The sequence below is a fragment of the Aethina tumida genome, chromosome 1 (assembly GCF_024364675.1).
Source record: "Aethina tumida isolate Nest 87 chromosome 1, icAetTumi1.1, whole genome shotgun sequence".
In the NCBI taxonomy this organism is placed as follows: domain Eukaryota; kingdom Metazoa; phylum Arthropoda; class Insecta; order Coleoptera; family Nitidulidae; genus Aethina; species Aethina tumida.
The window spans coordinates 53785298-53900450 of record NC_065435.1 but is presented as its reverse complement, the minus strand read 5'-3'; the positions used below and the strand labels follow the sequence as shown (position 1 = coordinate 53900450).

The 115153-nt window shown below is 30.7% G+C and overlaps 20 protein-coding genes and 5 long non-coding RNA genes across 31 annotated transcripts; 7 read left to right on the top strand and 18 right to left on the bottom strand.

The window, feature by feature from the left end:
- Positions 1 to 10130: 10130 nt before the first annotated feature.
- LOC126265470 (uncharacterized) lies at positions 10131 to 10527 on the bottom strand. The gene is made up of 2 exons (XR_007547957.1): positions 10299 to 10527; positions 10131 to 10223 (listed from the first exon to the last, which is right to left on the bottom strand). It is a non-coding gene; the product is annotated as an uncharacterized LOC126265470 (long non-coding RNA).
- Positions 10528 to 10838: 311 nt separating this feature from the next.
- LOC126265481 (uncharacterized) lies at positions 10839 to 11681 on the top strand. Its single transcript, XR_007547968.1, has 2 exons — positions 10839 to 11326; positions 11379 to 11681. It is a non-coding gene; the product is annotated as an uncharacterized LOC126265481 (long non-coding RNA).
- Positions 11682 to 13363: 1682 nt separating this feature from the next.
- On the bottom strand, positions 13364 to 26785 carry LOC109594823 (doublesex- and mab-3-related transcription factor A2-like). Its single transcript, XM_020010060.2, has 3 exons — positions 26299 to 26785; positions 16445 to 16838; positions 13364 to 14593 (listed from the first exon to the last, which is right to left on the bottom strand). The coding sequence occupies exons 1-3, from the start codon at positions 26762 to 26764 to the stop codon at positions 14290 to 14292; spliced, it is 1164 nt and encodes a 387-aa protein (XP_019865619.2). The 5' UTR covers positions 26765 to 26785; the 3' UTR covers positions 13364 to 14289.
- Positions 26786 to 42896: 16111 nt separating this feature from the next.
- On the top strand, positions 42897 to 44402 carry LOC109594793 (uncharacterized). The gene is made up of 3 exons (XM_049967036.1): positions 42897 to 42941; positions 43584 to 43905; positions 44024 to 44402. The coding sequence occupies exons 1-3, from the start codon at positions 42900 to 42902 to the stop codon at positions 44299 to 44301; spliced, it is 642 nt and encodes a 213-aa protein (XP_049822993.1). The 5' UTR covers positions 42897 to 42899; the 3' UTR covers positions 44302 to 44402.
- An 11-nt stretch (positions 44403 to 44413) lies between these two features.
- Positions 44414 to 44949, bottom strand: LOC109594800 (cuticle protein-like). The gene is made up of 2 exons (XM_020010042.1): positions 44925 to 44949; positions 44414 to 44860 (listed from the first exon to the last, which is right to left on the bottom strand). The coding sequence occupies exons 1-2, from the start codon at positions 44934 to 44936 to the stop codon at positions 44507 to 44509; spliced, it is 366 nt and encodes a 121-aa protein (XP_019865601.1). The 5' UTR covers positions 44937 to 44949; the 3' UTR covers positions 44414 to 44506.
- A 2925-nt stretch (positions 44950 to 47874) lies between these two features.
- LOC126265446 (serine/arginine-rich splicing factor 5-like) lies at positions 47875 to 51658 on the top strand. The gene is made up of 3 exons (XM_049967038.1): positions 47875 to 48508; positions 51238 to 51314; positions 51391 to 51658. The coding sequence occupies exons 1-2, from the start codon at positions 47955 to 47957 to the stop codon at positions 51305 to 51307; spliced, it is 624 nt and encodes a 207-aa protein (XP_049822995.1). The 5' UTR covers positions 47875 to 47954; the 3' UTR covers positions 51308 to 51314; positions 51391 to 51658.
- Positions 51659 to 52191: 533 nt separating this feature from the next.
- LOC126265432 (cuticle protein 21-like) lies at positions 52192 to 53217 on the top strand. The gene is made up of 2 exons (XM_049966980.1): positions 52192 to 52204; positions 52285 to 53217. Exons 1-2 carry the CDS (start codon positions 52193 to 52195, stop codon positions 53119 to 53121), a joined length of 849 nt encoding a protein of 282 aa, XP_049822937.1. The 5' UTR covers position 52192; the 3' UTR covers positions 53122 to 53217.
- Positions 53218 to 53940: 723 nt separating this feature from the next.
- LOC109594817 (cuticle protein 18.6-like) lies at positions 53941 to 54980 on the bottom strand. Its single transcript, XM_020010055.1, has 2 exons — positions 54946 to 54980; positions 53941 to 54705 (listed from the first exon to the last, which is right to left on the bottom strand). Exons 1-2 carry the CDS (start codon positions 54955 to 54957, stop codon positions 53992 to 53994), a joined length of 726 nt encoding a protein of 241 aa, XP_019865614.1. The 5' UTR covers positions 54958 to 54980; the 3' UTR covers positions 53941 to 53991.
- A 1595-nt stretch (positions 54981 to 56575) lies between these two features.
- Positions 56576 to 57514, bottom strand: LOC109594819 (larval cuticle protein A3A-like). The gene is made up of 2 exons (XM_020010057.2): positions 57480 to 57514; positions 56576 to 57268 (listed from the first exon to the last, which is right to left on the bottom strand). The coding sequence occupies exons 1-2, from the start codon at positions 57489 to 57491 to the stop codon at positions 56576 to 56578; spliced, it is 705 nt and encodes a 234-aa protein (XP_019865616.2). The 5' UTR covers positions 57492 to 57514.
- Positions 57515 to 61405: 3891 nt separating this feature from the next.
- LOC109594813 (cuticle protein-like) lies at positions 61406 to 72057 on the bottom strand. Of its 2 annotated transcripts, none has more exons than XM_049966973.1 (2): positions 72031 to 72057; positions 61406 to 62560 (listed from the first exon to the last, which is right to left on the bottom strand). In XM_049966973.1, exons 1-2 carry the CDS (start codon positions 72040 to 72042, stop codon positions 61484 to 61486), a joined length of 1089 nt encoding a protein of 362 aa, XP_049822930.1. In that variant the 5' UTR covers positions 72043 to 72057; the 3' UTR covers positions 61406 to 61483. The 2 variants fall into 2 exon arrangements, with proteins under 2 accessions (XP_049822930.1, XP_019865611.1); XM_020010052.2 differs by lacking the exon at positions 72031 to 72057 and adding an exon at positions 62642 to 62668.
- LOC109594792 (cuticle protein-like) lies at positions 65123 to 72059 on the bottom strand. Of its 2 annotated transcripts, none has more exons than XM_049966993.1 (2): positions 72031 to 72059; positions 65123 to 65956 (listed from the first exon to the last, which is right to left on the bottom strand). In XM_049966993.1, exons 1-2 carry the CDS (start codon positions 72040 to 72042, stop codon positions 65201 to 65203), a joined length of 768 nt encoding a protein of 255 aa, XP_049822950.1. In that variant the 5' UTR covers positions 72043 to 72059; the 3' UTR covers positions 65123 to 65200. The 2 variants fall into 2 exon arrangements, with proteins under 2 accessions (XP_049822950.1, XP_019865592.2); XM_020010033.2 differs by lacking the exon at positions 72031 to 72059 and adding an exon at positions 66450 to 66591.
- On the bottom strand, positions 68973 to 69831 carry LOC109594818 (larval cuticle protein A3A-like). The gene is made up of 2 exons (XM_020010056.2): positions 69805 to 69831; positions 68973 to 69746 (listed from the first exon to the last, which is right to left on the bottom strand). Exons 1-2 carry the CDS (start codon positions 69814 to 69816, stop codon positions 69054 to 69056), a joined length of 705 nt encoding a protein of 234 aa, XP_019865615.1. The 5' UTR covers positions 69817 to 69831; the 3' UTR covers positions 68973 to 69053.
- Positions 71134 to 84459, bottom strand: LOC109594815 (cuticle protein-like). Its single transcript, XM_049967054.1, has 3 exons — positions 84443 to 84459; positions 73831 to 74441; positions 71134 to 71830 (listed from the first exon to the last, which is right to left on the bottom strand). Exons 1-3 carry the CDS (start codon positions 84452 to 84454, stop codon positions 71203 to 71205), a joined length of 1251 nt encoding a protein of 416 aa, XP_049823011.1. The 5' UTR covers positions 84455 to 84459; the 3' UTR covers positions 71134 to 71202.
- On the top strand, positions 71209 to 76938 carry LOC126265459 (uncharacterized). Its single transcript, XR_007547946.1, has 3 exons — positions 71209 to 71323; positions 73795 to 73869; positions 76799 to 76938. It is a non-coding gene; the product is annotated as an uncharacterized LOC126265459 (long non-coding RNA).
- On the bottom strand, positions 76540 to 77614 carry LOC109594816 (larval cuticle protein A3A-like). The gene is made up of 2 exons (XM_020010054.1): positions 77580 to 77614; positions 76540 to 77319 (listed from the first exon to the last, which is right to left on the bottom strand). Exons 1-2 carry the CDS (start codon positions 77589 to 77591, stop codon positions 76603 to 76605), a joined length of 729 nt encoding a protein of 242 aa, XP_019865613.1. The 5' UTR covers positions 77592 to 77614; the 3' UTR covers positions 76540 to 76602.
- LOC109594025 (larval cuticle protein A3A-like) lies at positions 80021 to 88546 on the bottom strand. Of its 3 annotated transcripts, none has more exons than XM_049967022.1 (2): positions 88530 to 88546; positions 80021 to 80824 (listed from the first exon to the last, which is right to left on the bottom strand). In XM_049967022.1, the coding sequence occupies exons 1-2, from the start codon at positions 88539 to 88541 to the stop codon at positions 80117 to 80119; spliced, it is 720 nt and encodes a 239-aa protein (XP_049822979.1). In that variant the 5' UTR covers positions 88542 to 88546; the 3' UTR covers positions 80021 to 80116. The 3 variants fall into 3 exon arrangements, with proteins under 3 accessions (XP_049822979.1, XP_049822976.1, XP_049822973.1); XM_049967019.1 differs by lacking the exon at positions 88530 to 88546 and adding an exon at positions 84443 to 84459; XM_049967016.1 differs by lacking the exon at positions 88530 to 88546 and adding an exon at positions 81007 to 81023.
- LOC109594789 (larval cuticle protein A3A-like) lies at positions 83423 to 88547 on the bottom strand. 2 transcript variants are annotated; one of them, XM_049967001.1, is made up of 2 exons: positions 88530 to 88547; positions 83423 to 84190 (listed from the first exon to the last, which is right to left on the bottom strand). In XM_049967001.1, exons 1-2 carry the CDS (start codon positions 88539 to 88541, stop codon positions 83474 to 83476), a joined length of 729 nt encoding a protein of 242 aa, XP_049822958.1. In that variant the 5' UTR covers positions 88542 to 88547; the 3' UTR covers positions 83423 to 83473. The 2 variants fall into 2 exon arrangements, with proteins under 2 accessions (XP_049822958.1, XP_049822963.1); XM_049967006.1 differs by lacking the exon at positions 88530 to 88547 and adding an exon at positions 84443 to 84460.
- LOC109594045 (larval cuticle protein A3A-like) lies at positions 85431 to 86450 on the bottom strand. The gene is made up of 2 exons (XM_020009209.2): positions 86439 to 86450; positions 85431 to 86194 (listed from the first exon to the last, which is right to left on the bottom strand). Exons 1-2 carry the CDS (start codon positions 86448 to 86450, stop codon positions 85478 to 85480), a joined length of 729 nt encoding a protein of 242 aa, XP_019864768.2. The 3' UTR covers positions 85431 to 85477.
- Positions 87487 to 88398, bottom strand: LOC126265705 (larval cuticle protein A3A-like). Its single transcript, XM_049968003.1, has 2 exons — positions 88382 to 88398; positions 87487 to 88322 (listed from the first exon to the last, which is right to left on the bottom strand). Exons 1-2 carry the CDS (start codon positions 88396 to 88398, stop codon positions 87593 to 87595), a joined length of 747 nt encoding a protein of 248 aa, XP_049823960.1. The 3' UTR covers positions 87487 to 87592.
- A 1196-nt stretch (positions 88548 to 89743) lies between the features above and the next one.
- LOC109594791 (calphotin) lies at positions 89744 to 93826 on the bottom strand. Its single transcript, XM_049970088.1, has 4 exons — positions 93796 to 93826; positions 93409 to 93733; positions 92913 to 93355; positions 89744 to 90525 (listed from the first exon to the last, which is right to left on the bottom strand). Exons 1-4 carry the CDS (start codon positions 93805 to 93807, stop codon positions 89812 to 89814), a joined length of 1494 nt encoding a protein of 497 aa, XP_049826045.1. The 5' UTR covers positions 93808 to 93826; the 3' UTR covers positions 89744 to 89811.
- Positions 93827 to 96803: 2977 nt separating this feature from the next.
- On the top strand, positions 96804 to 97455 carry LOC109594056 (cuticle protein 7-like). The gene is made up of 2 exons (XM_020009220.1): positions 96804 to 96815; positions 96880 to 97455. The coding sequence occupies exons 1-2, from the start codon at positions 96804 to 96806 to the stop codon at positions 97453 to 97455; spliced, it is 588 nt and encodes a 195-aa protein (XP_019864779.1).
- A 2709-nt stretch (positions 97456 to 100164) lies between these two features.
- On the bottom strand, positions 100165 to 100928 carry LOC109594066 (cuticle protein-like). The gene is made up of 2 exons (XM_020009232.2): positions 100819 to 100928; positions 100165 to 100635 (listed from the first exon to the last, which is right to left on the bottom strand). Exons 1-2 carry the CDS (start codon positions 100849 to 100851, stop codon positions 100165 to 100167), a joined length of 504 nt encoding a protein of 167 aa, XP_019864791.2. The 5' UTR covers positions 100852 to 100928.
- Positions 100929 to 103433: 2505 nt separating this feature from the next.
- LOC109594802 (cuticle protein 21) lies at positions 103434 to 105283 on the bottom strand. Its single transcript, XM_020010044.2, has 2 exons — positions 105121 to 105283; positions 103434 to 104332 (listed from the first exon to the last, which is right to left on the bottom strand). Exons 1-2 carry the CDS (start codon positions 105130 to 105132, stop codon positions 103484 to 103486), a joined length of 861 nt encoding a protein of 286 aa, XP_019865603.2. The 5' UTR covers positions 105133 to 105283; the 3' UTR covers positions 103434 to 103483.
- A 2172-nt stretch (positions 105284 to 107455) lies between these two features.
- LOC109594524 (uncharacterized) lies at positions 107456 to 113082 on the bottom strand. 2 transcript variants are annotated; one of them, XR_007547911.1, is made up of 2 exons: positions 112711 to 113082; positions 107456 to 107547 (listed from the first exon to the last, which is right to left on the bottom strand). It is a non-coding gene; the product is annotated as an uncharacterized LOC109594524 (long non-coding RNA). The 2 variants fall into 2 exon arrangements; XR_002191232.2 differs by lacking the exon at positions 112711 to 113082 and adding an exon at positions 108262 to 108717.
- Positions 109690 to 110168, top strand: LOC109594518 (uncharacterized). Its single transcript, XR_002191230.2, has 2 exons — positions 109690 to 109784; positions 109842 to 110168. It is a non-coding gene; the product is annotated as an uncharacterized LOC109594518 (long non-coding RNA).
- Positions 113083 to 115153: the final 2071 nt, after the last annotated feature.

The following is a 115153-nucleotide window of genomic DNA, read 5'->3' as shown; positions in this document are numbered from 1 at the left end:
TTTGAAGTGTGCATGAACGGACTTGTAACGTATGTGCGACACAATGTTCGCAACAAGCCCCCGTGTGTTCCACCGACGATGAGTGCCCTCATGCCATAAATGTAATTCAGTTTAAAGTGTGGCCGCAGATAGAACGAACGTATCTGATGTGGGGTTGTCGCACAATGTCTGTCACCAACAGATCGAAGGGTATTTGGCTACTTGGGTTAATAAAATTAAAGGGGAGCTCCTTTCAATAAAGAGTGACACGCATTAAATTATATTTAAACTAAATTAATAATCAGTGTGCACCTTCAAACCATCAAATTTTTTTCCACTACCTTTTCCATTCGCATTTGGTGCTTTCATCACCGTTTATGTCCATTTATTTTATTTATTTTCCTTTTAAAGTGACCCAATGAATATTTACAGGTTTTCCATTTATCAAACATATGTCCTCCCCTAATTTTTTGTTCCAGATTAGAAAGCACAGATAAATTTTGCTATTAACAACATTTGTGTACTCTATTTTCTTTCATAATTTCTTATTTCATTTTTTCATGCACAGATAGACTTTGCTGTTATCAACATTTGTGTACTCAGTAACATAAACAAGACTTTTTTACAATGCTTGTTAATCCTCTGACTTTCAAAATCATCTCTAATCAGCACTTATATTAATTTGCTTCAATTATTTATTTGTCGAGTATTTTCAGTTCTAAAATTTCGACACAAATTCAAAATGTTGAATTATAAACATTGAGACTCTTTAGAATTTTTATTGGATGGTCTCTCTTACTACAAATATGGTTTTCTTTCATAATTTCTTATTCCAGATTAGCTTGGAAGGAAGCGTAAGTTCATTTTTACATGCGCAGATAGACTTTGATATTATCATCATTTTTGTACTCTGTAACATAAACAAGACTTTTTTACAATGTTTGTTAATCGTCTGACTTTCAAAATCATCTCTAATCAGCGCTTATATTAATTTGCTTCAATTATTTATTTGTCGAGTATTTTCAGTTCTAAAACTTCGACACAAATTCAAAATGTTCAATTATAAACATTGAGACTCTTTAGAATTTTTATTGGATGGTCTCTCTTACTATAAATATGGTTTTCTTTCGCAATTTCTTATTCCAGGTTAAGTTGGAAGGATGCGTAGGTTCATTTTTACATGCACAGACAGACCTTGCTGTTAAAAACATTTGTGTACTCTGTAACATAAACAAGGCCTTTTTTACAATGTCCGGAGCGGTCTTGTTCGTCCTCGTAGCCGCACACACTTGAGGAGGTCCACGCAAACAATCAACAGGTACGCAGTGAAAAGATGGGATCCGATGTTTTCTAAAATGATACGGAAAGTATGGGGAAGAAAAAAAAAACGTTCGCGATTGATGTGACATTGTGCGACACTGAATTGTAAAAGCGACGTGGAACGAGAAGCGGAAATCTGCACTTGTGGCTGGATGGTTGGTTTTTCGAGGGTGCAAGTGATGCGACCGTAAACGGATATGGAAATATCACGCAAAAATAATTGGTTTGTCGCATCTTTTCCTTTTCGGTTCGGTCCTAAGAATGAACATCAATTTGCTGTAAAGGTTTCAGTCGACAAAAAAAAAATAATAATAGTAATAAAAAAAAAAAACGAAAATAAATTCAGAAATTGTGGGATAATAAATTTTCTAAGAGCAAACAATAAAATTTTAAATAGACTACTAAATAAGAAAGTTATATTAAAACGGCACATTAAAAATAAGAAACCGCCCTCCATCGCAAAATGAACTAAACTGGGGGATGTAATATATTCCGGGGAGGCCGTCCAATTATAATGCAATTATGAAATTCCCAACGCCACATTTAAATACAAATTACATTTTTAAAGTGTGCGAAGCAATAAAAAAGTCGTGGCAATATGACAGACATAAAGAGGGCTACTGAGGAATATTTACATTTTTCTTGTTGCTGGTGTCACTCGAGAGTAGGACTTAAAACTGTTAGAAAACACGCCCTGCCTGCACGAACGGAAGGACCGGATTCGAAATATTTTTCTCTTTAATGTCTTCAGATCTTTTATTAAAAATTGTGAACAAAATAAGCTTTTGTACCCGCAAATATTTATTCTAATTTTTAATGACATGTTGATGGTATCCAATTTTTTGACAATGTTACATTTTATATATTAACCTATTTTTGGTTATACAAAATCGAAAAAAACAACATATTCTATGTTTTGAATTTGAATTTGTTTGAAATTCTAACGAAAATTTTTTTCAACAAGTTCAACAAAAATAGCACATTTTCAAAAATAAAAAATTGATGATAACGTGATTTTTCAATATTTTATGCATTTTTGAAAATTTGACAATTTTTATGTATATATTTTTTTTGATTTTAAGGCGTGATGGTCAATTGAACATAAATTTAAATTTCTTAGAAAAAAATTAAATTTAAACAATACTGATTTTTCAGGGTGTTCCTTGTTTATACTGTATGTCTATTTTTTTCATAAAGTTCATCAAAAATAGGATATATCCAAAAGAAAGAAATACACATAATCTCAAAAATTAGTATTGTTCAAATTTAAAATTAATTTCTCTAAGAAATTTTGATACTTTTTTTTCTGTTTACCAAGACCTGCTCTTCATTATGACTAAAATTATAATATTTTTTTAAAAAATATGAAAAATATTGTTTTTTTGATTTTTTATGATATATCTCAAAGAATAAATAAAAAAGAAATAAAAATTACCTAAGACATATATTTTTTTGAAAACATACTATAGTACTTTTTGATTAAAAAAGTAGGTAATTTTTTCATAAAAACTTCAAGCAAAAACCGTAAATATCTGCATTTTAAAATTAATTTTTGTCTTCTTTTTAATCGATCAAAATATATTCATTATATGTTAATATATACAATAAAATCTGTCGAAAGCTCAGCTTTACGATTTTTTATGACTGAAAATAGTCGTGATTCTAAATAATTACCAAAATATAATTTCTGATATCATAAAATAACTACTAATTCTATAATCCAATAAATATAATTTAGTATTAAATATAGGTTAGAAATGCTGTTTGAAATAAAAGGTGTAAATTTGGAATTTTAGAATTTTTTTGTTGTTAATAAAAATTGTTAATAAAAATTAAAAAAATATATTAGCATTTTAGTAATACCTAATTTAAGGTAGTGAAATTAGCCTGAAAATTAAATAGATTATTTAGTAGCTGATAAACTAGCTAATATATTGATTATTTGTTGGTACTAAAAATTGTTTTCCACATTAGCTAACTATCTTGGATAATTTATAAACTATGTAGTTATTTTGGCATACTAGTCGAAATACTTGGCTAAAATTACTAATTTATATGAAATTAAGTTTATTCAGCTATTTATTAACTAACCAAGTTTGCATATTAGCTGTAATATATATCCATGCAAATCATATTTTTCTCTCTATTATTTTTCTAATTTTATTAAATATTATTATAATATCAAAATGCTTAATTATAAAAAATAAGATATCATCAGAAATTTAATTATCTTTATTATTAATTTTTAATTCAATTGAATGACAAACCTAGAAATTAAAATACAAACATGTAACATGCAATGAGTAAGTAATACAATAAAAATGCAGAAATAATTAAAATGTTGGAATTGATCTTTTTTTAATTATTTATTAATAAATTTTAAAAATGAAGTGGGGTTAGTTCTTAGTAAAAATATGAAAGACAGTTAATTACATTAATATTTTATATAAAACATTTCATATTATAAAAATAATAAAAGAATTTAAAAATTAATTTAATTATAAAAATTCTACAATAAATTGATTAAAGTAAAAACCAGCATCATATATTTAATTAATTTGTTTGATTAAATATTCTTCGGTTTTATGGATGAATGATTTTAATTGCATCATAATATAGTGCGGTACGGATCTGCAGTTGCAGAAATGTATAGCTGCATAAAAAGATATTGAAAAGATATTTAAAAGAGCGTAAAAGCGGTCCCGGCCATAAAACGCAGTGAAACACAAGAATGTCGACAATTCGCAACACCCCACTCGATTGAACGGGGTTGAACTGCCAAAAAAGGGTAATAGGACAATAAAACTGTAATCCCTGTTTCCTTAAATACGTCGTCACCACGCTTTTTATGTTGATATATGGACTGTGCTTAATGCCAGCCATCAACATAAATTTTACAATTATATGGATAATCAGAGAGTCACACAGTAAACATGCGGTTTAGGTTTCGAAGGAGACGTGCCCGACTTGACGAGCTAAGTAATTTGTATTGATAATAAAATTGAATTTTCTTAATCGAAAATCAAATATCTAACAATGGCGTTGGATCGAGCGTAGGATTGGGATGTAGGAACCGCCACTGGGGAATGATTCAATTTTATTTGTAAATACAAGGGTTGCCGATGGTGTTGAGACTTTATTGAATCAGAGGTTGCGGGTATATAAAATTGGAAATGATATCTTGGCCACGGTTGTCATTTGCACGCAGCCACTCTTTCACCAACTTCTTCGTGCCGCCTCGCCTCCTACAAACTTAATTGAAATACTATTAGTATTCTCTTTCTTCTTTATTTCTTTCGTCTTGTTCCTTCTTTTGTACGATTGGGGCCCTACTTGACATCACACTGCCGACGCCACCACATTTTTTCATAATTAAATTCTTAAATTGAAAATTTTCGGCATTAACTCTAGATAATAACCTGATTTACATCACTCGCATTCATAAATTATACAGGCGACGCTTTTTTCAAAACCTCTAACGACTGATTGGTGATTAGTGATGTAATTAATGTGTTTTAAAACTCCCTTTTTCCATGCTGCCTTCGGCACCCCGAAAATTAATTAAAATTACAACGGATTGATCACTCTTTAATTATGATCGGAGTTAAGGAGTTATGGTTTTTTATTTGCCGTGTATAAAAAACACAATTATATTCTATTCGTCGTTATGGCATTTTATTTTAATATTAATAATGCACACTGTTTATGTAAAATAAATACTTTAATATGTTTTAAAAATTAATTTGATTGTTAAATATGTGGGTATACATATAAAATAATACGATGATCAAATATAATTTTTATAAACTTTTTTTAATGACATGTTCAAACATAAATTTTGTAAGAAAATTATTCAACAAAAACTTTTATTTTTGTCTTTTATAGAAAATTTAGAATTTTTTAAAACATAGTTTTTTTCGAGAATTAAGTTATGATTATACAGTATAGTCCACTTAAGATGGAAACATTCTTGTAACTTTTTTATTCATAATTTAACTAATTTTTTTAAGTCACGGGGTCGTTTCTAATTTAAAGTGTCCACACACTGTATATCACGATTACACTTGCAATTTGCATATTTCTGTGCTGAAACTTTATCTTAAAATGTGTTACGATTTTTTATATTATTAATACGATTCACGTTTATAAACGTGAAATTGTTTATAATTATAACTCTCACAATTCTTAGTCTTTAATTTATTAATTTCTAGGAAAGTAGACGTGCATATAACGTAAACGCGGCAACTCAGCATTGTCTACGTTTGGCTATGTTGGTGGCGTTACAATATAAACAATTTAATTTTTGGAATTGTTAAAACTATATTGTATATCAGAGGTTAATTTGTGATGTTATTAGCAATGTGTGATGTTATACATGTCATTTTTGTGAAAAAGGTTTGTTTAAATAAGTGAGTTTCGTGGTTACATAAAAAATTTTAAGGTAAAATATCACTAATTGTTTTTGAAATATTTAGAAAAACTCTACTCTACTATCTACTTTAAAATGTTTTATTTAATTTTTTTGACAAACGGAAGAAAAAAAATCCACATTTCTATGGACAAAATTATAGCTTTTTATTTTATGATTTTTCATTACTCTATGTAATTTTTAATCGATTATTTTACATATTATAATAATCATTGGATGAAGTGAAACTGTAGGAAAATTATAATTTTGTCTTACCAAGTTCAAGAGAAACAGGAAGAGATGGCTACATAAGTAAATCGTTTCCCGTATTATTAAAAAATTTAGAGAAAAAGTGATAGCTACGTAAAAAATTTGTCTGCATTCGAAAATCTTGAAAAAAAAATCGGTAATTGTATGATACGAATGTCAAAAAACAATCCAATGTGCTTGTTAACTGAAATTATAAACAACCTGGAAGAAATGGGACTTAACATACTAAAATTAAACTGTTAAAAGATGATTAGTGTATGGGGATTCGTTTGACCCCAAACGTACAAAAAAAACACTGGTTTCTACTAAACATCTGAAAGTCCAATTTTGACTTGCTTAGGGTTACATTCACTGGACCACATAACAGTGGTGACAAATAGTTTTTACTTACGAATCTAAATTTAATTTATAAAAAAAATGATGGTTCTGCTTATGTTAAAAATCCTACAAGGACAAAACTATATAAAAAGTGGCCAATTATGTTTTTGAGGATACTTCACTTCTTCTTGCATAGTCCCCCTTAGATTGATTTATGAACAAAGGTATATTAAACAACAAAATAGTCAAGCCTATGCCACGGAGATGGTTCAAAATTGTGAAATAAAAATGAGTATTGTATAATGTGTTAATGTTGAATTATAAAACATAGATTTAATCAATAAAAATCACTGTCAAAATTAAAGTTACCATATAGTAGTTTATAGTATAATACTGAATAAAAACAATAATAAATGAAAAGTATTTTAACAGGTCGCATTAATTAAAAGAGTTTGGCTAATATATTTATTAATTTGTTGTTATAATTATGACCACAGTATATACAGTAATATCTCCTTATAACATCTCCTTATAATAATTTTAAAACAATATAATGAGTAACTTCTTATTTCATATCAACATCATAATTAAAATGTGAAAAAAAACAAACTTTTCAAAAATATGTAATTTGTTTATCTTTTTGATAATAATCACGATAAGGTGGTCTATGTTTGTAACTACTGTTATTTTATTTTGAAAATTTTTTTTGTACTGTAAGTTTATCAAAAATAGAATATTTCCAAAAAAAAAAAAGAAAGAAATACACATAATCTCAAAAATTGGTATTAATCAAATTTAAAATTAATTTCTCTAAGAAATTTTAATACCATTTTTCTATTGACCAAGACATGCTCTTCATCATGACTAAAAATAGAACATTTAAAAAAAATATGAAAAATATTGATATTGCAAAACTCAAAGATAAAAATTACCTAAGACATAATTTTATTTTTTGAGAATATACTATTTTTTTTAAATAGGTAATTTTTTTCAAAAAAGACCGTAATTTTTTCAAATTTAAAATTAATTTTTGTCTTCTTTTTACTCAACAATAAAATCTTTTGAAAGCTCAATTTTTTCGTGATTCTAAATAATTACCAAAATATAATTTCTGGTATCATAACTAATTTTATAATCCAATCTATATAGTTTAGTAATAAAATTAAGTTAGCAATGCTGTTCGATAAAAAAGGTGTAAATTTGGAATTTTAGAATTTTTTTATGACCTGTAATTGTTAATAAAAATTAAAATATATTAGCATTTTAGTAATGTCTAATTTAAGGTAATGAAATTAGCCAGAAAATTAAATAGATTATACTGATTATTTTTTGGTACTAAAAATTGTTTTCCACATTAACTATAACTATCTTGGATAATTTATAAATTGTCTAGTTATTTTGGTATACTAGTCTAGGTTAAAAGTACTAATTTATATGAAATTAAGTTTATACAGCAATTTATTAACTAACCAAGTTTGCATATTATCTGTAATATATATTAAAATATGATTTTTCTAATTTCTTAATAAATATTAGTATAATAATATTATATAAGTAGTACAATAAAAATGCAGAAATATTTAAAATGTTGGGATTGACCTTTTTGTAATTATTTACTAATAAATTTTATATATTGCCATATTTATGTCCAGGTCAATTCAGAAAAATAGTTTTCTATAGAGTTTGGCTAATACATTTATTAATTTAAAAAGTTGTTATAATTATGACCACAGTATATACAGTAATATCTCCTTATAATTTTGAAACAATATAATGAGTAACTTCTTATTTCATATCAACACCATAATTAAAATGTGAAAAAAACAAACTTTTCAAAAATATGTAATTTGTTTATCTTTTTGATAATAATCACCATAAGATATTTGACATAATTCAAGATAATTAATATGTTTGTAACTACTGTTATTTTATTTTGAAAATGACATATTTAATAATATTTAATATATATGTTACATATTAGAAAATTTAAAATGTCATATGTATTAAACAATAATTATTTTTTCCCATGACTTAACATTTGTTGACTCGTAATGAACGAGCGGTTTATGAGACAAAACCCCCCAACAAAATTCCATCCGTTAGATTAAAAACGAAACGGACGCACATAGATATCACTAAATATTTATGCACGGAACACAAAGGGTCGTTCAGCTGGTCCTATTGCGGCGGTGAAAGGACTCGGGGGTTGGTTATAAGGTAAGATGTTAAGTAACTCGCGGCGTCGTTGTAATTCTTGAGATTCCCCGGTTGAGACCTTTCATATTGCAATATTGAAGACGTTCGACGTAGACTTTGAATTGAAAATTGTAAACCGCCCCATTTGCCGCCCGACCGCCCGGCCGCCACATTCCTCGCGCCGAACATTCACACCAATATTCTCTCTCATCTCATCGTGGGTCCCACCTCGTCCCTCTGTTCATCGCTTCTCTTATTCATCCGACTGATACGTGTACGTGCGTAACCGATACTCATCCCCCAGGATTACGCCCGGCCGCCGCCCCCACCGAGCCGCGAAATTTACTAAAATTTTCCAGTCGGTGTCAAACCAATAATGCCGCCGTTCCAGGGGCACAGCAAACATGTTTTACAAGGGATGCTAATGAGAGATATTTTATTTAAATTAACCACTAATCAGATAATGATAAAACATTAATAATTACCCTTTTTGATTCAATTAAAATCTGTTATTTTGTGATTTAGAAGAACATATAGAATGAAAAATAATTTAAGTAATCCTTAAAATTTCTTTATTAGTTATTGTAATCAGGATAAACTGTCATAGCAATAAGATCTTTATCAAGATTTTGGTGGTATGGAATTTTACATATTGACTCGAAAATTGCTTAGGTGCATGGAAAACTTACTTTAGCTAATAAGAAAAGCCTTCTTCTTCCTCATGACAATGAAAGACAACACGTTCCATTAGAGACTCAAAGGAAGCTTCAAAAATGTTAAATGGGAAGTCCTACTTCATCCACCATATAGTCCAGATGTTTTTCTATGTATCTATTATTTATTTTGGTCATTGTCCAATGCAATAAGGGGTTTAATACCGAAGAGGAGGTTAAAACTGAAGTTGATTTTGTACGTTGAACGTTATCAAAAAATTATTTATTAAAAGGGAGACTAGTATGAAGAACAATAAAAGTTATACAATTTTAAAATTAAACTCTACATAAAAACATAGATTACTTTTTCCAGCAACTTTTTCAAAGAGAAGAAATTAATTCAGTCGATTAACTAACCTTTCCTACATCTACCTATCTATGATTAATGTTAGAGAAAAAACAGATTATCTGAATTAGAAAAGAAGACACAATTTACCAGCAGAACCAACAAACGGATGAACCCATCAACGATCTGAATATTCATAATATCATTTGCCGACTGTAAAAAAACAAACGTACAAGCCTCAAACAAGTATATCTACAAATCAAACACAAACCCCGATTGCGTTTCCTCCAACAAAGCCCATAAAGGAGTATAGTCGTGCATCCATGCGAATACTGCGAAGGGCACAGTCCAAATAATAATAAAAAAATTAATTCATAGAAATTACAGATGATATTTGTGATGATATCGAATAGAATAAATGTTGGGTCAGTTTAATAAAGCGTCGTTCATAGTTATTGAATATGAATATGATCGCTGAAACGTGCTTAAATTGAATCGTATCTGATCGCACACAAGTAGGATATGTGTGTGTGGTTTTGTCCACCGACAACAATCTCGTATCTTGCCAATAAGACCGTGTGAAACGTGGTTTATATAAACAGTACCATTATTTAAATTTATGACAATAAAACTAAAGCAATTAATAAAATAAGCTTTTATTCGCTCTTTGGTACACGAAATTAATTTTAGTTGTAGCTGTCGTAAACGTCCTTGCTTGTGAAAATGCCCAGTGCTGAAACAAAAACATAACGTGTGTTTTCATATTGGCATTTAAGAACGATAACTTTAAAACTGTTTAAACTCTTACCACGTCTAATTCTTGTATGGACGATTATTAACACGATCAATATAATTACATGAAAAATTATATTCACTATTATTATAAATATTTTCCAATCGTCTGAACTGATTTCAATTCTTTTTCGTTGGGAGCAGGGTACTATGACGCCCAATACTTGCACAGACTCATCAGCGCTGTCACTACTCGAAGATTTGTTCATTTTGCCCGACAAGTACAATTTTAGTTGACAAGACTGTCTGTCAATATTCAAAGTTTGATATTTTTAAATAATATATATATAGTGATGTCATAAAAAGTCCCCTTCTGATAACCATTGTAAGTAGAACCAACAATTCATAAGTAACATAATTGAGACAATAAACTTCTATTGTGTGAATGAACTTGTAATAAATATTTTTTGTAGTTATAACACATTTTTTAGTAAAGAATTTTTTTATATAACTTCTTTAATGCAGCTGCTTAACCACAACATAATATTGAATGGAGAAGAATTAAAATATTTTTGAAATTAAGTATCACAAAAGAACAACAGAAGCGGCATATCACATTCGCAAGGCGTTTGGAAAAGATGCTGTAAGTAATGGAAGCACCACACTTGTTTTATCGGTTTAAAACTGACCATATATTGAAGCTGAACAATATCAATATTTTCCTGAAACCTGTACCTACAAGCAATATCGTGTGCAAAATTCTCTTGTAAAATATTTGAAAATGGGTCATTAAATTGTGATGAATTAACCATTAAAAAGAGGCTTTATGCAATGAAAAATTGGATAAGCGTATTTTAAATAAATTAAACTAGGATAAAATTAGATGTTTAACAATTGCCGGTTAATTCCTTGCACAAAATTCAAACGAACGTTTTATTGTGTTGAAAAATTGATTGACTACAATTCTCCTTGCTCTGGACAATGGGTTGACAATGGGTTGAAGTTGGTGAACATAGTGGAACAGTACCTAAAAAGAGGTCAAGAAAAATTTTGTTGACTGTACAGCCCATCATGTGTTGAATCTTTACAAAAAATAGTTGACGGGTTCGATCCACCACATTAATTTTATTCGTGGTCGTAATCTTATGCCTTTCAGGGGAAGAGCAACTCTTTCATCATGTAGTTTACGGCTACATAAGTCTATCGTTTCCCATATTATTAAAAATTTTAGAAAAAATGGCTGTGGTAGTAAGAAAAAATATTGAAAGAAAATTGGTATTTGAATAATTCCAGTGTCAAAAAACAATTCAATCTTCTCGTCAACTGAAACCAACGTGGAGGAAATGAGATTTGAGACTGAAATTAGTTCAAGAAACTGTTAGAAAATGGTTAGTGTATGGGGGTTTGTTTGACCCCAGACTTACAAGAAACACTGGTATCTAATAAAAAGTAGTACAATTTTGACTTACATTCACTGGTCTACATAACATAACATAACACAACAATTTGGTATTGTCAACGTTATGACAAAATTTTGTTAAATTCACCATTTAAAAGATATCAGGGGGAAGAAGACTTTTTACAACCTCACTGTATATATAATATTTTTCCCGCTGTATGTATTAAAATTATGTCACTAAAAAAATCAATATTCATAACTTTTTTATTTTGGTTTTTATAATTTTAAGTTTCATTGCTTAATTCGTGATATGTGGAGTGCGTAGAATTCAAGTTTACAGTCAAAATTGTGCTATCAAGTCTTGTTCTTTTTATACCACATACAAAGAACTAAGTATTCATTCTTCTGGCAAACAAAAAATTTCAAATAAAACATTAGTTGATCCAAATGACGTTCTACTTCCACCACTGCGTATATGTTAAAACAAGTTTTTTGTTTTAAAACTTTGTTAAGATTCTGAATAAAAATTTTATTAGCTGTTTTTCCTAAAATTTCGTATGGTATAATTAAAAGAAGGCATATTTGTTGGTTTTGAGATCAGGAAGTTATTGAATGATGATTATTTTTCACAATGTTTATTGAAGAAAGAATCTACAACCTGACAATCTTTGAAAAGCATCGTAGAAGGTTTTCTTGGAAACAAGATAAGTGATAACTACAGACAAATTGTTACTGAATTATTGAAAAATTATTGTGAATTAGGTACACATTTGGACTTTTTTCCATAAAACCTGGGTGGGATGAACGATGGAAGAAGGAGAACGTATTCATCAAGATTTAATGAAAGTTGAAAGAAATTATCAAGGATTTTGGGATAAAAGTATGTTTGGAGATTATTGCTGGACTCTAATTTCCTGAAACTGACCCAGAGAAATACAAATGATATTCAAACATTGCCATTCACTTTTGAAATTTCCTTTATTTATTAAAACAAACGAAAACAAGAGATTCGAATTCAGCACACTAAATTACCTTACAAACACTATTCGGTTACTCTACCGTGTAATTTAAAAATTATACCAGTGTAATTTAAAAATTGTATTTTTTATTTGATTTGATCTTTATTATATTTATTTTTCAAATAAATTAAAATATTTTTTTAACAATTAGCCACAAACTAAAATTTGATTACAAACGGTGGATCTAATTATTTAAGAATTAATAATCATAGTTGAAATGAGTATTAAGATGATGGTTTTTTAATGAAATTTTAAAAATAATCCAATTAATTTTATTGTTACTAGTGATTAGTTGTAATAAAATAAATCTAGTAATTTCATCTCATAAGCTTTCATAAATAATTTCATATTTACTAGCTTTTAATAAATTGTGGTTTAGCAAAAATATGTACAATACAATTCAATTTAAATAAATTTTTAAACTCTACATTCTGTACAGTAATTTACGAACTCCACAGCACTATTAAAAATATTTTTACGTTCGGTTTCATGCAAAATAAAATGTTTGTACTTACCTTCAGTTTTTAGTTTTTTCATTAAAAAAATATGAATAAAATTTCAGGTTTAGGTTGAAATTAGACTCGTATGTTTATAGATAACACATATTTATTTATGATTCGTATACAATACAATTTTACTAATTTAAATCAAACTAGATGTGCTACTAATATAGTACATTTATTTGTTCATACCTATACTCGAATACATTTGTTATTCTACAATTATTATACACAATTTATATACAGTTTAACCGATTAAGAAAATGAATTACCAACTACCTACTAAAAGACATTAAAGCATTTTGTTGTTTTTTGTTTATTTACATTTTTATTTACAAAAATTCGGTGTGTGATCAATCGAAGACAGCTATGATGTTATTATATGTTAGAATCTCTAAATTAGAAGACAGAAAATCGGATTGGTCTTAGTCAGAGTTTATATGAAAGTAGTGTGAATTTACTGATTTTTTCCAAATCAATATTGGCCCAATTTTACTTACGTACATCAACTTTTGGCACATTATCCAAAGATATCCCGCGCAATATTTAATAAACCTCCTTTTACAAATTTAATATCAGCTGAATTTAATTTTGTTCACCTTTTGAATACCTCGCCCCGACAAAGGCTCATCATTGACACAATATTAAAAACACTTCAAGTACGAGAAACCAGCCAATAGACGGGGCCCAGTACTCCGAGAGAGGCAGACGGCAAAAGAGTCCCCGGCGTTTACGGGCGAACAATCACATCAGAATTTAATTATGAAACACATATGAATCAAATTTCCATCCCCCGCGTGCCCCGGAGGGGTCGGTCCACCCCTAGTCCTATTGAAAACATTTGAAGCCAGTTATTAGCTAGTCCATTGTTGGGCTGTAGCTACCAGATCATATAAATTATTTTGTAAACAGTGGCGTGTGCAGCCCCGATTTATTGTCTAAATTAAATTGTGGTTACGCACCCCAGCCAGTCCGTATCGTTGCTCTTGAGATGGCTTGTTCGACGAGAGATGGATGGCAACGCATTAGTGATTCATTAGTGTCGGGGCAATAGCAATGGGGTGTATTTTAATCGCCGACTGTTTTAAAATCATAGCTATTGATTACACCGGATCATTGATAATAAACGTCGTTACCGTAGCACAGTCGCTATTCCGAGTAGGACGTTTTGTCCGATCCGGTATTGGAACCCGGCGACGATGCGGTTGCCTTCTCGCTGTTGTACATGTCGTGAACGGGCGCCACCATGGTGGTGAGGTAATCCTGCGGCGGGCGGATTACCGTCGGAAGGTAACCCGTGCCGGCGTACGGGGCCGACAGGAAACGTCTGGAGGGGCTGTATCGGTGGAAGTTTGGCGGCGGGCCCAGCGGGGAGAAGGCGGACGGCGCCTGCACTTCCTCGTGGCTGCCGCTCACCATCATCTCCATCGCTTGGAGCACGTCTCCTTTGCATCTGTAACAATGATACCTTTCTTCTAATACCGCAAAAAATTTTTGATTTTCTTCACGATTTTGTGTTAAAATTGTGAAAAAACACGTTTAATATAGACTAAAATTTATTTATCATTTATAAATGAACCACCTTATTTATTTTGACAGAATAAAATTTATTTCAATTTAAATGAAACCAAATTAAATTAAATTTTATAATTTATTTTAATTATATGCACAATAGTAAAATCTAAAATCGAAAATGTTTTTGAAAATGTAAGATAAGATTCATTGGAACATTTTGAATAATAATAAAATATTTCAATAATGTATTTAATTTGAACAAAGTAAAAAAATTATATAATATAAATATTAAATATTTAATGAAAAAGTAAGTGTGAATTATGAAATTTGTTTAATTTAGATTAGACAGAATAAAAATATTTATCAAAAAAATTAGTATAAATAAAGAAAAAAATAAAAATAACTGAGATAATAATTTATTTTAAATTAAATAATTTATGTTAATATATTTAATTAAAAAATACAAAAGAGTTCAGTAAAAATTTAAATGTTTTAATCAAATGTTTGATGATATTTATTAGTGATTTATAAAATTTATTATGTATCTAAAATTTAATTTATAAAAACATTTATTTTATTTTAACAATTTAACCCTCATCTGAGATAAAATAGTAATTTCAAAAATTTCATTTTTTATAATAAAATTAATTTAATTAGTTTTAATATTACAGATAAGTTATTTTTATAATAATATGTTTGCAAACTTAAAGTTAGAGGGTATTCAGTTAAAAAATACAAAAGAATTCAGTAAAAATTTCAATGTTTTAATTAAACAAGATTTTTTATATTTATAATAGTGTGATATATTTATTAAAAAATTAAGGATTGTATTTATTAATTATATATTATTATAATTATATTATGAATAATATAATAATAATAATGAAATATTTGCAAACAAAAGTTAAAGGTATTAAATTTAAAACTAGAAAAGAGATCCGTAAATATTTAAATGTATATATAAAATTTTTTATATGTATAAATATTCTTATATTATTATTAATAAATATGTGATTATTTTTATTAGTGATTTATAAAAATTCGCAAAATTCAATTTCAAAATTGTTAAAATAAAAATAAATGTATATATATGTAAATAAGATTTAATTTTTAATATCATACTATAAATGAAGTAAAAATGGAAATTTAATTAAATATTTATTAAATATTTATTTATAAAATGGAAGTACTATTTTATGTTGAAATATTATTAATAAATTATTTACAAGTAAAATTGTCAGTGATTATATTAAACAATGGATAATTGAAAGGTATACATACCCATTTATTATTATAAATTAAAAGGAAGGAAAAAGAATAGAAAATTAAAAGAGTAAAAGAATGCATTTTATGTTAATAACATTTATCTTATTACTTAACCTCCGTCTAAAAACCAAGGCTATTTTTTGGGATGTTTAAACAGTTAATAATAATCAATTAGTGGCAATGTTATATAATTTTTTTATAATTACTTTTGTCCAGAGTGTTTGCACAGAATAACCCGTTTCTATATTTCTTGTATTTACAGTTCCATTTGTGCTTTGTATTATTAAAGAGGTCAAAAAACAAATATTACTGAACAAGTCGGTGTATGTAAAATTTACATTGTTGTTATTTTTACCAGCATTGTTCCATGAAATCGAATATAGACTCCAGATTACTCTTTATTGATTAAATATTACTGTGTGTGTTTGACTTACAATTGTGTACATACATTTTTAATTACAGCAAACAACCATTTACGTATTGTTTTGCGTCTAACAATACAAATTATTAATTGATCACTCACCTCTGCAAGATACTTTCTATGTCTGATCTTCTTCTGCCGGGAAATACTCTCAGGAGAACGTCAATCGGGGACCTCTGCATCGGATAATGAGGCTGGAACTGCGGAAACTGGGCGAACTGTTGGTAGGGAATGAAGTTGGCGTTATGCTGAGGCGTAGTTTCTGGACTGGACGATTTTTTAATGGACAAATTCTCCGGCACTTCGCTTTCCGTGTCATCTTCGACGTCCAAATCCGGATCGGGACTGGTCACCGGCTCTGGGGATGGTGTCGGTTGTGTGGGCGCCGGTGGCTGAGACATCGGCGGAGATTCGCGGCTTCTCTTGATTTCTTCTGGGTCCGAATCGGATTCCTCCAGGGAGCAGCTCTCCACTTTCAGACGGGGACGTTTCAATGCTGCAATAAACAAATTATGTACATGTTAATGTCGTTCAACGTAATCGAATCAGTTTATTAGAACGTTTAGGTGAAAGCTGTTTTGATAGATTTGGATTAAATCTTCTTTATTTCATATCAGTTTTCAGCACTTTGGGAGTGCAAACATATCTGATTTAAAACACAATGCTTGTATACCTGTGCACAATCTGATTTGAGATTAAATTTTTGCACGGCCTGTTTACAGTATCCGTTAAAAAATGTAATGTAATCTGCGATAGGTGTAGTGTTGCCCCGTTTTGTTAATAAAAGTGAGCCGCCTCGCCTGTTCCTATTGAAAATTCTTTTCTATCAAGTTGTTTGTACTTAGCACTGCAACTGTAGGAACTTCTTAAATCAAACGTAAATCTCCAGTTACAAAAGAAGTTTCCTATGACAAAAGTACGTTTACACATTTAATCATGTTTTCGAAAGCAATTATGTTGTTGTTTATCCAAATGTCGCACGTATTTCCACCCATATTGGATTACTAAAAGATAAAGACTTGAATAAAATTGTGAAAAGTTTGAATGGTACATGAAAACAGAGTCCATTTGTTGTTTGAAAATCTCTAAATTGCATTCGGTCATTCGGAAATTGTGGAATAAACAATTGGCAGTATTTTAGGCTCCACTTATTGATACCATTTTCATTTATAATGAAAGGCTAAATGGATTATATATAGCTGGAACGTTTCGATGAAAGTAACTGAATAAAACTGAAATCAGTGCGTTTTAATCCCTGAACTGCATTATGGTCAGTTCGAGTGACCACTTGTAAATTGAAAACAAAATGTTAAGTACCTAAATCTATATATATATATATTACTTGGGTGTAGTGGTTTGCATTCAGGGCCGCTACTAAGTTCGTTGATAGGGAGTCCTTGTTAGGAAAAATGCCAGTCCATTTGGGAAAACAAACCGTTTTCGAGTGGACGGTGGTCGACTACATTCAAATGGTAATTAATGAACAGTTTTGCCCTGACACAAAATTCAATCCGGAGTTTTCCTTTATATTTGAAATGCTCGCACAAAAAACGGGGAGAAAATGTTAAAATTTATAGCAGTTCATTTGTTCAGCCCAACAGTTTGTGAACAATAATAATTGAGCATTACGTAAATCGATCGATCGCCTATGAACTGAGTGCAGAGTCTAGTAAATTTACTTGTTACTAATCGGATTAATTTGGCACGCATGAAACACAGGTAATAATAATATCGTGGCACTTCAACCACCGATCCGGACTCCGGGCTGGAAATAACATTAATCGGGCATTATTAATTACGCGAACGCGATCCGAACTGAAACAGAATTCAAACTGAATCAATAAAACAGAACACGGCGCGCTGTAAATTTTAAGACGTCAGTAACAATACCGGGGAATCGTGGAAATAGAAGGCAGCGTCTGAAACTTTTTAATGAGGGATAATAACGCGGCAGATACGTCGTTAATCCGAACAATAGCCGACTACATTTAACTTCCAACTTTACGATTCGATATTGAATTCTATTCGTTTTATGGCCTTTTAATTACTTCTTCCTCTTGGCCGGGATCGACCAAACTACGGCGAAATGCAAAATGTCTCTTCTCTTATTAAGTTTGCGTCTGGAAATGAGGTTGGGCACTTTCAAAGCGATATCCATTGACGTGTTCTTTTTTTTCTCGAACGCATAAAACCGTGAATGGCCGGATGGCGCGATTGGGTTTAAAGCTAAATATTTTAATTAAACAATAATGTTTCTTAATTGCTTAAATAATCAAGCATACCCTTAATAAATTTACACTTGATATTATTCGACATTTTAGTTTTAAGATTATTATGTGCTGTTTTTTAATAAAATTGACATCAGTTACTAAATTTTGGTAAAGTAAATGCACAAAAAATTATATAACAATAATAATGGAAACAAATAAAAATTTTCAAACTATGGATTAAAAAAAAATCTTACATATTTTACTTTTAAAATTTAAAGTTGAACATTTTTTCAAATTATATATATTAATTATACCTATTTTATGGATATTTTACTTAAGTATTTAAATTGAATTATTAATATTTTAATACAATTAGTTAGAAAATATTTAATTTTATTAAAATTCACCAAAAACCTATCTGAATGTTAAGATTGGGATAAGATGGTTAAAGTTTTTTTATACAAATTATTGACAATGTACCACATTTAGAAATTAAAATAAAATAAAATATTAATAAATAAATGTTAGTATAGAATTTTATTAATCTCTTGATATTAAAAATAAAATATATAAATATGTAATAAGAAAGTACAAAAAACGTAAATAAATATTAGAAGTACTTAAATTATCAATAAAATATTTAATCTGTATATAAATTTATAGGATACATTAGTTTTATAAAATTCAATTTTCTTTTGTAGAACATAATACAGTATAAAATTATAAATTATATAATTATTATATTTGTTAATTTTAAAATAAAATATATAATTATGATAAAAGATTTACAAGCTTAATTTATATTTAAATTTAGAGAATATTTTATTTTCAAAATTCGCAAAAAATTGTGAATAGGAAGATTACATTGTGGAGATTTGTTTAGTAAATTTCTTTGAATGCAGATTATATTTTACAATAAATAATATTAATAAAATTAATTAAAATTTTGAAAGTATGAAAAAATTACTTATATAATTTTTGAATTTTGTAATTTTACATAAAATATATAAATATTAAGATATTATTAGAATGTATAAATTACCTTAATTTAAAGTTAACATATTTTTTAAACCAATATTCTAAAGTACTAGATACTAAATATTTAATCTAATTTGTGCTTAAATTTAGAGAATTTTCAATTTCAAAATTTTCAGAAAATTATATTTAAATGGGAATGTTGTATTGTAGAATTTTATTTCGTAAATTTTCTTAAAAATAAAAATTATATTTTGAGGTAAAAAATAATATTATAACACAATTATTAAAATAGTGGTAATAAGAAAGTATATATTTTTGAAATATTAAGTAGTATAAAGAATTTTTATATTATATCATTTCTGAGATATACAATATTAGAATAAAATATCAGGAAATAATTCACACTTAAACACTACTTAAAATTTAATCATCAATATTTTAATTTAATTTTAAATTTTGAGAATATTTAATGTAATTTAATTTTAAATTTAATTATTCAATTTAAAAAATTTGGTTAAATTAGAAAGTTTTATTCGTAAATTTTCTTGAAAATTGATCACATTTTAATATGTTAAAAAATTGTATCTATGATTAAATAATAAAATTTTATTTCGTAACTTTTTTAAATTGATCATATTTTAAGATAAAAAATAATAAAATTAATTAATATATTTATAATTAGAACGTCGATTTATATGAAATATTGAATAGCATCAAAAAGTTACTTATACAGTTTTCGAGTTTTATAATTTTAAAATAAAATATACAAATATCAATAAATAATTAAGTCAAAAAATTTTAAATTTAGAGAATGTTCAATTTTCAAAACTCACAAGAAATTGTATCTACGGTTAAATTATAAAGTTTTAATTCGTAATTATTTTGAAAATTGATCAAATTTTAAGATGGTAAAAAATTGTGTCTATGAATAAATGATAATGTTTTATTTTGTGTTTTTTTTTTGAAAATAAAATAAAACATTAAATATTCTGTGATTCTTTTTGTTAAAATAAATTCTATCTTTAAAAAGAGTAAAATTTAATTACATAGTTTCAGAATCTTAATTTTAAATCAGATGAAATAGAAAAAATGTGTAACACATTATTAAGTCTTTCTTTGAAATAAGTTAGAATTTACAATGTTTTATTTTTCACTTTTATTAAAAATATATATTTACTTATTTCTTTTATGTTAAAAGAATTGTCTAACCTAACAAAATGTATTCCGAGAAAGAATCGAAAGTTAAATTAAATTTATAGTTTAATAAATTTTTGCAGTGAAAATGTAATAAAAGCATCCGTTGTCATCATTAGCATAATATAAATTAATATTTTATAGATCTTGTAACAATGAAGTTTAAAATAGACCAACATACAAAGAATATGAGCACATTAAGTGCCGAGATATGCAAATCGTCCTTGGACGTGACGATAATATCAACTTCATTTCCCTCATTTCCCCGTCGTTGCTCTATTTTTCTCTGTTTCACATTTTCCTAGTCCAGCGACAATGGTCCGATTACCTTCAGTAATAATGCAGCGAGTAATGGACCCCGATGGACCGTTATCGGGCACAAATATGACCCATAAACGGAGTCATTTACGATGAGCCGTCGCTGACTATATATTAAATGGATACTCATATTTATAACAGAGCCCGACCCGCCACATTCCTGCCTTATTGCGAATTCCACGAGTATCATTTGGCGGGTAATGAAGTGGCGACAGCTCTCTTTTATAACAGACCCCCCATTTCAAGCTATTCCGCGCGAATGTCATCTTCACGGGTGCCGCCTCAAATCAACCGCTACTCGTGACCCTCTAATTGAGATCCAATTGCTACTTATTTTTGTTATTAGCTCCGCTCACCGAAGGGGGTAAATTCCCACCGTTTATGCAGTTTTCAGAACACCACCTCGCTTTTGATTGATCATTTTGTAATGCTAACACGTACTTTTTTAAATTTTTTCAAGCTGCGCTCCGCCGACTTTCATATTTGATCACGACAAATATTGGCTGAACGCGGAGAGAATTCCTTAAGAAGACACAGAAATACATTTTTCAATGCGCCGGATCGTGGTACACATATGCGTGTATCGATGGAGAAGGCAAATCTTTCTAATATGTGAATTGTTTGTAGACCGAACAATGATGTCGATGTCGGTCTCAGATTCAATATTTGCCCCGGCACCCGGCTATTACCACTGTTAGACCAACCATGTTTGCTTAGCGGGATTCTTCAGCTTAGAACTCTTTATGAGGACTAATCAACTCTCTACCGCACGCTCTTGTTCACACGAACCTCTTTCGTCGCCACCAAAACGGCGACATTCGATGACGAAGAATGAAATTAACGTGCGACCAAAGTTTTATATGCACGATGGATCAAACAGACAAACGCCCGGCCCGGCACCGAACAGAAGAAACTTTTGCTTCTAACCGGCACAAGCGAAAACAGTGCCAACAACCCTTCAGCCAAAATAGTGAAACGGATCCGAGAGATAGTTCGGTAGCGTCGGGCGTCGTTCCGCAGGGCGTTATAAATCTTGCAACCCTTGCCAGGCGCTTGCTATTGTTTGAATTTCTGCAATTTCAGGCGGTACACGTCGCTAATGCATTGTCTTACAACAATATGTCGGGATTTATAAGCTCTCTGGTGCAGACATGTTAACTGTTCACTATCAAGCGAAACGTCTGGGGCGACGCGGTCTGCGCCCGCACCAGTTTCACCGTACAATATTGTCATATTTGCCCCCGGTTTGGCGTTAGAATTACACAGTGATGATGTATTTCTCGCATTATGATGTCTTCATAATGGTATTGTGTGTAGAGTGAACTTCATTATTATTATTATTATCTGTCTTTTTTTATCTTATTATTAACTGAGACGAATCACATTGTCATTGTTAAGAAGTTCGTTTATTAATTGTGCTCTATGTTCAATGATATTCAAATTCGACAATGAATTTATAATAAGACCTTTTGAAAGAATAATGAATCGTGATGTTGCGTTTGACATCTCATCTCGTCTAAATATGTCGAAGCTATTGATGATTCTGAATTTCCTGATAGACTGTTAATTTATTTTCCATTTAGAAGTACAAATATGAAAATTTTTCCCCATTTCATATTCAAATTCAATCAATTAATTAAATAACCGTAATTATTTTTATTTAATTTAGTATACTAAATTTACTACTTTTTATTTATTTATTTATTTATTGGCTTTTGCTAGTTCATGCAGGGTGCTCCAATATACGTGCACCATCTTAAAGGGACATACTTTTATCAAAATTTTGAATAATTATAGACATATTTCTTTTTTTTTCTCCTAATTCAAATAATAAATTAAAATTACTTAATTAATATTTAAAACATTTCAAATAAACGATTAATCACTTTAATTTTTTATAATAAAAGTTTATATATCCATCCAATTTTGAATTAGAAATGTGTTCCTTCAAGATGGTGTCCATAGAAAATTTTGTCAACATTTTTACATGTTCTTATATAAAATTTTTAAATAGTTAGACATAATCTCTTTTTTTTGACAAATTCAAAAAATAAATTAAAATTAGTCAATTAATATTTAAAATATTTCAAATAAATTATTAATCACTTTAATTTTTTATAATAAAAGTCATAGAAATAATATTTCAAATGTTCACCTATATAAATATATATACAATATTTTATTAAAGCTTTATATATCCATTGAGTTTGGAATCAGAAATGTGTTCCTTCAAGAAGGTGTCCATAGAAAATTTTATCAAAATTATTATATGTTCTTGAACCAAAATTATAAATAGTTATACATCTTTCCTTTCTTTTAATAAATTCAAATACTTAATTCAAATTAGCTGATTAATATTTAAAACATTTCAAACAAATGATTAATCACTTTAATTTTTTATAATAAGAGTCATGGATATAATATTTCAAATGTTCAATTCTTTAATAATTAATTCAAATAAACCAAATCACACATTAAATATTTATAATAAAAAGTCATAAGAATAATTTTTGAAATGTTCAGCTATTTACTGAAATAAATAAAATTATTTTCTTGTACTTTAACCCAACATTGAATTTAATGGTTTGAAAAGATATTTCAACAATTTAAGATTTCATAAGTTGCTCTTACATACAAAAGTTTCAGCTTTTAAAAATTCCATTTCATTCATAACCGGAGACTCCAAATTGCTGGTTTATATATTCAAGATGGTGTCCATAGAAAATTTTATCAACATTTTTGTATGTTCTTGTATAAGATTTTTAAATAGTTAAACGTATTTTCTTATTTTTTTTAACAAATTCAAAAAATAAATTAAAATTAGTTAATTAATATTTAAAATATTTCAAATAAATGATTAATCACTTTAATTTTTTATAATAAAAGTCATAGAAATAATATTTCAAATGTTCACCTATTTAATAAAATAAATATACATACATGTATAAATATATATACAATATTTTATTAAAGCTTATATACACATACAATTTTGAATCAGAAATGTGTTCCTTAAAAGAAGAAAATTTTATCAATATTTTATATTGATATATTTACCGCAGACTCCAAATTGCTGGCTTTTTCATCTCATTACCCAAATTATCTACCTGTTGCGAATCTGATCACAATCTCATTGAATTTGCTCAAAACCCAGTCGAAAATCCAATTAAAACTAATGCGTCTATTGAAATGCCCCTGACCGAACCATTTTAATGCACCCCAGAATATCTTATGGACACACTTCTTTATAAAAATATCAAGTGTCTGCTCAAAAATTAGCGTCAGTTCCGGTAACTTGGTAAAATATCATCAGCTAGGGCCCTTCCATGTGCGATCAGGTGCAAAACCCAACTTTAACTTTCCCAATTCTTTGTTCGGTCCATTCACAAAGATCATCACGAAATGTAGCTTTTCGCAATTGAACAACCAAAATAATCTACCTGTTGCAAAACAAACATGTCGTGGAATGCGATCATTACCGGTGATTTGCCTATTCGAAACCGTCCAACCGAAAATACTAAATACCTAAAATCCACCATCTTCCATCAACGAGGCACACTCCACCGAAAAGTATTGAATTACCAGCTTACGAAACCAAAATATTCATAGTAACTTACTCCGTCTGTACACGGTTTTGGAGGATGTTGAGCGAGGAGAACAATCGGGGCCGATTTTATCGGGCGTTTAAACGCAACCCCCCACGAAAGTATTTGCTAACGATCTCTGTATCGTTTTCAAGAGTCATTAGCGAGTGTAGACCCACGAGGGTTGATCAATTAAGCGGGTTCATAGAAACGGCAATAATTGACTTTGCATGGTGTTGGACCACTTGGCCACGTTTCTTTTCAACTGGTCCAACGTGAAACTTCGGCTACGTGGCACCACCACGTATCCTTGGGGTTCGCAGAACGGATTTCTTTAATCTGTGTGTGTGTTTTGTGCATTTTTTTCTCTTAATTAAATGGTATATATCGTTGAAGTGGTTTATTACACTATTTATGTAAATTATTTAATTTTGAAAAAAAAATGTTATTGTTTATAAACATTTTAGCCAAGTTTCTAGAAATGAAACACTACTGTTATAGAAGGGATCACTATTAGTTAATTTTATTCTATGTGCTTATAGACTGAAAAGTTGAATTGAATAAACCATTCGTGTAATATGTATACCATAGTTATATCAATAACCTGCACAGTGTATTCAAAAGTTAATTAATTTAAAGAATACTTACAAGCATAAAAAATATAAACTTATAAATTAAAAAAGTAATATCATCGGAAACCGTATAAGAGACAACTCCCTCAATTGTAGACAGTTATGAGATTAAAAAAATGTAAATTTCATCTCAATTATTTTTAAAGATAATTCTACACATTTGCTCACAAAGTTGTATTTACTGTGTGATATTAAAATTAATAATCATTGTTTAATCATAAAAATGAACTTACTTCTTTATTATTAAAAGTAAAGATTTTAAATTTCTTCTACTCAATCATAATTTAAAATCAATTACAAATTGCATTTTTATTACCAACATTTTTTTGGAAAAAAGGTCTTTTTTGTTCTTTTTTTCTGGAATTATTTACACTAATAAATCAAATTAATTAATTTAATTAGAAAACTTAAAATTATATTAAATAAATTGTTGTTATTAGCCTTATTTAAGAGAATTGAAAATAAAATTGGGATAATATAATGTAATAAAAATATATAACTTAGATATTATTTTTAATTATTTTAAGAACACAGAATGCTGGACAAAATTACAGGTTATTCCAGATATTCTAGAAATTATTTTTTCCTTTAAATTAATTAATGCTTTATACATTTTAATTAAATTTATATTACTTCATCATGAATTCTAATACATGACACAAATGTGAAATTTCTTTTCCTTGAGGAAATATCATCAACATATAATTATTTCTTCAACACTTCTGTAAATTTGATGTGTAAGGTGGCTCTTCAGAAAATGTAATCCAAATTTTGTCTTAAGACTATTACAGATTTATAAATAATAAGCCAACATACAAATTTGATATTTATGTTATTCATGGACTTCCTAGTTGAGTATTTATCTACAATCTTCATTTCAATCAGATATAACATTTTTATATAAAAAACAATAAGGTATCAACGAAATGATCGAAATTAATGCTTAGTGATGAACTTTCAGATATCATCAAGGAAAACCCTGAGCAATCACCAACGATAAACTAGACTCCAAAAACATAATTCCAAATTTATCAACTTACTTGGACTGGGCGCGTCCGACGAATCCGAGGCGGGAAAGCTCCTCTGGATGTTGCTGATGCCGATGTCGGATGAGGCCGGTCCCGTCGGCGGCGTCTGACTAGGCGGACTCTCGACGACGCCGGCGGGCGTCGGGAACAGGATACCCAGCTCCCTGGCCTCGTTCTCCTCCTGGGCCTGCTGCCTCCTGAGTGCCACCTGGGCGGCCATCACTCTCTGCCTTTCGGCGATCAGCGTGCACTTGGCACAATTGCAATCTCTCCATCTGCAATAGCGCTTGTGGCCCTTCAGGGCTGACACGACACCGTGGTTGCGGCATCTCGCACATTTCGGCGTACGCTGATATCTTTCCGACGCTCGCAGGAAGAAGGCCGGCGGGATCGCTCCCAGGACGGGGTGCTGGGACATCAGGGTGGACATGTCGACACCACTGCTCGGCAGACTCATCTTGTTATCGAAACAGTCCATTAAACTATCACCGACACTACGCCAAAGACCAGTTTTCTAAATCATACCACGGAACACTGTCCCAGAGGGTGAGTAGACTGCACTGACAGTAACAGAGTAATGATACCGTAACCGGTGGTCGCTACAAAGCTTACACAGTTGGTTGCGGCGTCGCCAATCCGGAGCTTTCCTCCGGGTGCCTCCGCCCATTTTCCATGACGTGTCGGCTAGCGCCGCCCCACAACCCCTCGGGCCTTGATATTTACTGTATTATGTGAGGCATAATAGGAATACAAAACTAGTTTTGAATTGTAAATAATATTATATAGCTATTATAATGCCATGTGAAGGAGGGACGCAGTCTCCAAATGTAGTTGCTGTATTGTTTGATTTAGTCGAGAATGCTATTGAACTATATGGTTTTCGTATTGTCGGGGAACTTTCCACAACTCCTTATGTTTTACTGTTGATGTTTTTGGTTAAAACTCAAGTGGATGCTTTTGTTATTGATATCTTTAAGATTTGTAAGCTCAATTGTGCTTTATACTTACCTACCACTATGCTTAATAGTGGGTGTACAATTTAATTGATCTCTACTACAAATAATATTCATATAAAGTCAATATCCAAATTGTTTGTAAATTGTATGTTTATTTATAAGCTTTCTATACAAATATAGTTTCTTTCTGAAACTTTAAGAAAGGAGGTCGGTATTAATTAAAATATTATAAATTCACTACTTTATTATTTTAAATACATTTTAATTTAAATCATTATGTTGATAAATATTTATTAGTTAATAAGATTTTCAGTTTTAAAATATATATTATTTATAAGGAATAATAAACTAGTAACCATAATTTACCAGGAGAATAAACATAATAAATATATCGAACTTATCATTAGGCAATTTAAGTTTTAAATATTAAATAAATTAAGAAAACACATATACTAACAACTTAATAATATAAAATGATGATTATTAAAATATTGGGGGGTTTAACAGATATTCAAAATTTGTGAATATAACTAAAATTTGCTCTTCAAAAATTATTAAAAAACATAAATTCGAATTATATTATTTTTATATCAAATACTTTCTAATAACACTATTTACTTCCAAATGATTATTATTTAATTAAATTATGTTTAAACTAAAAATATTAAAAATAAATTATAATTTTTAGTAACAATTATCAGAATATCAATTATGTTTATTAGTAAAATAAAATATTTTTTATTACTCATTAATTATGATAATTAAAAGTAATAGTAATGTTGTATTTTATCATATGATTATAAATTGTTTGTTTAAAATGGACAAGAAGTAAAATTTTGAATAAAGTATCAAAACACGTAATAAATATAGACATAATATTTTTCTTCCAAATGATTATTATTTAATAAAATTCTTTTTTTTGTGTTGGTAAAATGGAAAAGTAATATTTTTGAATAGACTATTAATTTAGATAATATAATCAATATAATATTTAGTATTCTTATAGATCATTAATTATGATGATCAAATGCAATATTAATCTCACTTAATTAATAATAATAATAATTATTAATTTTTCCCAGTTTATATATTATTATTAATAAAATATGTTTTTTTTGGCATATTATTACTATAACAAAAAATATATTTTTTTAGAATATTCTTATGTTAATACATCTGAATAAATTGTTAAGTATATTGAGAAAATTTATTATTATTCATTTTTAACGTATTGTAAGTGAATTTTCCACAACTCCTTATGTTTAACTGTTGATGTTTTTGGTTAAAACTCATGTGGATGCTTTTGTTGTTGATCTTTATGATTTTAAGCTCTAATTATTTTTTATTTTACAAATTGTAACAAATTATATACTAATTATATTGATATTGTATTCATATAAAGTCAATATCAAAACAATTTATAAATTGCAAGTTAATTTTCAAAATTTGTAGAAAAATATTACTGACAGAGGACCAGTCATACTTAAGTGTTAATTAAAATATTATAATTTCATTAGTTTTTAATTTTTTTATTATTATTTTAATAACAGACACAAAATAATTAAAAGCCAAACAAAATTTTTATTTTCTACTAATCTATATAATAATTTATATAATTGTCCTTTATTATTTTGAATGGTATATAAATTATTTGATTAAATAAACTTTTAATGATTTTTTTTTTTCTGAGAAAAATAGAAAAGAAATTAAATTATCAATATACATAACAAATATAAACATATAGTGATACATTTTTTGGGAAAAAATGAAAATTTTTAAATGGCGTATTAATATAATAAATATAATCAATATAATTCATTAAAATATTAATAAAATAAAATAATTCTTGTTGTTCATGTTGATTAATAAATAAATTGTTGTGTATATTGAGAACATTTATTATTTATTTATATATTTTTATAAACCTAAAAATTTGGTTAATCAATATCAAGTGTTAAGTGACATAACTTATTTATAAATTTAGTTATTTTGGACTATAATTTTAAAGTATTAAATTTTCATTTTTTTTTTTCAAATTATATAAAAAGTAAAGAATCTAAAACTGTTACAAGAACAATTTTGTACAATGACTACAATGAAAATAGATATATTTGGCAAACTCTTTTTGGTGTTAAATAATTTGATTAAATATGAGTGTAATGTTAATTATAATATTATTAGCACGTCAGAAAAAATAATGATAATGATTTTCGGATATTTTAGCATATTAAATATGTTGAATGCCCAAATATATCGACAGATATAAAAAAAATCACTTTGATCACGTAGAATCTATCGATAAAAATAAGTAAAATGTCGGAAAACAAAATTCCGCGATGCTCACAAATTGTGAGTCACAATGGAACGCTATTTATGAAGTCTTTCCGCGCGGCATGATCCTTTGTGTGGCCTTTTATCCCGGAGGATTTCGTCCTTACCGCTTATTAAGCAACCCACACACACACACTTCGCACTTTGAAAAAAAATCTTGTACACTTCCGACTGAATCTAAGAAGTGTGGTCGTGGCCTTATCCTTATCCATACATATATAGGACTTCGTTTTTTATGCACAACTGTAGGAAAATGTCTCATCGCATGTTCACAACACAATAGCCGGTGGTATGTGAAAGGTTATATGTTGAATAAAAGAAGGAGATAATGATGTCGGGAGAACAGACGGAAAAGGGGGAGCGGCCTACTTCGCCCGTTGCCTTATTTCGAATCCTGGAATTTAATTAAATAAGGATTATGACGCGATATTGATACACAACCCCGTTCGGCGACCGGCACAATGCTTTCTGCGACCTTGCTAATGAAAATTGTGCCTCTATCCGTTTAATAAAGTCAAATACAATGTATTTGATTAATTTACTTCACGGCGTGCTACTCAATAGGCCGATTTATGAGTTGCTAATTGTGTTACAGTCGGAGATCCACCACCCTTATAATCTGCTTCATTTGATTCAGTCTAAATGATCTTGAAATGTTTGGAATGCTTTATTATGGTTATCTCTCTAGACTCCATTGATCTGCAAACTTTTTTTAATATTGGAACTGATGTTGTCTTTGTTCTATGTAACGTTACAATTGTGTTGGCTAATTGTTGCGATAATATGGATCCAACTACAAAGAGATGAAAAATAGTTTTATTCTAATGTTTATTGTTTTAAGTTAGGTTAAATTTAAAATTAAATTAAAAGAGGTTAGCAATAGTTTTTTTAATATTCGATACAGACGTTATGTTAAGAAAATATAATTTTTATCGTTAAACATACACCTCTTAGGATTTTTTTCTAATTTACGTCTTTTAATATACATCATGGTTTTTAATAAATTGCATTCTTTTTTAATAATCCAACTGATGCTGCTCTTGTTACAGTTAAAATTAAAAACTCTTCTATTTAAATTAACAGATACCTTAAGAGGTCAGCAGTAGCTTTTCTTTAATATTAAACTCAGAAATGAGATTATCAAATTATATTTTTTATCATTAAATACATTTGAATCTTTTAAGATTTTATTCTAATTTACGTCTTTTAATATACGTCATGGTTTTTAATAAATTGCATTCTTTTTTAATAATCCAACTGATGCTGCTCTTGTTACAATTAAAATTAAAAACTCTTCTATTTAAATTAACAGATACCTTAAGAGGTCAGCAGTAGCTTTTCTTTAATATTAAACTCAGAAATGAGATTATCAAATTATATTTTTTATCATTAAATACATTTGAATCTTTTAAGATTTTATTCTAATTTACGTTTGTCAATATGCGTCATGGTTTTTAATAAATTACATACTTTTTTAATAATGCAACTGATGCTCCTCTTGTTTCAATTAAAATTAAAAACTCTTCTATTTAATTTAACAGATACCTTAACTCCAACCTTAAAGAGGTCAGCAGTAGTTTTTCTTTGATATCTAACTCAGAAATGGGGCTAAGAAAATGTGTTTTTATGATTAAATACACTTTGAATCTTTTACGATTTTATTCTAATTTGCGTCTTACAATACACATCATGGTTTTTAATAATCCAACTGATGCTGCTCTTGTTCCAATTAAAATTAAAAACTCTCTATTTATTTTAACAGATACCTTAACCCCAACTTTAAAGAGGTCAGCAGTAGCTTTTCTTTAATATTTAACTTCGAAATGGGGCTAAGAAAATGTATTTTTTTATCATTAAACACACTTGAATCTTTTAAGATTTTATTCTAATTTACGTCATGTTTTTTAATAAATTACATATATTTTAATAATCCAACTGGTGCTGTTCTTGTTCCAATTAAAATTAAAAACTTTTCGATCTAATTTATCAGATACCTTAACCCCAACTTTAATGAGTTCAGCAGTAGTTTTTCTTTAATATTTAACTCAGAAATGGGGATAAGAGATTATAATTTTTTATCATTAAAATTTATTTGGATTTCCTTCTAATTTACATCTTACAATATGCTTTAATAAACTTTTTTAATTTTAAAAGTAATATTCGGGCTTGCATCCATTAAAGTTAAAAATTCTTCTAGTTAACTTAGCAGATATTTTAAAGAAAGTTACTTTTATATTTAATATACAAATAGCATTAACACAGAATTACAGTTATGTAAATATGATTCATTCATCATTAAATTTCTCTTTTACCTTTTCGTATTCTTTTTTAACTTGTACTTTAAAATATTCGTCATGGTTTTTAATAAATTACAACAAAAATATAATTCTCATGAAATAATTATCTTAAGTTTAGAATGAAAGGGTTGTATCATCTTCCCCTTTACATGAAAACAAGACATAACCGTTAACTCTTTGAGTGCCACCCACAAAACGTTTAAGGGGATTACCCGGATCAATTTTCATTATGAAACTTTGTCCAAAAAATTTCTCAAATAACAACTCGGGGCACGATCGTACAGCAAACAATCGATTGAATGGAGTAACAGTATCAAAATCTAAACTTATCAACAGGTGGCTTTGTGGTAATCAGAAACCCACATTTTGGGACAAATAAAAGCAAATACAACTTTATCATCCCTAATCTGATGTTTTTTCAGTTTATAGCGAAGTACACTGGGTTATGAACAATGGCTTAAAACCGATTTTTTGTGAGTTAGAATACTTGTAGCACAATAGAGGGAACTTTTACTGATTCACTTCGGTAACATACGGATACATATGCAATATATATCTGAATTACACCTGCCCAATAATTAACATATGTTGGTTTTTCATAAAATACTATTTGAATTAATTTTTGTTATTTTAAATTGTGAATATTATTTGAGAGCTTTCTTTGTACTCTTTCTAACTGTGCTATTTATTTTATCCTTTCATAGTATTTAAAATATTTTTTGAGTGAAAAATGGTGTATTAAAGTGCTACAACGACACATTTGCAATGCATTTGGAGTAGATTCATTGAAGATGAACAAAGATTTTGATGATTGTATGATGAACTACGATTGAAATGTTCATATTAACTACCTACTATTAAGAGGTCAATTGTTTTTTCTTGTAAATTATAAATATTCATGAAAAACTTACTCAAAGACGAGCTTATTTGGTCAGTTCAAAGGATATTTTGATTTTTGGTGACAACGCAAGACAACATGCCGTATTATAGACTCAAAGAATGTTAAGTAGGGTGTTATGCCTCATCCACCATATAGTCCTGATATGTCTCTATGTGATTATTTGCTTTTTTTGTCATTGTCCAATTTTTTTTGTAAATGATGGTAACAGAAAATAAAATAACAGTTCTAAACATTTAAAATTGATAAGCACAATAATTCATAAAAAATATTTTTAAAATCGTGTTTAGGAATATTTTTGCCAAGTGATTTTGAAATGCATCCAGATCCGTTTGACGAAGGATAATAATGCGAAGATTAAAATCAGTCGAGGATCTACTGTTAAAAGTGCCCAGGGTGGTTTACGGGTCACCTTGGCTACCGCATTCTCCCACGCAAGTGATTTAACCCCCCCCGATAAGGGACACAGTGCAAACACACGTAACACAAACTGGACCAGTTCACCCGGAAAATTGGTTGACTGATCTAATTTAAAATTGTCTGTGACAATCGCAATCGGTACGAGTGTATCAGTTTCGAGAGAGAACACTTGAAACGGGATGTATCTTTTTGGACGAAATTGAATTTGCGTGGAAACCGTGATGATTTGGGTGAATCGTATTTCCGGAAACAAACTAATCTCCATGTAAATTTCCAATAAAAGCCCCGAATTGCTAGGTATCGAGTCCCGGTATCAAATTCAATTACAATCTTAATAAATCCCGCTTAAATCGGGACCATGAATGAATACACAATAACTTCAAACTTGATATGTATGCAGAGTACTGAGAATTAATTGAATTTTGACGCAGTCACTTTCCGCATTGTGTCTGCCGAACACGACTCCTTCGCTCCGCGTAAAATACATCTACATCTATATAGATGCAGAGTCACAATTCCATTGTATGGGAGTGCGCCGTTAGGCGGGCAATAAGCGACTGCTTGTAACTCGGAAAACTTTAAATTAATTCAATGACATATGTGAGCCAGCCAACAGCTGAGAATTTGATTATGGAGATCATCCGACCAGTCTCTTTTGGCAAATTATCTTTCTGTTCTTTCACATGTTGTGTGGGTTACGAGGGTTCTCGTTCCGTTTCAAAATTTAAATGTATAATGTAAATATTAATTACAAACACTAAATTACTAAATAGAACTGTCTGGAGTAGGACTTGATTTCTCAAAAAATTCTTTTAGGATCTCTAATATAGAAGGAGGTTTTTTATTTAGAGAAATTAAATTATAATTATTATTTTTTATTTTTATTGAAGATGTAAATAGCTTAAGATAAAAAAATCTGTAAATTTAAATAAATGTACGGAATAATCAATTTTTTTGTATAAATATTAAGTGCAGTATTTCATTTAGTAGAAACATTCTACTTCACAATATAGTATTTTGTTTGACAAATTATAATTTAATAAACATTAAAACGAATTTCGATATGATAAAAAATCTGTGAAAATTCAACAGTTCAATATAAATTTTATTAAATATTCCTAGAATTTTTAATAATAATTAGATATTAAAAAGTATTTATATACTAAAATTATTTTAGATTTTACAACATATTTTGTATAGTAAAATTATCTTATGTACAAAAATAGAGAATCTAGATAAATTGAGTTTTGTGTTATTTATTATGTTCAAGTTATTATAACAAAAATCTTAATATAAAAGCATTTATCAAATAATTAAAATAAAAAAATAAGAATATCCAGATTAAAGGAAAAAATTACATTGTAATAATTTATGGGATATTCAATAAGTTGAATTAATTAATATTTAATATAAATTAGATATTACAACATATTTATATTAAAATTATTTTTATGTATACAATTGTAAAAGCAAGGTAAAATGAGATTTTTTTTAATATTTAATACGTCCAAAGCAGTATAATAAAAATCTCGATTTATGGCAAAATACTTACTGAAAATGTTAGTGTAACATCATTTTTACACATATAATTAACCGTCTAAAATGACAAAATACAAAATATACATTTTCCTTTAAGAAACAAATTGTAAAAATTTATGGAGTACAATTTTAAGAGAAATATTTAAATTTATTCCATGAATATTTAATAAAAAATAGATATTACAATATATTTACATATTAAAATTATTTTTATTTATAAAAAAAGGAAAAAGGGTAAAAATATATTTTTTGGTCATTCAGTTTTTCCAAAACATAATAATTTTTACCATATCATAAATAATAATTAAAATTAATGATTAAAAATTATAATTTATGGAATATTTAACAATTTTAAGATTATTTATTAAATATAATATATCTTTATATATTTTATAAATGTTTAATATAAATTAGTTTTTAAAACAGATCTTACATATTAAAATTATTTTTATATATAAAAATAGAAAATATAAAATAACACAATATGATAATAAAATGATGAAAATAAAAATCTAGATAGATATACATATATCAAAATATTTACCGAAAATTTTGGTATCACGGACTACTTCATCATTTATATCAAATAATTAATCATACAAAATAACAACGTAGAGAATATTAGTTTTCCTTTAAGGAACAAATTGTAAAAATTTTTGGAATACTGAACAATTTTAAAACAAATATTTAAATTTATTTCATGAATTTTTAATAAAAATTAGATATTACAATATATTTATGTATTAAATTTACTTTGATCTATAAAAAAGAAAAAAAGGGTAAAAATATATTTTTTGGTCATTTAATTTTTCCTAAACATAATATTTTTTATCATATCATAAATAATTATTAAAAATTATTATTTATGGAATATTTAACAATTTTAAGATTATTTATTCAATATAATATATCTTAAATAATATAATAAATAAATATTTTATAAATGTTTAATATAAATTAGTTTTTAAAATAAATCTTACATATTAAAATTATTTTGATATATAAAAATAGAAAATGTAAAATAACACAATATGATAAAATAAAATGAAAAAAATAAATATATAACTTTATCATTTATATCAAATAATTAATCATATAAAATAACAAAATAGACAATATTAGTTTTCCTTCAAGAAAAATAATAATTGAATAAAGATGAAAAAAGAAATTTTTAATGTGCAAGACAAAAATATATGCAAAAATTGTAAAAATTTATAGAGTATTCAACAATTTGAAGATTATTCATATATCAAATTAGTTTCATGACGAGGTCAAATATAAAAAAAATCAATTCAGAACAGTACTAGACTACACAGAAGAGGTGTTATCTTGGTAGCATACCTTCAGGGCGTTAAACTAAATAGTTACACTAAATAGTTAGTCTTATAAATTATATAGAGACAACTTCTATAACAAGACAAGAGATAATTAATTTGTAGCTTTCTTAAGTGACATTTTACTTTATATTTATTATGGTAAATATATGTACCTCTCCGTTTATTTTATAGTAATGAGACAAAGATTTAAAATTATTCGTTTTCAAATATTTTGTGTTTGTATTTTCTAAATATTAAAATATTTTATTATAAAATATAAATAACACTCAACATTTATTATAAATTGAGCATGAACAAATTGAATTTTACTGAATAAGTTCCATAAAAATTACCGACTGAAATTTATCCAACCAATCTAAAGGGTGTACTTTTCGGACACCCGAAAAATATTTTTTCAGTATTTCAGAAGACGAAATGTCGAGTTAAAAAAATATATACCTCTATTTACATACAAAAAAAATTAATTCTTCAAATGATTAAAAGCAAAAACGGAGAATCGATTCGATTAGTTGTGATATTTGCTGTGCATCCGGGTTTTAAAAATAGGTACCTGGGCCATTCGTGATGACGCCGATAATAAAAGAATCCGCTTCTCGCTTATTCTCGGCCGGGGTAATTTATTAGAAGTGAACACTTCCCCCCGATCGAACCGATAAAATGAAAAAAACAAAACAAAAAAAAACTCAAATAATAGACGTCCGCAGATTAATTTGAAATATAATAAAAAGCTGGTGGCAAAAACAATACACAGAATATCTACGAACATGACGTCGAATCAGGTTGACAATAAATCTAGGAAATCTGAATCTGAAAAAAACGCCCGGGGATAATTTCAATAACCACTACGTGTTCGTGGCAGAGAACTTTTAAAAATAATCGCGGGATTACTGCAGATTTATATTCCTGACTGGACAGAATCTACCCGGACGGCCGGCCACGGATTCCACATCGTTCGCTCAATAAATTTCATCAACTCTATTTTCAATTCGTCCCCAACCCCTTTCCAATGTTCTACTATATAATTAAATCTAGGACTAAACCAGTCACTAGTTTTCAGATTATGTTTTTCTGATTGGTACTTTCACTTCATTGCACATTATAGTTTATAAAATAGAGGAAATTTAATTGAAAAAATAATTAATTTAATATGGGTTAGGAAGAGATAAATACACTACACAACTGCGGTTTTTTCCTTCTAAGTCTCCACTTTCAACGTTAAGGCCGAAGCCAAACCACGTGGTGCAAAGGAGTTGCATCCCTAGGGATAAATCGGGAATAATAGTGTCCGCAAAGTCAGATACAACCACCGCCGGACGGTGGTTTTTTTTATTGGTCAACGTCGCTGACACATGGTCCGGTGATTTGTATAAAAATATTCGGGCAACCCTTGCACTTTCTGACCGGCCAAAGAAACATAAAATACGATGCCATTTGTCACACCTTTTTTCCCCTTTTATTTTAAGGGAAATGGCTCGGTTTGAAGACCGTTTATTTTAAGAATAGAGTAGATGCTGCTACCCATTATTATTTTTTATTTGTTGGGAGGGGGATTTTTGTGACTACGCTTTTTTAAGTTTTGAAATATTCACTGTACTGTTGTAATGCATCATAAATTATAAATACATCAAATTCTACAAAGTAAATATGAATATACCGAGTTATTAAATAGTGGTCGCAATCACTTCTCAGTAAATACTAATTGAACAGATATTGTTAATAAGAGTGAGAAGCCTGAAAAAACGTAGAAAATATTTTTAAATTTCTAAGATGATCGCTAGAGGGCCTCGACACCACTAACTTGAAAATTAATTTTTCATTCTAGTTTACCAATTAAAAATTTTAACATTTGATTATTTATTTTCAGAATATTATCCATATTTTTATTTTGTATAATATTTTTCCGAATTTCTTAAAATAAAGTAATGGTAACACGTTAAACATTGAATAAGATTAAATATTATAACTTCAGAACAGGAGTCGATAAATCGATAAATTTATTATCAAAAAAAAAAAAAAAGAGTTTTGATACATCTTTTATATTTTATATTTTTTTACGTTAACCATTAGAATGATGAGTCTTTAAAATATGTTATTTTGTTGTCTTGCTAAATCTTTTCAAAATTTCTATAAAAAGAACTAAAAGCTAAATTATGTATGAACATAGGTGACTATCAAAATTAATCAAAAATCTTGCCAAAAATGGACTTTTTAATCGAATTAGAATCCTAGTTATCGAAGTTTTATTTATTAAATAGAAATTACTCGTAATTATCACTATTGATAAAATTTTATTAAATTTATCAAAACTTCAAATTATCGAAGTTATTAAAGTTAGCATAAAGTAAACTTAACATTAATAGTTAATCATATAAAATAACAAAATCCAGAATATTTTCCTTTAACTGACACTCTTGTACACAATGTATTATTTTTAAGAGATAAATTGTAATTGAATAATTTTTTGTTGAAATTGTAAATATTTATTAAATATTCAACAATTTTAAAATTGTTTATCCAATTTATATATCCAAAAATATTTTACAAAACGAATATAAATTAAATTTTAAAACGTATATTAAAATTATTTTGATGTATAAAAAAAGTAACATTTATTTTGTTTATTATTTAATATGCACGAGACATTATATTAAAAGTCTTGAAGAGTATTAAAATATTTATCATCTTTACAAATTAACTAACCATTTAAAATCGTAAGGTTCAACTTATCGAAGTTAACTATATATGTAAGAGAAATATTATCACAAATATTTAAAAAAAAAAATAAATAGAATAAAAAAAATAATCACTTTTGTTAAATTTTACAAAATAATTAATTTATGATGATGACGACTACAAGCTGTTCTTCAGAATTTTAGTGGATATATTAATTTAATCATTTACTATATAATAATTGATCATATAATATAATGAATCCAGAATATTAATTATTTTTTATACTCAATTTATTTTTTTCTATGTATAAAAATTAAAAATCAAAATGATTTTGTATTAAAAATTCAATAATAATTTTTATAATATAATATATACTTAAATATTTGAAAATTACTTTGACGTAGAAAAATAGAAAATCAAAGTAGAATGATTTTTTTATTATTTAATACGTACGATATATTATATTCAAAATTATGATGTGGTAAAATATTTGCTGAATAACCGGTATAACTCACTTCATTCTACTTGCTTTATCAAACCATCTAAAATAGTAAATTCCAGATTAAGTATAACTTATTATATATAATTGTAATTGTAAGAGAAATATTATCTAAAATAATTAAATACATATAAAAAATAAGTTTAATTTTTTATTTAACACAATTGTTAAACCTCTCATTTTATTAAATAAGTAGTTTGTTATGACTACTAATTTGGTGAATACATTAATTTAACAATAACTTTTGTTAAATTTAATAATTTACAAAATATTATAATTCTACGCATTTTTTCGTAACATTGGTGGATTTATTAATTTAACCGGTGCCTCACAATTTTAAAATATAAATTAAAATTTTTTAAGAAGGTTGTTACGGACGATAAAAATTTGCGATAAGTTCCGCATTCCTGTTACATTCTATTTTAATTTAAGATATATTTATTATTATTAAAATTAAACTATATTAATCAACCCGGAACGTTAACACAATTTCGGGAAGTCTGGGTTGTTTAACGTAATTGCATTTTGCGACCATGACAAGGACGTTCACAGTGAAATGTTAATGTGTAACGTTATAAAATATGGCAATTTTATTGTTAGTGTCCTTATACGCCCATACCTGAATTTAAACGACTTTACAACAAAGAGAATAATAAAGAAATTTTATTTAAAAATTTCTTAATATCTCTGGCGTACGTAAGTTTGTTACGAATATATACCGTGTGTTTATCTTATAATAAATGTAATAATTTATATTATTTGTACATTTTTTAATGCAATAATTATAATATTCATTAATGTTGGTAACACAAATTATCATCAAAATTATCAATTTGATTTCATAACACCTGTTGACTTTATTAATAAATTAGTGCTTATTAATGTGTTCTTGATTTTAATGTCCATCCATTAATGCGCAATTAACACATCATTTTTTAATCATTAACATCTCAATAAAGCATATTTATATCTTTGACATTTAGCTTACAATCGATATCGGAGGTAAAGTCATATTATGGCCTGCCATTAGTCAAATCCGTATTAACATTAAACAAAATTCGCCCACGACAATTCATTGATACTGTAACATATATAAAAAATAAATTGCCAAATCACTCGATTGTGTGGGACGATGAGTCATTCAGAAATCTAAATCTTCGATAAAATATATCATTTGTTCTTTCTGTTGATAGTTCAACTGTAATTAATTTATTTTTGTTGAAATTATATCACGAGTATTTCCACACGGAGCATGGCAAGGTCAATAGCACTTTCATTTTCATCGTAGGTATGCGACACAAACTTCTTAATAATTTACCTTGATTCAGATGTAAAAATGTACGTAAACGCTTTGAAATGTGGAAGTGACGAAAATTTTATCGCACGTTGCGAACCGCATATAAAATTTAAGTGGACAAGGACGTTGCTGATGATATGTGGAAGATTAATTAGTTAATTAACGGGAATCGCCTTGCTTGTAACGGTCTAAATGTAATGTATCTTTAAATCACGTCAATGAATTGTGTAAATAGAAAATAGTGAATTTGTAAGGAGTAGGAGCGGGAGATACGTCTTTGTTCGTGCAAGAATTGTACAAAGAAATTTACTGAACAACCAACCTTGAACCATCCAATACGTGGGAATGATAAATTGCAACAATATTTATAAAATTAAAAAATATGCGTATGTGTTTTATAGGTTTAAATATTAGTTATCCAATATTATTTCGAAAGATATTTTGATTTTCCATATAAGATGAGCAAAAAATTTAGTAACCATAATAAATATTAATAAAATAATCTGATTTAAAAAGTGCTTCAAGATTTTCTGCAAACTGAGTGAATCCATTAAAATTGTGTTCCAAAAATGTAAAAATTTGTTATATTAACCAAGATGTTATTTATTTTTATAAAGGTAAACTTTACTTTAAAACAGTTGAGGTCGAAAAATATAATAAATTATAATGACAGATAATTTAAATTAATTAATTGACAACAATTTCTTAACTAGAATTATTGATATATATATATAAACATATTACTATTTGATAATTTTAAATTCAAGGAAATATTTAATAGGGCAGTTTTATACTTATAAATAATTAAATTAAACAATAAAATATTCCAATGGTAATGTATGAAATAAATGAAACAGAGAAATATCTTATATACAGTACCAGTCTGTAAGTAAAGCAACAAATTTATTTTTAAGAAAAAAATTCTAAATACTTTTGTATATTTCAATTAGTTCTTGAAATTAAAAACAATATTTATACCTTTTATTAGCTATATATACTTGATTTAAAATAAAAAAGATGAGAACTGTACTATTATAAAATAAAACAAGGAGTCAAAAGTAAAACAACAAAATAAAATACCTAAGTTTTTAATATTTTTTATTAGTATGTAGTAGCATATCAACTATTTTTTATTACCTCTTGACATCTTGTTTTCTTGGAAGAAACAAGGTTGTCAATCTCTAATATTAATAGCTTCAGACAATGAGCTTTCCTCATTTTTAGATTTATTATGTCCCATAGATTTTCAATAGGGTTTAAATCGGGGCTTTGGGCTGGCCACTTCATAAGACTTACATTATTGGAAGCAAAAAAGTCTTTTACATCTTTGGCTGTATGCTTCGGATAATTATCGTGCTGAAATATCCATGTCAAAGGCATATTTTTCACAGCTTACATCAACAATTGTTCTATTTATTTTTTCTAATGATCTCATTCCCAATCGAGAAAATGAGCTCCACACCATAATTCCTCCACCCCTATTCTTAATTGTTCCTTAATGGTGTAATTGGGGTCAACAATTTTGTTGACTGGATGTCTAATCCATCGAATTCCATCTGATGAAAATAAATTAAATTTAATTTCATCAGAAAATAATACTGTTTTCCATTTTTTTCAGACCAGTCTAAGTGCTCCTTGTAAACTGGAGTTTAGTTTTCTCGAAATGAAAGGTTTTTTTATGGGCCTTCTTCCATGCAAATTATTTAGCTTTAGCCTACAGTTGCTACAGTTCCTCTGGTGTTAGAGGCTCGAATTGATCTTGATCTGTACTTGGTAACTATGATTTTTAAGATAATTCTACTTTACTTAGTAGTAATTACTAAAGACAAATTAAAATTATGTATAACGGTTTGATTGATCAATAAAAAAAATCATAAAAACTAGATTATGTTTAAATTCAAGTGTTATATCAATCAAGTTATAAGGTACACTATGTTGTATGTTCTTATAGTCATAATTTTTATAAAACTATAAATAAATATTTACAAATATGGTGGATGCGTAGCTGAAATTTCTGTTTACACTATTAATTTACATAATAGCATAAACAATAATAATTTGTTAAATTGTGCATAAAAAATGAATAATTAAGTAAAAATCATCAAACAGTCGATATTGACCCAATTTGAAATATTATTAATATTTTACAGACAAACAAACTGACCCTTATTCAATTTTTAATTATAATTTACAAATTAACAACTGGAGGCAAAAAGTCTGCAAACGGACATCCTATTTCTAGAGAACGGGCACGGCTCGTTCTCGACCACATCCAATAACTTGTAAATAAAATATAGTTTATGAAGGTGTGACATTGAACAGTTACCCGTAAGAACACATCCTAGAAAAGTTAAACCGTCTCATTCATGAGGTGTCGGTGTAGTGAGTCGAATCGCAACATGAAGCTGGTATGTGATTAGTTTCTCGTTAATTTTAATGTATTTCATATCGATTCTTTTTGTGGAAATTTGTTGACCCATTTTATTATTTAGGGGGAAACCTGTATTTAATTTATGCGGTGCTGGTTTTTAAAATACAATTAAAAATTAATACTTTTTATGATGTTATTCTTAATTTAAAAGGTTATTATGAAAGTTTATGTTTATTATTTTATTTATGATGAGTAGCAAACTAACTAATTTTTAGATTTAATTGTAATGTAACGTGCTATTTTTTTAATATATTATTATTATTAACAAATTATATTATATACCATTTAGTGTAAGCACTCATTTACAGGAACAACAGTTTTTCAAAAAATTTTTCTGAAATAACAATATATTTTTTTGATTTGTAAAAATCCCATATTATATGAGAAAATTTAAAATTTTATCGAATATTTTTAATACTTTTTATATATTTTTTTGTGTAATAATAATCTTGCCTTTTATTGTTAGCCAAATATCAAGGATATTAGTTAATAATCATTTTCACTCATTCATTTTAAATAAAAGGTTGTTGTACAACCATAATTTATATTAATCAACCTTGCTGCCATTAAAAATGCTCTATTAGTACCAACAAAATATTATTATTTTCTGCTGTTTCAGGTTTTAATTATTTTCGCCGTTCAGGCGGTGGCCAATGCAGGACTAGTGATTCCCCAACCTCAATTGCTCGGTGCAACTTCCACGGCATACTCCACCAGTTACTCAAGATCCATTGTTGCCCAGCCTCAAATTAGCGCTCCTGTTATACAAAACTTAGTGCCTCAATACAGTCTGGAAGCCGTGACTGTTCCAAGTACTGTGGTTTACCATCAGTTGTCCAACAGAATTAATCCAATAGCAGAACAACAAGTCGAATACCAGGAACAGGGCTATAATGATATTGGAACCGTTAATCGTCCTCGTGTTTCTCAAGGACTGGCCGGTAAGGTCCTATTGATTTGATAATTAAATTGGGAAAATTTAGATAAACAGAAATAAACTTAAATATTATAATTAAATCTATTGAATATTCTAAAGTAATTAATATTTTTAATTTTTAGGTATCGAATATGTGAATAATAATGCGGAAAAAGATAGAAGACAAAATGGCAAATACTGGGTGACCGACTCCGACGGTACTAGAAGGCAGGTCGAATATTCCGCCAGTGATTTAAATGGAGTACTTGAACCGAAAGTGCCATCAGTCTCGTTGGTATCACCGCAAAGTCTCTACAACGGCCAAACTAAAGGAGTAACTCAGGCTTTTTATGAAAAGAAAACGCCATTGGCACAGGCGCTCAGTCAACAACAAAACCTTGAATATCAATTGCAATATTAGATAGGTTTGAATTAAATGTGATATATTAATTTATATTAAATAATTGTACATAATTTTGCCACAAACTGCCATTGTAGTAAAACAATAAATTATTTAAATAAAACTACGATAATACAATATAAGTTTTGCTTTATTGTTTTTTAACAAGACAAAATTAACAATATTTACATTGCATTTTAGTATCTGCATTCAAAAAAAAGGGACCTTAGATCTTGCGCACAATGGGTTTAAAGCCGCCGACTCCGGCGGTGTAATCTACAACGCGTGTATGACCGTCGGCGTCCACAAATGAATAACTGCCGGCAACCTCATGGCCACGACGAGATTCCACCCTCGATTGGTATTGTGCAGCGTAGGGATCGCTAACTGAGTATCCAAAATCGTATTCAGCGGGAGCTTCGGAGACGACTGTCTTGGTAACGGGGGCCACCACAGGTACGTGAGACACTCTGGCAACGGCACCACCGTAATATGGATAGGCTGGAGCGGGCAGACCAACTGACGAGTATCCCAAATACGAGGCCTGTGATACGGCGAATAACGCAGCTAATACGATAATCTAAAATTTTGTATTAGGATCGTTTTGTGCAAGTTTTGTATTAATATTACAAGTGTATACTTACTGAAGAAGTCATTGTTAACTGTAGAATGGAACTGATGATAGAATTTTGTATATCCGTTTTATTTATAGGAACTATAATGACACTTGAGGTGATTACCTTAATATTAGTAACAGAAAGTTTTTGATCAATTAACCTCCTAATTGATAATTAACTGGCGATTGTTAATAAAATTGAGATATTACACTTACATACATATTAGAGTGAACCCCATTTTGGTTATTTTCTAACTTGTTCTTTCTAATTATATAATGTTCATATGTATATAAAAAATTTATCGATATAAGTAAATATTAATATTAATCTTATGCATAGGAATATTTTTTTTAATAACAAACAAAATAAAGAATTATAAAAAATTGTTCGTTTTACATTTAGAAGTGTTTTTTATCTGATAATCTTTTTCTTTGGTAAAATCGAATTTCTAATAAAGTTTAATTAATATCTTAGAAGGAAAATAAATTTCTGTTTGGGTAAACAAAATATCATAAGATTCGAGTTTCTATTTAATGTAATCTAATTGGATATTAAAATTGTTGATAATTTTCGAGTACAGAGGTATAAAGTACGTTACCCCCGCGTACAATAGAATTCTGAGTAAATCAAATTAGTCAATCATTGTTTCCACAAAAAAGTAGAAAGTAAAAACAATTAAAATTTGTTAAACTTATTTATTGTCATTTGTGATTTATTCTTGTTAATTGATACTTTTGATATGTTAAGAACTAAAATAATTCTGTTGTATGGGAAAAATGGAATTGTGAGAAAAGTATGAACACTAGAAAGATGATAATTTCCTGAGTGATTAAATGTTTGTTTACCTGTTTAGTTCAGATTTCATTTTCTGGGTGGCGTAAATTTATTATTTTTTTTATGAATCCTTAAAATATACCGATAATATTTAACTGTGGATTCACGACTAATATAATTCTGTTGTTTTTGTGAGTTTATAACTATTTGTAATAATATATAATTACATTTTTTTACGTATATGATTTCCCAAAAGTTCATAAAAATATTTGGTTACATATAAATATTATACAGTGTTCGTTTTGTAGAGACCAGAGAAACAAATTTCAATTTAGTTCCAATATTCAATAAGTAGTATCTTGAAAATCTGTCAATCAGGTGATATTTATACAGTTCCGTCGACAGTTACGAGACAAATTAAGTTTTAATGTATACAGGTTTTTTTAACCAGATGTGCAATTCTAAATAATAAAGTTGATTTCTGAAAAACATTCTAATAAAAGTCCAACAGAAAACGAGATAAAAAATGTTAAGATTTGTAACAAACCTTTTTTATGCAGTGTTTACTTCTTAATATTTTCAATTATTTTAATTCAAACAATTTTTATCTGGTTTTTGGTTGTTTCAATCGAAGAATACTGCACAGAAGTACAAAATATCGGTGAATTGCGTGATCGGATCACACGGCTGCCTATCTGCGTTTCCAGGATCAGCAGCAAGGAGGAACGTTGGAAGTAGTGCGACAAAATTGGATAAGACGGGCTCAAGTTTGCTTGCAAGTCAATAGAGAATACTTTGAACAGCTTTTGTAGAGTAAGGTTTGTTACAAACTTTAACATATTTTTAAGAAATCGACTTATTATTTAGAAGTGCATATCTGGTTAAAAAATTTCGGATAAGTTATGAAACACCCTGTATAATAACTGCCATCAGATGTTTTCAGATTTCCAAAACACATTTTTTGTCAATAGAATTAAACTAATACTTTGTATAGTATTTCAATTTTAGTTTCAGCACACAAAATACCCTCTTTTATCAAAATTCAATAAGTTTCATGAATCTGTCGCAAAATAATAAACATATAATGAAAAAAGTTGTTAAATTCTGAACCTTGTTACTTTAAAAGGAAAAACATTTTATTGAAATTTTTTTAACAATTTACTTTCGATATAATTTAAAGACATCTATTAATTATATTATATTTTATTGTTTAAATAAATGTATATTTTATATCACATACCAAACATTCAGTGTGTCCCTTTGAAAGCGGGACAATCTCAGAAACTTATTATTTTTGTCCGATTTTAACAAGCTTTTTCTTCAATTTTAAAATATGAAAATATGCACTTATAGATAAAATGTCACATTTTTGGCCCAAAATCAAATCCTACAGGGTAATTTCAACTTTTTATAGCAAATCTTACTACACCACTGGATTAAGCACCTGAACTGGAAACTTACCAAATTTCATAAAAAATTATGTACATTCAAAATTTTCAGGAAAAATTAAAAATCATATACTCTTAAAACTCAAATTCTTGTGATAGAATTAATGAACCACATATGGAAATTACTCTAGAACAATTGGGAAAGATAATCACAACAATATTCCAGTATTTTTGAAAAATAATTTGTGCAATTTTTACTTAATTAAAAAAATAAATTTCTAAAAAGAATATAAGTTTTAATTTATCCACAGAATTGTGATTAAGCATAATGCCAGGGTGTCTGGAGGTGTGTCAAAATATCTATAAACATTTTTTAGTATGATTTCTTCAATTTTTTAGGTTTTGGTTTGGGTTAAAAAACGTGATAATTTGCCTATAACCGTATATTTTCAAGCTTTATAATTGCAAAAAATGTTTGTCAAAATCGGACAAAAAATATAAATTTTATTGGGCCACACTGTATAAAAAAAAATATTATTTATGCAATTTTATTTTAGTATTTATTTTTTTCTTTAGGACCCCCTACTTGAGGAAATTTTGAATTGCCCCCGTATATGGGAATAGAATATGATGAGTTGCAATTGTCCGTGCAACGCTCTACACCCCCGTCAAAAATATTCTAATGCATATCGTGCGGAGTTTGTCTCAAACCTATCTATCAGTAATAGCGAAACGACTTAACCTCACTTTCGGTGAGGTAATCATTGTCGGTAACTATATACCGTGCATATATTACAAATACGTTTAAACAACTGAATTTGACACATTTACCCGTAACCACATAAAACTAACAAAAAACTTGCTTTTTCTGTTTAAAGCGTCCGCAACCATCACAATGAACAAAACCGTGTTCGTCGGCAGCTTGGATAGTACGATTTGCGACTTCCATCTAGACAAATGTTTCCGTCCCTACGGCCCAATCGACAACATCATAATGAAAACGTACTTCGCCTTCATCGTATTCGAGGATGTCGAAGATGCGAGGAATGCGATCACGGAACTCAACGGCACCGAACTGATGGGCTTGAGAATTAAAGTCGAATGGGCGAGAGAACAACGGTCAGCTGAACTGCAGAGGAGCATCAGCAGAAAGAATCGTTACACGACCCAGGCACTGTTGATACCACCTAGGGCTCGCAACAGGGTATTCGTTGAAAACTTGCCCGACAGAATGAGCTGGCAGGATCTGAAGGACTACATGAGGCAGGCTGGCGATGTCACGTACGCAAACATTGTCAAACAGGGAGAAGGTGTTGTGGAATTTGCTACTATAGAAGACATGAAAAACGCACTCGAAAAATTAGGTGACAGGAAAATAGATAACCAGCGAATTAGATTGATTGAAGATGGCTCTAAATCTAGGAGGCGGTCTAGATCAAATGAAACTTGGTAAATAGTATACAACAAATAGTTTTTTATTTATAATTGTTTATAAGGCTTTATGACAATTATTATTCGATCAATGTGTTTTTGCTATTGATTTGGCATTAAAATTTGTTTATTAATTGATAGTTAAATGATTTAATATTGTTAATTGTGTTATTTATGTGTATATATTTGTACAATCCTGTAAATTATTTATATTGCAGTACATTGCAAGTTATATTTAAAATTTATATTAAATTTTTTATTATATACGTGGTTCCATATATGCACATTTTTTAAATTTTATAAGTATACAGTAATGGTCAAAAGTATAGAATAAATTTTAATTTAAATTTCATTTCATTAGATTTATGTGTATATTTTTTATTATTGAATAGAAACACCTTTATATATGTGTAGTTATAAATGACGAATGAGCAAAAAAAAATAATTTCCCATTAAAATACATTTAAATGTAGAATGCTCTTTGCAGGTGATGTTTCCAGATGCCATAGAAGTTCAATTGGATTTAAGTCCGTGAGAGCCATGGGAATACACTCATCATCTGAGCCAAAAACTTATTTTTTACAAACCTGTGTGTTTTGGATCGTTATCTTGTTGAAACTACAGGCAAATTATTTTCTACAAAGGGCAACATTTGATTTGCCAAGACAAAACGTACCCATTTACTCTTCAATTTGTATCAGATGTATCTTTCTACGACCGTGTTTAACTGTTGGTTTTGGTACTTAAAATCGTGTCTTGTTCCAACTGGCCCCAACCAAATAACTTGGTTTCATTGCTACATAGTACTAAATTCTATATGCGTAGAGTCCAGTCTATGATTTCTGGCTAACTCCATTGGAATTTTAGGGTTTCATTGGAATATATATGATTTCATATTGGATATTAATATTTCTCCTTGTTAATTTACCTTGATGAATATCACTAAACAATCAATATCTTTGACATGTTTTTACATTGCCTTACATACGAAATTTTAACAACATTTTTGAAACACTACCTTGACTAATTCTTAAATTGTGATGTTGCGATTTTCATTTCTTTGAAGCTTAATAGTACTTCGTTTTTCGTATCACAAATATATATGTAAATAATATTATATACACATTATATATATACACTCTCTGATAAAAATATTGACCACCTTCTAAACGGCAGTTCCATTATGATATCTTAAAGTTGTACCGAATTTTTAATAAACCGATATCAATAAAAATAACCAAATTCTCAAAATTATTCCATACTTTTGACCCCCACTATATATTTATCTGATTTTGTGCCTCAAAACAATAAAGAATATTTTTTATTGATTAGTTTCTTGCAAATTTAAAATTATTTTAACTTCTTTATATATTGTTACTAATTGTTTTTTCTAAAAATATTCGAGTTGAGTTTCTTAATTTTTAAATGATCAAAAATACTACATTTTTTGTGTTTAAAATACAGTTCTTTCTTACGATATCAAAGATACATATTATAATATAACAGAGAATATTTTAAGAATAAAAGAAATAAAATTTCCAATATTTTTGAACCTTCTGTGTGTGTCAAAATAATTTCTTTCGGATCTTTCATATCTTTCAAAATATTCACTGAATTTATACATACGTATATAATTTTTTTTTTTTTTGTTTAGAAAATGGCTTCCATTTTTTTATTTTGTTATAATGTTACAATCAAAATAATGTAATTTTTTTTCCATGAGTAAAAATATTATAAACAGAATAAAATAATGAAAAAATTTATAACAACAAATAGGTGAAATACATACTATTTATAAAAAATACATAATATCCATAGAATCAACCATCTGCTCATTGGCGTACACATTTACATTACATTCAATATAATAACAATTTAATTATTATAAATATTTAATATTTTTAGACTCACAATAAACTGATCTACTAAGAATGGTTTTAAAGCTGTTTTATCCAAGGAAGGTAAATCCCTTGTGTGTGTTGGTGTGGTATTTAATCAGTAGTCTGGTTTAAGTATTAATTTGTTTTATGGTATTGTTTGTGTTGTTTGATGTGTGTAATTGTGTAACATTAATTTGTAGTGCGATTAAGTAAATGATATACATTTTTATTAATTTCTAATTTACATAATATATATTCTAGTTTTATTAAAATGTTACCTCATTAAAAATATGCTAAAACTTCCGAAACATTGAAAAATGCTCTTGTTTCAGTGAAAAAATAAATATATAAAATTTCTCAAACAATTCTGGTAAAAAATAAGATATTATATGTAAATGTTAAAAATAAAAATTTATGTCATTTGACCTGTTTTCTACCTAGTGTTGTAAAATATTCGTAACATTTTCATTTTTTTGGTCAATCGAAGTCGTTCATGCAGAACCAAAACTTGGTTGTTTAATATTTATGTTACATTGCAACATACTGTGTAACCATCAAAATTGTTTGAGCAAAATATAAATGTATTTATATCCTGTATTACCTTAAATTTATCTTTCGTATCTAAGAAATGATGCTTTTTTATTTTATTTTATGGTACATTTTTTATGATTCTATTTTTAATATATATATTAAAAATAGAATCTTAATGAAATTTTGTGTTTAATATTATTTAACGAGCTTTATTAGTCATAAACTAGGTCAATACTTGATATAATTTCAATGATCAGGAATCTGATGAAATATAAAGTTGATGTTTAATAATAAAAAAAAATTGTGCCTCTTGAATTTGACATTGCTTTGTTTTAGGTACCGTATTTCATGCTCCCTTTATCCTTCTAAATACCGTAAGGTAACCAAACCGACAATACCTTCGTAATGTCAAAGTAAGTTTTTTTTTATTCATATTACTAAGCTGTTATTATGATTATGTTTATGATTATGTTTTTTTTTTTGTTCTAGTTCTTAGTTTGATCTACTCCGCTCTAGTTGCAGCTGCTCCAGCCGTTATATCTACTATTGCTACTCCAGTTATTGGAACTAGCCCCGCTGTGTCACCTGTGTCCTCTTATTCTTCTTTACTTTTGACCAGAGTACCAGCTTCTTGTACTTTCTATGATCTCTAAAGTAGTTAATAACTACTCCTCACTTGTTGCTCAATTCATTGTTTACTAAAATATATTTATTATATAACATTTAAAATTTTCATAATCGAAATAAACATAACAGGTTTATTGTAGCTGCCTAGCGCCGTTTTATATTTGAAAAATACATTGCCTCAATTAAAGCTAGTAAATTGTAAATTCAACAATACTCTAGATAAAATAAATGTATTTATTTACTTATTATATTTGTAATTTTTCATGCATAATTAAGACATACTTTAAATGGTGAAACGTACATCTTATTTTAACAAACATTCTAATTTTCCAAAAATTGGAATTTATTTTTAATATCTACAATATTATAATGTGCCTAACAGAGTTATTTAAGAAATTTTTTGATTAAAAAAGTTATTATCTATAATAAGTGCAGAGGCAGTGTCATTGAGACCATGCAATTTGTAAGGTTTCCGCCACATCCCCAATAAGGACCCTGAATAAGGTTACATGTATGTAATCTATATTAAAAAAACTTGTTATCAATGACGTATGACACAATATCTTGAATTCGCTAAGTTTTAGCAACCGCGCCCATTCAAACTAACCAAATATAAATACCGTTGCAAGGTACGTATAATCACAGTCTTGTTACTTCTTTCAACATGGCATTCAAAGTAAGTGATTTAAATTTCTGGTTTGTTACAATATGAAATTTTTGTATCTTATTCATATTAATAAAATTTGTATTTTTCAGTTTGTAGTCTTCGCTGCCTTCGTCGCTGTAGCTCGTGCTGGCCTTATCGGTCACGCCGCTGCTCCATTGGCTGTATCCTCATACACCACTCACGGAATCGCTGCCGCTCCAGCTATCTCCACCTATGCTGCTTATCCCGTAGCCGCCAAAGTAGCTGCTCCACTCGCTGTAGCTGCTCCAGTTGTCAAAACCATCGAAGCTGAAGCTCCAGCCCACTATGACTACGGATACTCTGTCAGTGACCCCTTGACCGGTGACCACAAATCTGCTGTAGAATCGCGTCGTGGTGATGCCGTCCAAGGAAGTTACTCCCTCATCGATGCTGACGGCACCAAGCGCACCGTAGACTACACTGCCGATGCCCACAATGGTTTTAACGCTGTTGTATCCAAGGAAGGTCCAGTAGTAGCCAAAGTAGCCGCCCCAGTTGTTGCCAAAGTTGCCGCTCCAGTTGTAGCCAAAGTTGCTGCTCCAGTTGTAGCCGCCCCGGCTGTTGCTACTTATGCCGCCGCTCCAGTAGCCAAAGTAGTCTCTGCTCCAGCTACCATTTCCACCTACTCTTCCCAAACCTTGGCACACTCTGCTCCAGTTGTAGCTGCCGCTCCTCTTGCTGTATCTGCCCCAGTAGCCAAGGTATCCGTAGCTGCTGCTCCAGCTATCGCTACTAGCTACTCCACCCTTGCTGCTCCAGCTATCGCTTCTTACTCTTCCCCTCTTATTTCTGCTGCACCAGCCATTGCTACTAGCTATTCTTCTCTTGCCGGTCCAGCTATTGCCTCTTACTCCTCTCCACTTGTAACTAAAGTAGCTGCTGCACCAGTAGCTTCTGTTTGGTAAAATGAAACTAAGCTGTGACATTTTAAATTATTGTAAATAAACCAATTTATAAAAAAAAATGTTTTAATGTTAATCCGCAAAATCTCAGATGGATGAATGATATCAAAATGCTGCTGTTATTATTTTTTATTAATTCTTAATGGTTAAAATTAATAATTAATAAAAATGTATAATAAACCAAACCACACATTTCAGTAAATGTATACAATGTATACTGTAAACTGACTGAAATGAAATATCTCTTGTTCCAAACTCATTTGTTAATTTTTAGTGTAAAGTATATTTCGATTTTTATTTGTAAATTGTCAAACACCTACATGATATATTATTTAAAGAAAGGCTACTAACTGAATGTCGAAAAATATTTAATAATGTTTGCTTTAAAATTTTACGGTTAATAAGCATAATTTTTTAAATTTATAAAACTGTTTTTTGAGTTTCAGTAAAATATGTATACAAAACTTATTATTTATTTTTGGAGGTGGTTGAAAACATTCTATCACCATATCTTGAGAGTCTTAAATTGTTTGAATTCATGAACACGGAATAAATAGTAAATTAAAATTACATCATTTTTACTTTTATTATACCTACAGACAAATTATGGTTATTAAAATATTTTTAAAAATTGAATTACTTACAACATTCCATTTCATTTTTTACGCTTAGTAACTCAATTATAACATAATGTGATAATTCGGTAAAACATTTTTCTTAAAGAAGATTTCTTTCAGAAGTCTTTAGAAGAAGAACTTTTACCTAAAATAAAAATTATATAGAAATATAATGAAAATATACCAGTAAATAAAATGCCATATGTAGTGAATACTGTTTACTTTATTTACAATAATTTACAAAATCAATTCGAAGTTACCATTGAGTGGCAACTGGGGCAGAGTAGGCGGCAACTGGGGCAGAGTAAGCGGCAACTGGAGCAGAGTAAGCAGCTACGGCTGGAGCGGAGTAAGCGGCTACGGCTGGAGCGGAGTAGTGGGCAGCTACGGCTGGGGCGGAGTAGTGGGTAGCTACGGCTGGGGCGGCGTAGGAAGCTACAGCAGGAGCGGCGTAGGTGGAGTAGGCAGCAACAGCTGGAGCAGAGTAGCTAGACACGACTGGGGCAGCAACATTGGAGTATGAGGTAGAGATGGCGGCTGGGGCGGCTACTTTAGCTATGACCGGAGCGGCGACAGCTGGGGCAGCTACGGCAACTGGGGCAGCGACAGCAACTGGGGCAGCTACTTTAGCAGCTACTACTGGGGCTTCCTTGGAAACGACAGCGTTGAATCCGTTGAGTGAATCGGCAGTGTAGTCTACGGTGCGCTTGGTGCCGTCAGCATCGATGAGGGAGTAACTTCCTTGGACGGCGTCACCACGACGGGATTCTACGGCAGATTTGTGGTCACCGGTCAAGGGGTCACTGACAGAGTATCCGTAGTCGTAGTGAGCTGGAGCGTCAGCAACGACGGATTTTACAAGAGGTTGAGCTACGGCTACTGGGGCGGCGTAGGCGGAAACGGCTGGGGCGATGGCGTGGCCGATGACGCCAGCACGGGCTACGGCTACGAAGGCAGCGAATACTACGAACTGAAAAAAATATATTATTTTTGTAGTACAAATATGCATTGCATTTTAACAAACAAGTGTTAATATAGATAAATAGTTGGGTTACTATTATTTATTTTTATGTAAATTAGAGTAGTATTATATTACTAGAAATGTTATAGCTTGTTTAAATATCAATATACTAAATATTTGAACTAACTAATAAAAAATAAATATATATTAAATAAGAAATGAATTAATAAAGATCATAAAAAGTCTTACTTTGAATGCCATGTTCACTGATATTGTTGGATTACAATGTGCCTTCCAGAAATTTGGTTTTCAATATATATGTTACCAAAAGTGGTGGGGCATACGTGAGAAAATTCAGAATTCAAGTTGAACCACACCTGAAATTATAACAAGTTCTCAAAGTGGGAATTCTTTTGGTAATTTAAAATTAAGGATATTCGAAATTCGTGAACCTATTTAGGTAATAAAACATATCAAACAGTGCAACAAATATACTTTTATACGAATACATATATATTTTTTCCTGTTTTTAATAATGTCTTTAGAACCTAAATTATAATTTTTAATTAATTTAATGTTGAATATGTAAATAAAAAATCACTATATTTATTTTTTAAGATTATTATAATAACTGTGATTTTAAACTTTGAAAAAGCATAATTTGAAGCTTTGTAATTTTGTTAATTTTAAGTGTAATTGTTATAAAAAATCTAAATCAAATATGTGAATCTTTTTTTAGAAACTATATTAATATAATTTTAAAAAATATATGACAGAAATTATCAAATTATCTAAAAACGAACTATACATGTAAATTTAGGTAACCAGAGTTTAATTTATAAATAAATACTTATTCAGTATAGAATAACAAAGAATTCATGTCAGGTAATTATTTATTAAACGTCGTACAGCTAATATTCATTATTTAAATATTTTATTACAAGGTGGGTAAACTTGTTATGAAATTTTTATAGTATAACATTAAATATTTATATCTATAAAATAACATCAAAATGGAAAGGATTGTGGTTTCTAGGGTTGAAAATGAAACAAATTTTATGTTAAATAAAAGTATATTTATTAAATAATCTCCACTCACAAATTATTTCCTATGTCTCTTCTTGTAGAGCATCTCTTATTAAAATGCGTATTTTCTGAACATAAGAAAAACTTTTTTTGCAGAAATATTAAGAGAATAAAAGACCTTTTGAACAAATTATTATAACAGATAATCTATTGTGCCATTAAAGATTTTGAGGTTAGGGTGGCTAGCTCCCCCCCTTCCCCAAGGGTAAATCGAGGTTGACCGAAAAATGCCTTGTTTTGGTATTCCTTTGGAAACCTCAAAAGGAGTTTATTAAATTTTATATATCGATTATACTTTTAAAGATATAGGCCCTTGACGGTTTTCGGTGGCATACGAAAAAATAATATTATAAAACGACATATTGAATGAATCAGTAATACCCTATCACCATTTTTAGAAGAGTCTTAAACTGTGTTGATTTATGAACAGGAACTAATAATCAGTGAAGTGTGGCATACCAAATTAAAATTTTATAACTTTTTTACTTTTATTTTATAACTATATGATTATTATTTTAACTAAATTTTAAATATCGAATGACTTACAATATTCCATTTCATTTTGCACACATAGTAATTCTATTTTGAAAATACAACATTATACAATGTAATAAATAATATAATTTGGCATTTGGTAACTTTTTTGTTTAAATAAATTTACCTTTACCAAATCTTTTGGTAGGATTATTTTCTTTTATAGAATACTGAAATATAATAATACCAGTAAATAAAATACAATATATTTTGAATACTGTTTATTTTATTTACAATAATTTACAAAATCAAGTCGAAGTTACCATTGAGTGGCAACTGGGGCAGAGTAGGCGGCAACTGGAGCAGAGTAGGCAGCTACGGCTGGAGCGGAGTAAGTGGCTACGGCTGGAACGGAGTAGTGGGCAGCTACGGCTGGGGCGGAGTAGTGGGTAGCTACGGCTGGGGTGGCGTAGGAAGCTACAGCAGGAGCGGCGTAGGTGGAGTAGGCAGCAACAGCTGGAGCAGAGTAGCTAGATACGACTGGGGCAGCAACATTGGAGTAGGAGGTAGAGATGGCGGCTGGGGCGGCTACTTTAGCAACGACCGGAGCGGCGACAGCTGGGGCAGCTACGGCAACTGGGGCAGCGACAGCAACTGGGGCAGCTACTTTAGCGGCTACTACTGGGGCTTCCTTGGAAACGACAGCGTTGAATCCGTTGAGTGAATCGGCAGTGTAGTCTACGGTGCGCTTAGTGCCGTCAGCATCGATGAGAGAGTAACTTCCTTGGACGGCGTCACCACGGCGGGATTCTACGGCAGATTTGTGGTCACCGGTCAAGGGGTCACTGACGGAGTATCCGTAGTCGTAGTGAGCTGGAGCGTCAGCAACGACGGATTTTACAAGAGGTTGAGCTACGGCTACTGGGGCGGCGTAGGCGGAAACGGCTGGGGCGATGGCGTGGCCGATGACGCCAGCACGGGCTACGGCTACGAAGGCAGCGAATACTACGAACTGAAAATAATACGTTATTTTTGTAGTACAAATATGCATTGTATGTTAACCAATATGTACTAATATGTATAAATAGTTGGGTTGATATAATTTATTTTTATGTAAATTAGAATAATATTTTATTACGAATAAAATTTGTATCAACAAAAAATTTTAAAGCTGGTTTATATATTAAATATAATTAAATTAAGTAGCAACATAAATGTCTTACTTTGAATGCCATGTTCACTGATATTGTTGGATTACAATGTGCCTTCCAGAAATTTGGTTTTCAATATATATGTTACCAAAAGTGGTGGGGCATACGTGAGAAAATTCAGTATTCAAGTTGAACCACACCTAAAGTGATAACAAGTTTTCAAAATGGGAATTCTTTCGATGATTTAGTATTAAGGATATTCGAAGTTCGTGAACCCATTTAGGAAAAAAACATAAAATTTAGTGTGCAAAAAACAGAGCAACAAGTGCAACAAATATATTTTTAGAAGTATACACACAAATATTTTCTTTATTTAGATTCTAAATTATAATTCATATTGAAAATATATATATTTTTTTAAACTTTATTATTGTACTAAAGGGCGATTTTGTACTAAAAAAGAAAACAAAATTTGATGCTTTGAAAATTTTTTAGATATATGTAAAAAATGTTTATCAAATATACATCTATAAAAATCTTAAAAAATGTGTCACAGGAATTATTTAGATAAAAAGAATATAATTTATAAATACTTATTCACTAAAGAGTAATAAATAATCCATGTCATATAATTATTTATTAAACATACGGTTAATATTTATTATTTAATTATATTAAATATTTTATAATTATGCATAATTAATTCAATATACAGTTTTTTAAACAAGTTAGGTAAAATTATTATGAAATTTTTATATTTGTTAATGGTTTTTTTATTTAACGTGTATCAAGATAAAATAGTTATGTACTGTAACCTTCTAATAAAAAAAAACAACACATAAATGGTTATAAATTTTATTAACCACATACAATTTTAATTAATAAAAATATTTTTGTTTGTTTGTTTTTTTTTTTTTAATTTAGTTCAAAATTTTGCGAAACAAGTGTGTTAAAGGTAGAATAACCAAGGCGTGGCAGATCAAGTTTAAGTTCAAGATCGACGTTCAGCCATTTGTATCATATCATTATAGTGGCATTGTATACTTGGTCTATCAAAAGATCTTAATTTTTACAATGTTGTAATCGGGGTAATTATTTTTAATGCCATTATAAATTTTAGTTGGTTTTATATTTCACAATGAAATATGATAAAAGTATTCTATTAAGCTTTATCTAGAATTACCACGATATTCAATTTATGACTTATTTGAATACATTAATCTGTTTGGACAGAAATTAATTCCTCTAATATAACTACTAGTCCAGTTGGCATATAGTAAAACAGGAAAAATTTTTTGGATGTAGATGCGAATTGCTTAAATTCCGTCTTTCTAGTTTACGACCTTTCGACTTTGCACTAATTTTTATTTTCACTTGGTTCTATAACTCGGCAAAGGTTTTATGTGGGCATTCAATTTTATACAGCATGCAGGTTGAAATAAATAAAAAAAAAAACATTTTCAGTATTTTTCACATGATTGATTGATGTCTGTGATACCCGAACAGAAAAATTTTTCTGACATGGCAGTATAAAATGTATCGAATTTTTAGATTTGAATTGGACACAAATTGTACTAGTCAAATTAAAAGTTGTTTGTGTGGGTCGCTTCAATGCGAATGGTTACATAATTAGTGGCAAATGCTCACCCACATACGAATAATCGGTTTGTGTACGGTAGTTCCCGTTTCGTACAAGCTGCAGGACCAGCATTAATTTCGGTTTCGTTCGAGTGCCTTCAATTTAATTAAGGCGTGGTCCACCGTGTAAAAACCGCAAAGTTCAAGTTCACCTTTCACTGAAATACAACATACGAACGTCACTTAATTTTTTGCATTGCCATATAAACAAGACAACACTTCGAGTGGTTTGTTTTAGTTTTGTTTTTAGGAAATAATATAAAATTTTAATGGAATGCAGCCCTTGTGTATCGATTCGCAATTGCGGAATTTTACCAAGAGGAAAAATATTTTTGTAACCGATGTTGTGTCAATATCTTTTGTTTAACTTGTTTTTAAATTTTTGTTTTAGTAAACGTTCGTACGTTCTTTTGAGTAATGTGAATATTTTGATTTAAAAAGTTCTTCATACTTCAAATAATTTATATTTTTTAAACGATATTAAAAAAGTAGTAGTAGTCGTAGTATGTAAATAATATGTAAATTATATTTACTAAGCTAAAATTAAGTTGAAAAACTATTTTATTAGATGAAGGATGACATGATATTTTTATAGACATTATAGATATTTTAACACAACTGATTTATTGTTAGAGTAAGAAAATTATCAATGAAATTTCCATTTACTCAGAAGAATAATTGGTAAAACATTTCATAATTTATACAAAATTATAAAATATTTGTTAAGAAACAAATTAAATGATTTATCTTTAAATAAGTTTAATAATAATTTACTACGGTACAAAATTCTTCACATCAACTATTTTTGTTAATAATTCTCATCATTCAATCGGTTTTGGTAGTCCATTTTAAAAAATGGTTCTCATTAGTATATTTTTTGTTTTTTATTTCAAATTAAGTAAGGGGGAATTGTAATATTTAATTACATTAATAAGTGGTTTTTAAGTAGTTTTTTACTTTAAAATTGCTTTTATTTGCGACTTGCATCGACAAAGAAATGACAACTCACTAATATTATTTATTTTACCCTTAAAATCAATAAAATGAATTAAATTATGTTTTTTTTAAACTAGAAATTTAACATACTAACAAAATAGTCGCAAAAAAACAAATTTTAAAGCAAGAAATATGTTAAGCATATAAGAACCATTTTTAAAAATAAACTATCTAATCTTATTAATAACAATAATTGATCATGAAGAAATTGAAGAAAAAAACTTGCACATGAAACGTATAATATATAAACAAAAAAGGTTAGTTCAATATTAATATTATATTCATATATTTTATTAGGTAAAGTTAAAATATTTTATAAAATGAATATTGTTAGTTTAATAAATAGTTTATTGCTTTATTATTGAAACAAAAGCCGAAATAGTCGCAAAAAGGAACAAATTTTAAAGTAAGAAAGGAAATGTCTCTCAAACATACTAAATGAAAACCATTATTTAAAAAACTACTACTATTGAAAGATGAGAATTATAAATAAAAATAATTCATAACCATAGTAAATTATAATTAAACTTATTTATAAATAAATCATTTATTAAATTTTTATAAAATTATGAAATGTTAGCCTGATTTTAGGACTAAAGCAAATATTATTATTAGGTTTTCTCTTCTTGTATAATCTAGTCGGAAATAAAAACAATTTTAGAATATTTTTTAATCTAAATAAATATTAAAATCATTTTATTAATAACTTTATGTGATAGATTTGTTATAAATATTCCGAAAAGTAAGTTATTTATTATTTTAATATTAATCATATTTATCAGTGAATATTGAACCAAAATTTTTTGTTTATACAAATAAATTTGCTTCATTTGTTGTAAATTTAATATAATAAATAATATTTTGCTATGATAGATTATTCATCTCATTTTTCGACACGTTTAGAAAGTCTATTTTTAAAAGTGGTCTCATACACTGTTAATTGCCTTACTTTAAATTTTTTTTTCTTGTGACTCTTTCTGCCTTTATAGATCACTATAAGAAAAATGTTAGAATGTTAAATTTCTCGTTTAAAAAACTTAATTTAATTTAATCTATTAATTTTAATAGTAAAATATATAATATTACTGGGTTGTCACGTCTCTGACGATCCTAGTCGTAAATAAAAGCAATTTTAAAGTTTAAAACTATTTACTAAAGTAAATTAATATTATTTTCTCACTTTATTAGATACTCTTTGCGATAAATCCTAAGAGTACCTTAAATTTAACTGATTATTATTTTATTATTAATTATATTGTTCAGTCAATATTGAACTGCCATTTTTGTTAAAATAAAAACAAATTTAAACAAATGGAATTATTGTTCATAATTTGTCGCTGTAAATTTGAAATAAAACCAAAAAATTCGTTGGATGGTATTTATTTACAGTTTATAAATAAATTATCACGGCCTAAATCACTCAATCATTCGAAAATCCTAATTTACCATACTTTGGCTACAACTGGAGCGGAAGCGGCGTAGGTGTGGGCGGAGTAAGCTACTGGAGCAGAGTGGGCTACAGAGTAGGTGGATACGGCTGGAGAAGCGTATCTGGCAGCTACGAGTGGAGCAGAGTAGGAGGCGACGGCTGGGGCGGAGTAGCTGGCTACTACTGGAGCAGCATGGGCTACGGAAGAGTAGCTAGATACTACTGGAGCGGCGGCGTATCCGTATTTGGCGGCAACGACTGGGGCGGAGTATCCGTATCTGGCAGCTACGACTGGAGCGGCGTGGGAGACGGTGGAGTAGGAAGATACGGCGGCTGGAGCAGCTACGGCGGCTACTGGGGCGGCGGCGTAGGTGGAGGCGACGACTGGAGCGGAGTGAGCGACGGTTTGGGTGGAGTAGGTGGATACGGCAGCTGGAGCGGCTACTTTGGCAACAACTGGAGCGGCTACGGCAGCTACTGGGGCGGCGGCGTAGGTGGAGGCGACGACTGGAGCGGAGTGAGCGACGGTTTGGGTAGAGTAGGTGGATACGGCGGCTGGGGCGGCTACGACGGATTTAGCTACTACTGGGGCAGCTACGGCGGCTACTGGAGCGGCTACGGCAGCAACTGGGGCTGCTACTTTGGCTACAACTGGAGCTTCCTTGGATACTACAGCGTTGAATCCGTTGACGGCATCGGCAGTGTAGTCTACGGTGCGCTTAGTTCCGTCAGAGTCTATCAGGGAGTAGCTACCTTGGACAGCATCACCACGACGGGTTTCTACAGCGGACTTGTGGTCACCGGTCAAGGGGTCGCTGACGGAGTATCCGTAGTCGTAGTGGGCTGGGGCGTCAGCTACAACGGATTTGACTACTGGAGCGGCGACGGCAACTGGAGCGGAGTGGGCTACTACGGCTGGGGCAGCATGAGCTACTACAGCTGGAGCGGCGGCGTAGGTTGAAGCTACGACTGGTGCGGAGTGAGCAACAGTCTGGGTGGAGTAGGTGGAGATGGCACCATGACCATAGGCCAAAGGAGCGTGGTTAAGACTGGCGCTGGCAACAGCGACGAAAGCAGCGAAAGCAACAAGCTGTAAAATTAAAACATATATAATGTTACAGAATTATCCATATAAGAAAATATCAATTTTACTCAAGTATTAGTGACTTACTTTGAATGCCATGATTGATACTTGATCTGGTTGTGATGAATTTCGGCTGCCGTTTGTGTCTTATATATTTTAGAACTTCTGGAGGCGTGACCCTCACAAAAAATTGTTGTTCAAGTACGACCACACCTAACCAAAAGTAGTTGATAACACGTCTTGTTTCCGTCAAGTTTTTCCCCCTTTTGGATATTTGCAGACTTCTGAATTAATTAATTACTGCAGTTATGTCTGTTATTGTTCAATGATTGGAAAACTTGCATATCCTGGTTCTTTACACTGAAATGGTGATGCAAAAATACATGTATCACGACAGCGAGATGGTAGTTTTTTTTTCAATGAAATTAATCTAGTTAACCTTTATGAAAATATTCTAATTAGAATATGGTATGATAATTAGCGGAATTACTACAAAATTCCTTATGTAAATTAGTATGACTAGTAAGATTTAATTTTTGAGAAAAACAATCTCAATACTACATTTAATATCATTAAAATATTATTTTAAAAGAATATTTTTGCAGAAAATTAGGAAAAGTACATATTCAAATATTATTTTTTTTTCTATCGGTATAATAAATTTTATATTTTTACTATTTGACAATTTTAAATACAGAATTTAATAATAAATTTTAGGAGGAGTATTTATGTGTAAAATATTCTATTGAGATTTATGAATTTTAGAAACCATTTTAAAAAATAATCAGTTTCGAAAATTTGTTGTTAAAGAAAGTGCAGTGAAGTGTTTAGAATTTCAAAATATTACACACACTTAATTAACATTTTGGGGAAATGGTGACTAATAAAATAATAATTTTATATGTGTAGTTTATCGAGACATTCACACACTTTTCATGCTCTGAATACAAATAAAGGTTGCGTCTCATTTCAAGTTTAAATCTTTTAACATATTTCGTAATAACCTCATTGAAGTAATATAAATTTATATATATTTAAATATTTTTTATTTCACATTTTCTGTTTCAGACAAAAAAAGTAGTAATTCCAGTTTAAACATAAATGAACTATTGAATTATAATTTTTCCGGCTGGTTAAAAACACTTAAATTTAGAAACTGATTAAAAATGAACTAATAAATTAACAACCGCGACATTTTTATTATTCATAAATATTAATGAGATATTGGCGCCCACTTAAATTATTAACCGATCCACGCGTATTTTTTTCTGAAATTTATTTTAAAATAAATCCTGTTGGAGTTGACCGAACTGTAGTTAAGATTAATTTAAATACAATTTTTGTGGGGTGCCAAACGAGTACCAAACATATCATTATCGAAACTATTAAAAGCCAAATGGAGATCCGCATTATTTGGATTTTATTAAAATTTTTGTGTTGAAGTACCTCTCTAAATAAATTTAAAAAATAATCTCGAAAACAAATTGTCGCATTAAATGAAGTTCATTTGAAATAATAAACTTGAAAACCTAAAATAAATAACACAATTTTGAAACAATTGCAACTGCTTAAAAATTAAATGACATTTTACTTTTTTCGGGATCCTTAAATATTTTTTAAATTACTTAGTTTAGTTTTATTTAAATTATCCAATATACATATTACGTTGGACCAAAAAAATCGACTATTTCCGACACTGAAAATTCCTAGGCAATTCTCTCTAAAGATCAGCTCTTAATTTTAATAATAATAATTCTCCCAATAAAATCAGTAGTAACCACAACAGACCTTTTTTGTAAAGCGTTTATTTTCCTACAAATATATGTTGGTCATTTTAATTTTACTTATCTACGAGTTATAAAATTTGGATGTAAAAAAGAAATTTTTGTTAAGTTCTTCAAACTTTGACCTCCGATATCTTCTAAACAATAAAAGTTATAAACAAAATTGTCAGATACCTTTTTGGTACAATTTCTACAAGAAATGTAAATACAAATTTTCTGTACGATAAAGTAATGACGAGATATAGATTTTGGAAATGAAGAAGAAATGGAAAATTGAGAGGGGAACCTTCCTATTAAAATTAAGAGCTCACCTTTGGAGAGGATTTTTTAAAAGTGTCTAGGAACCAAGTTTTCAGAGTCGGAAATTAATACTAATACTAATATTGGGCTTCTGATATTTGTTGCATATTTACATAAATAAAGCAGCAATATTTTCACTATTTTACTTAAAATTGTAGAGATTTGAAATTATATTTTAAATTAGAAAATGTCGAAATAATAACCAAATTTAGTTATTAAAAATAGTTTTTTGGTAAAACATCGTCGACTTTTATTTTTATGTACATCCATTTGTCTTTATAATATCTTATAAAATAATGTATTTATTACGTTAAATTTTTAATTCATTCATTTTACACAAATAAATTTGAACAAAAGAAAACCATTATGTTATTTTATTGTTAGATTTTTTTAATTGTTGAAATTCTGCTCAGTTATTGATTATAATATCTCTTGAATGATGTGTAATGTAATCAGGTTTTAGGTAATGTAACAATAAAAATCAATATTACAATATTTTTTTTTGATAAGCGTTCTTTATTTACACACAAAAAATAATTTACAAATATTTATATTCTACATTTTACCAAGCGTGGGTAAGGGCTGGGGCAGCATGAGCATAATGATGGACAGAGGGAGCGGCGTAAGCGTGGGCAGAGTGAGCGGCTACAACTGGAGCGGCGTATGCGTGAGCTACTGGAGCGGCATGAGCTACGGTGTGGGCGGTGTAGGTAGCTGGGGCGTGGGCGGCGTAGGTGGCTACGGCTGGGGCATGAGCGGCGTAGGTGGCTACGGCTGGGGCGTGGGCGGCATAGGAAGCTACAGCTGGAGCGTGAGCGGAGTAAGTGGCTACGGCTGGGGCATGAGCGGCGTAGGTGGCTACGGCTGGGGCATGAGCGGCGTAGGTGGCTACGGCTGGGGCATGAGCGGCATAGGTGGCTACGGCTGGGGCATGAGCGGCGTAGGTGGCTACGGCTGGGGCGGCTACAGCGAGGGGTTCCTTAGATACGACGGCGTTGAAACCGTTGTGGGAATCGGCGGTGTAGTCTACGGTGCGTTTTGTTCCGTCAGAGTCAACGAGGGAGTAGCTGCCTTGTACGAGATCGCCACGGCGGGTTTCAACGGCGGATTTGTGGTCACCGGTCAATGGGTCGCTGACGGAGTATCCGTAGTCGTAGTGGGCTGGGGCGTCAGCTACGACGGATTTGACGACTGGAGCTACGGCATGGGCGGCTACTACTGGGGCAGCGTAGGCATGAGCTCCGTAGGCTACGGGGGCGGCGGCGTAACCCAAATGGCCAGCGCGAGCTACGGCTACGAAAGCAGCGAATACGACGAACTGGAAATTGAAAGAAAAATTATAATTTGTGTCACGATTTTGTTAACATAATTTAATACTGGTGAGACTTTATGATGATTTCATTTGCGAGTTTATTTAAAAGTTCACGTACTACGTTTTAAATTAAAACGTAGTACGTGATCTTCATACACATTACCATAATACTTACAATTTCGTTTTGAACATTGTCTTAAATTGTTTTATTATATAATTATACATGTGTATATATATATAATACCCATTATAAAAAATTAAGTACAGCAACAAAGATTATTTGGTCCAAAATTACATTTTCCAAATTGTGGCGAATTCGCCGGTAAAATAAATGGCTAACGATATTTATAAAAAAAAATTAGTAATTGACTTAAGTAATTTTTTTAAAATAATGAAATGGAAATGTTATTAATTTACGACGAATAGATTTTCAACACAAAGCACACAAAATAATCCGATTTTTCGCGTTGTTTCAACTAACTACACTACAGCTACTCACTTTGAATGCCATGTTGGTTTCGAACTTAGAAGTTGAAGTGCGATGATTTCGTGTTGAGCTTGGTCCTTTTTATACGAAAATTTGTTTAAATCAAGCGACCCTCAGATCGGCCTTTCAAGTTCAGCCACACCTTTCACCCGACCAGAGTACGCCGGACTTTTCGGTATGGTTTCCGGTTCGGCGGTTTGTTGTTGCTCCTTTGACTCTTTGTCTCGAAAATGCCCGGTCATCGAGCACGCGAGGTTCCACTTTAGTGTGTTGCAAATCGCCACGCGATTATGTTGCGGTCAGTTCTCTGGACATTGGAAATAATTTATGTATTCGTGAGTCGAATTGAAAAATTATTCATTTGCTGATTCATTCAGGAATTTTCACACTGGTTTCATAAATAATTTACTTTTATATATTCTTAATAATAAATTAATTGTTGTATTACACAAGTCAAATTTATAATTTAATTTAAATAGATCTATTATTATTACATGTTTAAATTTTATTTTTTTTGTGTATTATAATTATATTTTAGAGAAATAATTATTTTTAAGTATTAAATACAGTATCATCAAGTCATAAATGTTTTAATAAATAATAAATTGTTAAGATCAATAATAAATAAACGACGAGTTAATCAATATTAATAATTAATATAAAATAATATTTCTATATAGGATGAGTAAGCTTATATATTATGCTTTGTTTGTCTTATAATTACTTTTAAACAAATGTATATTATGTTTGTAAAAAAGTAAAAAATAAAATAATCAATTGTTAATTAAATAAAAATGAATAAAAAATAACTCTCAAATTTTTAAATTCTCAAGAAACTTTTTAATAAAAATCACAGTCTAAATGAGAAAAATGTGGTGTGTACTTTTTAGTATAAATTAGGCAATACATTTTAAAATTTTATTACTAGTATCAATTAAATCTATCAAAAATATGACTTCCGTATATAAATTACTTAATTATAATTAGATTTGTTCTTCAGAAAAATGTTGCCTTGAAAATTTCTTCATAATAGATCATTTTGAAAAAAAAACATAATGATATCATTGATAAGTTAATCTAAATTATACTATAATTGGCAGTTATTCAATCACGAAATCTATAGATTTGCTTTATAAGCATTTATTAAAATATTCTTATAATTTCTACATGCAATCCAAACATCGTAAGTTAGGATTTATATAGTAATTTAACTTTTTGTGAATCAGTGAGAAATTCCATAATACTCTAAGTTAAGCTAGAACTTCCAATGGACGCTGATTAATTGACTAGTATAGAAATAATCACAGAAATCTTAAGGATTTAGTTAGTTTAAATTTGTTTTTAAAACGTGGTTCAAATTGCACCACGAATATAATTAAAAATATTATTTTTTTTCGAAATTATTATTATTATTATTTTATTTTTTAATTATTTTATTTATTTAAAGATATTTGAGTATGTATGAATATTTTATTAATGTATTAACTTATTGGTTAACCACTGACTTCCAATGATAATTTTGCAGTAGTTGTGGCTTAAGTATGTAATAATCGAATTAATTAATTATTTATATACGGGAAAATTTGACAGGAGTGGTAAACTCGTTGTTAAAATAAAATATGTGTGAACGGTTTTGTTATACTTTCACTGTGTTTCACCTAAATCACATAACATTGCTTCAAGGGAAAAGACGTATTGCACAAATATCGAAGGATTATTGACGGACGAATTAAAATTGCAGTTCAGTAAATTTGTATATTTTAATTTATATGTAATATAATTTTATTACAGCAGAATGTATGTTAAATGTAAAATTAAATTTAATACTACACGTTTGTTAGTTATTTAAATTAATATTATTATTATTATCTTTACATCATCATCACTATCATTATTCTGTTATGTGTACAAGTAGTTTATTGTGTATTTTATATTTATTCACGTTTTGTTTTCGGTTAGAATCTTAATATAATAAAAATATTTTTATATCAGTTTTGTGGAGTTACATTTTAAAATGCTAAATTAAAAATAAATTTTAGAGACAAAGAGTGATGTGTGTTTTACTACCAGCACCGAAACCCTGACAACTTTTACTTATGACATGACACTAGTTTATATATTTGGCATTAAATATGTTGAAAAAAATTAATTTGTTTACTTGACTTTTTTCGGTTACCAAATAATAATATAATTTGTTAATTATGTGTTAAACTTACGATTGAACTTTATCAACGTTTTAAATGTTCACATTTTTGCATAATTCAAAATCCGCAATTTAACCAAGGTTAATAAGTGGAGTAAATATATTATATAATTAACCTACATTTTTAAGAAATTTTTTTATTCGTTACGATGTCATAATGATCCACAAATTAAGTTTAATGAATTGATTAACTGGTACCGCTTGCATATTCATTTAATTGCCAATAAAAAATCTGTTTAATTATATTATGCAACTGTTTCATTACAATTAGTAAAATAAACATTTAATGTGCACCTTAGGCTTATAAAATACTTCTTGATTAAGACAAAATTATAAGTTTTCTGTTTTTTATTTATTGTTTTTGGTTCCAAATAAATTAATATATACACAGCATTCAAAACGTCAAAATAAATTTAATGGTGGTAATAGTGAGCTGGAGCAGCAGCGTAGGAAAGAGCTGGGGCAGCTAATTTAGCTACGGCTACTGGGGCAGCAATGCTGGAGTAGGAGGTGGCGACGGCTGGGGCAGCAGAGTATTTGGCTACTACTGGGGCGGAGTAGGCGGCTACGGCTGGAGCAGCGTAGGAGTGAGCTACTGGGGCGGCATAGGCGACTGGAGCAGCTACTTTAGCTACGACTGGGGCTACGGCTTTGACGGCAACAGCGGCGGGTTCCTTGTGTACTACGGCGTTGAAACCGTTGTGGGCATCAGCGGTGTATTCTACAGTACGTTTGGTGCCGTCGGCATCGATGAGGGAGTAGCTTCCTTGCACAGCATCTCCGTGACGAGATTCTTGTTGGGTCTTGCTGTCTCCGGTGTGTGGGTCGTTGACGGAGTATCCGAAGTCGTAGTTGGCTGGAGCTTCAGGTTCGGCAATGATGGTCTTGGCGATTGGGGCGGCGTAGGCTACTTTGGCAACAGGGGCGGCATAGGCGGCTACAGCTGGAGCAGCATAGGTGTGAGCTACTGGTGCAGCGTAGGAAAGAGAAGCGTGAGCTACTGGGGCAGAGATGGAGGAGTAGGATACAGCTGGAGCAGCGGAGTAAGCGGCTTGACCGATAAGGCCAGCGCGGGCGACGGCGACGAAAGCGGCGAATACTACGAACTGAAATTATAACAAAATAGAATTTGTATTGCTTTGATTGCCAAATTGAAATACTTACTTTGAATGCCATGGTTGATTCACTTGTTTAAGAAGTGTATGTTTAATTCGGGTTCTTTAATTCTTTATATACAGAAAGGTGGACCACGTAGTGGTGGTGGTTGGCCAAAGATTTGACTTTGATATGCATACTTTCACCGGTCTGGGACGTAAATTTTTACTACATTGATTTTCAGTAATTGAAGGTTATACTATCTAATATTATCATTTCTTAATTATAAAATTCTTAATAAAATTTAATTTGGCTCTAAATTTTTTAATTACAATTTTAGATTTAGATTTCGATTATTGCATACAAAATACCATATATTTCACAGAGCATATATTTCAAGTACTTCATCATTAAATAATTAAATAAATAAATAACTTTTGTACAGTTTCAAAATGTTGGTCCATTAAGTTTTATTATGGTTTATATTGAAATTTTCATATATTAATCAATGTAATTTTTACTAAAATATTCTATCAATTAATTTGTTTATTTGTTGCAATAACAAAATAACATATAAAGACTAATACGAGTATAATATATAAATAACACAGTTCTTATTTTTAAATGTAATCAGAATGTTTCGTAATTTATCAAAAACGAATGTCATTCTGAAGCAACGTATGCTCCAGAGATCAAACTAGGATAATTCAATTCAGGTCACCCACGATAACATAAATTAGGTTTCATTTTTGTTTACTTCAAATATATCCTCCAATATATTTTATTTGTTCCACCTGTATCACTTTGAAATTTCATACAGTATCTATTGGGATTTTGTTTAGCTTTCTTTAAGTTTTATTAATAATAAACATGGATATACCTTATCTTATTACCTAATTTAATTATTACAGACAAAAACTATATTCTATAAATTAAATATTACATAACGTTAAATTAATATAAATTGATTTTAAACAGAAATATTTCGATGTTTGTATTGAAATATAAAGGAAGAAAATGTTTTTTTAATCCACTAATTTTCTTGATAGACCAGATTCAACTAAGATTATCGATTTCTCAATTCAGTTGGTGATAGTTGCTTAATGTAAGTAAAAATTGTAATCTTAATTGATTTAATCATATTTTTATATTTAAATATATTTTAAATGTTAAATTCTCAATTTGGGATTCAGTGGAAAATCGACTAATATCCAGAAGAGAGAGGTTTAGAAAATTAGGGTTCATGATTATATAATTTGCATCTAATTTAATATAAGATAAATATGGTTTTATGAAGGCAGACTTTTCCTTATGCAAAAAAACCTTTAATACATTAAGAGTTTTACAAAATATCAGTAGTTTGTTTCGCAAAAAGGTAAAAGAATTTAAACAAATGTGTAATTTTTTAATTTAATTTTATTTCTAATAAATAAATATTTATATGGCATTCGTATAAAACAATTTAATTTAGTGGTGGTAGTAAGAGTGAGCTGGAGCGGCGTAGGAGAAAGCTGGAGCAGCGGCGTAGGAAAGAGCTGGGGCAGCTACTTTAGCTACAGCTACTGGGGCAGCAATGCTAGAGTAAGAGGTGGCGACGGCTGGGGCAGCAGAGTACTTGGCAACTACTGGGGCAGAGTAGGCGGCTACGGCTGGAGCAGCGTAGGAGTGGGCTACTGGGGCGGCGTAGGCGACTGGGGCAGCTACTTTAGCTACGACTGGGGCTACAGCCTTGACAGCAACGGCGGCGGGTTCCTTGTGTACTACAGCGTTGAAGCCGTTGTGGGCATCAGCGGTGTATTCTACGGTGCGCTTGGTGCCGTCGGCATCGATGAGGGAGTAGCTTCCTTGTACAGCATCACCGTGACGAGATTCTTGTTGGGTCTTGCTGTCTCCGGTGTGTGGGTCGTTGACGGAGTATCCGAAGTCGTAGTTGGCTGGAGCTTCAGGTTCGGCAATGATGGTCTTGGCGATTGGGGCGGCGTAAGCTACTTTGGCAACGGGGGCGGCGTAGGCGGCTACAGCTGGAGCAGCATAGGTGTGAGCTACTGGTGCAGCGTAGGAAAGAGGAGCATGAGCTACTGGGGCGGAGATGGAGGAGTAAGATACAGCTGGAGCAGCGGAGTAAGCGGCTTGGCCAATAAGGCCAGCACGGGCGACGGCGACGAAAGCGGCGAATACTACGAACTGAAATAAAGAGAATAAAATAAAACTTAATTTTTTATAATTCGCACTGAAAACACTAGATATTGTTTTTTTTAAAAAAAAAGTGAACAATCATAGCACGTATTTACTCACTTTGAATGCCATGTTTGATTCACTTAATTCAGAAGTGTATGCTTGATTTTGGTACCTGCGTTCTTTATATAGTGAGAATTAATGTGAGATATGGGCGTAGTCACACTTAAACTTGACTTAGATTTACTTTCTCTTATTTCGGTCAGCGCTATTTTATAATTTATTCATAATAAAAATGTTATTTAATTGTTGTTATTCATTTTGGGATTTTATCCTTAAATATGCATAATTATGTAATAATAATGTTTAAGGTCACATTAGTTGAAATGTAAGATTATAAGATTAATGTGAAAATATTTTACATACATCCAAGCTATTTTATATATTTAAAAATAAATCATATCCTTAAAATAAAAATGAAAATAAAAGATTTTTAAACCTTACTTATCTTTTATTTATTATGTTTATTATTTTTTTGTAGTATTTTCAAGGTGAAAATTATTTGAGGGTCCAAAATTAATTTTTAATATTTACGTAAAGACTTTTCTTTTATATTTTTTAAAACCAAAATACATATTTAAACTTTTGGGATATGCAATGATGAACTATATTTCCATAAGAAAACATAAAAAGTCACAAATAACTGCCCTCTTGTTGACTTTTTGACTTTGAATAACCTACTTTTTTTATTTCTGTATTAAATCATTATTAAATTAATAATTAAACAAAATATTTCTAGTCTTTACTTACTTCAAAATTAATCTTGCATTGGAACAATTCAAATAATAATTCAGACTGGAATAAATCTAACTATATTGTTTGAGTCATTTATTGTTTTTATTGTAATTAATTTATATACATACATTACTGATTAAACTTGAAATAAATTTAATTTATTCTCTTAACATATAGTTGTTATAGACTTTCCTAAGCAAAATTTTATCATACCTCTAAGTTAAAGTTTGTAAGACATGGTTTATATTATTTCCTTCAATTTATATTACTATATGCAATTTCTATAAAATTTAATCAAGGATTCAAGAAAATTATAAATTGAACATCAGCTAATTATGTTAAAACATTAATTATAATTTGTGAACATTTTTATAAAAAAAAACTCCTGTTAAAGAATTGGTTTGTTACCAACTGGGGTCTTCCAGTGGACCAAGTCGAAAAATATAATCATTTTTTTAATGCTGAATAATTTAAATCATTTTATTTAATATATTTAACCAGGTTCGTGATAAGAGTTTCTCACTTATTAAAATAAGAATAAATCTTAACTCAGATCTTTAACAAATATTTGTCAAATTTAGACTAAATGGAATGGAGATTACTGTTCTTTAAGTCCCACAATTTATTTAAAGAGGTACATAACATTAATCAATCATATGATTTACACATATTTTAATTTTTAAACGTAAGGCAACAAATTTCAGAAAACACATTTAACCCCTTTTCTTATTCTTACATAAGCAATTTTAAATTCAGAATATACGTAAAGTGAGGAAGTTGATAATAAAATTTCGAACCGTCATGTTGACTTCGATGTGCTCTACAGTTTCTTATTATAATCATATTGTGTTTATTCATTATTGGTGAATATGTGTAAAAAATACATTCATTTGAAAAAAGAAACTTTAATTTATAATAAATAATTATTTACATGGCATTCATACAATTTGATGGTACAACGTCATAATTTAGTGGTGGTAGTAAGAATGAGCTGGAGCGGCATAGGACAAAGCTGGAGCAGCGGCGTAGGAAAGAGCTGGGGCAGCTACTTTAGCTACGGCAACTGGGGCAGCAATGCTGGAGTAAGAGGTGGCGACAGCTGGGGCAGCAGAGTACTTGGCTACTACTGGGGCAGAGTAGGCAGACACGGCTGGAGCGGCATAAGTGTGAGCTACTGGGGCGGCGTAGGCGACTGGGGTAGCTACTTTAGCTACGAGTGGAGCAGCTACTTTGGCTACGACTGGAGCTACGGCCTTGACGGCAACGGCGGCGGGTTCCTTGTGTACTACAGCGTTGAAACCGTTGTGGGCATCAGCGGTGTATTCTACGGTACGCTTGGTGCCGTCGGCATCGATGAGGGAGTAGCTTCCTTGCACAGCATCTCCGTGACGAGATTCTTGTTGGGTCTTGCTGTCTCCGGTGTGTGGGTCGTTGACGGAGTATCCGAAATCGTAGTTGGCTGGAGCTTCAGGTTCAGCAATGATGGTTTTGGCGATTGGGGCGGCGTAGGCTACTTTGGCAACGGGGGCGGCGTAGGCTACTTTGGCAACAGGGGCGGCGTAGGCGGCTACAGCTGGAGCAGCATAGGTGTGAGCTACTGGTGCAGCGTAGGAGAGAGGAGCATGAGCTACTGGGGCGGAGATGGAAGAGTAAGATACAGCTGGAGCAGCGGAGTAAGCGGCTTGGCCAATAAGGCCAGCACGGGCGACGGCGACGAAAGCAGCGAATACTACGAACTAAAAGTAAAAAAAAGTTGTAGATGAAGTTAATTCTCAAATTAGCAACTCATTAATGTTAATCATTATATTGGCAATGATTATAAACTTGAAGCAAACAGGTATCGTCCATGTAATAGACATTATCGATACGTGATCTTTGTTTAATCTTGAATATATAAAAAAAATTTGTTTGTTTTATCAAAAAAAAAAAAAAAATTATTACAATTACTATAAAAAAAATGGAAAAGCAAATCATTTCAGTTAGGTACTTACTTTGAATGCCATGGTTGATTCACTTGATTCAGAAGTGTATGCTTAATTTTGGGATCACCGTTCTTTATATACTAGTAATCAATGTAAGCTATGGGCGTAGTCATTGTCAAACTTGACTTAGATTTACTTTCTCTTTTGATTAGTGTTACACTTATGCGTAACAAAATTTTTATCAAGTACTATTTTTTAATCGTTATTATTTAATCATTAATTTAATAGCTGAGATCTTTTTTATCAAATTTGGATTCTTTTTAGAATTAAAAACTGAAAGCATATTTTTTCTATTTAAAGACAATGTAGAAAAAAGTTAATGTGGGGATGCTTGCGTAAATGTCTATTTATATAACGTAAATTAATTAAATTGACCTATACAATACTTTATAAGCTAAAAATTTTAACATTTTTTCGTTAAAAACTTTAACATTTTTTATCTCGTTTTCCATTGGACTTTTATTAGATTTTTTTTAAGAAATAGACTTATTATTTAGAAGTGCATATCTGGTTAAAAAAAATTAGGATAAGTTATGAAGCACCCTGTATATAAATATAAACATTTAATAATTTTTTGTTTTTTAATCCAGTTTATTAAAATATACCATATAATGAATCTGATACTCAAAATTAAAAAATAAAATTATAATATATAAATGAAAAATATATTAAGACTGTTATATGAAAAACGTGGATTATTTTATTACGTCAACAATGTACAACCCTAACATTTAAATTTTAAAACATTTTAATCCATCTTTGTTGAACAATTTAACTATTTCTTAAAATTATTTTAAAAATAAATAATATTCACTCTAGGATGGATCCACCTTGTCGTGGTCCTAGGGCTCAGTACCACTTCACAAACCAGTGGCAGTGGGAAGCTAACGGATCCAATCCCGCAAGTCCAATCGTTCCCCAGGAAGATCTCGGATCTTTCTCAGATTAGTCTTGCTCTTCCGATCTCAGTTGACAGGGGGCTGATACCTTGGCGTCTTCTGTTTCAGCAAACCCGTATATGCTCTCCATATACTCCCTTTGTCATCCATATATGTATGTCATTTGTCTATGATCTTCGGATCGGTGCCCGGAGAGGGGTTTTTAGTCGGTGTGAATTCGACACTACCCCCAAATTCCATCAGGAGTGCGTCTTTTATAAGATCTTCCTATCTTTGTTCAAAAAAATAATAATAATATTTAAAACCATTAGGCAAATAGATTCTAAAGTTGACTGCGACGGGATCCACCTAACAAATACTTCTAAACTCGAAAGTCACCGCCCAATATTAGGGTTTATTAAATATTTTACTATAGTATACGAATGGATCAAAAATGGTTGTCGGTGTCTCCTGACCGCCTGTTTTACATATTTAACATTGCAATTTCACATCAGGAAATATCTATATACGTACGTACGTTTTATATTATGTTTCTTTTCAGAAAATATATGTAATTTTATATTTTAAAGATATTTATAATGCCAATATGTTTATTGTATTTACGCTTGTTTTATTAAATAATAGTCAGTCAAAACTGGCATGACAAAAAAGAAGTAATTGATAAAATCTACTCCGGTTGATATATGTGTAAATAATTGATAAAAATATTGTAAGCATGAAATTCAGTTCAACAAAAATAGTTTATTTAAAACCAAATTGTCATCAATTATATTGAATTAATATTAAAATAAATAAAATGTTTTAATTAATTAATGTTAAAATAACATGGTAACATGGTTTGTTACCCATTTTGCGCATTTTATCTAGTAAATTTACAATTATTAAATTTACTACATCACAAAAACTTCTAATTATAAATGGGTAGATTTGTTAATCCAATAAGAAGACTTAAATTCATAATTTAACTTGTATTTACAATAAATATTTACATGGCATTCGCTTATGAGTTAAGTCATTTAGTGGTGGTAATAAGAGTGAGCTGGAGCAGCATAGGACAAAGCTGGGGCAGCAGCGTAAGAGAGAGCTGGGGCAGCTACTTTAGCTACGGCAACTGGGGCAGCAATGCTGGAGTAAGAGGTAGCGACGGCTGGGGCAGCAGAGTATTTGGCTACTACTGGAGCGGAGTAGGCGGCTACGGCTGGAGCAGCGTAGGAGTGGGCTACTGGGGCGGCGTAGGCGACTGGGGCAGCTACTTTAGCTACGACTGGGGCTACGGCCTTGACAGCAACGGCGGCGGGTTCCTTGTGTACTACAGCGTTGAAACCGTTGTGGGCGTCAGCGGTGTATTCTACGGTACGCTTGGTGCCGTCGGCATCGATGAGGGAGTAGCTTCCTTGTACAGCGTCTCCGTGACGAGATTCTTGTTGGGTCTTGCTGTCTCCGGTGTGTGGGTCGTTGACGGAGTATCCGAAGTCGTAGTTGGCTGGAGCTTCAGGTTCGGCAATGATGGTCTTGGCGATTGGGGCGGCGTAAGCTACTTTGGCAACAGGGGCGGCGTAGGCGGCTACAGCTGGGGCAGCATAGGTGTGAGCTACTGGTGCAGCATAGGAAAGAGGAGCGTGAGCCACTGGGGCGGAGATGGAGGAGTAAGATACAGCTGGGGCAGCCGAGTAAGCGGCTTGACCAATAAGGCCAGCACGAGCGACAGCGACGAAGGCAGCGAATACTACAAACTGAAAGTAAAGAAAATTATTGAAGTTGATTTTAATTCTGAAATTAGCAAGTCACTAATATTAATCATTATATTTGTAATGATTACAAATTTGAACTAGACAGGTACCGTCCATGTAATAGACATTATCGACACACAATCTTTCATTTATCCTAAATATATATAATACAAAATATTATTTATTTGCGTAATTATATCAGTTCATCATTTTAATTATCACAAAAAGAATATTCAACGAAATAAATTATTTCATTCACTTACTTTGAATGCCATGGTTGATTCACTTGATTCAGAAAGTGTATGCTTAATTTTGGATCACCGTTCTTTATATAGTAGTATTCAAAGTAAGATATGGGAGTAGTCATTGACAAACTTGACTTAGATTTACTTTCTCTTTCGGCTTCTGTTATACTTAATTTATGGATAATGAAATATTTATCAAGTATTAATTTCGTTCAATTTATAACTTGGTAATTAAAATAAAGAATATACTACACAAAATTCTGATTTACATTATTTTTAGAATTGAAAACTGAAAACGTATTTTTTCTAATTAAAAACTATGTAAATTTTATATTATATGTATGTTACTTAAATTAAAGCATATTTATAAAATGTTAAGTAATTAAATTGAGGTGTCTCTATATATTTTATATTTTTTTAATTTGTTAAAGATATCTTCATATATATAAATAGATCCATAGTTTAGCAAAAGTTGCAATGAAGGTAATTTTCAAAATTTTCCAAAATTCTATAATTAATGAAAAGGTAAGTCTAATATGTGACAAAATGTATATTATTTTATTGCGGCTTAATTACTCATCCGAAACTTTTATTTTTTAGATACTATTTTATACTTTATATATTATATACATATACGGTCGGCGTTAGATCTGCAGTTACACCTTAAAGGCTATATTCGCTTGCGGCGAGTGTGTGAGATTGGAGGGGATAGTAGTAAAAACTGTGCGAGTGTTCAATTGTGACACAGTAAATAAATATTTTTAGATGTGTTTTTGCAGCAGATTCGTATCATTAATTTTTAACAAATTAAGAATATTGCTTATTCACGTTATGTATTTTGAATTGAATATTAATGTATACAACTTTTTATAGTTACATTTCTTATTGTTTAATTCGTATAATAATTGTTGTCCTAATTCTAATATATTTATTCTAAAAGGTATTTTACTCAATTATCATATAATATGTTGGTAATTAAAAATTATACTTATCATACGAAAGTTTTTACCATATCGCATTTGTATTAAAAGTTAAATGTATAATTAATGTAAACAAATAAATTCAAAAATAAGAATATATTTAACAAAACAAATTATTAGTATTAAATGTCTATTTGAACAAAATATATTGTATAATACTTCTATAAATAACAATTAAAATGAAACATAATAGATAAATACAAAATTATAAAATATAATTGGTATTGTTTAATATTAAAAAGGAATCTTACATTTTAGTGAGGTTGGATGCTGGATATACTAAATAAAATGTTAAATTAAGAAAAGCTATTTTGAATTAAAAAACTACAATCTCACAAGCTATAGAAGTTTTGAAAATATTTTGAAATAAGTAATGTTGATTTTTCATTATTGGTTTAGTTCTACTTTTTTATATTTTTTATTATATGGTTTATTTTTGTTGATCAAGACACATGAAAAATATTGTAAATAAATTAATTTAATAAATAATTCAAATCTACTATTGTTTAAAAGTTTAAATACCACCCAAAAATTCATGTTATCTATATTATGATCCATATTAAAATTATAACTAAAATTGAATTCGATCAAATAATTATGAGCAGTTTCGTTCGTCGTCGTCGTTATTAGTGATAATTAGAATTTTAAATTTAATAACAGTTTTAAATTTAGACATATCTCTGTATTACTGTTCCCTTGTTCGTGTAAAAATATAACTCGCATTCGCGTTTCATCAGAAATGTTTCGAGGCATCTTTACCTTTCGACAGTGCAAGGTAGATTAATTGTTTTTAATCAGTTATTATAAACACGCGGAGTGAGCGGGCAGTATGTGGTGGGGGGCCGACAATGCACCGCAAGCGAATTTGAATTCGAGGTGTAACTGCAGATCTGACGCTGACTGTACATCATTGCAAAATATATTGTCAGTACATTTATACGATTTAAAACAATTATAGCCGTGCTTGGAAAAAAATTATGTCAAATTTGGGAAATCAAGTTATTTTTATCAATATTATTTAGTATAATTTGTTTTTAAATATTTTTAATTTTTTTAAAAATTATAGGAGCTTTAAATATTTTGCAAATGATTCTTTTACCAGGTAGCGGCATAAGAAAATTACTGTTACGTATGGTACATAAAAATTATTGATAAAAATAACGGAAAAAATAGAAATATAATTCAACAATATGTTTATATTTAGTACCAATTTATATAAATAGTTCATAATAATTTACATTTACACATATTTTAATTTTTAAACATACGACAACAAATTTCAGAAAACACATTTAACCCATTTTCTTATTCTTACATAAGTAATTTTAAATTCAGAATATACGTAAAGTGAGAAAGTTGATAATAAAAATTCGAATCTATTCGGTATTAATTACTCCTACTAAAGTTCACGTCAAGTTGACTTCGATGTGCTCTACAGTTTCTTGTTATAATCATATTGTGTTTATTCAATATTAGTGGAAATGTGTAAAAAATACATTCATTTGAAAAAAGAAACTTTATAATTTATAATAAATAATTATTTACATGGCATTCATACATTTACAACGTCATAATTTAGTGGTGGTAGTAAGAATGAGCTGGAGCGGCATAGGACAAAGCTGGAGCAGCGGCGTAGGAAAGAGCTGGGGCAGCTACTTTAGCTACGGCTACTGGGGCAGCAATGCTGGAGTAAGAGGTGGCGACAGCTGGGGCAGCAGAGTACTTGGCTACTACTGGGGCAGAGTAGGCAGACACGGCTGGAGCGGCATAGGTGTGAGCTACTGGGGCGGCGTAGGCGACTGGGGCAGCTACTTTAGCTACGAGTGGAGCAGCTACTTTGGCTACGACTGGAGCTACGGCCTTGACGGCAACGGCGGCGGGTTCCTTGTGTACTACAGCGTTGAAACCGTTGTGGGCATCAGCGGTGTATTCTACGGTACGCTTGGTGCCGTCGGCATCGATGAGGGAGTAGCTTCCTTGCACAGCATCTCCGTGACGAGATTCTTGTTGGGTCTTGCTGTCTCCGGTGTGTGGGTCGTTGACGGAGTATCCGAAGTCGTAGTTGGCTGGAGCTTCAGGTTCGGCAATGATGGTCTTGGCGATTGGGGCGGCATAAGCTACTTTGGCAACGGGGGCGGCGTAGGCGGCTACAGCTGGAGCAGCATAGGTGTGAGCTACTGGGGCGGAGATGGAGGAGTAAGATACAGCTGGAGCAGCGGAGTAAGCGGCTTGGCCAATAAGGCCAGCACGGGCGACGGCGACGAAAGCGGCGAATACTACGAACTGAAAAAAAAATTATTGAATATGAATTTAATTTTCAAATTAGCAAGTTGTTAATACTAATCATTATTTTGTTATGTGTATATAATATTTATAAAATATTATTTTTATTTTTGTGATTATATCAGTTAATTATTCGATCACCAAAAGAATATACAATCGAATTAACCACTTCAGTAACTTACTTTGAATGCCATGGTTGATTCACTTGATTCAGAAGTGTATGCTTAATTTTGGGATCACCGTTCTTTATATAGTAGTATTCAAAGTAAGATATGGGAGTAGCCATTGACAAACTTGACTTAGATTTACTTTCTCTTTCGGCTTGTGTTATACTTAATTTATACGTAACGAAATTGTTATCAAGTACTAATTTCTTTCAAATCATAGCTTAGTAATTAAAATAATAATTGAAGTTTTCTATTTAAGATTCTGATTTATATTATTTTTAAAACTGAAAAATGAAACTATATTTTTTCTAAATAAAAACGATGTAAATCTTACAATAAATTTAGTATGTGGATTCTTGAATTAATGTCTATTAATAAAATGATAATTAATTAAATTGACATATTATTATCCAATATGTTTTGATATTTCTAGTCGTATAAAGTAATGACAATATTATGTGAACTAAAGCTTTTGATAGTTTTTCATTCAAAATTATTTAAAATTTGTGCGCAACTCTTCCTTAATTAACTTTCAAAGGACACAATGTATAATCTTTATGTCACATTTACCTAATAGAAGAGCTTTACATTTTACTGAATTAATTTTATATATATATATATATATATATATATATATATGTGTGTGTGTAGCCATTTTTATGCATATACAGTATTGGCAAAAAGTAGAGCAACTTTTTTAAAAATTAAATTAATTTTTGTCCTGATTATTATGTTCAAAAAAATATATATTAAAAGTTAACTTCCCTTTATAAATTTAACAATTACATAGTTAAACAATAAAAAATAATTAAGAATTTAACTTTACTGATGATTATTTTTTTGGGCTGGCAAAAAGTAGAGCAACTTATGCCATTTAAAGTTTTATTACTCTAAATAATTTGAAATTAGTATTTTAATTAATTCTACTCTAAATATTATAAAATTTCAATTATTATAAATAATTTCCAAACATCTTTTTCTCATGGAAAACAACAGATTGTTAAATAATATTTGGATCCATATTTTGCTAGGCCTCCTGCAGAACCGCTAATAAATCTTGCTGATTACTATACTCTTTGCGTCTTATTTTGTTGTTCACTATCTCCTAAAAGTTTTCATAGAAGTTTAGATAGGGAGATTGACATGGTTAGTTCATAACATTCTTTTTTTTCCCATAAAAGCCACTGCTTCAAATATTTTGAAGTGTGCTTCGGGTCACTATGTTGTTGAAAATAATGTTTTAGTGCGATATTTTTATCTGAATCTGGAACCAAGTTGTTACTCAATATTTCTTTATACATAAAATGACCCATGATACCCTCTATTCAAAGGAGAGGATCCATTCCAAATCCCGAAAAGCAGCCCCATACCATTACCGACACGTCGCCGTGTTTAACAGTGAGTATGGTAAACTTTAAGTGAAACCACTCCAGATCGTTCGTTCCTAATCATTTAAAGTCCAGTGTATAATGGATCTGGAAAACTCAACTCTGACTCGCATGTTCTTCTCTGATAGTAGTGGTTTTTTGACTGACTTTCTCGCATAAAGACCCCTCTTGTATTAATCTATCACTTAACTTTCTTGGAGAAACATTAATTCCAAGTTGTGGCTCAAGCACACCTTTTATTTTGCTGGAACTCAGGAAAATATATTTCTGGAGTAGGATAAAATATGTTTACCCAGAAACCTATAGTTTTTTTTTTGTCTTTCACTTTTATTCTTTCCTTCCACGTTAACAAATCTTGAAAATTGTTGTAAAACACGCGTTACAATCGAGTGATATAGATATTTCTATCATCGGATTGAAAGAACGTCACAATCCATGATTTTAATTCGAAATATACTTTCTTTCCACAAGGCGTTATATTAACTCAGTTTAGTTTAGTGTATACTGTAAAACTAAAAATTATTGTCGATTTTGTAGAGATTAGTGCCATAATTGATATAAATTATAATAGATTTGCTTATACAGGGCGGTAGCAATTTATTTATTTTTAAAGTAGCGAGCTCTACTTTCTGCCATTATTATAAATCAATAATTTAACGGAACATACAATAAAAGTAATCCTCAAAATTACAAAAAATGTTTAATCAATAAAAATGTATGTTAAGACTGTAATATGAAAAAATTTATATTATCTCATAATTACTTAGATATATATTATCTGTATATGTATAAGATCTAAAAAAAATAAGCTTTATTCAATTTTTAATAAATAAATAAAATAAAATTAATTGATAAAAATACCGAAACAATAAAAATTTATAAGATAAATAAGAAATTAATTAAATATTAATTTTATTATATTTATATTATAATAAGAAGAATTTAGTAAATTTTTAGTTACAAAGTTTGCTTCACTTTAAAATTTGTAGTTAAAAATCACTAGATTATTAATCAAAGAAGAAAAATTATATTTATCATTTAAACTTTATTTACATTAAATATTTACATGGCATTCGCATTATAAATTAAGTAATTTAGTGGTGGTAGTAAGAGTGAGCTGGAGCAGTATAAGACAAAGCTGGGGCAGCAGCGTAGGAAAGAGCTGGGGCAGCTACTTTAGCTACGGCTACTGGGGCAGCAATGCTGGAGTAAGAGGTGGCGACGGCTGGAGCAGCAGAGTATTTGGCTACTACTGGAGCGGAGTAGGCGGCGTAGGCTGGAGCAGCATAGGAGTGAGCTACTGGAGCAGCGTAGGCAACTGGGGCAGCTACTTTAGCTACGACTGGAGCTACGGCTTTGACGGCAACGGCGGCAGGTTCCTTGTGTACTACGGCGTTGAAACCGTTGTGGGCATCGGCGGTGTATTCTACGGTACGCTTGGTGCCGTCGGCATCGATGAGGGAGTAGCTTCCATGTACAGCGTCTCCGTGACGAGATTCTTGTTGGGTCTTGCTGTCTCCGGTGTGTGGGTCGTTGACGGAGTATCTGAAGTCGTAGTTGGCTGGGGCTTCAGGTTCGGCAATGATGGTCTTGGCGATTGGAGCGGCGTAAGCTACTTTGGCAACAGGGGCGGCGTAGGCGGCTACAGCTGGAGCAGCATATGTGTGAGCTACTGGTGCAGCATAGGAAAGAGGAGCATGAGCCACTGGAGCGGAGATTGAGGAGTAAGATACAGCTGGAGCAGCGGAGTAAGCGGCTTGACCAATAAGGCCAGCGCGGGCAACGGCGACGAAAGCGGCAAATACTACGAACTGAAAGAAAAAAAATTGTTATTGAAAGTGAATTAAATTCTCAAATTAGCAAGTCGTTACTACTAATCATTATTTTGTTATGAATGTAAACTTAAAGCAGACAGGTATCGTCTATATAATTGACATTATCGACACACAATCTTTCTTTTATCTTGGGTATATACAAAATATTATTTATTTATGTAATTATATCAATTAATTATTCTATCATCAAAAGAATATACAGCTGAATTAACCACTTCAGTAACTTACTTTGAATGCCATGGTTGATTCACTTGATTTAGAAGTGTATGCTTAATTTTGGTATCACCGTACTTTATATAGTAGTATTCAAAGTGAGATATGGGAGTAGTCATTGACAAACTTGACTTAGATTTACTTTCTCTTTTTAGCTTATGTTACATTTAATTTATGCGTAACGAAACTATTATCAACTACTAATTTCTTTCAATTTATAGCATAGTATAATAATTAAATTATTCTATTTAAGATTCTTGTTTATATTATTTTTAAAATAAAAAAATAAAATTATATTTTTTTCTAATTAAAAATGATGTAATCTTACAATAAATATAGTAAGTGGATGCTTTAATAAATGCTTATTTATATAATGTTAATTAATTAGGTTGACAAATATTTAACTAATATTTATTGATATTTTTATTCGTACATTTGTAAAGTCAGTATAGTATTATGTGAACTAAAAATTTTAATAGTTTGTCCTTCAAACGATCTAAATCTTTCAAGGGACACAATGTATGAACTTATGTATATTATATGTCACATGTATCTAATTCGATGGCTTTAGACTTTACTGAAATAATTTTTATGTATATATTTAAAGCCACTTTTATACATATAAATCCATAATTTTGCGGAACATACAAATGAATCTTTAAAAATCTGTATACCTATAAGATTTTAAACAATTAAACTTTTCTAAATTTTTAGTTTATAAATTCTATAAAGGTAATTTATAGAAATATCGAAAACAAAAATTTAGTTCATTGTTGAATTTAAAATTAATTGATTTAGAGAATTTATATAAGAAATTATTTAAATATTAATTTTATTGCATTTATATTAAAATAGTAACGAGTAACTAAACAATAATGTTAATTTTGTCCAAATTTATTTAGTAAATTTTTAGTAACAAAGTTTGCTTCACTTTAAAATTTGTAGTTAAAAATCACTAGATTATTAATCAAATAAAAAAAATAAAATTCATCATTTAACTTTTATTTACAATAAATATTTACATGGCATTCGCATTATAAGTTAAGTAATTTAGTGGTGGTAATAAGAGTGAGCTGGAGCAGCATAGGACAAAGCTGGGGCAGCAGCGTAGGAAAGAGCTGGGGCAGCTACTTTAGCTACGGCTACTGGGGCAGCAATGCTGGAGTAAGAGGTGGCGACGGCTGGAGCAGCAGAGTATTTGGCTACTACTGGAGCGGAGTAGGCGGCTACAGCTGGAGCAGCATAGGAGTGAGCTACTGGAGCAGCGTAGGCAACTGGGGCAGCTACTTTAGCTACGACTGGAGCTACGGCCTTGACAGCAACGGCGGCAGGTTCCTTGTGTACTACGGCGTTGAAACCGTTGTGGGCATCGGCGGTGTATTCTACGGTACGCTTGGTGCCGTCGGCATCGATGAGGGAGTAGCTTCCATGTACAGCGTCTCCGTGACGAGATTCTTGTTGGGTCTTGCTGTCTCCGGTGTGTGGGTCGTTGACGGAGTATCCGAAGTCGTAGTTGGCTGGAGCCTCAGGTTCGGCAATGATGGTCTTGGCGACTGGAGCGGCGTAAGCTATTTTGGCAACAGGGGCGGCGTAGGCGGCTACAGCTGGAGCAGCATAGGTGTGAGCTACTGGTGCAGCATAGGAAAGAGGAGCATGAGCCACTGGGGCGGAGATGGAGGAGTAAGATACAGCTGGAGCAGCGGAGTAAGCGGCTTGACCAATAAGGCCAGCGCGAGCGACGGCGACGAAAGCGGCGAATACTACGAACTGAAAGAAAAGAAATTGTTATTGAAATTGAATTGAATTCTCAAATTAACAAGACGTTAATACTAATCATTATTTTGTTATGTAAACATAAAGCAGACAGATATCGCCCATATAATAGACATTATCGACAAACGATCTTTTGTCTTGAGTGTATACATAATATTATTTATTTACGTAGTTATATCAATGAATTATTCTATCACCAAAAGAATATATAGCCGAATTAACCATTTCACTAACTTACTTTGAATGCCATGCTTGATTCACTTGATTCAGAAGTGTATGCTTAATTTTGGAATCACCGTTGTTTATATAGTAGTATTCAAAGTAAGGTATGGGAGTAGTCATTGACAAACTTGACTTAAATTTACTTTCTCTTTTAGTGTTATACTTAATTTATGCGAAACGAAATTGTTATCAAGTACTAATTTCTTTCAATTCATAGCTTAGACATTAAAATAATAATTAGAGTCTTCTATTTAAAATTCTGATTTATATTATTTTTAAAATTGAAAAATAAAACTATACTTTTTCTAAATAAAAACGATGTAAATCTTACAATAAATTTAGTATATGGATGCTTGTATAAATGTCTATCAATAAAATGATATTTAATTAAATTGATATATGTTTAACAAATATTTTTTGATACTTTTAATCGTACATAATAAAGTGAGGACAATATTATGCGAAGTAAAAATTTTAATTTTTCATTCAAATCATTTAAATTATTTAAAATCTGTGCGCAACTCTTCCTTAATTAAATTTCAAAGGACACATTGTATGAATTTTATATGTCACATGTACCAAATATTTTTTATATATATCTTTGAAACCATTTTTATGCATATAAATCCATAATTTAGCGGAATATATAATGAAAGTTATCCTCAAACTTTACAAAAAATATTTAATCAATGAAAATGTATTTGAAGACTATAATATGAAAAAATGTACATTACCTTATAAAGTTCTAATTACTTAGCCCCAACTAATAATTTTTAGATAATTTTATCTGCTATTATTGAAAGAATATAATCTATATATGTATAAGATGTAAAACAAATAAGGTTTATTAAAATTTTTAGTAAATAAATTATAAAAAAAACCGAAAACAATAAAAATTTAATTCAACATAATTTTTAAATATAAAATTAATAGATATAAAGAGTTTATAATAACAAATTAATTAAATTATATATTAAGTATATATACATTAAAATAAGAACAAGTAACAAAATAATAATGTTAATTTTGTCCAAATTCATTTAGTAATTTTTAGTTACAAAATTTGTAGAAAAAAATTGTTCGATTATTAATTAAATAAGAATTAAATACATAATTTAACTTTTATTTACAATAAATATTTACATGGCATTCACTTATGAGTTAAGTTATTTAGTGGTGGTAATAAGAGTGAGCTGGAGCAGCATAAGACAAAGCTGGGGCAGCAGCATAGGAAAGAGCTGGGGCAGCTACTTTAGCTACCGCTGCTGGGGCAGCAATGCTGGAGTAAGAGGTGGCGACGGCTGGGGCAGCAGAGTATTTGGCTACTACTGGAGCGGAGTAGGCGGCTACGGCTGGAGCAGCATAGGAGTGAGCCACTGGAGCAGCGTAGGCAACTGGGGCAGCTACTTTAGCTACGACTGGAGCTACGGCTTTGACGGCAACGGCGGCAGGTTCCTTGTGTACTACGGCGTTGAAACCGTTGTGGGCATCAGCGGTGTATTCTACGGTACGCTTGGTGCCGTCGGCATCGATGAGGGAGTAGCTCCCATGTACAGCGTCTCCGTGACGAGATTCTTGTTGGGTCTTGCTGTCTCCGGTGTGTGGGTCGTTGACGGAGTATCCGAAGTCGTAGTTGGCTGGAGCTTCAGATTCGGCAATGATGGTCTTGGCGACTGGAGCGGCGTAGGCGGCTACAGCTGGGGCAGCATAGGTGTGAGCTACTGGTGCAGCATAGGAAAGAGGAGCATGAGCAACTGGAGCTGAGATTGAGGAGTAGGATACAGCTGGAGCAGCGGAGTAAGCGGCTTGACCAATAAGGCCAGCGCGGGCGACGGCAACGAAGGCGGCGAATACTACGAACTGAAAGAAAAAAAAAATATTATTGAAAGTGAATTGAATTCTCAAATTAGCAAGTCGTTACTACTAATCATTATTTTGTTATGAGTGTAAACTTAAAGCAGACAGGTATCGTCCATGTAATTATCGACACACAATCTTTCTTTTATCGTGGGTATGTACAAAATATTATTTATTTAAATAATTATATTAATTAATTATTCTATCACCAAAAGAATGTACAACCGAATTAACCACTTCAGTAACTTACTTTGAATGCCATGGTTGATTCACTTGATTTAGAAGTGTATGCTTAATTTTGGTATCACCGTACTTTATATAGTAGTATTCAAAGTGAGATATGGGAGTAGTCATTGACAAACTTGACTTAGATTTACTTTCTCTTTTTAACTTGTGTTACAATTAATTTCTGCGTAACGAAACTGTCATCAACTACTAATTTCTTTCAATTTATGGCAGGGGTGGGCAACCTGCGGCTCACGAGCCACATGCGACTCTTTGAAGGATTATTTGTGGCTCTCGATAAATGTATCCGAGTTCCCTTTTCATTTCAAAATTATCAAGAGAAGTAAAATAAATATGTATAATTTTTAATATTTAAATTCAATATACATATTTTGTACTTTTATTTATATGTTTTCAATAAATATAATTTCTCTAAACAAATTTTTTAATACCTTTTTGCATACCTTTTATATACGTATTTAAATGCGGCTCGTGAAACATTTCAAATTTTGAAAAATGGTTCGGACTATCAAGGAGTTTGGCCACCCCTGATTTATAACATAGTATAATAATTAAATTATTCTATTTAAGATTCTTGTTTATATTATTTTTAAAATAAAAAGATGATACTATATTTTTTTCTAATTAAAAACGATGTAATCTTACAATAAATATAGTATATGGATGCTTGAATAAATGCATTTTTTGATGTTTTTATTCGTACATTTGTAAAGTGAGGATAGTATTATATGAACTAAAAATTTTAATAGTTTTTCCTTCAAACGATCTAAATCTTTCAAAGGACACAATGTATAAACTTATGTATATTATATGTCGCATGTATCTAATTCCGTGGCTTTAGATTTTACTGAAATAATTTTTATGTATATATTTAAAACCACTTTTATACATATAAATCCATAATTTTACGGAACATAGAATGAAATGAATCTTTAAAAATCTGTATACCTATAAGATTTTAAACAATTAAGCTTTATAAATTATACAAAAATAATTTATAAAAATATTGAAAACAAAAATTTAATTCAACAAAATTGTTGAATTTAAAATTAATTGATTTAAAGTGTTTATATAGACATTATTTAAATATAAATTTTATTACATTTATATTAAAATGATAATGTTAATTATGTCCAAATTTATTTAGTAAATTTTTAGTTGCTTCACTTTAAAATTTGTAATTAAAAACCGCTAGATTATTAATCAAATAAGAAAAAATAAATTTATCATTTAACTTTTATTTACAATAAATATTTACATGGCATTCGCATTATAAGTTAAGTAATTTAGTGGTGGTAATAAGAGTGAGCTGGAGCAGCATAAGACAAAGCTGGGGCAGCAGCGTAGGAAAGAGCTGGGGCAGCTACTTTAGCTACGGCTACTGGGGCAGCAATGCTGGAGTAAGAGGTGGCGACGGCTGGGGCAGCAGAGTATTTGGCTACTACTGGAGCGGAGTAGGCGGCGTAGGCTGGAGCAGCATAGGAGTGAGCTACTGGAGCAGCGTAGGCAACTGGGGCAGCTACTTTAGCTACGACTGGAGCTACGGCTTTGACGGCAACGGCGGCAGGTTCCTTGTGTACTACGGCGTTGAAACCGTTGTGGGCATCAGCGGTGTATTCTACGGTACGCTTGGTGCCGTCGGCATCGATGAGGGAGTAGCTTCCATGTACAGCGTCTCCGTGACGAGATTCTTGTTGGGTCTTGCTGTCTCCGGTGTGTGGGTCGTTGACGGAGTATCCGAAGTCGTAGTTGGCTGGGGCTTCAGGTTCGGCAATGATCGTCTTGGCTGGAGCGGCGTAAGCTACTTTGGCAACAGGGGCGGCGTAGGCGGCTACAGCTGGAGCAGCATAGGTGTGAGCCACTGGTGCAGCATAGGAAAGAGGAGCATGAGCCACTGGAGCGGAGATTGAGGAGTAAGATACAGCTGGAGCAGCGGAGTAAGCGGCTTGACCAATAAGGCCAGCGCGGGCAACGGCGACGAAAGCGGCGAATACTACGAACTAAAAAAAATAAATTAAATTTAGTAACGAACTCGTTAAACGTAATGCAGCACCACTTACTTTGAATGCCATGGTTGTTGATTCACTTGATTAAGAAGTGTATACTTTACATCGATGTCTGTGGTATTTATATAGCGAGAATTTAGCATGGAGACAGGCGTCATTGACTTTCAATTTCATTTGGCTTCTCCCTCTCTTAAAATTTATTGTGGATTGAGTTAAGATTTTTAATTAATTATCATACTTACCAAATTTCTATAAACGATCAAGTTATAAGCATTAAAAGCCGAATTGGATTAGTTTTAAATTCATAATTAAAAAATTAACAATTAAAAACTAAACTTTGAATAACTTGTTTATCTTATAGGCTCTATATGTATATTATATATGTCTCATAAACGGTATGAAAATGGTAATATTTAATACGTCTAAGTTAATCAATTTTGTTAGCACAAATGATGATAGCAATATCTCCGTAAACTCTCTTAATGTCGTGCTGTGACTACATAATAGCGCCTTTTGTTGAATAGTATTGGTAAAATTGTAATATTATAGTTCAGACTTCTCCTGTGAAGTGACGTTTTATCAGTGCAGAATTTCCGGTTCCTCCATCACCAATAAAAAATACTCTGAAACATCTTTAATGGGCTCTATTAATCAAAATATTTTTTTTTATAATTAATGGCTAATTGACAAAGCAATTTGATTATCTTTAATATATTTATGTTTAGCAATAGGTTTTTATCTAACTGTAAATATTAATTTACCTTTGAAAGTTAGTAGATCTAAGCTTAGAAATTTTACATTTTTAGAATCAGGTTAATATAAACTCAACTGAATTTCCATTAGATGTTTATAGCTTTGAAATAGATTGGAGCTTTCTAGATAACAAAAGAGAAGGACAATATACCAAACAATTTTGCTTGACATTGCTAATTCAATAAAATAAATATTATTAGGATATGTTCGTCAAAATCATTAATTACAACTTTACAACTTTTTCTTAACAATCTTAATATTTGACATTTCGAAAACCTTTAAATTTTTATTAGTTTGTTTCTATTCTCAAAACTTCATATTTATATATTTTATAATTTATAAAACAGTCAATTTACAATTCAATTTAAACGTGTAGAATTACTCAAATTGGGATAACCATTTTAATTGTATAATAATAAAAATAATACTGTTCCACGGTTAATAGTTTTTGGGAATCTTCAAAGGACATTTATTTTTTTTAGGTTAGTGTGTATATACTTTTATATAATATTATGTTAATATCCGTCAGGGAGTCTAATTATTTATATTTAACTTATTATGTAGCTGTATTAAAAGAAATTATTTCAACTATTTCTTATAATTTCCTTTATACTTAATACGAAATTTATCACTTCAAGGTAAATCTGTTAAATAATCCTTGTCTCAATATTCATTCAATTTTGTGGACGAGGTGTCTGTCGTATGTGAACACTAACGATTACTTTCTTTATTCCACATAGATAAACTTAACCTACATTAGGACATTTAATACCACAATCTCCATTTTTATGATTAATTAAATAAATAAAATACTTAATTATATTTTATAAAAAATTCCGAATTAGAATGATTATTTTCAACAATATAAGATTTTTCATAATTTTACTATTATTCATTTCTGATGACTTTTACAAATAAGCTCATGTTCATAAGTTTTTTTATCAAATTTACATACATAAAATTTAGTTCATTGTATGTCCTAAGATTACTCAATTGGAATATTGAAGAGAATTATGGCGGGGTTGATAAGATTAATATAAAGTCAACTAAATTTGCATTAGATGTTTGTAGCTTTGAAATAGATTGGAGCTTTCTAGATTATAAAAGAGAAGGACAATATATTTCCAAACAATTTTGCTTGCTAATTCAATAAAACAAATACAGTTGAGATATGTTCGTTATCATCATTAATTACAATTTTACAACATTTTCTTAACAATCTTATTATTTGACATTTCTAAAACCTTTTTATTAGTATTCTCAAAACTTCATATTTATATATTTTATAATTTACATATAATTTATAGGATATTAAAAAATATTTTAGTATTGTAGTACCTTGATTTATATACATTTTTAATAACAAGTAAAATTTTTATGACTAATAAAGAACTTCTCAACTTTTTGAGTGTATCTTAGAAGTTGAATACTTGTGAGGACACAAACATTTACTGATAATTGAATCATCTAGCTTGATATTTTAATAATAAGTACACCTAACTGAACACCTGTAACACTGATTGATGTTCATATTTTTTCCAACTATATGTACAAAATAAAACGCCATTATTTGAATTGCAATATTTTTAATAAATAAATAAATAAATAGCACTATAAATAACAATTTAGTGGTGATAGTAGGATGGGGCGGCTACTTTAGCTACGGCCACTGGAGCAGCGATGCTGGAGTATGAAGTGGCGACGGCTGGGGCAGCAGAGTATTTGGCTACAACTGGAGCGGAGTAGGCGGCCACGGCTGGAGCAGCATAGGAGTGAGCTACTGGAGCGGAATAAGCGACTGGGGTGGCTACTTTAGCCACGACTGGGGCAGCCACTTTGGCCACGACTGGGGCTACGGCTTTGACGGCAACGGCGGCTGGTTCTCTGTGAACAACGGCATTAAATCCACTGTGGGCATCTACAGTGTATTCCACGATGCGTTTTGTTCCGTCGGCTTCAATAAGGGAGTAACTGCCGTGGACAGCATCACCGTTGCGGGATTCGTGCTGTTCCTTGACGTCTCCGGTTTGGGGGTCGTTGACGGAGTAGCCAAAGTCGTATTGGGCTGGAGCTACAAATGATTATTAATATTGGTTGGTTGGTGGGTTATCGTTTTTCACTTACCTTCTGGTTCGGCGTATACGGCTTTGGCAATTGGTGCGGAATAAGCGAGCTTAGCTACTGGGGCTGAGTAGGCAACTTTGGCAACTGGAGCGGCATAGGAGAGAGCTGGGGCAGCAACTTTGGCGACTGGAGCGGCGTAGGCAACTTTAGCAACTGGGGCGGCGTAAGAAAGGGCTGGTGATGCTGATGGAGAAGAGAGAGAGGAGTACGAGACGGCGGTAGCGTCGGAGTATTTGGCTACGGGGGTTGAGTAGGCCAATGGGCTGGAAGCATGGCCAATAACTCCGGCTTGGGCTGCAGCCACGAAAGCAGCGAATACTACAAACTGTAAAAACAAAATTGTTGTGTGCTGTGAAATTCAAGTACATAAAAAATGAAAAAACTTACTTTGAATGCCATGTTGTATCAGACTGTTTTCAAGTGTGATATGATTTCACTGGGGTTGAGTGCGGTATATATATTAACATGGTAAAGTGATAAAATGGAGGTGTGGTACACTGCAGGACACAAAATTGTCTCGGGTACACTTTCATTGACACCGTCAATGAGCCAATTTCTACTATGTTTGACGCCTCAAGAAATAGGCAATCATTAATTACTAACATTGAAGGTCAATATATTGATCAATTTTTTCAATGACATAACGTTATGCTTCTAGATTATTCAGTAACCTGTACAAGAACAAGGATAAACTTTAAGGATATTTGTATTGATTATTTTTTGTAATTGTAGTAGCTATTTATAAATGTTGTATAGGTTCAATGTCTCTTTTATTATATTCATTCATATTTATGGTTAAAATTATCTAATTTAATTATACAGTCAATTTACAATTCAATTTAAATGTGTAGAATTATTCAAATTGATATAACCATTTTAATTGTATAATAATAATAACAATAATACTGCTCCACGGTTAATAGAGAATTTTTGTGAATCTCCAAACGAGAATTATTTTTTTTTTTTTTTGGTTAGTGTTTAACCTTTTTAACTTTTGTATAATATTATTTATATATAACTTATTATGTAGCTGTATTAAAACAAATTATTTCAACTATTTCTTGTAATTTCCGTTATAGTTAATACGAAATTCTTCACTTCAAGGTAAATATGTTAAATAATCCTTGTCTCAATATTCATTCAATTTTATGGACGAGGTGTCTGTCGTATGTGAACACTTACGATTTCTTTCTTTAATCCATAGATAAACTTAACCTACATTAGGACATTTAATACCACAAACTTCAATTTTGTGATTAAATAAATAAAATTCTTCATTATATTTTATAAAAAATTCTTTAATAATAGTGATTATTTTCAGTATAACATTTTTCATAGTTTTACTATTATTAATTTTTGATGCTCTTGTAGAGTATTATGGCGGGGTCGATGATTCGAAAGTCGCCATTTCAGGATATCCCGTGCTGGACAGGATTTAGGTCAGATGACTTCGGTGGAAGTTGTGTTTTGAGCCATTTGAGTAATGCGGATGAGCACTGTCTTCAACAAAAACGAAGTTCTTATCAATAGTAACTAGTGCATGATTTTTAACGTCCCTTGCGTACAGTATTAGACATAATATTTGGAATTTTTGAAAAATTTATTCCCCCTTATTGAATATTGAAATTGTTAATAATTTTAGTAGGACACCTAGGTATGTGGGAAACCATCGTACTATTTTATTATTTTTACTTCAATATTATTTTAAAAATATATAGCTGGACAAAATACCTGCAATATTTTATTACTATTTTTTAACAAAAATAAATTTATTTTATTGTCATATCATATTAATATATCGTGTGGTATCCTTTCGATTTTGTAACTGGTTAACATCTCTCTACCCCTGATTTTGCGTTCAAAAATATACCACAAATTCTCAATAGGGTTAAGGTCGGGACTTTGTTCCGGTCACTTCATTACTTCAACCTTATTATCCTTATCAACCTGTTCTTAATTAATTTTGAGGTGTGTCTTGGATCGTTTTCATGTTGCTTTATAGGCAATTTTTCAAACACAAACAAGTACGACTCCAAAACATTATTAAAGATGTCTCTATAAACGAACCGATCCTTCAAACGCCGTACGAAGAAAAACACCCCCCTACAGATACGCCTCCATGTGTAACAGTCAGCATTATGTACTTTTTATTCAATCGTCCACCTTTCAGACATCGAACATGAACAATACCATCTCTGTTAAACAAGTTAATATTGGATTCGCTACTTCATACAATGTTCTCTTGGGTAAACTTTAGTCTGGCTGCGATGTTCTTCTTTCGTAGAAGTAGTTTCTTTGGTGGTCTATACCTTTTTAAGCCAGAATCCAAAAGTCTTCGACATATAGTCCTAGTATAAATCATGCAAGCGTCGGAATGGTCTTGCGGTAACTTTCTACCACTCCTTGGTCTTACTGAAGTAGAGCCAGTTTCGAGTACATTTTGAGCAACATTGAGTCTACCTGCGATATCAATCTAATTGACTGCGGACTCCAACACTCCAATTGCTCTACCTCTCTCATCTGGAGTTAGTACAAACACATTTCAACCTATGCAACACAACTATACTCAATTATAAACCAAATGCACATTAAATTTATTTCTTTAAAAATGTATATTTTCTTCATCTCTTTGTATCGATTTTTTTTACAAATTAATAGAATAATCACTGCTTATATAAATAATCTAGTATAATTCAAGTGGAACCATTTTAATTCATAAAATTTAGCTTTGGAACATGGGTTAGTAAGTATAACAGAAATAAATAAACTAGGGACTTTGAAATATTTTTCTGTTTCGTGCTGGTGGTGGTTTTTCAAAATATGCCATACCATTTTTTGTGATTCTTAACTGATAATAGGATATGAAGTCATTTGGTCTTATTGGCACATCGACTCATTATAATCAGCTTTGTTTCTTTCATAACTAGAATATGACAATTTTTACTTTAAAAGTATTTGAAGATATTTTTAGGACTAAATATTCAGATTTAACATTCATGTTCCATTTCCATTTATTTAATTAAGGCTTCTCTGTTACACTCCTGATTGTCTTATATATATAATATAATATGTTAGTATTTTTGCAATCATGCAAATAAAAAATGAAAGTTTTTATAATTTGACCCAGTGCTCTTGAATACAATTATTATCATACGTATATTATAATTATGAAAATATGTTCTAGACTTCTATTATATGACAATTGTCTATTGTACATTATATCTGATATAACAATTAACCTTCTGGCAATTAATATGAAATCATTTCAATGCGTGTTTAATAATTGTGACCGAATTTTAAGTATAACAAAACTATTTTTGATTTTAAAGCACACCCAGTGTGTCTGTATTATATAAACTGCAACCAGTGCTTTATTTGTCACTGTTAGTTCAACCATGTCTTGCAAAGTAAGTATGCTCTTAATTTCGATGTTAACATAAATAATAACACTATTTCTAATATATTATATAGTTAGTCGTAATTGCTGCCGTCATAGCCGTCACCAATGCCGGCGTATATCCTGCACCATCCGATCACATTACGAATTATCCAAGTGCACCCATTGTCTCCTACTCAAGTCCTTCGTCACCAACAACGAAAATAGTATCCCCTGTAGTAACCAAATATGCAGCTCCGGCATATGCTTCAGCAATCACCAAAGTAGGTTATGCCGCTGGTGACGCCAAGCTGTACCATTCCGAACCCGAAGCTCCTGCCCATTACAACTTCGAATATTCCGTCCACGACGACCACACAGGTGACGTTAAATCCCAGCAGGAAAGTCGTGAAGGAGACGTCGTCCACGGAAGCTACTCGCTCATCGAGCCAGACGGTTCCCGACGCATCGTGGAGTACACCGCCGACGCCGTTCACGGTTTCAACGCCGTAGTACGTAAGGAACCCGGCACTGCCGTGAAAGTAGCAGCTCCCGTTGCTAAGGTTGTGGCTCCGGTCAAAGTTGCTGTTGCTGCACCGGTCGTAGCTAAATACAAGGCTCCGGTGTTGGCTTCCTACCACGCTCCGGCATCCGCATATTACCACCACTGATATTGTTTTGTTCCTAATTATTTATATATTTATTTATTTATTAAAGTTGTCAATATGCTATAAATGATTTTTTTATTTAAATTTTGAAAAAAGTAAGCGTCAATATTTACTAGTTATTATATAATCTAAAAAAATGTTAATATTAATTTAATTTTATGTATATATTTAAAAGCTTTAAAGTAAAATCTGATCTCATATATTATCTCATATGTTATGATAGCTTAGTTAAATGTGTCAAATTGTCAAATATGGAGTGATTTTAGACAGTTATCTGAATTTCTAAAAGGGGTATGTGACTTACAGTATTGGACATAACACCTGGAATTTCTTAATTTTCTATATTTATAATACAAATATCAATATTATTATTGTACTAAAATATAATAGACATATAATGTATTGTATTGTATTGTATATAATGATTAGGTATTTTAACCTGCTGCGTATAGCACACCAAGAATTGTATGAAATTTAAATTTTTTGAAGAAAAAACTAATATTTAAGGCGAAATAAGGGTTTTAAACCTTCATTTATGCGCCTGAGTGTGTTAATAACCTCATTAAAATGGGTAAAAGCAAATTTACTTTTTATAAAAAAGGTGTCAAGCAGGTTGAAATTTCGAAGTGTTTGGAGCTATGGTCCAATACTATGAATTATTCAGAAATAGTCAGTAGTTTATTATCACCTGGCAAATTTTCAGGCAGACCACGAAAAACCATTCAAAGCCAAATATTGTACTTATCATCGGCCCAAATTTCCGCTGTTATGAGCCAATCTGACTCATCTGGGATTTCTACGTCGAAGACATTTGGATTCTGGCTTAAAAAGGTGTAGGCCAGCAAATAAACCTTTCTACGAAAGAAGGACATCGCAGCCAGACTAAAGTTAATCCAAGAGAACTTTGGCTGACCAACCCAAGTTTAACCTCTATTGTTCATGTTGGATTTCCGAAAGGTGAACGATGAATAAAAAATACATAAAGTCAAATGTTAAACATGGAGGAGGATATGTGATTGTGTGGGGGTGTTTTTCTTCGCACGGCGTTGGTCCAATTCACCGCATAAAAGGCATAAAGGGTCGGTTCGTTTTTGGTAATGTTTTGGAGTTGTATTTGTTTAAAAAATCGCCTACAAGGCATGAAGTGGCCGGCACAAAGTACAAACGTTTACCCTATTGAGAATCCGTGGGATATTCTTGGATGCAAATGGGGTAGTAATATGTGAATCAAGGCCGATTTTTTTGATATTGTGTCAGGATTGGTATTCAATAGAACAGAGGCCAATTGATAAATTGATTGAATCCATACCCAAGAGATATTAATAATGTTAATATTAATATGATATAACAATAAAATAAGTTTTTTATTTATTAAAAAACTACAAAAAAAGTATTTTGTCCAGCTATATTATTTTAAAATATATAAAAAATAATACCTAGGTGTACTACTAAAATTATTAACAATTTCAATACTCAACAGGAAGGTACATTTTAAAATAAATTTTTCAAACGTTCCAAATATTATGGTCAATACTGTATATGATATAAATTGAGATGAGTTATTGAAATGTCTCAAGAACAGTTGTAAGAATAAATCTGAGTGGTTGTCCTAAAATAGTCCAAAGATATGATGAACAATTATGTGTACGATCTTTTACAATGCGTATTTTTTGAAGAAGATAATTTGAATTATTTAAAAAATAAGAATACCAAAGGTATTGCAAAAAATATATTATCAAAATAAGTTTACATATATACAATGTAATATCCCCTCATAAATTAAACAACTTTTAAGCCAGTAATTAGTTTGATTTAGTAAAATTTTAACCGGTACATTTTTCCAATCGGTCCCCCATTGTGCCATGAACAGCTTCCACCTTCCTTGGCACAGCTAAATAAGTGAACAGCAACCTCATCCAAATTTTGTGGCAGGTGATTTCGAGTGTAAAGTTGTCGTTGATGAAGGTGTCATATATGTTCAATTGTATTGCTGCGTGGTGAATGCGGAAACCACTGCTCCCTAGTATGGAGGACGGACATTGTCGTCTACAAAAGCGAAATCTGGTCCAAATTCTTGAGCAAATATAATAATAATCATTTCAATAACCATTTCGTGATATCTTCGAACATACATAGTTTACTATGAGCAACTCCGAACGTTTTTGTATAGAAATTCTTCCTCACATAGTTACAGAACCAACTCCAAAACCAACAGTTTGAACTATGTTTTGCTCATGATATCTCTCACCACGTTCACGCCGTGTTCAAATACGGTTAACCAAATGATATAATGTATACCTATACTCAACAGTCTGTTGCAGTCCACATGCGATGATCGTTGGCCCATTCCCTGACTCTAAAAGCAGATTCACGCAACCTTCTTCTGATGCTTTCAATGATTGCATTGATTTCTGGTCACAGGTCGGTAACGACCACCATCATATCGTATACTGGCATTACCAGTTTGTCAAACAGTTGCAAATGCAATTTATTACACTTTGTGAGACTTAATACTATTTGTTGTTGACTCAGATTGCCATATTCTCTGACTAAGAACCAGATTAATTAAGACAACCGCATAAAATGTGTCCAAATTCACAAAATAAAACGTCTTCTAAAAATAGACAAAAATAAATAATTTTATTTAAAAGATAATATCACAATAAGTACATTAATACATAATAATAATACATTAATATTACCAACAAAATTTTATGCGCTTGTATGCAAAGGTTCCCTGCGTACAACAGCATTAAAACCGTTATGAGGATCTGCTGTGTAGTCCACAGTTCTTTTGGTACCGTCAGCATCAACAACGGAATAGCTTCCTTTAACAACGTCTCCCACCCGCGTTTCGTGTTGCGACTTACTGTCACCAGTGTTGGGATCTTCAACCGTATATCCGTACCGATAATCCGACACTGAGTCCTGTCCGTGAGAACCTTGTGTAGGATCATAGACGATTCTCGATGGAATTGGTTCCGGTGAGTAAACAAGAGGTGTTAACACTTTCATTGTGGTTACGGACGGATAAGGACTGGCTATTGCTTGAGTATGAGTTGGATAAGACTCGAAAGATAATTGATTTTTGATCTTCGAGTTTGTCGCATAAGCTCCCAATCCTGGTGATCGAGTTTCATAGCCAGCATTGCTGAGTGACACACAGAAGGCTACGATCAGTAACTAAAATTGTAAAAATTATTTATTAATGAGATAATCGTTTCAGATGAGCATCACACAAAATAACAAATTAAAAGTACATCCCAGACTATTATTATATAATTGTGTCTCGTGAGTGATTCCGGTACGAAAGCATTTCACTTTGTCGCGTGCAATTACAAAAACAAATTCACTTTAAATACTTACTTTGTATGCCATGTTTGCAAGTGTCGGCTTCATTATGACGATTCGACGTCAATCTACGAAGTTTTTATATGCGAATCATTGCAAAACATCTTGTAATGGGGCTTTAAAGGACTTTCACTAACATGGTCCTAACGTTATTTATTACTAAGGTATTTTTTATTGTGCCAGGTGTGTTTTAAAAATAAAGTGCAATTACATTTTAATTAGTCTGACCAAGTTGAACTTGCTGTGCGTTTTTAAAATGTAGTCTAGTAAATTGTTAATTACATAATTTAAAACAGTTCTAATATTGATTTAATAGTTGACTGCTGAACAGTGGAATAATCAAGTCACTTTGTACTAATTATGATAATAAACTTATATTTGTATATATATATATATATATATATATATATATATATATATATATAAATTAAAAAAATACTCATCCTATAATGATTATTACTATCAAATTATTCAAAGATAAGAATGTGATATTTATTTAATTATCTCTCATAGAACTGTACATTTTGGTGGATACCCGCCCGATTTCTCTGTGTCTACAATTTTTTCAACCAAAAAAGGTCGTCGGTTTTGGGAATTGAAGAAGTATTTTCCAAATTCTTAAATCACTTCTGACCTGTTCATACAGCTACAGTACCTTCTCCAAAAGCAGCGCATATCTTACGACAAACTACTGCCTTGATACCAAGTTTGAAAATAAACAAGCATTTGACACGGCCATACTCTAGTTAAGATTTTGCACTGTAATTCAAAGTAACTGAACTTTTTTAGTTTCCTGATATTTGTAAAGTAGGTCCTGCATGTGGCTCAAGAACTTTTTCAATTCGCCCATATCTAGATCCGTATAAACAGGGCATCAAGTCACTTAAGTTGGTATGTTCCAAGAGTAACATGAAGACTATGCGGTATACGTAACACTTGTGACAGCAGCATATTTAGCTAAAAACTAGCATAAGTAATTCCCGGAGTTCCCGTATATTTAGTTACGGCTGAAGCAGCATAACTGGCAACAGCCGGATCGGGCTACATGACTACTGTAGGACCCGACTGGCCGCTCCTGGAGTAGTATAGACTTGAACAACTGGAGCTGCATAAGTGTGAACGGATAGAGTGGCATATGCTTGATAAGCTTATCTCATAAATCGCAGAACAGTATATTTGGGTGAATACCCGATTTCTATGTACTCTGTGCGGGGAATATCTTTTAAATTCGCTCACATCTAGTATAAAAAGGGATAATATTAACTCATCAAATCAGTTGTGTTGGTATGTGCCAGTAGTAACATCAATTTGTTGTAACATAAATAAAGAATTTCAAAAAAACGTGGATAACAAATTTAGGCTGTTGAATCCGAACAATTTATCTTCCAGAGGAATCAGTAAGTTTTTGTTATATTTTTTAATAATTTACATATTTTTTTAAAAAATGAATGAATAACTATATCATTGCTAGATTTAAAAGATAAATTCTAAATTATATTAATTTATAGTGCCACGAGATACACGTTATATTACGAGTCCAGCACATACAAAGGACATAGCAGATCTACTGAATCCAAACAACTACAGACATTTGAATACACAAAAAAAAAGTAAGTTTTATGTTGTTTATTTGAAACATAAATATAAATTTTAATTTTATTTTTTTATGGTAAACACAAACATTATTTGATATCACATACACCGTTTAACTACTACAAAATAACTTTTGTATAAACTAATATTATTTATTTTACTATCATAAATAAACTGTTATCTAAGTATGCACATCGAAATAGTCCCATGGAGAAGAACCTAATGTTTTAAAATAGTACATAACTCATTCAGATTCTGAATATGACATATTTCATTATTAAAATTTTAATATTAGTTATAAATATATTTGTTAAAAAATTGTAATATGTTTGGTACTTTTGTAATGCTCTATAGATTAACATTATTAATTGTATTATTTTTCAGATGATAATGAGAAAACGATTGAAATAGATTGGTTCGCAGTAGCAGGCAGTATAGCTGTGGGTGTGATGGCTGGGTACGAAGCATATCAGCAATGGAAGTCAGAAGAAGAGTCTAAATCTAAATAATACTATGTAATAATACAAAATATAATCAATTATGTATCATATATATATATATATGATAATTATCTTTTCACCCCTTCCATAACACCTTTAGCACTGAAATATATAATTCTAACTAAATATAATAATAATCTATGATGATACAGAAAATTAATTGTTAAATAAATTAAGTTTGGAATTGAGACTGACAGATCAAGTGAGGAAATGGACAGCTCACGTCACGAATGCATTTAGCTTGTTTGTAATTCGTGTTAGTGCAAGTGTTATTATTAATATTATTGTGCGAGTATTATTATTAACAACGCCGCTACCCAGAAGATCTAATTTTTCCCAACAAAGCCGTAATATCAATCCACTGTTGACTGTTAGGCGATATGAATTTCGCCAATAAAAGTAAAATAAACTATTATTGTTGCAACATTAATGAATATATCAAAATATTATAAATTAAGGTGCAGGTACAATATATTTAATTAGATTTAGTTAATATCGCTACGACATAGTGAAATAAAAACGCATGTACACGTTTACTGGCTTTTTATTTCCTAAAATTAATTATATACAATTAAAAAACAAAATCACTAGTGATAATAGGAGGGAGCAGACTGTGCGGCATAAGTAACACTTGGGGCAGCAGCATATTTGGCCACTACCGGAGAACTGGCATAAGTAATTCCCGGAGTTGCCGTATATTTAGTTACGGCTGGAGCAGCATAACTGGCAACAGCCGGAGCGGCGTATGTGGCTACCGCAGGAGCCGAATAACTGGCCACCGCTGGAGCAGCGTAAGCTTGAACAGCTGGAGCTGCATAAGCGTGAACGGATGGAGCGGCATACGCTTGAACAGCCGGAACTTGATAAGCTTGGACCGTTGGGGAGGCGTATGCGACTTTAGCCACTGGATCAGCGACCTTCGCAACAACCGGTGCCACAGCTTTCACAGCTTCCCTGTGTACAACCGCATTGAAACCGTTGTGCGGATCGGCGGTGTATTCGACGGTGCGTTTAGTGCCGTCGGCTTCGACCAGCGAGTAGCTTCCCTGAACGACGTCTCCGCGACGCGACTCCTGTTGCGATTTGCTGTCGCCAGTGTGTGGATCGCTGACGGCGTAGCCGTAGTCGTAGTGAGCTGGAGCTTCGGGTTCGGCGACGACGGTCTTAACGGCGGGAGCTGCGTAAGCCACCTTGGCCACTGGAGCGACTTGGGTGTAAGCTGGAGCGGCGGCGTAGGCTACTCTTTGAACGACGGGGGTGGAAAGTCCGGTGTAGGAGAGGGCCGGGGCGGCGGCGTATTTGGCAACCGGGGCGGCATAGGTTGTTAATGCGGGAGCGTAGCTTGCGTAAGCCGGTTGCGCAGCGTAGCTCGGTTGGACGTCGTAAGCTACGTCGCCGGCGCTAGCCAATGTTACGAATGCCGCGAAAGCGAAGAACTGTAACAATATTTTGAAACTGAATTATTTCGGTTGATTTAAATTATGTTATGCTGTACATAAATTTTAACACATGCTGTAATACTAGATTTTCTGTGAAGTGAATTTCATCAACAAATATATGAGCGACATCATTAAGGTTGTTCTTTTGGCGAAAGTTGTCGTTAGGGTTAAAAAAACTTAATTTAGATTATACAGTATCACGAATGTTTTAATAATAATTTCTCTAATACTAATCACATATGATGTTTTTTTGATGGAGATTACATTTTTGATATGAAATTTATTCTTATCTAAAAAGCAATTTCATATAATTTGTAGATTATTTCACAATCAGCTGTTTTGCTACTTATGCTATTTTAACATCTTTGTCTCTTAATAGATAAAACAAAATAATATAATATTATAATATAATTTTATATTTTAAGATAAAGTAACATTTAATGCTGATTAATCAAAACAAATCAATCAAACTAGTATAAATTGGTATAAAGGAAGTCCCGAATTCTCTCATATTTTTGTACATCTTGTCTTGATTTATCAAAAGATGGGTGATTAAAATATGTAATAAAGCTAATGTATTCAAATATGTCTACTGCCAATTAAAAATTTTAGAGACAAATCTCATTCTTAATTCAAACAAAGGTTATATAATTAAAATGAAGAACTAGAATATAATTTTAAAATATCAGTAATATTTCTGGTAAAAGAAAACAAACAGCACATATACATGAAACCGATTGAATGTGAATATTTGGCAAACGCTTAAGAATAAACACAGTACTCACTTTGAAAGCCATGATGTGAAAACTGCTGGTTCAATGTTTGTATGTTGGTGTCCCGAGTGTCCGAGGCTTTTATATGGAAAACACAAAATAGGGGAGGTGTGGCCCCCAAATCGGGCATACTTGTACCTTTCACCCATTGCATCTGATGTGCGGACTCACCACTGGTCTCTTCAGAGCACACCGATGCCGTTATGCAACAGATGAGATTCAATTTCAATGTCGCTGAATCTGTGTCATGAAATTTTGGAGTCTTTAGTTTGGTAAAATTATTTTAAACGAAACGTCTTATGGTAATTTTGTCAGATTTACTGATTTGAAACATTTTTTTTTCCAATATAATAATAGAAATTGAATGTCTTTAATAAAACCACCGATAATAATGGAAAATCATTCTACCCATTCTATGGAACGATGGCAAAACAAAATGAATCTTTAACTAAAAGATCATGAATGGAACGGTACCAGGCAATATTCGAAGGAACCTTACGCAATTTTATCTCAGTCAATCGGTGTATTTCGCTGCAGAATTTATTGGTTCGACCAAAAGGTACGGAAAACCGGATTCGATGTAACAGTTTTAACAGAGAAATATATAACGTTATATAAGACATACATTTACTAGGTTAATGGATGATCCGACTATGTTGTGTACAGATTAGATTTTTGTTTTTGCCGTTGGCCCGGCACATCGGTGCATGCGATGGTAGGTGTTGGTCCACTTGGAAAGGCGTATCAATTACATAAATTACGATCGAGATAGTTTGGTTTGTTTGGAAAGTGATCGCGCAATTTTACCCAGTTTGCATCCACGTTGGGAATCACAAATCTGATCGATAATAACATCGATCATAAACAATTCGTTTACGTTTTCATCATACGATCGTATGTGATATGATCTCGACACACAAAGTAATTATTATATTATATAAAAAATGTGATTTCGCCGCTTTAATTGATTCACATTATGATTGATTCATTCAGAATTAAATACAACAGATAAAAAATAATTAGACGTAGTTCGAGAAGATTAATTCCTAACAACTTAATAAAATCTATTACCTGTTTAGCACATCATTAACTGGGCAGATGTGTTAATTATGTCGTAACAACTGGCAGCTCGTGCATCTTTGGTATTTAATTAACATTAGTCGTGAATTATCAATGTTTGTTTATATAGTTTTTTATGTGGAAGAAACTGACCTTATAAAATATACAGATGTGGGTGCATTACGGCTTAATATGTATGCATATTTTAACAATAATTTATAAATAAACTTAAATTTTCTTATTACTTAAACCCTGTCTTTATTGTGCAGAATGTATACTAGACTGTTTCAAAAAAATCGACAAATTTTTTTTTTCTTATTTATATCGAAAATCTTGTTGGAAATGGTAAAAAAAATACTGTAAAAGTTACAGCTCTTAATATTAATATTAAGAGGTCGTAAATTTTAATTTCCCGTTTAAATAACACGGGGACGGTGTTCTCGTTAGAGATAATATTTTAAAATGATCAAAACATATTTTTATAGAAAATTTAACGTTCTACAAAAAATATCTCTTACAGTTTTTTGACATATTCATTTTTTCAAAAGTTATTTAACATTAAAGTTGAATTGATTTAAAATTTTGACATTTTTCACATTTTCTGGCGCAACCATCAACTTTATAGGAAAATTTTATATGACATTTTTTGTAGAGAATTCAATTTCCTATAATTTATCTCTGAAAAAGTTTTTGATATTTTTTACAGATCATAAGTTATCTGCAGAAAACTAAAAATTTTAATAAATAAATGTTATTTTACTGCTTAAAATTAAGCGTTTTATTTAAATAAATAGATTTTTACTAAAAAAATTGATTGTTTATTATAATCAAATTATTATAATATTGTAGTATAGTATATATTATAATAGTATATATTTTTTTCTGTATTCACTTATAACTAGTAAGTGTTTCACGAAAAATGAAGAGCAATTTCAATTCTCTTCAATTCAATGAAAATATCTCAATTTGTCCTGGGTGTTTTTACAGTAAGTATACTAATCACCTTACTTTATGACCAACACAGTTATAAACTGTCGGGCACACATTCTTTATTAAAATAATTTTTAGTTTATTTATATTACATTACATGTTATGCTAAAATCTAATACTATGTAAATTATATTTTTATATATTTTAAATTTAACAAATATTATTTACTTTAATTTGGTTTAAATAAACAAATATGTAATACTATTCGTTTATCATTTACATAAAAATTCTAAGTAAAATTCAAAGGTTTACAAACATATCCTTAGATTTTTCTTGTATGTGTATAATAAAACAGCAATAGAATATTACATTTTATTACATTTATTTTTCACAGCAGGGTTAATACATTATAATTATTGGACGGTCAATAAATTCCATAAGGATGAGAATCTGAAACAAAATATATTCTAAATATCCAATTAATAACTATTTAAATATTTTGACATTAACTCATATTACAAAATTGTTTGATTTTTAATTCACATTTAATGTCACGCATTAATTAGGTCTAAAAACAATATTAAACTAAATTGACATATAATTTAAAGATCAATGTAATTTTAGTTTCCGTTTGAACCTTATTTAAATTCGTATTAGTTAAATCAACACATTACCAAGGTGACAAATATAAAATTACGTGTAATCCATTATGTAAGAAAAAAATAGTATATGAATAAATAATTATAAACGGAAAATTATCCTTAGACAAAACAGCTCCGTCCAAGATAAATTTCCAAAATTAAATTACATAGCCTGCTCAGATATTAATTATATCTATATACAGTGATTGCACCATATAACAACCACGCAGTTATGAAATAGCAAGATTCTCGTCGATTCGATATATTTAATGCGGTGTAATATCTTTCAGGTATTTGGTTCATTTAAATTGTTGCAATTTTAAATTCGTCGCTAAATATCAACCGCATTTTAATTTTATATAACTACAAATAATAATTGCCGAATGATTGCCGACTCCGTCAATAAAAGTTGTCCAGCAACGAAAAAACAAACCAGCGACCAATGACCGACCCGGATGTTCGATATATTCGATACGAAAATAGTTTAATAAAATTTTTTTTTGTCAATTTTAATAAGCAATACCTTCTAAAACACTTCTCGACACTGTCCTTCAGCCCACTGATATCCATCCGGGCACTTGGTGCTGACGTTTATTATAGATCCCACCGGAGGGCCTCTCGTTGGTGATTTTGCTGTAGAATTGTTTCTCGTCTTGTCTAAATTGGTAACGTGATCGGCACATACGGTCACAATCAAGAAAACAAACAGTACCAAATTTATTAGGCGCATTTTGTGATACAAGTTCATTCGAACGATTATCGCTGACTGAAGACAAAGAAGATGATTCAATAGTCGCCTTGGATTCGGCTAATTATTACTTGTTTGCCCCGGAGTGGTACCACTATTTACCGTTAGTTAATTTTTTAAAATATCCACTGTGTGTAATGGAACTGCACAGTGCTAATTATTGTGCTATGAATATGAATATCTCTGGCATTATTTGTTGAAAAGTTATGGATTATTTGATTAAATCAATACATTTATTTTAAATAATAAAAGTCATGCACAAATTCAGCAAATTTTACACTAATTTGCATGGTTTTAAATAACTAATTTTAGTGCAAGAGCTATTTATAAACATAGATTATGAAGTATTTTATACAATTTAATAATAAATTGAAGATTTTAAGAAAGAAGGGAGAAAATAAATAGAAGAACTGATAAAAATTAAATTGTAAATACTTTTGTTACTTACATTTAGATGTTTATTTAGTTTTAATTCTTAACAATTAGTTAACAGACATTATTTACTGTAAATACTATCTATGTAAGATCTATGTTATTTATTTATGTGTAACTATTTTAGAGATACATCAATCATCAAATAAAAAATAGTTTGAAACATTAGAAAATGTGGTAAGTTGATAATTTGTGCGCATAAATTGTAAGTAAATAATTAAATATATGGATCTATAACACTTGAAAATTACTTGTTTAATTAAATTACTACAGTAAATAATAATCTGGAAATATCGTTGAATCAGTGAGTAGATGAATTCAAATGCTAATAGATTCAGATTTGCATGTAAACGTAGATAAATAAACATTTGGTTTATTACTTTTTCCGTCTGTCACAAATATGTAAATAGCATTGATGTTAATCATATTTCGAAACGGACATTATCAGTCTTCTTGAAATAATTAATAAGGCATGACTTTAGTACTAGTTTCACTTTGATGTGCTGCAAATTGAGGGATTTCTGCTGTCGATATTTTAAACATTTATAGATGTAATTAACTGACTAACCAACAATAAAATGAAGTCATAAATGTAAATAAATTTGTTTCTAAGTTTGAAAACTGAGGACATTTCATAAAATCAATTGATTTATCAGTGTATTTTTGTTGATGCCAATTTCGTTCATTTCTGGTCTTTACGAAGTAGAACATTTTTTAGCCCTGTTTTTTTAAAAACTGAGATTGCGCGTGGCTCATGTGAGCAATTGCAACGCAAAATTCGTTACATTTCCGTTGCGGTCTTTGGTGAAGACACCCGCTGCAGCGGATTGTGGTCTTGATTTCGTCCGAAGCCGAAAACGTTTTTGGTGAGTTCATTCTTAATCTATTTCAATAATTTATGTTTATTCTGTGCATTTTTACAGGCACCACTCTGTGATTGTCTCATTTTTTTGTTCTCAACCGCTAGTCATTAAATTATTGATTAAACTTAAGTAATACACATTCAATCGAAGAACTACAGTTGTGTACACACACGCTGTTGGAGTTCCCTAAAATATCCATCCATCTTATGAAGGAAACAAGGAGTGCAACCACAGTGGGTTCCAGATTGGAGATTATACATCTCCAATCACATAAGTTAATCTCCTTCAAATAAGTTAAGTAGTACGTGACGGGTTAAGTTATTAATTACTTTGTCAAATTATTGTATGATAAGACAATTTAGTTAATAAAACTATATTTTAACTGTATTTTATTTTGTGATTGCTACTACCCAGTGGAATAGTTGAAAATTTTAACGATAGTCTCCTTAGTTAGTCGTTTTTTTGTTCTTTTTTCTTCATACCTTTAAGGTATTTCAAACAAGCGTGTACTTAGTTTTTGTCACAATTTGTTTTATTTAGTAATTCATACTAAATGTGTAGTACGAAGAACAAATAATTTTATCCAATTAAGCTAGATAGATACTGGACTGGAGAAACACCACGTTTGAACAGAAATGTAAGTATTATAATACAATGTTGGCAGTCTTGGAGTAAAGAGAGCAGAAGAGGTAGATTAAGACTTTCCGGAAGACCCAGAGCTACCACAGAGCTACAAGACCGTCGTCTTAGATTATTTGCCCTTAGGTAGGGTAGGTAGGCCAATTGGTATTCAATCTTCGAAAGACGTGATGGTTTAATGGTATAGGATGTCATTGCTTATGGTAACAATTCAATTTTAGTTTTCATTTGAGACAATATGACGTCGAAGCGATATGTGGATGACGTTTTGGAACCTTATCTTCTTCCCTACATAAGAAGAGACTCGGACTAATTTTTCAGCAAGATAATGCCCATCCACATATTGCCAACAATACATTAAACTTCTTAGAAGCCTCCCATGTTGCTTAACTGTCTTGGCCACCCAGATCTGTGTGGAATATGATGAGGTGACCCCGCCACGAACTCTTAATGAACTAAGATGTCAGATTCATTCGGATTGGGATATGGTATCTCACAAAAAAACGTCGATAATCCCCTTAGATGCCACGAACGAACATCTTAATCAATGAGGTTATCCGACTCATTATTAGCTTCGGACAATTTATTCTTTAAAATTTTTGTTTAATTATTTAATCAATTATTTTTTGTAGTAGATTAATATATTTCTAAAAAAAGTTTGGAATAAATCAATTATATCTAGGTGTTGCGTTTTTTTTTTTGCAAGCAGTATATATACAAGATATTTCAATCGTCTATATATTTTTTTTTAATTTAAAAGCACATATTAGTCTGATTTGGTTAGTCAAATATATTTGGACGTTTGTGGTACTGTTTAGCAATATTCTTAATAATAAGAATTTATTCTTAGTAGTATTTGTATCCTTTTATTAAATAACCCACTTTCAGTGGGAAGAAAGAAAGATTGCACTTCAAAGAAAAAGGAATAATAAGTAAGAAATAAGGATGAAAAATCAACGTCTAAATATTGTTGATGTTGCTTCATCAACGCCTTAAGATCCCGATAAATAATTTACAATATTATTAACAATTATGAAACAACACACACATTAGAAAATAAAATAAAATAACGTCTTAACAAAAAACCAACTCCTTTTGCCATATATACATACAAATAGAAAGAATCAGCAAATCCTTTCTTACAAATAAAAAATGAATTAATTGAATCATACAACATCAACTATGAACAATTAGACATCGAGTGAATAAACAAAATTAGCAAGGGTGTATTTCAGTAAAAATTTCCAAAATTATATTATTAATTATCCTCCAGAGTACTTCGGAGTGATAACTCTAAGTTGAATAGAATAGGATCAGATGGTGAAAGACATTCATCGTCCTAATACACCTAATAAAAGAGGATACCAGATACACTATAAAAACTTTGGAACACAGTGGAGGAAAAGTTTTGGTTTGGGATTCCTTTCCCTGGTATGGTATAGGCCCATTACAAAAAATTATTAATAAAATGGATCGTTTGCCAACGATAATTTAGCAATTACATGAATTTTTATGCATAATAATGATATGAAGTATGCATCCAAAGTTATTCAAAGTTGGTAAACAGATAAAATTGTTAAAATTCTCGATTAACCAGTGTAAATTCCGGATTTAAATAGAATTGAAAACTTATGGAACGACATGTAATCTCGATTGAAACAGCGGAAATTTATATGAATTGTGGTTATTAATTGGAGTAGTTATTATTAGTAGTAGTAGTTTAATTTCAGACTATCATTGCCGATATTTCATACCCTACAAAATATTAATAATTTTCTTTAATGTTATGCATAAATTACTTAACAAATATGTATATTTCAAAAGTCTGCTACTTCTGTGATCAGCCACATTTTGCATTTATTCTGTTTAAGAGTAGAAATTATTTTGTAATTATTTTATTTTATTTCAATTATGTCAGACGATTTTTTTAAACCCCAGATTATGGAGTAAAGACAAGTAGTCTTGATAACTACAATAATATTGAATGAGATTTTCTTAAATTAATTAAATAATATATTCAAAATTTCAAGAAACAGTTCCCAAAAATTTGTAGATTTTGTCTTAAACTTCGAACAATTAATTTACTTAATTAGAAACAATATTTTAATATAATCAATATTCAAAATCTTCAACATACTCATAATCTTATCATTCAATGTGTAATATATACTTTGTACATATGACGTGATTAGTAAAAGATTAGATATTAAATTCTACGTAAAAAAATATAATAGGTCCAAAACGAGTATTTTAATTCGAAGTTTTAAGTGCACAATAAAAAGATACATACCTTTTTAAGACTCTTTTCTGCATTTTCCATTAGCCCACTTAAGACCTGGCGAACATTTATATTTTACGATAGATTTGACATGAGATTTGCGAGTTTTAACGTCGTCGTCGGGGCGAGTTACATTTCCAGGGCTTTCGTTCGTCGCGTTTGTCTTTGGAAGGGGCTGTTGCATATTAGAAATCGCATCACTTTGGGTCGTAACAACGTCACTGGAGTTACTAATTAAATATTCCGGTGATGGGGAAGTAACATTAACATCTGAATTGTACGCATTCATTACAAGAATGAAAAACCATACACTTAATATTGCTTTGCACATGGTAAGTTGTAGCAAATAATATAAACGGGTATTTTTATGTTGGAGAAAACTTTGTATTTAAATTTATTTACAAATAACTTTAAATAGTTTATCTGTAATTTAGTTATGCGAATGCGTCATACTATATGCATTTATACAATTACTCATTTATTTTCTGCTTACCCTTTATGCAGGTTGTCGACATTTCCCATTGGCCCAGTTAAGCCCTTTTAAACAAGCCTGTTTTACATTCACAATGATGGATTTGATGTGGAACTTGTGTGTCTCAGAGTCTTCCGCCTTGGTTGTACCTGGACTCGTATTTATCACGGCCTTATTTGATGACACATCTTTCACCTCAGTTGAGTTTAAGATTAAGGCGGAATTATTGTATTGACCGGACGATGTCGAGATGTTCTGTCCCAAATATTTCAGCATTGTGATGTTGGAATCCGATGTCGTCGCATTCGTAATGTTTGATTCTTGCATCGTAAAATTGCGTGGCATTTTTTCCGTTGCTCTGACGTATGGCTCTTGCTTTGCTGCAGTTACATATTTATAAATGTTTGTTCCTGCGACTGATACATTCACTTTTGTTTCGGCGGGTTTTTTTATATTTAATTGATCTGGCGGAGAGGTTCTGTCACTGAATACAGTTGTAAAATTTACATAGCTGCTGTTTTGACCAGATATATAAGGGAAATTCAGGAAAACCATACACACAATTATTTTGTACATTGTAACTACGTCTGTTGTAAATGAATACCAACATGGAATATTTTCATGGAAGAAAAAATGCATTTTAAAACTATTTTTAAATGACTGTTTATCTGTAATTTCAAGGCTGTGACTAATGCGTGATTTAGTTTACGTGAAAACGAAATTTGATAATGTTTTTAAAAGGTTTGTTAAAAAATTAATTAGTGTCATAAATTATTTTGATACAGTTCATGCTTAACGAATCCGGGATTATCAACCTTTAAATTTGGACGAATTTTCAATTATTTATCCTGACGTAAAAAACCAACAATGTTTCTAGATCTAAGCAAATTAGATGAAGCTTTACTGTTGCCGATTTAAAGGTAAATGGACTCGTTCAAGGACTAGCCACTAAATAAACGTACAAAAAAATTATATTATTTTTTATTGTTTCTTGTTTGAGTCAACGAGCATGTCAAATCTGTCTCCGTTTATCTAAAATATAATGTCACCGGTTTTACGTCTATATAATAGTATATACAAGGTGGTCCATTCAAAGCGTACCAAGAACTTTTTAGACAAAATCCAAAAATACGTCAAGTTTGTTTGTCAAAGAACTCTTGAAGCAAAAAGCAGAGCAAAACCTCCAAATTTGGTTGTCTATTCATTTTTTTTTTTTTAATGATAATGGGAAGCAAATGATATCGTGGTATATTATATGCCTTTACATTTTTGAAATTGAACAAAGGATGAAATAATTTTTAAGTTTATAATAAATGAATGGTGCTAGTTCCATAGTACAAATTGAAGACAAAATGGATCGTTTTGTCAATAAAGATAAGATGGCAAATCATATGCTGCCCTTCCGATGGTATTTCTGGAAATTTCATTGTCCTTTTTTTCTTACAGAAAATTTAATATTCGATAAGTACCTGGATTTACTACAAAATGCCATCGACCCAGCCCCAACACATATAATAAAGAAAAACCCTACATATAATAGAATGGAAACGAGCTGATTTTTCAACAACACAGATTTTAAATAACGAAGTTTACAGCACTCTATCTGACACATTAGAAGATTTGCAATGACGACTCATTGACGGATCGTGGAGTGATGCCGCAAATGCTCTAGAATATACGGGAACAATTTGAAGATCCCCTGTAAGCACATTTGAACATTTACTTAATCAATCAAGTTTTTAAGTACAATTAAATAGATTTTTCAATTTTTCATCAAACGTATTTCAAATCTCTATAATTTTCTAAACAATTGATCGATTTTCAAAAGCTAAGCAGCAATGTACGTACATTATTGGCCATCAATTTTAATAGTACACCTAGGTGTGTGCAAAACCATCATACTATTTTATTATTTTTGCTTCAATTGTTCTTTTTTGTATTATTTTAAGAAAATATAGCTGGACAAAATACTTTATTATTTTT

Bases quoted from the DNA above. Each gene is read 5' to 3' on its own strand.
- LOC109594066 (XM_020009232.2), bottom strand. From the start codon at position 100,851: ATGAAGCCGACACTTGCAAACATGGCATACAAA. The intron at 100,636-100,818 runs GTAAGTATTTAA...TTACAATTTTAG, and splicing joins TTGCAAACATGGCATACAAA to TTACTGATCGTAGCCTTCTG.
- LOC126265446 (XM_049967038.1), top strand. From the start codon at position 47,955: ATGAACAAAACCGTGTTCGTCGGCAGCTTGGATAGTACGATTTGCGAC. The intron at 48,509-51,237 runs GTAAATAGTATA...GCTTTGTTTTAG, and splicing joins TCTAGATCAAATGAAACTTG to GTACCGTATTTCATGCTCCC.
- LOC109594823 (XM_020010060.2), bottom strand. From the start codon at position 26,764: ATGGACTGTTTCGATAACAAGATGAGTCTGCCGAGCAGTGGTGTCGAC. The intron at 16,839-26,298 runs GTAAGTTGATAA...TGTTTATTGCAG, and splicing joins GTCGGACGCGCCCAGTCCAA to CATTGAAACGTCCCCGTCTG. The intron at 14,594-16,444 runs GTGAGTGATCAA...TCATTGTTACAG, and splicing joins ATAGAAAGTATCTTGCAGAG to ATGCAAAGGAGACGTGCTCC.
- LOC109594791 (XM_049970088.1), bottom strand. The intron at 93,356-93,408 runs GTAAGTGAAAAA...AATCATTTGTAG, and splicing joins CGTATACGCCGAACCAGAAG to CTCCAGCCCAATACGACTTT. The intron at 90,526-92,912 runs TAAATTGTTATT...TATTTTTTTTAG, and splicing joins CCCCATCCTACTATCACCAC to TTCGTAGTATTCGCCGCTTT.
- LOC109594815 (XM_049967054.1), bottom strand. The intron at 71,831-73,830 runs AGTAGCCAAGTA...TGTATCTTACTC, and splicing joins TCTGCCTACTCTGCCCCAGT to CTCCATCTCCGCCCCAGTAG.
- LOC109594793 (XM_049967036.1), top strand. From the start codon at position 42,900: ATGAGGTGTCGGTGTAGTGAGTCGAATCGCAACATGAAGCTG. The intron at 42,942-43,583 runs GTATGTGATTAG...CTGCTGTTTCAG, and splicing joins CGAATCGCAACATGAAGCTG to GTTTTAATTATTTTCGCCGT. The intron at 43,906-44,023 runs GTAAGGTCCTAT...TTTAATTTTTAG, and splicing joins TGTTTCTCAAGGACTGGCCG to GTATCGAATATGTGAATAAT.